This window comes from Lipophrys pholis (assembly GCF_963383615.2).
Source record: "Lipophrys pholis genome assembly, chromosome: 6".
In the NCBI taxonomy this organism is placed as follows: Eukaryota; Metazoa; Chordata; class Actinopteri; order Blenniiformes; family Blenniidae; genus Lipophrys; species Lipophrys pholis.
Genome location: NC_137629.1, coordinates 1367813 through 1511991, shown reverse-complemented (window position 1 = coordinate 1511991; position 144179 = coordinate 1367813). Strand labels below are relative to the sequence as shown.

Sequence of the window (144179 nt, the reverse complement as noted above, 5' to 3'; positions counted from 1 at the left end):
TCGGTCCGCCGCTGTGCCTGCGTGCAGCCCCGCTCAACCCCCGGCTCACAGCAGCTCTCAAAAGCACAATTAGGCAGCAATCTGCTCCTACCAAGCCGCTTTCAGTGACTCCAGCATGGCTACACGGCGTCCTGCAGGCCGGCCTGGCTGGAGCCGCGGGACGGAGGCCTGACGCCTGACGGCCGGACCACTGTCTTCACTCTGCAGACCAAAGAAGACAGGGACTCTAACGGCCTTTCTACTCACTCTTCACTCAGAATTAATGTGAGCAACAGGCTGGACAGAGACTCACACATCCGCCTGTACCCACATTTTAACATGTAATTCAGTGTTTTGTCACGTTTCCTCAGACTGAGATTCTTCATTAAGGCTGTTTTTTTGTTTTTAAATAAATTTACCAAAGTCTTTATAAAAGTGTTTTTTTTCTTCCGATTATGATTATTTATGCATTTCACACATTTATCAGATCTCAATTCAAACTATTTCAGTTTACTAATTAAAATCAAGACTTTAAGCAAATTGTTTTAATCTTGAGTGTTTCAACTTTCACAAATACACACGCACACACACACACACACACACACACACACACACACACACACACACACACACACACACACACACACACACACACACACACACACACACACACACACACACACCTTCAACTACGAGGGGACCTTGTTGAAAAAGGATTTGAAAAGTCTTAATTACCCAAAGACATAAAATTTGTATTACATTTAGACAAGTTTAATTATTACATAAGTTGACATGTAAAAAATTAACATTTGACCAGAATATGATTTAATGATTTAATAATTTGGCCTTTAATGATTAAAAAACGACGTGTTCAGGTACTTTATGGGGCTGCTTTTACTCTCATCCTCATCTTCACTCAGCCCATTATTAAGTTTCTTATAATCTTCTCCTAATTCTAATCAACGACTCAGACTATTTACTAATTAACCTAAAACTTCCTAACTAGCAGTAAATTACACCTTATTGGTTTACAGTCAATTAAAGAAAATCTGTGGGAGCAGTTTGAAAAGCAACAGGTTAATGAAGGAATAACAGTCAAATGTGTCTTTATTGATTTGTGATTAGTGTGGGGGCTCGTTCGCAGGGTACCCATAACTTGATTCTGCCTCAGATTTTAATTGCCTAATTGGAGTGATTATTTAGCAATGGGAAACCATTCCACCTGTTCCTCCTCAGTACGTCTGCGAGCGTCTGCACTGTGTGATAGTCAGGTTGAAGTCAAAAAGCACGGCCACGTTTTATGTTCAGTATTTGACATTTTGGTGAAGGTGAAGTTGGTCTAAATTACTTCATGATGTTTGCAGTTCAGTGAGGGCTGGCCACTCTGATAAACTCCAGATAAATGAGATGAATCCTTGTTCAGGACATGAGGAGGGCGGTTTGACGCAGAACGCTGGTTTGCGGTCGACCTGGGATCCCCTGAAGTGAAGATGTCTGTTGGTTGCCATGGAAACGGCTCCGCGAGCCGGAGGAAGGAAGAGGAAGACTGGCGAAGGATAGGAAATGTTCATATTTCCTCCTGTAATCAGAGTACTAACTTCACAAAACCAATTTAATGAAAATAAAATCACTATTAAATAAAATGACTTTTCACTGAAATCAACAGAGCTTCACTAACAAAACATGTCAGACGACATTAAAGCAGCAGCAGAAAGTTTTCAGAAACAAACAGGAAGCAACTTTACATTTTATTGTGGTTGTTTTAGCAAAGACTGACCCTGAGAGCCGAGCTGAGATATTAACGACGCTGCCATGACAGTTATCAAACTCGCCTCTAAGCCCAGCTGTCAGCGGGAGTTTGTAAAAACACCCAGAATGCAACAGCTACTGGAGATGATTTCTGGACATTTCACTGGATTTTGCACCAGAATTTTCTGTAACATTGATTTATTCTTATTAGATTAGAGTCATTTTCAGTTGTAATTGTTTGGTTTTGTGAAATTATCAACATTTCTGTCTCGTATCCTCTGAAGAACTTTAAAGTTTAAAGACTATTGTGGCTTGATTCTACCCGTTCGTTCCTCTTGGACTGAACAATAATGTGTTGGACATTCCAGATTTAACCTTCCAAGCAAAGTATTTTCAACTTAACATGTAACTTTTACATTTTGAGAAAGAGAGCAAATAAAGCGCGTTGTGAGAGAGAATGATTTCTCTTTATTAGCTGCAGCTGACTTTACCCACGATGCACCTCGGCTCTTGATGTGGAACTCATATTTGCAGCTCCTGTATGTTTGCACCATTAATATGTTCCAAAAGAAACGGAATGCAATAAAAACTTTAGAATGCAGTTCATTCTAGTGTTTCTTGCAACTCGGAACTTCGAACGTGGGGAGTTGGGAAAATCCCATTTCCCATCCATTGTGTCAGTCAGTTAGTTGATGTTGCTCGCCAACCCTACAACACTCAGTTTAACTCTCATCTAATCATCAGTGCTGCATGTATGTAGCTTGGCTCTACGTACGGTGCATTCTCAGCATAAATGATAAATATTCCTGTCAGAGTTCATCATGTTGTTCAGGACGTAGGGATCCTGTCGGTTTCAGTTACGTCTCTTTATCTTCCTGGAGCTTTGAAACCTCCCAGCAGCTTTCAGGAGATGATTATTCCCACATGGAAGTTGGAACTTTTGTGTCTCGTGCATTAACGTAACATGTTTTCTCATCCAAGAAGCCGTGACCTCCAGGAAAAACTAGAGAAATCTCTTATTTCACACTGGTGACTGAGATTCCGTTCACTTCTGAGCCAAACTGGAGTTTTACTCCATCAGTGCCTTTAATCCTCAACTGAAGACGTTCAGAGTGACACCGACCAGCCAGAACATTATGACCTGATTCGGCGGCCATGTTGCCGTTCTGTACAAAAGAAACTGATAGACTTTGTATTCGGATACTTTTGTATGTGACCCAGCAGAACCTTCCTCAGTTTGATCCACTGAGCACACAGGCCAGCTTTCACTCTCCAGGAGCATCGCTGCGCTCGGCCACCCTCGACTCGGCCACCCTCGACTCGGACCTGTTATAAACTTGATGAAATCACATTTTCAGTGCGTCTATCAAACACACCAGGTTTTAGTGTAAAACATCACTTGCTGCCTAGAGGTGCCACAATAAATAGATATTCCGGGTTAATAACATCACTGTTCACTGGTCATAATCTTGTGGTTGATGGCTGTATGTGTCTCCAGATGGAACATCCATGATGTCCTCATGAGTGATGTGGAGAGTTTGGTTGGAGCATGAAGTAATATAATGTGTGTTCTCTGCGGTGGAGCGACTCTCCTGCTGCTGCTTGTTGGTGGGCAGAGGTTAACAAAAGGCCAGGGCCGAGCCGAGCCACCAGCGTTGGCCGCACGGGGAAACGTTGGCAAGCGAACCAGAGAATAATCATAGACTAATCTGATTTCCAGCTCTGATAATGGAGGCCGGGCTAAATAAGAAAAATTCCAGGCAAATTTGTGCAAATGAAAAAGGATTCCTCCTGACATGACGGTGCGGTGCGAGGCGGCCTCTAATGAGCAATAATCTGTCTAAGAGCTTCTCTCTCTCCCTGCTGCTTGGTTCCTCCCTCCATCTTCTACCCCCCCCCCCCCCCCCCCACCACCACTCCAGCTCTCATCAGCTTCCTTTCTTTTCCTGGGAAGGTTCATGTCACAGCGATGTGACACAGATGAGAATCCACGTCAACGGAAAACGTGTTTGGATCGCATAATGCAAGAATCTAAATCACACCCAATCCTGTTTATGGTTCCTAAAGTGTTTATTAGTTACACTTGAATTGCTCTTTTCAAAGCAAAATATGTTTTTATTTTATTTTGAAGATACTGCATGTGTGTAATTGGACCACAAAAAAGATGAGCAGTGTTTTATAGAAAAGAAAAACGTTCTGAGAAATGATAAAAACAACAATGACGTATGAGTGTTCACCACTGCAGCTCCTCTCAAATGTTATAAGAAAAAAATCTGAGTTTCACGCAGACGTTCTCTGTTGAATAATAATAAAAATAAATGGTAGTAAACCCATTAAACCCACTAGACTCTTCAAAAACATTCAAATGAAGTTTTTCCTTCCTTCACTTGAGTTTCCCCAACAGAGTTCTAATTGATTCTAGATATAAGAAAATGAACCAAATTGAGCTTTATTGATTATCCTGACTTTATCGTCAGTGTTATTGGGTAATTTCATTTCACAAAAGCAGAAGGGACATACTTCCTGTTTTCATCTGCCAACAGGAAATCGTTTTAATTTCTTTGTTTTTCTAGACGATTGTTTATAAAGTTAAATGTTCTTTTACAAAAGAGCATTTATTTCTCCAGGAAACGATGCTCGTTCTGCACGTATGAAAGTAGTGATATGTAGGTCGAGTTCATCTTCAGCAGGATCAAATGACCTTGTCAGGAGTTTATAGGCAAAAATAAAAGGAAAAATACTCCATTATATTGAGTTGTGGTTATCAACCAACCATCCAGGACCGAAGATCACCGCTTGGGGTTTTTCAAATTAGATTTGTACACTTTTCTTGGATCTATAGTAAAGCTGGGAAGCTTCTCGTTGCTGTTGACCTGGAAGGAAAGTGACTGTATATCAGGCCGTGTTTGGATTCATGGGAATATTTCTACTAATCAGATCAGAAATCAGAAAAGGGGCCTGAAGCCGTCGTTTCAGTCAATCTGGTCAAACTAAAATGAAAAAAGGTGGAGAACCACTGATCCAATGTATCAGAATTTCAAAATAAGGTTTTCCATGGAGAAATGAGTCGATTTACAAGTTTACATTGAGAATATTATCCAAGAATATTACTTGATCAAGGTTCATTTAGTCATTTTGACCATATTTTCTAAATTATGACCATTTTGTGAGTATTTGTCTTTTCAGGGGTGTTGGGGCTACATGTTTAGAACCCTTATTAATACTATCAATTCATTGAGCTTTTCCTCTCTCTGTTAAATGTTTTGATTGTGAAAACCCTGAAAAACCGATTTCATGATGGTGGGACCTTTTCACCGTAATACCACGATGGACCTTCTGCCTCCCGTTTCCAGGATTCAGCTTCAGCTCTCTTCTAACACACCAATCATGTCAAAATGTCCAGTTTGTTCCTCTGATGGACTCCAGAAATGATCATGAACAGAAACAGGTCAGATGTTACCAGCGCTAAGCTCACGAGCGTTTGATTTACCTGAAGCAGTCACATAAAGAGAAATGTAGAAATCTGCAAATTAATATGTCTCCAAGATATTGCAAATTACTTTTGCGTTGGTTGTGTTATGCAGTTGATTGATGTTATGAAATGCAGCTTTTTCTCACACGGGTTTGCTGCTCTTCAATACGAGTATTAACATCAGTATTCACACTGCAACAGCAGCAGCTGGAAGACAATTTTACCTCCATAGAAAAATAACTCCCTCCCCCCCGCCTCCCCCCTGCCTCCCACCTGCCTCCCCCCTGCTCCCCCCCATGTCCCCGCTGCCTCCCCCCTGCTTCCCCCCGACTCCTTCACTGCCTCCCTCCCTGCCTCCCCCCCGCCTCCCCCCACGCCTCCCCCCGCCTACTCCCCGCCTCCCCCCTGCCTCCCACCTGCCTCCCCCCTGCTCCCCCCCATGTCCCCGCTGCCTCCCCCCTGCTTCCCCCCGACTCCTTCACTGCCTCCCTCCCTGCCTCCCCCCCGCCTCCCCCCACGCCTCCCCCCGCCTACTCCCCGCCTCCCCCCTGCCTCCCACCTGCCTCCCCCCTGCTCCCCCCCATGTCCCCGCTGCCTCCCCCCTGCTTCCCCCCGACTCCTTCACTGCCTCCTTCACTGCCTCCCCCCTGCCTCCCCCCTGCCTCCCCCCTGCTTCCCCCCGCCTCCCCCCTGCCTCCCCTCAGCCAGCAGCAGAAGCAGCAGCAGCAGCAGCAGCAGCAGCAGCTTGGCTCTGTGTTCCTGACAACTTCCATAAATTATTGGAGATTTTCATATTTCAAATTTCATCTGCATTCATGCGGAGCGGCCGGGGCCCCGGCGGAGGCTCACGTCGGGGTGTCGGGTGTGGAGGCAGCAGCCCCCTCGGCTGCAGCGCTGCCACCGGCTGCCTGGCTCGGTGGCCCCAGAGACCCTCGGCTAATTGAATTGCATCCCCTGATTAGATTATCCTTGAGGCAGCTTGCTGCCAATCTGAAGTATGGGTGCCTTCTATCCTACTTAACCCTGCTGCCCCCCACCCGCTGCTGCAGGCACACACACACACACACACACACACACACACACACACACACACACACACACACACACACACACACACACACACACACACACACACACACACACACACACACACACACACACACACACACACACACACACACACACACAGCCGAAGCAGAGTGCCCAATATATTCAGGGGCCATCAAAGTTGGCCAGTTTCGTTATTTTTCTTTTGCATTGTCTGGCCTTGTAAAAGCGGCCATCTCTCAGCGCCCGGCCTCCACCAAACAGCCCAGTCTGGCAAACGCCGGGTGTCATTACTCCAAGTTTGTTTTTCTGTTTGTTTGGCTGTTTCTTCACGAGGTTTGTTCAGTGACCATGTGCTCAGCTCAACACTCTCCCCCACAGTCACTCAGTCATGATTAACACTGAACCGCTTTCACTTCACTTACAGGACACCGAGTTCAATAACTTCATTATACTGATAATAGTTCAATAATCTGGTGACAGCAATGATTACATCTCCCATCATGTATTTATACACTCACATATAGTAAAACCCAAATATCACACCAGTGGACTCTATGGATACATATATCATATTTGTTATACATTATTTTAATTTAATTTAATTTTAATTTAAAAGTTGTATGAATTCATTTCTAAAAGTTATTTAACGTACCGTGAAACTTTCTCTTACTCCTTCCGACACTTTTATTCGCTTATTGAATTTATTTGGACTTTTATAGGAAAGATTTACGTTATTGACAAAGAGAAATATAAAATGCTGCAATAATTGTTTGTTTTATTGTGTCAATTCTGAGAATTAATGTAAAGTCCTGTTTACCACATAGTCCTGTGTAAAGGCAGTTTGTAAAAAAACAAAACACTAACAGTAAAAAGCAGATTTTGGCAATTAAAAATGACAAGTAGAGAAATATCAAACTTCATACTTTGTTTTAAATTCTGAATGACAACATGTCACTATGATGAAAATATGATGTGTGTATCTCTGAATACAGACCAAATAACTCAAAAAGAGTTTGTAGAAAAGAGTTAAAGCAAAATCTATCAAAATCTATATTTTTACTTAGAAAAGGTCATTACTGATAATGACCACTTACGTTTCGTTGTTTTGTACTTCAGTGTGAATAAAGTTTGTTTATGTTTGCTCAAATAACAGATTTTCTGCCACTAACACCAGAGTTTTTCAAATAGTTTTAAAAATGGTATCTGAAAGGTTTATGAAAATACAAATAGTAAATATAAAGACTGTTAACATACATTGGTCTGTTGGCTTTTGATTAATAAAAATATCCCTTTGCTTTTATGAAAGGATCATTTTTTTTTCAAATAAGAAAACTTTTCAGAGTCCAGTACTTTGAATAAAATCAGTGTTAAAGTATGAAACCAACCAGAAAGGTAAAGTTTGAGAAAAACATAAAAATGTCTTCTTCATGGTGCAAGTGATCAAAATTTTTAATAATTACAGATGTTCTATATTTAAAAGAAAATAAGAGCAAAACACAAGAATGTGAGAAAAGTAGGAATTTAAAGCAGAAATGTCAGAAACTGGGATTTTTTTCAAAATGTATTCTTCAGCTACTCTCAAGATTCTGGACTGATTGATCGTTTATTCTTTGATTGTTGGTCATTTACATTTGTTAGTTTGGAACAAGTTGGTTTTTGTTTAGTTTCAGTGAAACAAACATGTGAATATGTTCAACCAACCCACCCACCCACCAACCAACCAAACAACCAACCAACCAACCAACCCACCAACCCACCAACCAACCAACCAACCAACCAACCAACCAACCAACCAACCAACCAACCAACCCACCCACCCACCCACCCACCAACCAACCAACCAACCAACCAACCAACCAACCAACCAACCAACCAACTAACCAACCAATCCACCAACCAACCAAGCAACCAACCCACCAACCAACCCACCAACCAACCCACCAACCAACCAACCAACCAACCAACCAACCAACCAACCAACCCACCAACCAACCGACCAACCAACCAACCAACCAACCAACCAACCAACCAACCAACCAACCAACCAACCAACCAACCCACCAACTAACCAACCAACCCACCAACCAACCAACCAACCAACCAACCAACCAACCAACCAACCAACCAACCAACCAACCAACCAACCAACCAACCAACCAACCAACCCACCCACCAACCAACCCACCAACCAACCAACCCACCAACCAACCCACCAACCAACCCACCAACCAACCAACCCACCAACCAACCCACCAACCAACCCACCAACTAACCAACCCACCAACCAACCAACCCACCAACCAACCCACCAACCAACCCACCAACCAACCCACCAACTAACCAACCCACCAACCAACCAACCCACCAACCAACCCACCAACCAACCCACCAACCCACCAACCCACCAACCCACCAACCAACCCACCAGTAGTAGTACAAGTTGATGGTTTATGTGATTACAGGACAGTTTACATTAAAACTGATCATGATGAAAGTTGGTTTTCTTTGCTGGTTTCCAACAAACCTGATCAGAAGTTGTGCTGCATGGAAGTTACTGCTGATTTTCAGGGAAATGGATTTATTTCTGAAGCGAGCCCTCACACAACGTCTCATTTTAGTGCACAACATAGACTATAGAGACAACGTGAGGCAGAAGAGGAAATATGGTTGTAAAATCCAAATATGTGAAAATGGAAATCAAAACACTAAGTTGTGACGAGATGAGGAGTATTTTGTGACGAAACATCCTGAGCGTCATCCTGACCCCCCATGACAGCAGCAGTGCCCACACCTCCTCCCTCTCTCCTCCCTCCCTCCTCCCTCTCTCCTCCCTCCCTCCTCCCTCCCTCCTCCCTCTCTCCTCCCTCTCTCCTCCCTCTCTCCTCCCTCCCTCCCTCCTCCCTCCTCCCTCTCTCCTCCCTCCCTCCTCCCTCTCTCCTCCCTCCCTCCTCCCTCTCTCCTCCCTCCCTCCTCCCTCTCTCCGTCACTTGCAGGACATGCCATCTCATGCGTTGCCACATCTCAGTTTGGGGCCAATGCATAACCCAGATGAATCTAAGTGTTTGCTGAGGAAAAGTCATGTTCTGATGTAATTATCATCTATTGCTTCCTGTAATCACATCAGATCTCTTTCGAACAATAATCTCATGGTGAACGTCTGGAAACGGAGCCCTCCTCCCTGTTTATTGTTCTCCACTCCGGTAACACACAATTCAATTGAGGAGTCAGCTATTAGATTTTTTGCTCTGTAGAATAAACTGAAATCGTATTTTTGCTGGAAATTATCAATACATCTTGGAGAGCAAAAGTAAGAAGACATAGAGCAAAAGTAGACCCTGGGTAGAGCGAGGGGAGGATGTAATAGATGAAAGATGAGGAAGAGTTGATGGGAAGACTTTCACCAACTGGAAGGGGGATTTATTGACATACTGGGGTCAGATCTAGACGCTACAGTTTGCAAATCATATCAAAACTGCAAAATAGTGCTTCTCCACGGCAGAGACTTTATTGTGTGCCTGTTAAATCCAGTAAGTAAACGGGCGTGTATTGAAATGTGGAGAGGAAGTCGTGTATAGCACCATAAAAATACCGCTTCACCACAGCACAGAATGAAAAACTGAGAAATGAAGCAAGAACAAGATTTTTTAGGGGAACAAAAAAGAGGGAATGTGTTCGTCTGAAAGTTTCTGGAGTCCTGAAGATAAATCACCAGGACGAGTTTGAAAAACAAGGATCCTGTTTTGACTCGGAGCAGAAATGGCAGTAATAAGACACAAACATAGCTTCAGTTCTGAACAGCTTTCTGTTCTCTTTCACTCTCTAAACGACTCTGACAGCTGAAAAAAAAACTATGATACTTACAGTTTAAAGCAATGCAGCAGGTCTGTGCTGTTCGGCATCTGGCCTGCGAAAATATTGATGACACAGAGTTAAAGGGAAACCAATAGCTTTAATTCAATCAGAAAACTCAGACAGTAAACACAGACAGCTGGAGGAGTTCAGTTTTAAATCTCATTTCACAAAAAGCAGCAATGCACTCTGGGAGTTTTGTTTTAATAGTCAAAATATACATAAATTCATGTGAATGTGGTGTAGCTTTAATGTCTGCCCCCCCCCCCCCCCCCCCCGCCCCCTGACATTTAATAAAAAAATAAAAAAAACACTGTGGAAGACAAATAAAGTCCATTAAAGTGAATCTCATCCATCTTCTACAGCAATTCGTCCAACTGAAGGTCGCCGAAGTCTGGTTCCACCTGGACAGGTGAGCCGTCCATCACAGGACACACACACACACACACACACACACACACACACACACACACACACACACACACACACACACACACACACACACACACACACACACACACACACACACACACACACACACACACACACACACACACACATACATACACGTCATCTCAGCTCGAACCATGGACCCTGGCTCTGTGAGGTGACCCAAAGCCGTTCACTCACCCAAACATGGCGACGCCGAGAACGTAAACAGAATTACAATCAGTTGAAATGAAGATTTTCAGTCATTTGGATCCTAAAATTTTTTTAAATATCTAAATGTGATTTTGTCTTCCGAGCTCCTGGATCTGTATTTACTGCTTTGATGACGCGGAGGTGGAATCTTGAGTTCAGTTTCAAAAAATCTGCAGGTTTTAATAAATAAAAACAACTCAAATTAAAACACAGTGAAAGAATCTGAATTCATCCATTCATCAAACGTTTTCATACAAAAACCTCAAGATTGTGTCTAAAAAAGGCTGCAGAACCTGTATTTTATTCAAAAGCGTAAAATTATGAATTGTTATTCATATATATATATATATACACACACACACACACACACACACACACACACACACACACACACACACACACAGAGGCATGAATCCCTAATATGAATACATCCTATATCAGAACAACATTATAAAGAGGGTTATTTTACAGAATAAATTTTGTCTTAAATACACTTTGTTTATTGATTATTTAAACATTTTTATTAAAGTTTTGAATGTTTCCAAATTGTGTCGTTTAAAAATCTAAAATTTTTCAGTCTGTTATGAAGTGGTTTTTGAGCAGTGAGATGTTAAAAGCTGCCAAGTAAACAGGATATTTGCCCCTCACAGGTGTATCAACCCCCCCCCCCCCCCCCCCATCCTGCGACTGAAGGACTCACCTGATGGAGGATGAGATGCTCAGGCATCTGCAGCCTCCGGTTTCCCTCCGCCGCCGAGCAGCCATCCATCCATCCCGCCCGCTCTCCTGACTCACTTTTCATAATTATTGAATTACATTCCTGGCAACCCATTAAGCAGGACATTCTCTTCTTAACCACCTGCTCTTCCCCCTCCTCCGCCCCATTTTACGCCATCAATCTTTCAGCGTTACCGGAGCCCCTAAAAGCTTTCTGACTGCTCTATAATGGGGGACAGCGCGGGGTCAGGGGGCTGCAGGACTCCGCTCTGATGCCTCAGCATTCGGCTCTGCAGAGGGGATGGGTGGGGGGTGGCAAAGGGACGGGTCGTGGTGTGAGGGGGGGGGGGGGGGCAAAGGGTATGTGGGGTAGGGTGGGGGTGGAGGACATGATGTAAAGGTGGTGGTGGGGGTGGGGGCAGTAGGGGTCACTCTGTGCAGCCTGGCTGTAAAAGGGCACTGACTGGACCTTTGGAAAGAAACAAGAAGGAGAAACATGGTCCTGTGTGTGTGTGTGTGTGTGTGTGTGTGTGTGTGTGTGTGTGTGTGTGTGTGTGTGTGTGTGTGTGTGTGTGTGTGTGTGTGTGTGTGTGTGTGTGTGTGTGTGTGTGTGTATCCTCCTTGAGACTGTCTGTCAGACACCATAAATCTGTCATGTTCAGTACATTTAATTTTTGTAATAAAATCTTGTAATTTATTTATCGTCCCGCTTCCTCTTGTGATTCTGCTTCAGTGGCGAATTCCTACATTTCCCAGAATGCTTTTTGTTTTCCTCTGAAGAGAGGTGGATGAAGAACGAGCCTGCTGCGGATCTTACGCTCAGTCTGTATCCCTGTACAAACCGAAATGAGTCCGATTCAATCTAATTCACAGTATTTCATGGCAGAATCACAACATTAAACGAACCTCTAATTCACAGTATTTCATGGCAGAATCACAACATTAAACGAACCTGCAGACACACCGATCACATAATAATGTTTAAAGTTCGACATCCACACACTTTCACAAAACTAGATCATATTCAATTTATAGATAATATATTGTACGATAAAAACATTACTATATAGTAAATAACAGTTAAGTACTGTTTGTGTCATGATTTAAAAAAGTGGATGACAAAGAGATTTTTATTTCATATTTATTTATATTTTATTTTCGTGCAGCTTGTCATTGGAGCCTAAAAAGACTAAAAGCTGATTTTGCTGAAAGTTTTATGTTTGTTCAGACGTCTTCCTCTTTCTCATGAAGTATTTAAGTAAAAACGATAACACACGTGAACCTGGGAGTTGAAGTAAAGTCTAAACTGAAGAGGAGAGTTACACTAGACAGGACAAGGTTTGTCTTTTTCTTTTGGTATTTTATAATGATGCACTTTGCATTAAAGTACGAGACGTCCAGACGTTAGAAAACAGCAGCAGATTAAAAGGTGAAGAAGTTTGGAGGAAGTTTAACTTCATCTGATCAGAACAAACATTTTCTTCCTGGTTCATTTTGTGTTTGACTGAAACAATCGATTATAAAGTTTCCCTCATATTGCTGCGCTTGTTGTTTAGGTTTTGACTGGAACGGTGGTGCAGTGGTTCGCTCTCATCTCACAGTGAAAACCTCCCGGTTCAAGTCTGGCTTCCTGTGTGGGTCTGAATGTTCTTCCTGTGTGGGTCTGCATGTTCCTGCTCTGTGGGTCTGCATGTTCTTCCTGTGTGAGTCTGAATGTTCGTCCTGTGTGGGTCTGAATGTTCTTCCTGTGTGGACTCGAGTTTCCTCTGAGTCCAAACTCAGGCGTTTGAACTTTTTATTGGTTCCCCTCGGAGCTCCCAGCTCCTCCATATTGTAAGATTCCTTGAAAACGAGGTTATTTTTAGAACATAAACATTTATGTGTCACAGCAGTGAGAAAAGAGCTCAGATGTACTTTGAGGCAGAACAACACTTTGGGTTCCGACTGGCTCCCGGGACGTTTGAACTGGTCCGACGTCCTTCAATCAGATTAACGGCACCGAGTATAGTAATGCTAAACTCCAGGTAACCGTAGCAACAGGCGCCACTTCTGCTTCAGGAAAATGTGTTGAAGATCCCTCCATCGTTCACCCATTCACAACATCCCACAACATCAACATTCCCACAGATCAGGTTTCATTTCTGTTTCTATCATTTCTCTGAAAGTTCCAGTTTGTGAAGAGGAATTATAAATCATGGATTTGTTCGTCACTGGTTAAAGCATCATTTTGGAAAAAGATCAATTATAAAGTGTTTGGCCTTTCAGCCCTTTCAATAACTCTTTCATTCATTTGCATATTTGTTTGACCCGATGCCCTGGGGAACATCCATTTATAAACGGCTTATTTACATCTAAAATCAAAGACTTGATGAATTGTGAAAGTCTGTGATTAATCTGCGAAAGCAAACCAACTAACTTCTGCAGAAATGAAGATTATTGTTACATTTCTCACTTAACTTTACAACAGAAACTAAGAATTTAGGAGAAATGATCGTTGAAGGTGCAATAAACAGGAAATATGATAAAAACTAATTATGATAATCAACATTTTAAATGTAGATATTCAATATATGTCAAAATGTTCAAACATTTTTAGTGAAATAAATTAAAGATTTCCGGAGACAAATGAGAGAATTTTCATATTCATATAATTATTCAGCTTTGTGATAATATGGTAAATACTGGATATATTTAAAATATTATTGAAAAGAGGAAATTAAACTTCTTGTGCAAAGACTCAGTATTTTCTGAAGCTTATCTCTAGTTTAAATGTAAGTTTTAAAACTGGACAGTGATTTTACATATTATTATTATTATTGTTGAAATGAGAAATACTTTCACCATATGAAAACCATCACTGTTTCTTTTTCTTCATTATTTTGACCATAACTGCTGTTTTCCTCGTGTCGTCCAGGAAATGTAACTGGAGTCAATGTTAAGTGAATGGTAAGGTTAGTGTCGTCTTTACCCGGCAGGATTATTGACTCGCCTGTCAATATCACTGCAGGAACAATCCATAAGGCCTGCAAATGTTACCTCAGGATCCCCGGGCATGACGGGTTTAAAGGTCTTTCAAGATATTTCACAGGAAGTTGGATGATTTCTATTGATTCTTTTTGGAGGAGATGAAAACATGAAAACTGCTGATACTGGTTGATGAATGTGTGAATGAAGATTTAAAAACACAAAATATTGGAGCAGTTATGTTTATTTGGACATATAAGGCACAAAAGCTCATTTGCAGTTTGGTTATATTATTAGGAACAACTAAAAAACATTCACCAGTTACAATATTACGGCACAAATGAAACCAAAATAAAAACAAATGTTCATCTGAAGGATTCTGAGCAGCGTTTTCTATTACTGAACATTTCCACTGGTCTAATGTGAAAGTAGAGATAAAATCTACATCCTGCAGCTGTTTGTACCTTTTACCTTCTCATTAAAGTTAAAGCTCTTAATTCATTTTTTTAATCAACATGCATTCAGTATTCTACTGATTTATAACAACTTTAAGAAAAAACACTGAGAAGGAAGTGGTGAATTTTCTCTTCTTTAATATCACAATTAAAATTTAACTCAGGTTTTCTGAAGATCCTCCCAAGGTTAGCAGAGTGTGTGTGTGTGTGTGTGTGTGTGTGTGTGTGTGTGTGTGTGTGTGTGTGTGTGTGTGTGTGTGTGTGTGTGTGTGTGTGTGTGTGTGTGTGTGTGTGTGTGTGTGCAGATGGAGGACTGACGCTTCACCTCACAGCATGTTGCTCATTACCTAATGCTCAGATCCCAACACATATTATTCATCTCTGACAGCCTGCACACTTTACATAACAAACACACACACACACACACACACACACACACACACACACACACACACACACACACACACACACACACACACACACACACACACACACACACACACACACACAGTTTGTCCTCTGCTTCCTCACACTAATCTGATCCTCACCTTCACCCTGACCCAGATCAGACCTGGTTCTGGTCCTGGTTCTGGTTCTGGTCCTGGTTCTGGTTCTGAACCAGGGACATCAAAGAGTGAACGGTCCTGAAACCACAAACACACTGATTCTCACAAACCACACAGACTGGCTGCAATGAATGCAAAGTATGACTGTGCTGCAACAGTGACCTTGCAGACTATAGTTAAACATATGCTACACACACACACACACACACACACACACACACACACACACACACACACACACACACACACACACACACACACACACACACACAGAGCATATGAGTAATGAAACAACCTTAATAACACCTCCAACTTTTCCTCTTCTCTCTGCTGGCTGTTTAAATTCACATCCCCCTTTAACGTCGCTGTAATCTGATTACTGCTGGGCTAATGGCTCTCCTTCTGCTCCTCCCAGACGCTCTGCCCAGACCTTGGCCAACACACACACACACACACACACACACACACACACACACACACACACACACACACACACACACACACACACACACACACACACACACACACACACACACACACACACACACACACACACATACACACACACACACACACACTCAGGAGGGGAAAGCTGCGAAAATGAGGGAGAAGTTGGTGTGTTTATATGCATGTGGGTGGGTGTTTTTTTGGGGGGGTGAGGATGATGATGAAGAGGAGGAGGAGGAGGGGTGCAGTGGATCCACAGCCAACCCCTCTCCAGTCCCCCCCCACCCCCACCCCCACCCCCGGGTGAATCTATAGGGAGGGAAGGCAGAGACAGGTGCATTTCTCCACAAATCGAGTTAGCCAAGACATGCCACATCCAATTGGACTAAATTGATGTGAGAGTTTGTGATGTCTGCCGTGGGTATTACAGCAAAGGTCAGTGTGCCGAGACAATGACATCAATCTGGTCCACGTGGCCGAGCGCTCGGCCTCTTGATTCACATGCAAACCTGCAAACACAGGCAGGGGAAGGAGAGGGCGGACGAGCGCGGCCGGCAAACGGGTGGATGGCCACTTGGTGATGGCTTCCAAACACAAACCAAACCAGAGCGCGACACACGCCGGGAGGCTGCTGCTTCAGTGTGCTCCTTCTGATGAGAAGCTTTAAATAAAAAGGATTTAAATCTGACAAAAAGCTTGAAAAATATTCAGCTATCGATCAGTAAGGTTTACAAAACATAAAGGAAATGAGCCAACATCTTGTTTGTAACGTTAACAAAATGTTCGGGCATGTTAGTGAATGAATTCGGCTTCCTGTCTCTAAGTGAAGCCATGCAGCCTGAAACTGAAGCGTCGCTGCTGCAGTAATGAAGCAGCATGTAAACCGGCTGTGTCATGATCACAGTGAGATTAGCAGAGTTACAGTAACGAAATCACAACGTGGATCAACCTGGTTACTCAAATGAACTCTCACCAAATCCTGGATTCACGGAAACACCCCCCACACACACATAATACATACTCCTCTATCTTTTTAGGTTTTTTTAAAATGCATTTTATTAATCTTCTAAATTTTCTACCTCATATATTCACAATGTGGCACATGCACAGACTGCACTTACAATTTAGTTGAAAGATAATTCCGATTCTGATTCTTGTGAGTTGTAATAAATTACTGACTTAATTTTCAGGTTGGAGTCGAGGTAAACCTTTGGAGCATGATAGCTATTAGCATAGCATAACTTAGCATAGCATAGCATATTATAGCATAGCATACTACAGCATAGGACAGCACAGTATAGCCTAGCATAGCATAGCACAGCACAGCACAGCACAGCACAGCACAGCATAGCATAGCATAGCATAGCATAGCATAGCACAGCACAGCACAGCACAGCACAACATAGCATAGAACAACATAGCATAGCATAGCACAGTATAGCATAGCACAACATAGCATAGCATAGCATAGCACAGCACAGCATGGTACAACATAGCATAGCACAGCATAGCACAATATAGCACAGCACAACATAGCATAGCATAGCACAACATAGCATAGCATAGCATAGCATTATTTTTTTTAATATCAGAAATTCTCAGGATTCACTTCTTTTAAAACAGGTTTCATGCAAATGTACAACCTGAAGAAAAAAACTCAACTTGCTCAGTTCATCTCACGTCCAGTTTGTACAGTTTGAATATGCTCAAGGTGTATTGCAGTTGCAGTTGTATAAAACCTAAAATGAAGTGTTAAATGGTAACAAAACTTCAACAAATACTCAGTATTTAGTTAGAAGTACAAATACATACGTAACAAGTAGTTTTCCAGAAGTCAAAGTTTCTTTCCACAAGGCTTTTTAATGTATATTGAAGCCAGTTGGAGCAGATTCATGTACATTACATATTAAACTATTGATCAGGGTGTATTTACCAGCTTCATCATCATCATCATCATCATTATCATCATCATCATCATCATCATCATCATCATCAATGAGACAAAAAACAAGACAGTTCAAATGTTGTAAAGAGCAGAAAGTTCACAGATTTTAAATGTGGGCGGTAAAAAGTTATTGGAAAAATATATAGTAACTAAAAATACTTAACTTTTTTTTACATCAGTCCAGTTACAAGTTAAATTCTTTAAACTTCTGCACAACAAAATGCTCAATGTTAAATCAATGAAAAGGTTCCGCACAATTTATTATATTTATACGACATGGAATATTTAATCATGACCTATTTTTGTCTATAACAAAGAAGAATGCCACATTTGATCTATTCATCCGAGGTATTTTTCAATCCTAAAATATTAACCATAAAGGTTTACCTTCACTTTGTCCCATGAGTTTTTAAGAATGTGTGTTTTGAGTTAAAGTTTTGCATGAATCATTTTAACAGTAAATTTTCAAAAGACTTAAACCAGTATAACATAATTTCTGCTTTTTAAATTACGTTCAATCATAATTAATTCAATGGAATAAAATGTGTTATTGAGGGGAAAGGCGCTGATTCAGAGTGTTTTTCTTTGTGTGACAGAAGTATTTAACGGGTATATAATAAGAGTAAATATACTGTCGCTTGTGCCTATTTCAACCTATTAAACTATTTTTTTTATGTTATTGATATTTATTGTCACCATCAAGACGATGCTACATGCTAAATGCTAACATGTACAGAGTGTACACAGTATTAATTCCAGCATCACTTTCTAAACGTCTCACAGCTTCAGCTGACTGAACTCATCTGAACTGAAACGACTTCCAGGAACATTTAATGTTCACCTCACTTTTCTGGTGTCAGGGTGTTTATTCAGACATCAGCTCTATGATAATCCAGAGTCTGCCGGTGGAATTCCCCTCATGGACACATATTGTCTATCAATTTCAGAGCCAACATGTGAATAGTGGAGGTTTAGTTCTACTTTGCTTCGACTCTCAGGAAATCCAATAGAAACCTCATCAGGCTGTCACCTCGGTAGAGCCAGATTTCAGAGGGTATGGCTTTCAGCCCACCTCTATTCAGAAAGCCATTTCTGTGATCACATTAGCTTTATTGCTCCTCTTACGTTCCTCCGTCTTCTCACTGTGGCTCCATATCAGCCGGGGGCGATTGGTTTTCATTCTGTGGCTTCAATCTGGACCCGGACCAGGCCGAGCCGCCCGGCCAGCACCGCCAGAACTCATAACCAAACTATATGAAGAGTCAAGTTCAGCTGCAGACTTTACAGCCATGGTCCTGCATGTCTGAAAGAGTGTTTAACAGCTTAACAGTGTTTAACTGTGTTTAACTGTGTTTAACAGTGTTTAACTGTGTTTAATGGTGTTTAACTGTGTTTAACTGTGTTTAACAGTGTTTAACAGTGTTTAACAGTGTTTAATGGTGTTTAATGGGGTTTAACTGTGTTTAACTGTGTTTAATGGTGTTTAATGGGGTTTAACTGTGTTTAACTGTGTTTAATGGTGTTTAACAATGTTTAACTGTGTTTAACAGCTTAACAGTGTTTAACTGTGTTTAACTGTGTTTAACTGTGTTTAACAGTGTTTAACTGTGTTTAATGGGGTTTAACTGTGTTTAATGGTGTTTAACTGTGTTTAATTGTGTTTAACAGCTTAACAATGTTTAACTGTGTTTAATGGGGTTTAACTGTGTTTAATGGTGTTTAACTGTGTTTAACTGTGTTTAATGGTGTTTAACTGTGTTTAACAGTGTTTAACAGCTTAACAGTGTTTAACTGTGTTTAACAGTGTTTAACTGTGTTTAATGGTGTTTAACTGTGTTTAATTGTGTTTAACAGCTTAACAATGTTTAACTGTGTTTAATGGGGTTTAACTGTGTTTAATGGTGTTTAACTGTGTTTAACTGTGTTTAATGGGGTTTAACTGTGTTTAACTGTGTTTAACAGTGTTTAATGGTGTTTAATGGTGTTTAACTGTGTTTAATGGTGTTTAACAATGTTTAACAGTGTTTAACTGTGTTTAACTGTGTTTAACTGTGTTTAATGGTGTTTAACAATGTTTAACTGTGTTTAACAGCTTAACAGTGTTTAACTGTGTTTAACTGTGTTTAACTGTGTTTAACAGTGTTTAACTGTGTTTAATGGGGTTTAACTGTGTTTAATGGTGTTTAACTGTGTTTAATTGTGTTTAACAGCTTAACAATGTTTAACTGTGTTTAATGGGGTTTAACTGTGTTTAACAGCTTAACAGTGTTTAACTGTGTTTAACTGTGTTTAACAGCTTAACAGTGTTTAACTGTGTTTAACTGTGTTTAACAGTGTTTAACAGTGTTTAACAGTGTTTAATGGTGTTTAATGGGGTTTAACTGTGTTTAACTGTGTTTAATGGTGTTTAACAATGTTTAACTGTGTTTAACAGCTTAACAGTGTTTAACTGTGTTTAACTGTGTTTAACTGTGTTTAACAGTGTTTAACTGTGTTTAATGGGGTTTAACTGTGTTTAATGGTGTTTAACTGTGTTTAATTGTGTTTAACAGCTTAACAATGTTTAACTGTGTTTAATGGGGTTTAACTGTGTTTAATGGTGTTTAACTGTGTTTAACTGTGTTTAATGGTGTTTAACTGTGTTTAACAGTGTTTAACAGCTTAACAGTGTTTAACTGTGTTTAACAGTGTTTAACTGTGTTTAATGGTGTTTAACTGTGTTTAATTGTGTTTAACAGCTTAACAATGTTTAACTGTGTTTAATGGGGTTTAACTGTGTTTAATGGTGTTTAACTGTGTTTAACTGTGTTTAATGGGGTTTAACTGTGTTTAACTGTGTTTAACAGTGTTTAATGGTGTTTAATGGTGTTTAACTGTGTTTAATGGTGTTTAACAATGTTTAACAGTGTTTAACTGTGTTTAACTGTGTTTAACTGTGTTTAATGGTGTTTAACAATGTTTAACTGTGTTTAACAGCTTAACAGTGTTTAACTGTGTTTAACTGTGTTTAACTGTGTTTAACAGTGTTTAACTGTGTTTAATGGGGTTTAACTGTGTTTAATGGTGTTTAACTGTGTTTAATTGTGTTTAACAGCTTAACAATGTTTAACTGTGTTTAATGGGGTTTAACTGTGTTTAACAGCTTAACAGTGTTTAACTGTGTTTAACTGTGTTTAACAGCTTAACAGTGTTTAACTGTGTTTAATGGGGTTTAACTGTGTTTAATGGTGTTTAACTGTGTTTAATTGTGTTTAACAGCTTAACAATGTTTAACTGTGTTTAATGGTGTTTAACTGTGTTTAACTGTGTTTAATGGGGTTTAACTGTGTTTAACTGTGTTTAACAGTGTTTAATGGTGTTTAATGGTGTTTAACTGTGTTTAATGGTGTTTAATGGTGTTTAACTGTGTTTAATGGGGTTTAACAGCTTAACAGTGTTTATTGGTGTTTAACTGTGTTTAGCAGTGTTTAACAGCTTAACAGTGTTTATTGGTGTTTAACTGTGTTTAGCGGCCGATACCGATACTTTCCCGATCCGATACTTACATTGTTATTGCAAAGATACTCAATAGTGTATTTTTGGATCAACTAAGATGTCTGAAGCTAAAAGCACTATTGGCAGAAGCTTTGTTTACCTAGAAATTATTGTAAAACTCACTTATTGAATCAAAATTCTTTTCAGAATGACTTAAGAACTTATTTAAACTTTATTCAGTCATAAAAATAAAGGCCCAGTTACACTCTGCAGTCTTGTTTCTCTTATTTATCTTAACTTAAACAACTTCACCTGGATTTTGGGGCAAAAATTATTTTTTTTTAAATGAAACCCAGTGAATCAGTTTGACTAACATATAAAGTATGAAAACTACAACATAAACAGTATTCAGTAAAACCAGTTCCACTTCAAAGTGTCTTTGGCTGGTTGGGTTGAAAATAAGTCCTCAAAAAGCACAAATACAATAATAAAAATAAATAAATAAATCTTAAACATAAATACTCTCAGGCTCCAATGTAACTTCTTTGTGTATTAAATTCCAGTTTACCTTAAAGCAGTATGAGAGGTTTGACCTGAATGTCACTAAACATTTACATTTCAATGTGAAGTATAAACACTTCATTCCACTTCAAAGTGGTAAAACCTGTTTGACAAAAGTACTCTGAACATAGTACTCTCAAAAACGTATTCAGAATATCCCAGTCTCCCTTCAAACTAGAGGAACCTTCTGGGTTCTTGTTTCACCATATCGCTCCCCTGAGGGGACTGAGCCTTTATTTTAAAATCCTTTATTTTAAAATCCTTTATTTTAAAATCCTTTATTTAAAATCCTTTATTTTAAAATCCTTTATTTTAAAATCCTTTATTTAAAATCCTTTATTTTAAAGCCGCACTGAGTTTGTTGCTTCAGTGCGGCTTTTTCTTTAGTTGTTGTAAACTGACGGTACTCCGCGGCATGTTTACTTTTTAGATGTCTTATCAGATTAGTTGTGTTAAACGAAGCTCTGGTGCTCCACCTCTCGGGACTGTGGTGAAGCTCTGGTGCTCCACCTCTCCGGACTGTGGTGAAGCTCTGGTGCTCCACCTCTCAGGACTGTGGTGAAGCTCTGGTGCTCCACCTCTCCGGACTGTGGTGAAGCTCTGGTGCTCCACCTCTCCGGACTGGTTTGGTTATCCACCCTAAACTCCCTCCAGACTGCTGGTTGATCCTCTCACTGGCTTCAGGCTGCTCACCTCAGTTTACGGCAGCTGATGGGAAAAAGGTTTTTTGGGTTTTTTTTTAGATCGGCGGGGTGATCGGCTGGATTTGCTGATTCCCGATCAGTCACAAATCAGCAATATCGGCCCCGATCCGATATCTACCGATCTGATCGGGACATCCCTATTCAATAGTATTTAACAGTTTTTAACAGTGTTTAATAGTATTGATGAAAGTACCTGAAGCACTTGAAGGTATTGTTGTTTATCATGCAGAAATTCTCTGTATTAAGATTTGATTGATTCATGTTTGAAGATATTACTTTGAGGAAAACATTTTCCATTTAGTCTAAAACGGCACTCTAACCTGATCCCACCAATCAGAGCAGAGATAAAGGTCTTTTTGAAGCACCACACTGCGTTAATTCATATTCATATGAATCTAAAGGAAATTGAGCATTGTACTGCTTTGCTTTGTTAATGGAAAGCAGAGATAGATGTAATCCAATTTCTGGAGTCAGTAACAAGTTAAGTTCACCTGATCGTCTCTGAGCATGCTCAGTGTAATCCTCACTGTGCATGTTAAATGGAAAGAGCCGCAGGTTTTAGAGAAACTTATCAAAAGTGTTGTTATCGCTTGTTTTTACGATAGCACTAAATGTTTGTGTGTAAATTTAAAATATGCTGCTGTAGTGTGGCAACATGAATCTTTATCATCTAGAATACCGAGTGGCCTGCATGTCACCGTCTCACACATTAATATTTCTTCTCTTCACTCGGTGACACACAGAAGCTCACACACTGACATAATACTTTAGTCTCATTTGTTTGGACTCTGATGACTCGATCTGGTGAACTCTTAAAAAACACAAATATACAATAAAGACAAACAAAATAACCTTCCTGCTGATCTATATCTGTGAAAACATTTAATTCTTCATCTTCATGACGTAAAGTACTTCATAATATATAGTTTGACCAACGCAAAATCCAAAACAGGAAAGATAAATGTAATGAATCAGGTTCTGGATTTTTAGTTTTTTTATAGCAGTTGAGCTGAAAATGACACATTTAGCTTTAAACTCCCTTTAACCACAATGAAAATAATTCAAAAGACAGCATTTGAATTCTCGTCCCAGCTGTAACAAGCTGCACGTTAGTCTTTACCTTCATGACTGACGTATTTCACTGATCTGGATAATGTGGAATCAAAAGCAGCATCAGGTTTGTGTGTCAGAAGCATTAACATGAACTCACTGAGGGATAAAGTGGGATTGAACACATTAAAGTCACGTTTGTTTTCAGCAAATGAGCTGAAAATGAGAAATTTGGCAGTAAAGTATCCCAAACAAAGTTGAGATGAGGCTGGTTGACGAGGTTTCCTGGAGCTCCGGGGATCCTGGAAGAAGACTTCAATTCATCGCCAGTCGCTGGAATCTCAGACCACAGATTTGTCTGGGAGGCAATTTACTGTCATTTGCTGGAGCGAGCCGGCCTGATGCATAAACATCGTTCCTAATATGCCAATTCATCATCAGGCAGCCGGGGGATTCTGGGTGTGTTCTGATCAAATTTGCACTCAGCGATGATGAGAGGCATGTTGGTTTTGCTGCAGAAAAGTGCAGATCCAGCTATTTGTCACGTCAAGCTTCCTCCGGGGAGGCAGAGGAGGGAAGAAGAAGTGCAGCGCAGAAAGAAAGATGCAGCACGGTAATCTATATTCACACAGCCGTGAGGGCGCTCCGACGCCTGCTTCAGAACACCTGAGTGAACAGACATTACGGCGTCTTGTCACCCCCCGCCGGGCGCACTCAGCCATCATCAGACCTGTGTGGAGGTGAGCCATGATCTACAAAACCTACATCATGATAAAGAGGATCTTGTAATCATGGTCTGAGTTGAAATGTAGAATCAGATTAATTTCATCTCTGATGAAAAACATCACACGAGACATTTAATTTAAAATTTGATGAAGCTGTAAAATAACGGCATTAACAATATTGTCTTCTATGTTAAAAACACGGGAAATTCAAATTCAACTGAAATTCTTATGTTTGTCTTGAACCAAACCGTATTGCAATTTAGTTGTTAAAGATATTTATTTGGTGTATTTTGCTGGAGAAGTCGCTTTAATCATTAGGAGATGAACTGTATCCCAACCTACAGTAGGAAAAAGGGAATAATTTGCAGACTCGGAAGATGTGACGCTTAAACAGAAAGAAAATGCAAACAACTACTTGATTAGATGAAGGGAAAACATTTTCAGCTGCAAGGTTTGACAGCCATCATTACTCAGTGGCTTACAAACCTTCTAATCCTAAACTTTCCCGATTTAAAAAACATCCTCTGTCTCCACACTGCCTCTGTCATCCCTGCTGTGGCCACTAGGTGTCACTATGAAGCACCAGGCCTGTCAGCAATCATCAGTTCACTACTTTAACAAAATATCTGAACATCTGCATGGACTGTTGCACATATAAATAACCGATAGAAAAAACCCGATAGAAAGCCTGTACAAAGGGTTTCATGTCAGGACTGAGGGGAAGGACTCGAAGGACCAGGCGCTGCCGTCATTTTATTACCAGCAAAAATCCAAAAACCCAAACCTGGAGCAGAAGGAAAGCAGAGATCACAGGGAGAACCTGGAACAGAACAACAGAAGAACCAAGAACCAGAACCAATATAAACCACAGCCACCAGGTGCAGACAATCACACAGTCAGGCTCAGGTGAAACACATCAGCAGCAATCAGACAGCAGGAGAGGAAGTCAAGGAGAATGAAACCAGAGACAGACTGGGACTTCAAAATAACACAGGAAGCAGAAAATGTCAGTGATACGAGCTGCTGCTGCTGCAGAGACGGACCTGCACAAGCTCCACCTTCCTGTGTGTGGAAAAGGTTCGAGGATCAATAAGTCATCGTGATGATTCAAGTATTTGTTAAATGATTAAGCTGCAGGAAAAACCTCCAACCATTCTGACCACTCCATGCAGTGATTGGTTGACAGCAGCACATCTGGTATTTCAACCACATTTCATTGAAACTAGATTAAAGGAAAGATGTGAAAGACGCAGTGCCTCATGTAGCTGTTAACCATGAACAGCTTCAAATCCATATTACAAACAGGAGCTCGTTGTGTATTTGTAGCTGGACTAGTGAATATTTCCAGCTGCAGCTCGGAGCATCTGTACTTCACCACACAAAGAGATGGAATCAATCAAAAGAAATCATAGTCAGCACTGCTTCATGTCCTCTGTGCTCGACTCACACTCAGGACAAGTAGGACAATTATGTATGCAGTGGACAACCAAGCCTAAAGTAGGATGCTACTGCACAGAACATTCTCACTGCAATGGAATGAAGGTTTGTTTATTGATTTAATTTGCTGAAATCATGAAGAAATCCTGAGACAATTTGGCAGATTCTGCTTCAAAGGCTCAAAATGTGCTTTAATAAAACCTCCCACAGAATAAGGAGTTCTGTTAAAAAGTGGGAAAACACAATAAATCAAGGCACCCTCCTTGTTTACCAGCCAGCGTAGCATCCTCATATTGATTTGAGGAAGAAGAGTGAATGTTTGTCCTGCAGCTGTTTGCTGCTGCAGCATCATCCTTCAGAGCGCAGACAGAGGCCTTCTGGGAACAGGAAGTGAAATAGAGTCTGCAGTGGACACTGCCACTCTGATGGCTCCCATCTGGCTGTTCTTTAAGGATTTCATCCAATCAAATTAGCTTTGATTGATCAACGAGCGCTGCCATTGGATGGTAGTCATGGCGACATAAATCACCCTGGAGCCGTCGATACGGAAGAGGAGCAGCAGTGGTGACAAAGAGAGCGAGAAATTCATGGAGGTCGTCTTCCTCTGGTCCAGTTGAGTCGTTTGGAGCTTCTGTTGGTGAGAAGAGGGACGACGACATCAGTACCTCAAACATGCAGTACCTGTATGAGTACATGATTTACAGATGAACCACTCGGTCTCTACTGCATCATGACATACAAACATTATCCGATTTAACTTGGAAGGAAAATAAACACTTTTAATAAACACCATGAATTAAATGAAAGTAAAACATTTGACCATTTCATGAAAATATATTTCCTCATCTTTAACTTGTTGAAAGCAAAACATAATAACAGCCAGTTGATTTCTTAACAAACCAACAGTTCAGTTTAAACGGTCACAGTGTCTCAAATAGGATGAAACATCCAGAACCAGGCAGGTTTCTATAGATGTGTGTGTCATCTGCACAGCAGGGAAAGTTCCTGGAGTGTTTCCTGAATGTTTTCTCAACAGGAAGTGTGTATAATCTGAAATATAAGGGCCCAAACACAGAGCCCTGTGGAACTCCATGGTTAACTCTTTATATGTACGCTGCATGATGAACATAAGACATAAACACCGATTGGTGCAGGAAGAGGAAAAATTAAATATATAAACTTAAAGGTTATACGTTTGCTGAGTGTTAGTGAATCTGCTCCCGTTGAAACAACCTCAACATTACAGGCGGATCTTTCAGTGACGTAATAATTATAGATCAAGAAGAGTTTCAGGTTTTGTTGGTCCTTAAGTAAAATCCTTTATTAAGTCTGTTTCAAAGCAGATCGGAGTTAAACGGCCTTCAGGCCACATGCGACCCTCTGACCGAACCACCAGGGGTCAATCAGCAATTCTGAATCAAATGGAAATGAGTCTCCATGATGCATGCCAGACAATGTTCTGCTTTCATTGTGAATGTGGCAGGTTTGCAGATTCGTTTCTTTATTATTCATCTATGATTATTGCTCTCACTCTTTAGTTCGACTTCAATTTGATTCAGCATTAAAAGTTAAAACAGAAAGAAATACAAGGGTTTGACTGAAGCAGAACAGAAACACCAGTTGGTCCAATGATCTATCTTCAAATTAGAGCTATATTATTAATATTGAGCACAAATGAGTAATATGGCACGTTCTCTCCATTGTGTCTGAATTAGTAATAAAACTTTGTCTTTAGAACTAAAACTACTTTCAAACACCTGTGAGGACTGCTGATGAAGGCCATCATTGAAGATTTGAGTCCCAGACTGACTGAGTTGTGCATTATTAATATTATTAAATATTCAATGTTAATACAGGGACATAATCGCTCATTTAACCCCTTGTGTGCTACTGATGAGTAAATCAAGGTGCCTGACACCTCTATGTGTGAGAAACAATAGGTCTGGAGGCCCTGTTGAGCTCACGTTGGGATTATTGGGGTCATTGTTGAGACTCTTTTGACTATATGGAAATCATAATTCATAGGAGGTGCCTGGTGGTTTATGCAGATGGAAGCTGGGGGGCAAAAATAAAGAGACTAATGTCGGACCGAGGCCACGTGTTCAGTCATAACGCTTCAAAAGAATATGAACATTGGGAGATGGGTGGTAAATTAGCAGCTTTAGAAATTGATAGCAGGTGTTTACATGTGCTATTTTTGCATATTATAATGTGGAAGCAGGGGGGCGTAATAAACATTACAAAGCGTTGTATAATAATCATTGTAATTCACAATGACCTTGACGTCTTATGATGGATTGCGAAACATGGCCCTACTGTAATTGCAGCCGAACCCTTCTCGCTTTTTCCCTCTCTCTCGCGCGCGCGTGCGCGCGCGTGCTCTCTCTCTCGTCCTCCTCTGACATTAAAAAGTGCTCCATCATCCTCACTGCGCCGCCTTGTCGCCTGCCGCTCACATGACCATTAATCGCTTAATTCCAGTAAACCTACGTGCGCACAAAGAGTCGCTGTCTGCCGCTTAATGCATGTGTGATTAAGCTTTTAGGGCGACCACACTGCATTATTAGCCAGCAGGTCCTTGTATAGAGGGGCCAAATGCCTTCAGGGGGCCCGAGGGTGGTGCGGGTGTGGAGAGCAGAGTGGGTGGGAGGGTGGGGGGGTGGGGGTTGGGGGGGGAGTTAATGACACTGACCCTCACTTCCCCAACAGCTATTCAATTCAACAATAATAACGGGTCACGCAGCTGATTTATGAGGCTGGGGCTAATAATTGTCAATTGCTAATGTGCGGGTGAGGAGGGGGGCGATGCCAGTAGACTATGCTAAATAAAATATGCCTTGACCCCACCCGGGGTGAAACGCAGGGGGCTGAAAAAGGGAGGAAAAATGACAGATGATGTTGCAGAGAGCTGCGCTGCCCTCCTCAGTGTCCAGAAAGGGTTTTTTAAGCGTCCGCAGAGCCGCTCCGAGCAGACTCAGGCCATCCGTCCGCTGCGTCAGGCTGCAATAAATTAATAACAACCAAACAATGTGTCGTGGAGAGGCCGATTCAATTACTAAGTTTATTTACAGGGGAAATCTCATGAAGGCCATTGACCAGCGTTAAACAGCGCAGGATGAAACGATGACAAGAGCCCCGATAAGAATTTAATTCCATCTCATTTCGGACGATTTTATGAATCAAATTCTTGAACACTGGCAAGAGATTTAATGATCACATCTTTGCGAAATCTTATTTCAGAACCGGTCGATGGCATTTCTCTGCGTTAATGTCGACTTAGAGGTTGGAGTAATTTAGTAATTGATTCCTTGCCTGGCTCTCGCCCGTGCCAAGGCCGCGTTTGAGGGTAATATGTTTCCTAATCTTATCCCCCGGAATAAGATTTTTATGTTAATCTGCTGGCTGGTCTCTCGGTCACTTGGGAAACGCGGATAAAGGCTCGGAAAGGGCCGAAGTGGCTCTGCAGGAGCCGCTGCAGCATCTGGAAGAAAACAGCAGAAGGAAAAAAAATACCCACAAGACGATCTGTAAAGGATTACAACAGATTTGTTTCTCAATTGAAAATATCCACATCAAATATTTTGCTTGTTTTTATTTTTCTCTGCGGGCCTTTCATACTCTCCGTGTGTGTGTTTTATTTGACAATCTGGTATCCTTTAACAGTAAAGTTTGATATTTACACTGAAATTGATTGTAGGTTTGATGGACTAATAACCGGTGCAGGTTTAGCTCCTCTGCCTTCACCCATACTGCTCCTGCGCCCTGCGCCATAATCTGGATAGAGTGGAATATAAAATGAATAGATCGCATCTAAACTATATATCCTGCATAAAAAACTGAAGTGCGGCTCTCCTCTGCATCCTTGCCCAACACTAGCACCAGCACATGAGCGCACACTACGACCACAGACTCAACAAAGGAGCAGCAGATACAAATACGGCTAACAACAACATGACAGAGTCTGCATGCAGCAGCCTGAATGTCTGACATCTTTTGTGTTGCACGTTTTTCTTCTTCTCCGCAGCAGACACACGGAGAGAAGACACCAGCTCATAATTGAATTTTGCCTCTTCTCCAGATGTCACTTTCCATCTGTGCGCCTGGAAACGCGATGCGCTTTTTACGCACCAGCCCGGAACACCTCAAAATGTGACGTTCGAACCCCCCCCCCCCCCCCCCCCCCCCCCCCCCCCCCCCCGAAATAACCCGTCATTCCATTTAACACAAAATAAGCTGCGTTCTCTAAAATTTCACTATTCCCGGGACAAATGTAAATAACTAACCATGATATGATTTATTACAAAATGTTGGATCAAAATGGCGCATTGTGTGTGTGATTTCACCTCCAACATGCACATTTCTTTCACCTCGACAGTTTGACATTTCCTTCAACCACCCTGTCAAATTGAGACATCAGACTAAACTGCCATGAGAGCATCTCCAAAAATGAATCTTTTATCTCCTCCACGGCCCCTCCCCTGCAAAACGAGGCCTTATTAATAAGTGTTTCGATAAGCGTAGGATTTCCTCGGGCGGAGGAGTGAGACGTCGTAGGTGAAATGTGACAGCGGGACCCTCCCATCTCTCCCTCTCTCCCTCTCTCTCTCTCTCTCTCTCTCTCTCATCTTTATCCTCCGTTGATTCTTTTGCCTTTTCGGGGGAGTGGATCCATCCAATCCATCCAGAGACAATAGCATTTTGTTCCTCTTTTTGTCCCTCCTGTCGACCCACATTCCTATATCGCTGAGCAACGATAGTGCGCACTAAATGGAGAGGAGTTGCTCCCATATCCCGGCTATTGTGCGGCACTTGCCAGGGGAATTTAGGGGTCTTACGCACATCGCATTTTCCTGATTTATTTAAGTGAAGGCATACGGTTGGAGCCCGTTATTTTCCACCTAATTACGAATTAACTGCCGCTTTAGTTGAATTAGAGGCCCATCATGCTACTGTAAATCACAGTTTTGGCCCACTGCGGCTGTTTGAAGAAGGTGCGCAACATGACGGGTGCGTCAATTTGCAGCAACCTGATGTTGGTACACCTTGAAGAAAATAAAGGATAGTAACAAATAAATCAGGCCAAACTGCATGGTCCCAGCTTTCGGTTTTATTCTTCTCACATTAAAATATCCAAAGTGTGTCTCCTCGTCGCGCCCGACCAGCTGAAAGAATTAAAAGATGTTGAAACTATAAAAGAGGAGGTGGTTCAATAGCTGGTGGACTATGGCAGAAGGACTATAGACCACAAGAATAAAGAGCGGCCACAGTGAAAGAAACTGATGGCTAAAAGCTATAATTGTATTTGCTTCGGCGAAATATCAGAAAAGACTTCTAGTTTCTTTGAGCGTTATTAGATTAAATCCCAGAGATGGTTTCTTTTCTCGCTGCCAGACGCGTGGAGGGAGGACGGTGAACCATTTGGCTCTTTGGTTTCAATAATCAAATTAACCATTTGGTACAACTTTGGGTCTCCAGCTCGTGTGTGGAAAGAGAAAATAAAAAAAGAAAACATTTACATAATAGGGAACCGGGTTGTGTCAAGAAAGAATTAACTTTTCTCTCCCTTTTGGTGCTCGTTGATCTTTGAGAAGTCACGGAAGAAAAGCGAGAAACACACTGCAGCAAGTCAGCGATTGTGGAGGGAAAAATAATTGATGGAAAATTCAAACGGTTTTTGTTTAACAGATGAAATCTATCTATCTATCTATCTATCTATCTATCTATCTATCTATCTATCTATCTATCTATCTATCTATCTATCTATCTATCTATCTATCTATCTATCTATCTACTCAAACAATATATGCTTTCCTCTCCAGATTTTGAAATATAATTTTAGAGTCATAAATGTAATTTTAGGGGGAATAAATATTTTGTATCGAAATGTTACATTGATATACTTTTTAAAACATTTATACAGCCTCATTTCTGTAAACAACAACAACAACAATAATAACAACAACAACAACAATAATAATGATAATAATAATAATAATAATAATAGTAATAATAATAATAATAATAATAATAATAATAATAATAATAATAGTAATAACACATTGACCATAACGTATTTCACATTTTTTTTTTATAATATTTATAAACAATAAAATAAATATTCCAAGTTTCCTTAATTCTAATTTTAAAAAAGTATCAATCAACATTGTGATCAAATCAAATCAAAATAACTCTGAGGTCTCCCAGAAACAATTCAAAGTGAAGAAAATCTATAAAAATCCCATCATCAGTTTTTATAGGTTGTGAGACAAAGGTGTGTAATGTCCACATTAAAACACTGCATGTGAGTCCCTCTCCGGTTATTGTCTGAATATTACACTAATTCTTACGGATCAATCATCGAAACACGACCGAATGATCAGATTTAAGCATCAAGCACCGATTCTGTTAAATCTAATCACAGCTCTATGTTCCCTCTTCATGCCTTCCGATAATTTGGAGGAAAAAGCTTCGACACAGGACTTGAACTCGGTCCAGGCGAGAGAGGAGGGAAAAGAGAGAACGCATCTAGTGTGGAAGCGCCACGGAAAATGGTTCACCTTATTACACAAACCAAATTAACCACTCAGCCAATATTGGGAGCCTAAGAGGTCCGATGACTGCCTCGCCAGTTCGTTACTTTCATTACAAAGATGTTATTTGCCAAATAAACGGAATAATGAAAGTAATAAAGACAATTACAAACTCATTTTAATCATGAAAAAAAGAACGCACCCGGAAGTTTTGCAGCGATGACACAGCAGCAGAGTGGGGACATACAAACAGAAATAAACACGTATTTGGCCAAAAGACGGAACTGGTTGTTAAACCCGAGATGGATTCGTTTATTTCTTTGTGTCATTTGCGTAATTCTGGTTTTGGTGCACCGGGACAATTTCTGGATTTTATTCATCTCATGCCGTTGAGCAGTCACGACAACGTCGATTTCAGTATCTAAAACTATAATTTTCACGTACTAGGTAAGGATTTCTGTTGCATTTACGGGATTTACGGGCACAGCATGTGGAAATATTCATCTATACGTTCATTTTAATCTCATATTAAAAAACAAAAACAAAAAACAAGTAAAATACGAACATCGGATAAGGTAAAAATGATTTATCGAAGTGTATTTTTTGACTGTTGGGGGTGTTTTATCCCACAAACTGAAACAATTCAATGTAAAGAACCGTGCGCAGTTCACATAGAACCCTTTATCCTCTCTGATAGCGATAAAAAAGCCGCGTGTGGAGCAGATTCAGAGCAAGAGATGAGAGTCAGAAACAGGGAATATAGTCTGAGCCGACGGGCAGAAAGAAGAGGCAGAGGGGGAATACTATGTGAAATCCTGCCCAAGGTATACGGTCGCTTAAAAGGCTTAAAAGCTTGGAGAAAATTGGATCAGGGAGAATCGTCACCCAACTTTCATTATTTCCAAGTGGTGTGATTGAATTAAAGGGCAAGATGGTGGTTGGAGAGGAGTGGGGTGGATGGGTGGTGGAGGTGGGCGGGGGTGGTGGAGGGGTGCGTAATGGCGTGGTATTAAATTCTAATTAGAGATGCAGGGGATCAATGATAGGGAGGTTGGACAGCCCGGGCCCCCAGTGCCAGCCCAATAGACTGATGAGTTATTGTCATGTAAAAAAGCGCTAGCAATAAGACCAAACGCTTTGCTATTGTCCAAGCGGAAAGAGCCAAGTTTATTATGAGGACTATATGCTCTAGAGACCTCGGGCTAGGCGGCTCTTAGGGGGCTTTTCATAAAACAGGGCTAGGTTCCTATAAAGGAGGCCAGTTTTGGAGCAGGCGCTGAGCAGTGAACATCTACCCACCGTCCAGCTTCTTCCATTTAGTTCAAACCAAACAAGTCATCTTTCCCCCAAAACTCTGACCGCGCGTCCTCCTCATTTTCATTTTTTTTTTTCATAATTTTTTTCCTTCGAACCCATTTTTGGGTGATTTTCTTTGACTTATTTTTTCCCGGGAAGTGCAGCCTTCTAAATCTACCGAGCCTTCTCAAATGTATAAAATGGAGTATTCTTACCTAAATTCCTCTGCCTACGAGTCATGTATGGCCGGGATGGACACGTCGAGCTTGGCATCGGCCTATGCGGACTTCAGCTCGTGCAGTCAAGCCAGTGGGTTTCAGTACAATCCCATCAGGACCACTTTCGGGGCCACCTCCGGCTGTCCGTCGCTCACTCCGGGGTCGTGCAGCCTGGGGACCCTGCGGGACCACCAGAGCAGTCCGTACGCCGCAGGTAAGCAGCGGCTCCGCAGCCTCAACCCGCTGTATTATAGGACGCCTTGATTGCATTTGAAAATGGAAATGTGTTTAGTATTTACCAAACGAAATTTGCTTACACAAATGAAAGAATTTATCACGTTAGAAGCGATTGCAGGCAAGCGGTAATTTGGTTACGGGGTTATACTATCCCAGTCACACCCAAAACCGCCAACAGAATTATCTTAAGCTGCCAAAATGATAGGCATAATTTATTTACTTTGCGATGAGACATAAAGCTTCGAAAATAATTAGATAACCAAAGACTAAAGCTCATTATTGACACCGAATTGGAGTTACAGTAGCAACAAGCGGGGCGGAAGGGAACATTATGACAAGTTTTCAAACTTGAGCCTCAATCTGAGGAGCAACAATTAGTTTAACATTACAATTAACCGCATCACAGGTCAGCAGCGTTATCAATTCCGAACTAATTCACAGGTAATCAAAGCGATAACACAATTGGAGGCTTTAGCCGGGTGTCCTTAACTGGATTTTATATAAAATATCGAATTTGAATTTACTTCCATTTGACAACATCTCAATTACACACCCTCATATCTCCCCATTACTGCACAAATAAGACCCCTTACACGGCTAACGGTGACATTTTGCTTACAGTTCCGTACAAACTGTTCACGGATCACGGCGGACTGAACGAGAAGAGGAAGCAGAGGCGCATCCGGACCACGTTCACCAGCGCGCAGCTCAAGGAGCTGGAGAGGGTCTTTGCGGAAACACACTACCCGGACATCTACACCAGAGAGGAGCTGGCACTCAAAATTGATCTGACTGAAGCCAGAGTGCAGGTACACAACCGCCGGCTCTCCAACAGGCGCCAGCCTCTTCCCGTCACGCTTGATTATGCGCAAATACGCACAGGTGGATTTACGACGCAAACAAGAAACATTTTAACAAATCCTGTCAAATCAGACAATTTTTATAGTTTTTAAATAGTGAAGTACTTTATGAACTTCTTTGATTCGTCGCAGCACTGAACACTCATTACCAAGGAGCAAAACTCGACGTTTATCTTCAAGTCTTTCTGTGTGTTTGTATCATATCGATCCGTTTTCTCATATTTACAATAATCTAGAGAATAATTGCAGTCAGAAATAGAAATTTGTGACGGTCTCGCAACGATTTTCAATAATTATTGTCTTTTAATTGCACAGGTGTGGTTCCAAAACCGACGCGCCAAATTTCGCAAGCAGGAGCGCGCAGCCGCAGCGGCCGCGGCCGCTGCCAAGTCCAACTCCGGAAAGAAGTCCGACTCAAGGGACGAAGACAGCAAAGACGCCAAAACCACCGACCCTGACAGCACAGGAGGGCCGGGCCCGAACCCGGTGCCAACCTCCAACTGCGGCGGACCGAGCCCCACCGGCGGCCAGGTCAACACCAACGGGAACGGACAGGTGGAGCAGGTGAAGACCTCCTCCGTGTCCACCGGCATGGGCGTGACGGCGCCCAGCCAAGGCTGGGCCACCGCACCGGGAACCATCACCTCCATCCCGGACTCGTTGGGCGGGCCTTTCGCCAGCGTACTGTCCTCTTTGCAAAGACAGAACGGAGCCAAAGCCACGTTAGTAAAGACCAGCATGTTCTAATGAAGCTCCGCAGAGGAGGAGGAAGAACCGAGGAGGAGGAAGAGGAGGAGGAGAGACGCGCTTCCTCCTCATCCCGGAGACTGAAAAGCAATCGCCCACGACTGACTTAAGGACAATTCAAGGCAGTGATAAATACAACCACTGTTACTTTCTTTTTACGCTTTGCGACGTTTCTTGTGGTCCGTTGACAGTTTAGCTGTAAAATATCCATCTCGGCAGGTCATAACGATGTCTTTCTTTCATTTCACCGAGTGGATGAATGCTTCACTTTCCTCCAAACCTCCTGACAAACAAGGTAGAAAAGAAGACATCTGATCTCTTCTCTATAACAGCACCAGAATGACAAACCCGTGCGTAAAACGTTTCTTATCCAAAGACAAGTGGAACCTGCTGACTTGTATTTTTGTTCAGATTCTGACCAAACAGCAACGCACTGGAGACGCGTCGCACCATCGGTTTAGTCCAGAGATGATTCGTTTGAGATCCACGCTCCTCCACAAGTCGGAAAAAAGAGAAAGAATTAAAGACTCTGATGCATTTCTGCTGTTTTCACCACAGACTCACTCCGCAGTGTGGAAGAATCCTCACAGCTGTGTTTTCATTCCCAGGGCTGCTGACAGTTTAGTTTCTTTAAATTATCGATATAAACACAATTATTTCCTCGAGAGAAAAAAGGCACAAACAAACCACTGCAATGTTCACCCTCCCCGACAGGAAATCTGTGTTTTGTGTGTCTTTCTACGGCAGTGTTTTTGTGGCTCAGATTGTATAGTGTTAATACGTATTATTGTCTCCTATAGTTGAACCATAGGCCATACTCCCTGTAGATCGATCATACGAGTCTTTTTGATGTTTTACAAGATTCCCTCGGAAGAATTTATTTTGGGTAAAAAACTGGGGGATGGATGCAAACATTGTATTTATTTCTCTATAATTTGCATGTTGTCTGTCTGTTTTTTCCAATGATTTCCCACTTTGTGAGCATTATGTGACGTTTTGTCCAGGATCTGAAAGTTATTTATATGTAGGTAATGAATGCTTATATTTAAGAAGGAAATATTTCTACATGTGCACATAGTTTTCCAGGTGTACCATTGAAATGATTGTTGATGATAAAAAAAAAAAAAAAAAAAAAAAAGGTCTGGTTTGTCATGTTTTCTTTGGACTAAATTATTATGATCGTTTTGTTTAAATCTCTAATAATTAAAAATAATTCCTGTCGTTGCTGATAACCTGATGTTTGGAGGGTGGAGATGATTTCAGCACCACGGACAGCAGCGACGCATCTTTAACCGTCGAACGTTCATTTCATTAAGACAACGTACACACATTTTAGTTATTTAAAAATCGGACGCATTTTAATCCAACGTGTTTTTTAATTTTTAATTTTAAAAGATTTGCATTAAATAGTTCATGTCGGAAAACAAATTCTATTTCCGACTTGATTTGAAAAACTGCTGATATTATCTGTTAATACAAAATACTTTAAGATTATTGTAAATACATTATAAATCTTTTTCTTAACTAATTTGTAACGCGTCCTTCACTAGATTACCTGTATGAGATTACCTCGGACAAACTTAAAACTCGACGAAAACTACATTATTCGTTTTATTTTTATCCTATGACCTGAGACATCCAGTTACAGCTAATATCAATTTGACTTATTTCGACAGAAAAAAGACAAATTTAAACAAGGAAAACAAGTCGATTATTCACATAACTATTAATAACAATAATAATAATAATGATGATAATAATAATAGTACGTTCATTGTTTTTTATTGTACCAATATACTCGCATCTTTGCCAATTAAAACAAATTGAGAACCGTGACACAATATTAGTTTAAAAATGAAAAAATAAACAAACAAAACAAAAACATTTATATTCAGATTTTACAATTTCACGCATTTTCATTTAAATGACAACTAAACAATTCCCTGTTTTTTTTAAAGGTTCAAATATTGTGTTGCAGCTTCGAGTCAGTTCAAATCAAACACTTGAAGAAGACAGATTTAATTTATAACATTTTATTTATAAACATACAGTATGCTATAAATGCCATCGCATTTAAACATGAGATTCATCTATATCGGATAGTGTTGAGGCGAATATTACAATAAATACAGAAAAGACGTTAAAGTTTCCATTCAGAGATCCAGAAGAGACTCAGCTGAGATTTATTCAACTAAAATCTAAAGACACAAAGAAACAGAAGCTTAAAATACTGAAGATCCGAGTGATGAAGAGGAGAAGCTCAGCTGGAGAGGAAGAAGAGGAGGAGGAGGAGGAAGAGGAGGATTAGGCTGCTAGTTTGCCTTCATCCAGCAAATCATTTGGTTTTAGGCTTAAACGTGCATTTTTATTCTTTTTACGTCCAGAGAGAACGGAGCTCCGCTCATAGTTTGAAATGATAAAAAGAAGAAGCAGGTGAGCTGAAAGGAGCCGCGCTCGTTGTTTTTCTTTAGTTTTCATCCAAACAAATATTGAACTGCTGCTGGTTTGTGTTTCTCTACATGTTACAGGATCTTTACATATACTTTAATGGATAAATGAACTCTATTACTGAGCAATTATCAAAATTACCTCATTTAATATCATACAGAAGCCTAAATCTCTCTAGAATAAAACAACATTCAAAATGAAATCAATGGTTTCCCGTCTGAAGTAAATCTTCTGTCTTTTTCTACGGTCGTCTCATCGTTCTGTGTTTTCACCTCGAGTCAGAGGGAAGAAGGTGAAACTGTTTAGTAAGAAAAAAGGCAGGATGGGAAGGAGAACAAGTTTAAGAGTTTTTCGTTTGGCCCGATCCCTCCATCATGCACCCCAAATAAAAACCGTGAAACAAAAAGGTCAAACCAAACGCCAGAACGCCGGCGTTTGGTTTCCTGCATCGCTTTTTCTTTCCTAAGGCACATTGAAGTCTCCACAGACCCGGCGAGTAACAACCCGCCGCCGTCACAAGTCCTGTTATTGCCTTACAAATGAAGCTGCAGCCTCCAGACCGTCACAGTCCACCACTTCAGTCTGTCTTCAGAACAGCTGAGGGACAAAAACTACTCAAGTCATTAACTGCAAATCCTCTTTATATATAAATATTTCATTTATAGTGACCTGTATTGCACTTTTTAACTAATCAAGTCTTTATTTTTTGTGTCTCTCTTGATCGAAGGGGAATCACTCGTATTGATATAATGTCCAGCCATAAGGAGGATTTGATAAATGTCCAGACGTTCACGTTCAGCTGTTCTCCACGGTTATTCTTTCCAATAAGGAAAAACTTTCTCTGTTGTTAAAAAACAAAAAAAGAATAGTAATTGTCTACATTTCCATCATATGGAACCAAAATGGAGGAAAAGAATCTAGCAGATTTTAATAACTGTGTTTGTGGAGCCATCAATATGTGCTGCCGTGTTTCCTCTTTAGAGGCAGCGGCGCCGTGGGAACCACACAAATCCACATTTCTCTCACGCACCAGAGGACAGACACAAGGAATCTGCTGTGAAATGTTGGACTGTCTGCCGGAGGACGAGTGTTGGATGGAGGAGGTGAAGATCCGCTGTGAAGGACGTGATTCTCCGTTAATGGGATTAAAACATCGAGCCTCTGTCTCTCAGTCCAACGTCACAAGGTGGTCGGCTGTCCGGCCGCTGGAGACAGAAGAGACACAAACCACTAATGCTTCTCTGACATTCTTTAGGTTCAGGGACATTAAAGAGACAAAACCTTCCTGATGGGACATAAAGGCTGGACTGAGTCCTCCAGCAATAAGGACACAAACAAACTTTTGAGTTATCGTCGCTCTTTAAATCTTCTCTCACCTGCTGCAGCCTCACGGCTTCAGTCAACTCACACACATTAAATACACACCTTGAAATACACACACATTAAATACACACCTTGAAATACACACACATTAAATACACACTTTGAAACGTGGCTGCAATAAAGAGTTTCACCACAAAGTGGAGAAAACAATAAATCCAAATAAGCTCTGAATGTTTCTCGCTGCGTTTTTCTTGTCTGTGAGATTAAAATCTGCATTTCTTCATCTGTGAAAACGTGAACTGAGGAATTAAACCTGGAGTCTCATCTGAACAGGTGGCGTCTTGTCTGGTGGGAGGAAGGGATGGTTTTAGATAGAACAGATGGGGAGACAGAGGGGGAGATAGAGGGGAGATAGAGGGGAGATAGAGGGGAGACAGAGGGTAGATAGAGGAGAAACAGAGGGGAGACAGAGGGTAGATAGAGGGGAGATAGAGGGGAGACAGGGGGGAGATAGAGGGGAGACAGAGGGGAGATAGAGGGGAGACAGAGGTGTATATAGAGGGGAGATAGAGGGGAGACAGAGGTGTATATAGAGGGGAGATAGAGGGAAGACAGAGGTGTATATAGAGGGGGAGATAGAGGGGAGACAGATGGGAGATGGAGGGGAGACAGAGGGGAGATAGAGGGGAGACAGAGGTGTATATAGAGTGGAGATAGAGTGGAGATAGAGGGTGAGATAGAGGGGAGACAGAGGAGTAGATAGAGGGGAGATAGGGGGGAGTTAGAGGGGAGACAGAGGGGGAGATAGAGGGGGAGTTAGAGGGGAAGATAGAGTGGAGACAGAGGGGGATATAAAGGGGGAGTTAGACGGGAGACAGAGGGAGAGTTAGAGGGGGAGACAGAGGGGGAGTTAGAGGAGGAGATAGAGGGGAGACAGAGGGGTAGATAGAGGAAGAGTTAGAGGGTAGATAGAGGGTAGATTGAGGGGGAGATAGAGGGGAGACAGAGGAGGAGATAGAGGGGAGACAGAGGGGTAGATAGAGGAAGAGTTAGAGGGTAGATAGAGGGGAGACAGAGGGGGAGATAGAGGGTAGACAGAGGGGGAGTTAGACGGGAGACAGAGGGAGAGTTAGAGGAGTTATAGAGGGGGAGTTAGAGGGTAGATAGAGGGGAGACAGAGGGGGAGTTAGAGGAGGAGATAGAGGGGAGACAGAGGGGCAGATAGAGGGGAGATAGAGGGTAGACAGAGGGGGAGATAGAGGGGAGACAGAGGGGGAGTTAGAGCGGGAGTTAGAGGGTAGATAGAGGGGGCGGGACTCACAGCGGGAGCGGATGTAGCACTGGTGGCAGTTGAGGAGGCCGTTTCTGATCCGGACGTCGGTCCCGGTGGTCGTGTCTCCTAGTTGACCTTTACAGACGCCACACTGAGGAGACAGACGGCGATCAGTCATGATCATAATAACATCATTTATTCATAATAAACTTCGTTACTACACTCTTAGAAACAGTAAAACATCCAAAATCAAGGAAATAAAGGAAAATGAGACAATAACGACAGTAACCAAAGAGGCTCCTCTGAAACCACAGACACATTGTTCCATAACACCGGTGCTGGAAATGAAACGCTGGCTGTTGTTTTCCCTGAACTTTTTGAAAAGTCAGAAGATTGAGGGGTCAAAGGTCACCTGGATGAGGCGTGTGACAGATGGACGGATGAATAGAAATGAATTGATCCTGGAGGATTTTCACACTACAGTAACACAAATATTTAAATACTGTGTTTTAAACATGTAATGCAGTGAAAAAGACGTATCGATAGACGTGAGCTGCTTCATGAACCAGACGTCCACCTTCTTCTTCCAAACATTAACTACATCTTTTACACACTTCAGGATGATATCAAAGTAAAGAACCAAATACTGCAAGATTTGGTATTGATCTGATATCAAGAGAACACATGGCCAGTATCACTGATACTGATCCGACAGCGATACTTTTTAATATTCAGGGTTAGTGTATCACCAAACTGATAAACCTGGATGAAGTTTTTATGACCTTTGCTTTGGTTTATTAGGTTAGTTAGTTAGTTATTAGTTATAACCTTGAACAGAATTCAGGAAAAGTTTATAGGTAAACAAAAAATACTTAATTATCATAATAAAACATTTTGTTCAAACAACAGTAACATGTCTGGATTTATTGTCTTGAATAAACAAACTGTACAAAACGATCGATCCACAACAAAACAGAACAAAATGTGACGTCAGGTTTAGTGTTGATGATGAAGCAACATTCATTCAGGAGAGACACGGAAACGAAGTATCCATCTCTTTGCACTGGTATCGTTAGATATCGACACCTACGCTGGTATCGTTAGATATCGACACCTACGCTGGTATCGTTAGATATCGACACCTACGCTGGTATCGTTAGATATCGACACCTACGCTGGTATCGTTAGATATCGACACCTACGCTGGTATCGTTAGATATCGACACCTACGCTGGTATCGTTAGATATCGACACCTACGCTGGTATCGTTAGATATCGACACCTACGCTGGTATCGTTAGATATCGACACCTACGCTGGTATCGTTAGATATCGACACCTACGTTGGTATCGTTAGATATCGACACCTACGTTGGTATCGTTACATATCGACACCTACGCTGGTATCGTTAGATATCGACACCTACGCTGGTATCGTTAGATATCGACACCTACGCTGGTATCGTTAGATATCGATACCTACGCTATCGTTAGATATCGACACCTACGCTGGTATCGTTAGATATCGATACCAGCGTAGATATCGTTAGATATCGATACCTACGCTGGTATCGTTAGATATCGACACCTACGCTGGTATCGTTAGATATCGATACCAGCGTAGATATCGTTAGATATCGATACCTACGCTGGTATCGTTAGATATCGACACCTACGTTGGTATCGTTAGATATCGACACCTACGTTGGTATCGTTAGATATCGACACCTACGCTGGTATCGTTAGATATCGACACCTACGCTGGTATCGTTAGATATCGACACCTACGCTGGTATCGTTAGATATCGATACCTACGCTATCGTTAGATATCGACACCTACGCTGGTATCGTTAGATATCGATACCAGCGTAGATATCGTTAGATATCGATACCTACGCTGGTATCGTTAGATATCGACACCTACGCTGGTATCGTTAGATATCGATACCAGCGTAGATATCGTTAGATATCGATACCTACGCTGGTATCGTTAGATATCGACACCTACGCTGGTATCGTTAGATATCGACACCTACGCTGGTATCGTTAGATATCGACACCTACGTTGGTATCGTTAGATATCGACACCTACGCTGGTATCGTTAGATATCGACACCTACGCTGGTATCGTTAGATATCGACACCTACGCTGGTATCGTTAGATATCGATACCTACGCTATCGTTAGATATCGACACCTACGCTGGTATCGTTAGATATCGATACCAGCGTAGATATCGTTAGATATCGATACCTACGCTGGTATCGTTAGATATCGACACCTACGCTGGTATCGTTAGATATCGACACCTACGCTGGTATCGTTAGATATCGACACCTACGCTGGTATCGTTAGATATCGACACCTACGTTGGTATCGTTAGATATCGACACCTACGCTGGTATCGTTAGATATCGACACCTACGCTGGTATCGTTAGATATCGACACCTACGCTGGTATCGTTAGATATCGACACCTACGCTATCGTTAGATATCGACACCTACGCTGGTATCGTTAGATATCGATACCAGCGTAGATATCGTTAGATATCGACACCTACGCTGGTATCGTTAGATATCGACACCTACGCTGGTATCGTTAGATATCGATACCAGCGTAGATATCGTTAGATATCGATACCTACGCTGGTATCGTTAGATATCGACACCTACGCTGGTATCGTTAGATATCGATACCAGCGTAGATATCGATATCATCGATGTTTGGATCGATCCACCGCTGCTCTTAGTTCTGCTCACTGACCTTGAAGCAGTGGATGTGGAAGTAGAGATTCAGAGTCTCGATGATCATGGCGGCTCCTTTTCCTAAAGGCTGACCACAGCTGGAGCACAGCTTCTTCCCACTGACCGACCTGCACACACACACACACACACACACACACACACACACACACACACACACACACACACACACACACACACACACACACACACACACACACACACACACACACACACACACACACACACACACACAGAGTAAATACATATAAAACACCATTAAAAAGGTAAAATCTGGACAGTCGACCACATGAAGGACTCATGTTGATGACTTTGCAGTATTTTCTCCATATATTCTATTCATTACATCTCATTTGGTACGAATCACATTCAGCTGCTTGGATTCTGGATTTGCACATTTAAAGCAATTATTTCTCCCAATTTGTTGTTTCATAAAGAAAGTCGTAGTGAGCCTCTATTTACACGAGGTGTGTTTGTGACTCTTCCCAGCATGCACTCTGATGTATGACACTGAAGAAGTACCATCTGATGTTAGTTGTAGTCGTATTGTACATGTTTAATTATAGAGCTAAATCAAATCTACATGAACTTCAAAGATTCAAAGTGTGTCTGGATTTAATTGTGTGTTTTCCTTTCAAACTGTGGATTTTATAGATGAAAATCATAATCATGTAGATTATCAATATCAGTTTATTTCGACGTAAAAGATTCATGAAGCTGAGTTTGTAATAATATTTGCTTTTGCAAAAAAATCCGGAATAGTTAATTTGTTCTGGGACGTTTCATCTTCAAATTAGCACTTCAAAATAATATTGCCTGTATACAGTATGTACATTATATTTGGAACTATATTTGTGAACGTAACAATCAATAATGTAATAATAATCAATAATGGGATCATTTGGGTTATTTTAAATAAACTAAATAATAATAAATTGTTATTAATTGCATTATTATGGGGTTATTTCATCATTATAATGCAGCTCGTCTTTAAAGAGGCTTTATTTTAATTTATTAAATATGTTTAACTGATTTATTGAAGTTTTAGCAGGTAATTCATGTTAATGTTTGCTACAGAGCACAACAGTGATAATAAGAATAAAGACGTCTTCCTCCATCGTCAGTTACTGTCAGTTACTCTCAGTTACTGTCAGTTACTCTCAGTTACTGCAGGCTGAGGGTCTGTGCTGCGGAGCTACATGTTATGAGATGGTTGTTTGGGGGACGTGAGCTAAAAGCAGGAAATGAGGAAGCAGAGAAGAAGAGCAGCTGCCCCGCCTCTCTCTGTTTGTGCCGTAACCATGACGATGATGATGCTATTACCTGTTGGGTGCTGGAGGCTCGGAGGCGGCGGCGGCGGCGGCGGCGGCGGCGGCGGCGGCGGCGGCGGCGGCGGGCCGGCAGGGGCTGAGGCCCATGTTATTATCAGAGGAGCCGCTCCTGGAAACGGACAGCAACAGGCAGCATGATGATGATGATGGTGATGATGATGGTGATGGTGAAGGTGATGGTGATGACTCACAGCCTGAGCCACACTATTGGCTGGCAGCTTCAGACACAAACCAATAGCAGCCAGAGCAACAGTGAAATCACTGCGTGATGAAACAACTTCCTGGTGTCCTTTAGAAGCTCGTGTTGTGTGTTTCAGCTGGACATGATTCAAACTCAAATATTTCTCAATGTTTTTATTTTTTTAGGTGATTTCATGTGGCCTACTGGAGGAAAAAGGTGGCACCGAACGCCCCCTGCTGGTGAAACAGGTTAACTGACGGTTTCAACAGAATCCACTCAGATAATCTGGTTTCTTTTCAGATCTTCTACAAACTGAGATTACCTCAAACACACAATATATAAAGTAGAGAAAATAAATTATTTAGAGGGGCAAAAAATCCTAAATTTGCTTTGTAATTTATGTAATAGTGTAAAGGATAATAATGACATAATGAGATACTGCAGTAAAAGATAATGCAGCAATTCTGGAACAGATTTAGAGATAATCATAAAAGAAGCACATGTTTTGATTTATGTCTAAAATAAAAAATATATAATTACAAATGACATGCTGGACATTAAAGGTGGAATTTGAGACAAAACAATAGTCCTAATGTCATTTTAAAAACTGTGTTTTATGCAGCTGCAGAGTACGCCACCAGGTGGAGTACTGAGTCAGTCAGAGGAATTATTAACGTGGCTGAAGCTCTTTGTTGATGCACTTTGCTCCCACTGCACTGATCCATACCATGAAATTATACATTAATAAGAAAATGAGGAAAAAACAGAAAATTCTGAGCTCCAGGACAGAAAGTGACTCAACACTGCCACCTCATGTACAACTGAAGCATTACAAGACTCCACACAGTCTCCCTCCAGCAGCATGTTGAGCTGATGAACAGACAGTATATTTCCTGTTTGAATGTGATTCTAACTCATTGGAAAGGACAGAAGAGTTGCTGGAGGTTTAGTTGTGAACACGGAGGCAGTTTGTGGATTGAAGCTGGATGTTCACAGACCTTCGTTCTCCTGGAGGCCGGCTGGGCTTGTTGCTGTCTCCTGAGACTTCCGCTTCTTTCTTCACGGGACTTGAAGATTTGCTGGTCACTGGAGGAAGCTTCTGGCCATTTTGTAAGCTGTGACCGGCCGTCTCCGCCTGACTGCTGCTCATGCTCATCAAGCTGAGGGAAACACATTGATGATCCACCTGCCACTTCAAAAATACTGCACTCCGTTCAGAACACGTCAATATTGAGCTGATTGAGCCGTTTTCTCTCAGTAAAAAACTGAATACTCAGTTTCTAAAAATAGTTTCCAGTGCTGACATGGATCTAAAGCTTCCAGCTCACTGACCTTCGGCCTGTTTTCATGCTGTCGTCGGCCGTGCTGATGTCGCTGGTCCGGTCGTTTTCCCTCCGTTTCCACTCCACGCTCTCCACACCCCCCTTCTGCCACAAAACCAGAAACACCAGCTGCCATCACCGCTCTGCGCAGCAAAACCTCCGTCATCCAGAGGAAACTGAACATGTTCCAGTTATCAGTGAGTTCCTGTGGTTCAGAAACATCAGATCACAACATTCAGTGTTTCCTCACTGAGAGCGATGGAAACTCCATGGAGGATCGAGAAAAGACGTTCATGAGACGAGTTCTAATAGAATCAAAGCTTTTCTGTCTGGAGAAGCAAGTTTCACTCCAAAAGTCTCTCTGGTCTCAGCTTCTTCGTCTCTCAGACGCTTTTATCAATTTGGACTCTGAACGATCTTCAGCCACACGTTTGGAAAAAAACTGCATTTCTGACTCTGAAGCCTGGTGGTGGAAAAATTAAGAAATATATCAACAGATTTACATAAATCATCACTGATGACCTGGATGGATGGATGGATGGATGAACAGATGGATGAATAGATGGATGGATGGATGGATGGATGCATGGATGGATGGATGGATGGATGGATGGATGGATGGATGGATGGATGGATGGATGGATGAACAGATGGATGAATAGATGGATGGATGGATGCATGGATGGGTGGATGGATGGATGAACAGATGGAAGAATAGATGGATGGATGGATGGATGGATGCATGGATGGGTGGATGGATGGATGGATGAAGAGATGGATGGATGAAGAGATGGGTGGATGAACAGATGGATGGATGAACAGATGGATGGATGGATGGATGGATAGATGGATGAATGGATGAACAGATGCATGGATGGATGAATGGATGGATGGATAGATGGATGAATGGATGAACAGATGGATGGATGAAGAGATGGATGAAGAGATGGATGAAGAGATGGATGGGTGAACAGATGGATGAAGAGATGGATGGATGAAGAGATGGATGAAGAGATGGATGGGTGAACAGATGGATGGATGAAGAGATGGATGAAGAGATGGATGAAGAGATGGATGAAGAGATGGATGGGTGAACCAGGCTGACCCCTGCTGATTGGATCATTTAAAGATGGCCACTCTATCAGAAGCGAAGCCTTCAGGTAATGAAGAAATCCTCTCTAATCCATGATGGGATTACCGACTGCCTCTCCAGCAGCTCCTGTTTGCGTTCCCAGTCGGCCAGCGAGCGAACGATTGTGCCGTGAGGCTCGGAGGTGGAGCGCGCCCCCCGGCTGGGGGAGGGCAGGGTGGAGGAGCGGGGGGTCAGCGGGGCCACCGTCTCCTGCAGGATCCGACGCTCCTGCAGCCACGAGAGTGGAGAGAAGAGCCATGCCACAATCATTTCACTAATAATGGAATAAATTAGCCTTTTTAGAATATAATAAACACCATGACTTGATTAATGTGTAAAAAGAATTTTGATCTATTATCATAACATTTTTCCAATAATCTATTAAGTTATTACATGACTGGAGTGGCTTCGTTTCTAATGATAAATGTCCTTAATATACATTAAAAAACGCCTTTTAAAATGTAATAACTTCTGGCCACTCTCTAACAAAACACAAGTCTGGCTGCATTTCTAACAATCACAGCTTATTTGCAGGTTTTGTGAATCAAAAATAGAGAATCTGCATCAAATAGTCTTTATCTTCACTCACTGAAACACAACAACATACTGCAGCTTTCATCAGTTTACTCTGTTTAATTTGTGTTGTTATGATCCTTAAACACACTCACACACACACACACACACACACACACACACACACCTCCTCGTGGTACTTCCTCTCCTCCTCAGCCACCTCCCTCTGAGCTTTCTCCCACTCCTCCCTCAGCTTCTCCTGCTCTCGCTCGTACTTCTCCTGTCGCAGACACAAGAGGAAACCTTCAGACTCTAACCTCCACGCCTGCCTTTGTTTTTCATGCATTTCAGGTGAAACTCTCTTTTCACACACAGCCGGTGGTTAAGTCCAGAGAGTGAAAACAGAGAGTTTCCCTTCAATATGGAAATATGAGCCTTACTTTAGAGGCATTAATACAAGCAGAAATACTAGGATGTGGTATTTGTGTGTTGAAAGCAGACAAACGAGAACAGAAGCCGGCCGTGCAGACGAGAGAGGAGACGAGCAGGAAGGAGGTGGCCAGAGTTCACAAAGGAGGGGAGCATGAAACAGAGGAAACACAAGCAGCAGGCTGAAACAGAAAGAAGAGAAAGAAGAGAAAGAAACAAGAGAAAGAAACAAGAGAAAGAAGAGAAAGAAACAAGAGAAACAAGAGAAAGAAAGAAGAGAAACAAGAGAAAGAAGAGAAACAAGAGAAAGAAAGAAGAGAAACAAGAGAAACAAGAGAAAGAAACAAGAGAAAGAAAGAAGAGAAAGAAAGAAGAGAAACACGAGAAACAAGAGAAACAAGAGAAAGAAAGAAGAGAAAGAAAGAAGAGAAACAAGAGAAACAAGAGAAACAAGAGAAACAAGAGAAACAAGAGAAAGAAAGAAGAGAAACAAGAGAAACAAGAGAAACAAGAGAAACAAGAGAAAGAAAGAAGAGAAACAAGAGAAACAAGAGAAAGAAACAAGAGAAAGAAAGAAGAGAAAGAAACAAGAGAAAGAAACAAGAGAAACAAGAGAAAGAAACAAGAGAAAGAAAGAGGAGAAAGAGGAGAAAGAAAGAGAAGAAAGAAAGAGAAGAAAGAAAGAGAAGAAAGCTCGGGGCGGCAGGTGATGAACACATTGAGGCGACACACTTTCATCCAGCAGAGAAACGTCTCATCTCAGGAATCAGTTTGACGATGAGCAATGATAGAAGCTCCTGATGAGAGAGGGGCTGACCCGGCAGCAGGAGAACCTCTGTGAGGCTGACCCGGCAGCAGGAGAACCTCTGTGAGGCTGACCCGGCAGCAGGAGAACCTCTGTGAGGCTGACCCGGCAGCAGGAGAACCTCTGTGAAGCTGACCCGGCAGCAGGAGAACCTCTGTGAGGCTGACCCGGTAGCAGGAGAACCTCTGTGAGGCTGACCCGGCAGCAGGAGAACCTCTGTGAAGCTGACCCGGCAGCAGGAGAACCTCTGTGAAGCTGACCCGGTAGCAGGAGAACCTCTGTGAGGCTGACCCGGCAGCAGGAGAACCTCTGTGAAGCTGACCCGGCAGCAGGAGAACCTCTGTGAAGCTGACCCGGTAGCAGGAGAACCTCTGTGAGGCTGACCCGGCAGTGAGGCTGACCCGGCAGCAGGAGAACCTCTGTGAGGCTGACCCGGTAGCAGGAGAACCTCTGTGAGCATGAGATGGAGACTGTGAGGGAGTCAGGCTCCTCCACCGCACAGAGCGCCATCTAGTGGTTCAACGCAGGCAGGTGGAGGGGAGCTCAGTCCAAAATAAAGAAAAAGCAATGACATGTCTGCTCCGTCAGAGCGTGAGCCGAGCAGAGAGCTGACAGAACCTCCAACACCAGGACGGCCGGACCTTCTACTGATCAGGGTCGTTGGTACAAACGAGGCTTATTTTAAACTCTCAAGGTTTTTACCTCCTAATTACTGAAATAAAACTTCCTAGAAAACTACATCTTCCTTCTGCACGGACTCACGTGAAGCTCCTGTTTGTGATTTCAAGCACATTGAATCCAAATTCAGCCAATTTTAACACGTCACATTAGAAAATATAAGAGGATATTTAGATCATATTATATTAACATAGTAAAAAAAACCTCACGTCTCATTTATACAAAATAACTTAAAAAGCATTAAACTGGCCAAAATCACACATCTGCAGCTAAAAGTGAATCTCTGGTTTCTATAATTCATACGATTGTGTGACTAAATGACTCAGTAAAGACACTGAGCAGCTGAAACCTGCAGCAGTTTAAAGAGTAGAATTCTTTAAACTGTGAGTTTCTACTGTTTTATTTATTATATTTTCATTTAAATGATTTAATCAGATGCTTTGTCAGAATAAGGAGGGAATCATACCAGGTGCTGCACTTCTCTCAGTGTTCAGCATCAGAATTTAATCATTTATTATTTGACTCCCATCAAAGTGAAACTAGCAGGAACATGAACCCAGTGAGAAATCACTAAGGTACTGACTGGCCCAACCCAGCCCGGGTGTCCAGCTCACTTTGGTTCAGGTTCCACCAGCAGGTTTGTTTCCTCTCATCAGGTTTGATTTGGTCACAAAGAGCTGCAGTTTTTAAGAACGACTATAAAAGCTGCAGTTTGAACTCAGAGCTTTTAGTTAAAGTTTCAGTTTCAGCCCCGAAGACCCGAAGACCCGAATACCACATCAGTACTATTGTGTCATCAAAGATTTACATTTTCAGAACTTTCATAAGCAGCTGCAAACTCTTATAGCTTCTATCACATGACTCATTCAGAAGTGGAGCCTTGATGGGGAATATCTTGCTAATTAGAACCGTCAGGTAAATAAATGTCTTTAACGTCTGTTGACATTTCATGTTACTGAAAAAATGTCTCTTTTTCTCTTGTTTTTCTCTGAAACTGAAGCTCACGTGTGACATTTTCTGTGTGAAAACAAGAAGAATACTTCTGATTACTGACAGTCTTACAGCTGGTGGAGGTTGATCTTATGATTATTACACTAAACTTGGAGGCCAATAACGTGTCTGAACAGACGAGCCATGAAATTAATATTATTCAGAATCACATGTGGTTGATTTGACTCCACTCAGCTCCTGAATGAGATATTAGTGGCTGTAGTGACCCTGCTGGCACGTCGCTCTGTCTGCTTCAGCCCTGAGCAGTAGCTCTACCTGCAGCAGCTCTACCTGCAGCAGCTCTCTACCTGCAGCAGCAGCTCTGTACCTGCAGCAGCTCTGTACCTGCAGCAGCTCTACCTGCAGCAGCTCTCTACCTGCAGCAGCAGCTCTGTACCTGCAGCAGCTCTACCTGCAGCAGCTCTACCTGCAGCAGCAGCTCTGTATCTGCAGCAGCAGCTCTCTACCTGCAGCAGCTCTGTACCTGCAGCAGCTCTCTACCTGCAGCAGCAGCTCTGTATCTGCAGCAGCAGCTCTCTACCTGCAGCAGCTCTGTACCTGCAGCAGCTCTACCTGCAGCAGCAGCTCTGTACCTGCAGCAGCTCTACCTGCAGGAGCTCTCTACCTGCAGCAGCAGCTCTGTACCTGCAGAAGCAGCTCTGTACCTGCAGCAGCTCTCTACCTGCAGCAGCAGCTCTGTATCTGCAGCAGCAGCTCTCTACCTGCAGCAGCTCTGTACCTGCAGCAGCTCTACCTGCAGCAGCTCTCTACCTGCAGCAGCAGCTCTGTACCTGCAGAAGCAGCTCTGTACCTGCAGCAGCTCTGTACCTGCAGCAGCAGCTCTCTACCTGCAGCAGCTCTCTACCTGCAGCAGCTCTGTACCTGCAGCAGCTCTACCTGCAGAAGGAGCTCTGTACCTGCAGCAGCTCTACCTGCAGCAGCAGCTCTGTACCTGCAGCAGCTCTACCTGCAGAAGCTCTGTACCTGCAGCAGCTCTACCTGCAGCAGCAGCTCTACCTGCAGAAGCAGTTCTCTAGCTGCAGCAGCTCTACCTGCAGCAGCAGCTCTCTAGCTGCAGCAGCTCTACCTGCAGCAGCAGCTCTGTACCTGCAGCAGCTCTACCTGCAGCAGCAGCTCTGTACCTGCAGCAGGCGCTCTTGCTCTTGCTGCCACCTTTCCTGACGCTTTCGCTCCTCATCCGGGTCCCAAGACCAGCGGTCAGCCCGCCTGGCCTGGGGCAACACCGGGACTGACACCTGATAGACCGCCACACACACACACACACACACACACACACACACACACACACACACACACACACACACACACACACACACACACACACACACACACACACACACACACACACACACACACACACACACACACACACACACACGACACATGAGACGCACAAACACACATCCACCACAGAGGAGAGGAAGAGAAGGGAGGAGACAGAAATAGTTGGTCTACCACAACAACTCCAATGCAAAGGACTCCTACTAGAGAGAGAGAGAGAGAGAGAGAGAGAGAAAGAGAGAGAGAGAGAGAGAGAGAGAGAGAGAGAGATGAGCTGAAAAGAAACGAGAAGCAGCCATCGACTACAGCGCCCTCATCTGGCATGCTACACCAACAGCTCTGTTTGTGTGTGTGTGTGTGTGTGTGTGTGTGTGTGTGTGTGTGTGTGTGTGTGTGTGTGTGTGTGTGTGTGTGTGTGTGTGTGTGTGTGTGTTTCTCATAATTATCTTCTGTATCTGTTCACGGTTTGAGCTAAAAAAATGATTTAAAAAACAAAACCTACCATAAGCTGCTTATCATGACTCACTCATTCACCCATTATGACATTATTATAATTATTGAAGTTATTAGTTCATCTATGAAATGTCTGATGTTTTAGTGTGAAACTTGACGTCACTATGAGGCGATGAGCCAGATGAGAAGCAGAAAAACAGTTGTTCTGAGTTTTTACTCACATTTCCACGATGATCCTGTTCCGGGTTTTCTGTAGAGCGAGGAAACAGTCATTAACACATTAAAGGAATAAAGGTGCTGGTTTGACAACCTGAAGGGTAAAAATGAGAATGAGAGAAAAAGTGAAGTCCACCAGAAGCCACAGCATCCAGAGACGGCGTCACGTCATTGACTGACAATGATAAAAAAAACCTTTTAGAACAGTTTTTACTGATTGTTGGGACCAACCAATGGCTCATCCTCTGCTTGATAAACCATTTCCAGCATGTGGATATTTAAATCAGAAGCTGAATCAAACTGTTGAATGTTGCAGCGTTTTGGTGGAAACGTCAGAAACGTGAAGCACGTTGAACATGCAGACTGATGTTCACACTCCAGGTGCTCCTCAACGTGGACGACTGGCCGGACGTTGAATCTCAAACAAATAAACTCAACATGCTGAATTACTGTGGAGGGACTTTTACCAGCGCCGAGCCCAAACCGAGGAGACAGTTCCTCTGGTATGAACATCGTTTCTGATTAACTGCTGCTGCAGTTGTTTCAGACTAAACTGCATCACAGTAGGTTTGCTGATGGTGATGATGATGATGATATGATGATGATGATGATGGATTGTTTGTGGACTCAGTTTCCATGGCAACCTGAAGCTTCAAGCGTCACCAAAAGAGACAAAACTACTTCACCAGAGTTCGTTTCAATCGGAGAAACTTGACCAGCATGAACACGCCTGCCAGGAGACCTTCGACCAGATCCTCTGACCCGGAGGGTTTCAAAGTGTGGGGCAGGGGCAAGAGGCAGGGGCAGATTAAGGGGCAGGCCCGAAAGATAAATTACAATCCTGTAGTTTGCCGGCTTCAGTAATGGCAAATGAATTTCACTTGTACTATATGACAGTTTTCCACCACTTGACAGCTTTCATTTACCCTGTTTATCACATTCACCCGTTCACACACACACATTCACACTCAGTCCGTCCACTGGGAGCAGTCTGGGGTTCAGTGTCTTGCTCAAGGACACTTCGACATGTGGACAGGGGGAGATGGGGAATCGGACCTGCAAACTTCCAGCCGCTCTCTTTAAAGTTCTTTTGTTTCCTCATCCATCTCACCACCTGTCCTGTATCTTTCTCTCCTTCAGGATTCTGTTCGTTGTAGTAAAACTGGATCATCACGTTTTGAGTTTTTAAAAAAGTCAATCTTCTGCAAAATCCACTTCCTAAAGGTTCTCCAGCAGTACTAATCGTCCCCATACCTGGACTGACGTCCCAGAAGTGAAGACAGTCTGTCCTCTCTCTCCCTGGCTTGTTTCAGGTTTAAAAAGTGTGTTGCTCCAAGCAGCCAATCAGAATCAAACCCTATATAGTGTCATCGGGGGTTTAGCCAATCCCAATCAAGGTAGGCCCTCCCTTTGACTCCTCCCACAATTAGGCAGCTCTGCTCTGGCACATGGCACCACGAGAGGAAGTACTGAAGACACTGAACCCCAGACTGCTCCTGACTGATGGACTGAGCTCCTGAACATGGCACTGGTGTGAATGTGTGTGTGAACGGGTGAATGTGATCAACAGTGTAAAGCTCTGTGGGGTCGGCTCAAGCAGGTGAAGAATGATGGGTCAGAGTGAGAGTGAGAGTGAGAGTGAGAGTTAGAGTGAGAGTGAGAGTTAGAGTCAGAGTTAGGGTCAGAGTTAGAGTTAGAGTTTGAGTGAGAGTGAGAGTGAGAGTGAGTGAGAATGAGAGTGAGAGTCAGAGTTAGGGTCAGAGTTAGGGTCACAGTTAGAGTGAGAGTGAGAGTTAGAGTGAGAGTTCGGTTTAATGGTGGAGGATGTTTAACCAGGATATTCTCACACACTTTGAAATCCTCTGATTCAACCAACATGATGAGAAAATCAAAATGAGCATTTGAACACAGTGAAAAGCAGCTCGTTTCCTGAAGCACAGTAAAGACACAGATGAGGAGGAACAGACTCAACACAGGGAGAAACTGATCACACATGCGTGTACATGAAGAAATGAAGGAGAAGGGAAAGTCCTGGACTCTGTGGAAGGAGAAGTGATCTTTACCTGACGCAGCGAAGAACTCCCAGCGGAGCTGAGGGTTCGAGGCTGCCAGCGGAGACCTGACACTCATTTCAAACTCTACAGCCAAATGAACACATCATGATGGGGGGGTGGGGGGGTGGGGGGGTGGGGTGGTGGGGGGTAGAGAGGAAGGGGGGTGATGGAGACAGAGACGTCAAAATAAAGAGTCGTTCTGGAAACGTTTCCTCAGGATCATTTCTGTGTTCATTTGGCCTGAAAAGCTCAACGAGAGGAGATCAGACCAGCAAAGTATTTCATTAAATACTTTTACACTAATAATGTAGATGAAGTTAACGTCGTTGTGCTTTGAGATTTTTACTTCCAAATAACCGTTTCTCCTTCCTTCAATTACAATTTATTTGAATTCAGTCGTTTTGAATTTGTGGATCATGGAAGCGTCACACGTAATGACGAGGTTCTGTTGGTATTTAGAAATGGTCGTCAGTTAATGTCCCAAAATCTAATACATTGGTCCTTGGATGATGGAAATTCATCCCTGAAGATTTCATGCAATTCGGGTTAATAGTTTGTTGTGAAAAGTTGGTGAAATACAATTAATAAATACACGCAAACAAGAACAGAATTTCCCTCCAACGTCGGTGGGCCAAGGAAACAAAACAAACAATAATCCAACTTATCTAAGTTTTTCGTTTGTATATTGCAAAAGCTGATATCTCAATAATTATAACATATTTAATGTGCAACCACTAATGACAACTGAATAAAGATTTTAGATTATTTAAAAAGCCTCTGGTCATCATTTAGAACAAATACAGTCTTATACCCACAAAATACTGTAATCCTAATCAGGATCAGATTAAAGACCTGAAGAGGAGCAGATTACAACTGTTAAATGGGATTAGCAGAGAGTTTTATTGTTAAATAATTATTATATTGTTTTTTTTTCCAGTTGAATGTCTTAAATAGTCTTGAAATAAAAGACTTAGAACTTATTCACGTTCTCTTATTCTTTGTTTGTATTTTCATTGTTTTATTCAGTTTTTAACGTTCATTTAATCTTGTCTGTCATTTTACTGTTAAACGTTGTGGAAGTTTAACCTTTAATCCTGTTTTTCTTGTTTAATCACTTTGTTGAACTCAATACAATTCACATAAAATGTTTTTATTACAGTATAATTGGTCATGTTTAACTGCTTTTCTGTACATCTTGTCGGCTCTCAGCATCTTTTCTTATCTTCTTTGTAAAAAGAGAGAATTATAAATCATCAGAAGGAAATTAGAGAGGAAAACCTTGAGAAGCAGAAAGAAAAAGATTTGAACTGAAGCCGAGGAAAGAGAAAGCAGCAGCAGGTTGGTGTCTGGGTGGTTGTCATGGTTTCACCTGTGTTGGGATGAAGTCCCACTGACGAAGCTGCAGATGAGTTCGGAGTCGTCGCCGCCGTCTGCCACGTCTCGTCTGAGCAGGAAGCTCTCCCCTGAACACAGCGATCCATGGGTTCAGTCGGAGGGGAGACTCTTCTATTAGAGGTTTTATTCTTTGTGTCTCACCTGACGCTGCGGCGCTTCGACTCCAGACTGGACGAGCTTTTCACTCCGGGATTCGCTCGTTGTTTGTTCTTGTTTGACTTCTGAAAACAGAATTTAAAGCACCTACATGACAGACGACCTGCGGTGAAACGTTTTGGAGAAAAGCCACCAGGTGGCGTGAGCGAGGCGGCGTTCAGACCTGCAGACTGTCTCTGTTCAGCCGGGTTTGGTTTCCCTCGCTCTGCTGGATGACCTCCGCTCTTTATGAAGCTTTCCTCGTGTTTCTGCAGCTCCTGTTAGAAACACAGGAGTTTGATCAGGAAGGATCTCTAGATTTCAGCATCTCAAATTCAGCAAGACGCCAACACAGAGGAGCTCACGATGGACAAAACACAGAAGGTTTTCTCTGGGACAGGATTGAACTTTTTCTTTAAAATGAATGAAAAATACTTTATTATAAAAAATGGATTTTGACTTTTGTCTCGGCCACTTTAATGTAAAAACATCTTTCCTTTTTATTTAATATTGTGGCTCCAATCCTCTTTGAACCAAACTGATGTGAGAATTAAAATGACATAAAGTAAAGAGGACAGAAAGGAAATGTGTCTTTGGTTTCTTCACAATAAATATTATAACACAGGAAAGTCTCTTGATTTCCGTTTGAAATAACATCAGAGCTGCGAGGAAGATGAATTTGTGGGATGAGCAGCAGAGTGTGAGCGTTGTGTTTCCTCCTACACAAGATATTTAACTGTGAAATGTTCTGGCTGAGTTTGTTTCTGTGGTTCCTGTTTATTGAAGAAACACTTTCTTAATGTGACGTTTGGTTTCTGGTTTCTTTGATCATCCGAACTACCAAAGAGTTCATCACATAGAAAATCTATTGAACAAAGTTTTCACTGGATTATCCCACAAACTCTCCTCATGCCACAAATGCATGTTTCTAATGAAGGCGGAAACTTTAAACAGGAAATAATCAAAGTAGGGAGGTCCCGATCCGATCGGTAGATATCGGATCGGGGCCGATATTGGTGATTTGTGAGTGATCGTGAATCGGCAAATCCAGCCGATCACCCTGCCGATCTAAAAAAATTGATAAAAAAAACATTTCAGCTGTAAAGCAGGTCCCGTGTGCGACCTGCCGTAAACTGAGGTGAGCAGCCTGAAGCCAGTGAGAGGATCAACCAGCAGTCTGGAGGGAGTTTAGGGTGGATAACCAAACCAGTCCTGAGAGGTGGAGCACCAGAGCTTCGTCTGACCAGTGGCGGGCCGTCAGGGCCGTCAGGCTTCTCTGAAGGCCTGAGAACAAGATCTCCATCTCAGACTGATGTTGATCATATTTGGTCCATGAATACTTTTTAAATAATTCCAAACTGTCTGTCTGCTTCCTCTCATAGCTCCTCCCCGTCGGCTGCTTCCAGACTGAACTTCTATATTAAAGCTTTGAACCAATCACAGTCCAGCCATCATCTGTTGCCGGGTAAAGAAATCTGCCTGAGGCCTTCAGGTTCAGTTCTGCAGGCGTCTGCTGTGTAAAACAAGTGTCGGTCGCTGCTGCTTCAACCAATCAGATTTTGATATTGATGACTCAGGACCTTCTAGAAGGCCGAGGGTGATGTCAGCATATTCAAGCCCTCTGATTGGATGGTCAGAGAGTTCACTCTCCAGCTAGCTGACTGCATCTGTAGTGAGCTGCACAAACAGAAATTTAGTTCTGTTGATTTAATAAAGGTTTTATCAACCCACAATGACTAAAGGAGAAGATAAAGAGATTTGGTTGCAGATTTATTGTCTAAACAATTTTCAAAACGGACTTTTCCAAGAGGTCATGAACGCACCGCAGCACTAAAGCGCAGAGGTCCGGTGCAATTTATCTGCTTCACTACAAACTCCATGGCAGGATTCAGGATTATATTATTTGCTATTAAATTATTTTCAAGACCACAAAAAGCTGACGTTTGTCACCGTCCTCGACCCCCAGAAGTTTTGGGAAAAGCAGCTGCTATTTTATGCAGCTGAAGGAGAGAATGAACTTGGATGTTGTTCATTCATAAAGGTATTTATTCTACTGCCGTCAAGTGAGCAGGCGCTCGCTGAAGCAGCTTCAAGTGAGCCCGCACTTGTTTTTTGCTGCGCTTTTGTAGTGCTTTTACGGTAAAACACCAGAGAGCAACAGCCGCAAAGCTGAAAAGAAACCCTTCAAAATAAAAGCCCAGAAAGCAGCGACACACAGACACGATAGATAGATAGATAGATAGATAGATAGATAGATAGATAGATAGATAGATAGATAGATAGATAGATAGATAGATAGATAGATAGATAGATAGAATGCAATATTAGTGCGGCCACAACAGTGAAAATAAACCCTTCAAAATAAAAGCCTCTCATCTCTTTTCATCCATCCATTTTCTCTCTCTTACCCGTGTCCGGGTGGTGGGGGTGTCAGTCTGAGCACATTGCACCATTAAGAACCTTCCTGCAGGTGGTAAGCCCACAGGAAGGTGGCGCTGACGTGGGACATGAACCCTCTACTTTGAGACTGAGAGTCTCGTGCTCTACCTACTGAACTGAGTGCGTTTAACACAACTAATTTGATAAGACATCTAAAAAGTAAACAACTCTCGACTTTACAATACTTTTTTTTTTTTTCAAATGAAACCCAGTGAATCAGTTAGACTAAGTTAAGATAAATAAGAGAAACAAGACTGCAGAGTGTAACTGGGTTTTTGTTGTTCTGACTGAATAAAGTTTAAATAAGTTCTTAAGTCATTCTGAGAAGAATCTTGATTCAATAAGTGAGTTTTAACAAACAAAGCTTCTGCCAATAGTGCTTTTAGCTTCAGACGTCTTAGTTGCTCCAAAAATACACTATTGAGTATCTTTGCAATAACAATGTAAGTATCGGATCGGGAAAGTATGGGGACGTCCCTAAATCAAAGTATGAGACACATTGTTAGAGCAGAGAAATAATTCAACAAATTAAAATTTCTTTACTTTTTCTACAGTTTACTGAACATGTCTAAATGAAACGAGACGTATTTTAGTTGCAGATTAGAAAATCATAATAATTCTGCAGCAGTGTTTTGAGATTTTAGCAAAATTTTGTTTAAAAAAACTGAAGATTTTTAGCAGCTACAAGTTTAAAACCTGAACTGACCGCTGGCAGTGAGGTGGGTCTGGTCAGTGGGGAGGAATTCTCCTCTGTTTCCTCAGAAGCTGCACTCGTCCCTCTTTGCATCTCTTCAGCCTTCGTCAACACTGGACCTGCCTGTCCAGCAGGGGGCAGTACAGCGGGGGACGGGGAGGAGGCCGCATCCCCGGAGCCGGCTGAGGATTTGGACGGCGATGCCTGGAATCGAGGAGGAGACTCTCTTCCTTGGCTTTCGGGCGTGACGGGAACGTCGTCACTTCCAACGTCGCCGTTAACTCGGAGCAAACCATCAGCCTGAAGCAGGAGGAACCAAAAATAGAATCAGAAGAGAAACAGAAGAACGTCAGACTGGTGGTTCTCTTCACACCATCCTCTTCCAATCAGGCCTCACTAAACATTCGTGTATCTAAAACCGGAAGTGAAGCAGAACATGGAGCATCAAAACAGAGTAAATTAATCTGTAAACTAACGTGATGAAACAGAAACGTTTCACATTTTATTACTTGGAAATCCAGGTTGTTGTGTTCCAGTTGACGAAACGTCCCAGGTCATGTCATACTGCTAAATTATTTCTGAACAAACGACTGACAATAATTCTATGATTTCATACCGTCAGGAAACCCTGTGGCAGACTTCATGTGTGTCATTAAAATGCTCTGAAAGTAGTATTAAGAAAGAAAAATCTGATTTTTCATAAACATTTGACATTTTAAAATCTGAACTCCAAGTTTTTAAAGCCGTCCAAGAACAAACTTTGTATTTTTCCTGCTCTTCAACTCACAAAACTACTGGGAATTCCGAGTTACGAGCACAACTGGAACATCAAGTTGTAAAATGTATTTACTGATTATGAAGAAACTGTTTCAAAGAGTTGTGGGGATTTGTTGGTATGTGCTTGGTCGAGGCTTGGAGGTGTAATTGTTCGATTCCTGAGTCACACTGTGGTAAAGCTCGGTTAACCAGGTTGGATCCCTCAGTCAAAATGCCCCCTGCTGAGCAGCTCCAAACCAAACACTGAACCAACCAGAGAAGAAGAATCTGTGAGATGAAGTGGAAACGGGATTTATTGGACAGAAGCTGTTAGTTTTCTGTTTCTTCCAGTTAAATAAGCAGCTGAGTTTATTTTTCATTAGTGACACACTGCGGCTCTGTATGTTTAGTCTGATTCTAAGTAGAAGGTTTCTTCCTATGAAAAAGGGAGTTTTTCCTTTCCTGTGTGTGCTCCTGTAGAACTGTTGGTTTTCCTCTGTAAGTGTTTATAAATGACGTTAATGGATGACTCAAATGAAATAGAATTATAATCAAACTTTATTCACCCTCTTGGGGAAATTGCTTTCCACACTGACCCCTCCTATTATGGGGTCAAGGGTCATGCTCAGGGTCCCACAGTGGCGATACGTCCAGCTGTGGGATTTGAACCTGCAAACTCCAGATCCCAAGTCGGTTTCTCTGTTTCTCTAACCTGCAGGTCTCCACTGCCCACCGAATTAAACTGAACTGAAAATAAAACGTTTATGAGGACCTGAAAGGACGATGTGTTGCTTTAGCTGCCAGATGATTTACCAAGAGGTTGATCATTATGTGTGAATAATAACGTTTTACATCTCAGACTGTTCCACTAACAAAACCTAAATGAACAAGATAATTGAAGGTGATATAAAAATGCTAATAAAGCAGTGAAGACCCCGGCTGCGGCCATTAGGAGCCTCTCTGAGGAGCGAGCCCAAACAAAGGGGCAGTGATGTATGTGTGAGCGGTAACTTAAGACACGGCGGAGCCGTCGGGTGAATGGCGGCTCTCAGTTGGCCTCCGCCGTCTCGTCCCGCCGCTCCGGCCTGTGTGGGCCGTCTTTGTCCAGGAGGAGACCACTTCACATTGAGAGGGTCCTACTTGTCCACTTCTTAAGTCAATAGGGAACAGAGGCCTCCATTCAGCGCCGGGCTCCGCTCAGACTCCAGACAAGGAATTCCAGAAAAGCCCTGTGCCTCGTTTGGTCTGATAACCCCCCACCACCACCACCACCCCACCACACCACCACCCCACCACCACCACCACCCCACCCCCCACGCCACCAAAACACAAGATCTCATTTTCAAAAGCCCATTTGGACATTTCCTTCTAACAGAAAGGGAAACGGATCCTGTTGAAGGTCCTTTGAGCTAAACTCAAACATTACATGGTTTTCTGGTGTTTTCCTCCAGACTGGCTCGTCACCATGGTAACTTCTCTGGTATTCCAATGCAAAGGCCAAGAGGTCTGAAGGGGGATCCACCCCCCGGGGGTGGGGGTGTGGGTGGGGGGGAGTTATTAACCGACACCGGGAAGCAACCATTCGGCCGTGAACCCGGTCAAACCAATCAAATCTGCTGGTTTCATGTCCAGAAAGAAAAGAGCCTGAAGAAAAGAAACTGCAGGTTGGATTGTAGGACGACTCGTCCACAGACAGGATGAAAATAAATCCTGTACAATGTACTTTCACATATTATTCTTCCTGATTGATATCTTATATATTTCTCATAAATCTAGTATATGTCCATATATATTTAGTATCGTACCAAATTTCGCTTCCCACACCTCAGATGTACCCCTCACCCTAAGGACGGCTTCATAATGAAATATATATCTTATGTTATTGTGTCAAATATACTTAACAATCCTTCCAAATGTGTCAAATATACTTTGAAATCCTTCAACTCAATAATACTGAAAGAGTTAGTGGTGGACGAGTCGTCCAGGGTTGCAGTTTTGTTGACGAGTTGTCGTTGGACCTGCAGGTTGTCCACACATGGAGCTGTCAGGGTCCTTCATCAGGTCAACGTTCAGAAAGACTCAAAACTCTCAAACCAAAGAAAAAAACACACTTTTTTAGTAAAATTTAGTTCCATTTGTTGACCTTCTGCTCTTTTATCTGTGAAATGAATAAAGTATGCACTTGTTTTATCTCTTTTCTGGCTCCAACCAACAACATTAGCTCCTATCAGCCTGTCAACGTGATTATCTTGGATAAATGTTAACGGGAGGCGACAGCCAGTCAGAAATAATGGAGTGGTGGTTCTTTAATTTGACCTTCCTGTGAATCAGTAAACTGTTGGTTTGATGGATTTCTGCTTCGTTCAGTGAAGTGAGCCAGCGGCTGAGAGGATCTGGACTGACCTCCGTCTCAGAGACAGAAAACTGGATTATTCAGAGAAAACCTGGAAGAACTGGAGCAGATGTCTTTTTGTCTATATTGATAATGAGCATTAATTCCCATGTTATTCTACATTTACTGCACAAGTTCACCTGTAATGTTCAGCGTGAAGGGAGAAGCATGCAGACAGAACGGCTGTGGACTGAGGCTCAGTGAGGTGAGAACATGAATTATTATTTCAAGTGTTTCAGTGGAGAAAGTCCCTGATGCTGATGAGACTGAGTTTCCCCTGCGCCCCGCCTGCTGTTAGTAGCTGACGTTTCTGCCTCTCACCTTGCTGCTCCAGGTCTCGGCGGCGGCGGCGGGTCGGGACAGGTAAGGCTTGGGCGTCAGTAAAGGCACAGGATTGGGCGACAGGGTTCGGCTCGACGGCGGCTCGGACGAGCGAGAGCGGATCTGAGGCCGGTGGTGCGACGGCGGGTCTCTGGGAAACTCCTCGACTCGAGCCTCCAGCGTGGACGTGAACTTGGGCGCCGGGGCGGACTGCTGCCGCAGGTACCGCAGCGGGCCGTCGGGGTCCGGGTCGAAGGGGTCCGGGGTGGTGGGCGAGGCCGACAGGGAGAGGGAGAGCGGGAAGGCGGAGCAGGTGAAGGCGGGGTCGGCCGACACGCTGCGGTCCAGCAGCTTGGGCAGCTGCAGGCGCTCCAGGACGGCCTCGCTGATGGAGAAACGCTGCGCGTAGCGCTGCAGGATGGCCGACGCCTCCTCCGGGGTTCTGGCGCCGCGGTACGCCAGCCGCAGGTCCTCCTCACGCCGCTCCCTGCTCGCACGGCAACACGGAGAAAAGCAGGCGAAACAGGTTCAGAAGAGTCGGAGTCGATTGTGAGCCGCTTCGTGGCTCTACTGGGAGGAAACAACACGTTTTACAGCAAAACCTTCTTTAAGAGGCGTCTTTCAATCCCCAGAGTGACGGTTCTAATCCCAATCTGCGTCGCTGCATGGAATTAAACACTGCAACATCAGATTACCCCTGAAGTTATACCCCACGGCCACGGGGCAACTGTGTCAGTAACATGAGAAGGTATGAGACGAAGGAGATTATTAGGGTCTGAGCACTGAAAGGGCCCAAGGACCTTATTGAATTTCCTCGTATTATTATTATTATTATTATTATTATTATTATTATTATTATTATTATTAATAATATTATTTAGTTATTTTATTTAGTCCCCCCCCAAATACGCCTAAAGAATGCCTAAATATACACAACTTTGCACAGTCAACAGTTTGATCATTTGGAGGAATCACACATGTGACTGGAAAAATGGCTCAACAGCGCCACCTGCAAAATTGTAAAAATTCTGCCCCCGGATCCCGTTTCACCTAGAGCTACGAAAGACGGCACATATATGTAACACCTCAAGACACACGTCTCTTACACACATACCGAAAACTCAACAGGAAGTCGGCCATTTTGAAATATATAATGGATTTTTGCTCATATTGGCCCAAATTGAATTTTCCAGAGAGAACTAGTACTATTGGGTCATTTAAATTTACCTGGACAGTGGCCTGGCGATTGAGAAACAAAGCTTACTTAAATCATTAAAAATATCTGAGGGCGTGGCCAAAGTTTGACATTTTGCCAAGAAACAGGAAGTGCAGGGTAAAAACAGGAAGTGCAGGGCAAAAACAGGAAGTGGGTAAAAACAGGAAGTGGGTAAAAACAGGAAGTGATGTGTAAAAGGCCTTCACATGGCTTAATCAGCTTCAAACTTCAAACATTGCATCAGAGTCCGGCCCTCATCACAGCTAAGTCACAATGACGACTATCAGCCATAGCGCCACCTGCTGGAAACAGGAAGTACAGTCTCCATAACCTGTCCATTCTCCTACTGACCCCAAATTTCACACTTTCCGTTAAACGAGGTACGTATGCCCACTGTCACTCTCAGTAGTCCTGCAAGTAGCGAGAACGGTTCTCTGCTTGCAGCCTTGATATTCATATCAATATATCCATATATGACTATATTTTAAGATTTATTTCCATTTGTATTTTATTTTGGAGCATATGCTCCTTCGCAAGGTCACATAGTAGATCTTATGAGGAGTCGTCAACGAACACGCACGTCTTTGAAGGCAGAGAAAACGCCTTCATGCAACCTGCACAGACAGCTCTCCGGCTGGAATCAAACCGGGTTTCTCCTGCTGTGAGGCCGTGCAGCGTTTATCATGCAGCATATCTTTTTAACAAGATCATCATAAACTTCATTGCACTGCAGTTCTGAATTCATAAAACACTTTTTTTATCTCACTTTAAAGGTTTACTTCTTTACTTTCATACGTTTCTAACAAGCTGCTTCAGCTGCATCTTCAACTGGCTTCACTTCCACATTTACAAGATTAAAACATCGACAGAGAAACTGCATTTCCCTCTTCTGGCTTTACATTATAATCAACAAAATCTGCTTCACCTTTCAGACAGACCTGCTCCGGTGTCTTTCTGTAGGAGAACTACTTCAGAAAAAGCTTCAGCAGGATTGAGCTCTTCCGTCTCTGTTATTACTAAACTGCACACGCAGACATCAGCGCTCAGCAGAACACAAACCCAACTGGTTTCATGTGAACGTCACCTACTTGTCCTCCACGATCTCTCTGTACGTCTTGATGCTTCTCCTCCTCTGGGAGACGCAGCTTCCTCCGGACATCAGCTGCTCCATCATCTTCCTCTCCTCCTCCTTCTTGATCAGGTCCTGGGAAATGCTCCTCCTACGGTTCTTCCATCGGGCCAGATCCTGACCGGCACACGCACGCACACACACACACACACACACACACACACACACACACACACACACACACACACACACACACACACACACACACACACACACACACACACACACACACACACACACACACACACACACACACACACACACACACACACACACACACACACACACACGGCATGATGAGTTATACATATAGAATTTTCCCGTCACTCCGGCCACACTGACGTGACGCTGTGGAGGCAGAAAACAGACTCCGGCTTTTCAATCAGCTCAGTGTGACTTTATGAAGAGTTTTTCCTGCATTGCAACCTTTAGGAGGTGAGTGATGATGATGATGATGATGACGATGATGATGATGAGGTCTGCAACACTCACGTCCTGCCAGTGATCCTCCTCCTCCTTCATCTGGTTGTACTGGTTGTGCATCAGCTCGTGTCGGGCCTGACTGTGTGGCTGCAGGATTCCCTCATCCTCACCGCGCATGTCAATCATACTCACACTCCTGGAGGGACACACACACACACACACACACACACACACACACACACACACACACACACACACACACACACACACACACACACACACACACACACACACACACACACACACACACACACACACACACACACACACACACACACTTGTTTGGGGACATTTCGATAGATTTCTTTCACTGCATTTCAATTTGTATTATTACCTGTTTACTGATACTTGAGTGGCTATAATTCTTTTCTACTTCAGCCAAAACATAATAAGGAAATCACTGATGAATTTTCAATATGTTGAGCGTCATGAGATAATGACTCTGTATCCAGAAACTTAAATATCTCTTCCATCTGTTGAAATAAATCCTCACACTCACCTCGAAGGTGAAACGTTCCTTTTCCCCTCAAACACAATCAGACTGGATTAACTCCTCTTGATTTCATCTGCTCACTAAATACTTTCATGTCAGAATGAAATTTGTTTCAACAAAAAATGTATGAGGACATAATTTAATAATAAGCTGCTGTTCAGGTGAAGGCAGCTGAAACTAAACAGATTGAAGCAGGAGTTCATTGAGAATCTTCAGGAAGTGTCTTTGCTTTACAGAAAGTGAACAAAACAGTGTTAAAACATTCAGCTTTAGCTTCAGTCCGAGACAGACATGGATAGTTAGGGCCATGCAGGCGAGTTTAATATTCAGCACAAAACCAGAAGCAGGTCAAGAACTTAAACTTTTGTTTGGAGAAAAGTTCTGCTCATCATGAGACTGACAACGTAGGAAGGAACTCCCTGGACCAACATCCCAAAAGGAAGCGTGCTTTAATCAAACTGACGTAACGGAGCTTAAAAAGCAAAGTGGAGAACCTGTCAGAGGAAAGAGCTTCTAGCTGGAGATGACTGACATGTTGTTTTTGTGCTTTCAAACTTTTAGAGGGTGGTCCAGGTAACGGTGGAGATTATCAGTGGAACCGTCTGTCAGAACTTTCAAACACACATGAATCATCTCCAGATTCCTTTCAGCTTCATGGTAAGCTGCACTTTCAGAGCTTCATTCAGTGGGATGACATGATGAGGCGTCGGCACGTTACGTGAAACATGCAGAAGCTCTGCCGCGGAGTTTAGAAAGTCTTTCTGACTGCGATTGACCACAGCAGGAACTTCAAACTCATCGCAGACAGTATGACTGCAGCGAAGCAAAAGAACTAAAAAAAACCTTCAAGATTTACTAGAAACAAGTTTTTATAAAGATATTTCAATGAGTGAAAGCCAACGATGCTCAAGTACAAAGATGTGCGCTAAAATAAGTAGCTTAACTTTTATTTGAGTAAAGAAAGTGGGAAAATCAGAATGATCATCAAGAAAATCATGTTCAATACAAGGAAAGATTATTGTCCATAAAATAGATGAATTCTTGTTCCTATGCCTCCAGAAAACCAGAAAATACACATCTTGGCACCGTTTTTCTTCTTAGATCAATAAACATTAAATGTCTCTCGTTGTGTTTCTATAAAAAAAATCAAGCAACATGAAGAATGCACTAAACTGTTTTACATCAACTGTTGTTTTCCAATTTCTGCATCAACTCAAGTGAAATTACAGTCGTGGTGAAAGAATTTAAGACTAAAACTTGACTTTTCTCTCAGGATATTAACTTTTGGCCCTTTAACGGATCCCAGCAGGTCAGATTTTCCCACTTGCCTCCAGAAAACATTCCTATCACCTAAAGCCAGCTTTAGCAGACAGCCGAGTCTCTGAGCGATAAAAGACTTGAAACTTACTTTGCATCGTCTGACTCTCTGAATGAACAGAAGGTAGAGAACATGAAGAGAGAGCACAGTCACAATGAACATTCTGGAGAAGAACACTCCTCATCTACTCATGCAAATATTAAACTGAAGCAATGAAGTGTTATCTACGGAGGTGTGATCACACATGATGGATTAGTTCATCAGAAATCACAGGAAGAGGACAAACTGTCTGCTGGTTGGTTTTTTAAGTTAAAGTAGACCACAAGGGGGCAGTCTTCTACAAAACTCTGATCCTCTGCTGCACTGCAAACCTGAACATCCCAGATAATAAGGTACATGTGGAAATGATCTCAGGATGCCGCTGACACTAAATCATTTAAGAAAAGAGAGACATGCATGTGGAATTAGGCCGCAGAAGAAGAAGAAGATGAAAGGAGCGGCTCTGTTTCAGGCTGTGGCCACCACTTTAGGTTTGGCCTGAACCACTAAGGTTCTTCACGCAGGCGGCTTCAAACCGAGCCGTCTGCTGACAGGCGGTGGTCTGCAGCCCACAAGAGAAGGAAAAGACTCTCTGAATGGAGACGACTTTCTGAAGACGGTCGCTTCTCACGTCAGGTTGAAAAATGGATATTTGCCATCTGGTGTCTTGGTGGAGAGTTTTCACCCTGGATTTAAGCCTGCAGCGTTAAACTATATGAAAGGATGAATTTGTGACTGTTTCAGCAGTTTTATCTAAATACAATGAAGAATTAGTGAAATAAACTGTTTGATAGATTATTCCCTCGTTGGACAAACAACCAGTTTCAGTTTATTGGAGCCAAATGTAAGAAACATTTGTGGGATTAACAGACATGAACATATTTTGATTCCAAGCAGCCGATTCTCATTTTGACTCGTCCTCAGGTACCTGGAAGCCACGAGCGTCAAACATGAGGCCTGTAGGCTAAAACCAGAATGTTAAAGAAACACATTTTCCTGACGAGTAGGGACACAACACAACTCTGAGACCCGAGCTGAGCATCAATGAAATCATATTGGCAATGAACGAGAGCTCCCTGGTTGTGGATGCAAAAGGCTGCAAATGCAACATTTTCAGGAGTTTTACTCGTCATTATATTGAATTTTGCACCAGGAATTTGGATCAAAATTGGTTTTATGTTGATAGTGGAGTGGTTTTCGGTACTAATTGTAAACCATTTAGCAAAAAGGGACTTTTTCAAAATGTAATAGTCGACAAAGAAAAGCTTTACAATTAGAATTTAAAGCTCATCCTGGCACTATTTTATCAGTCCGGCTAACTGGAGCTGATATCAGGCTGCCTGTGGCGGCGATCAGCTCGGTCTGCAGCTCGTCCCAAAGTGAGCAGCACAACCACAGAGTCAGAGGCTGCAGGATGCGACCGTCAGACTTCAGACCGTAAGAAGCAGGAGTCTGTCCGACTCAGTTCGGTTCTGACACAAAGAACCGTGAGCAGTTAAAGGAACCAGCGTCACGCAGACTTTATCCACTCGAGCCTCGAAGCACGAGTCGATATGAGAAGTAGCTGTTCAGCATCGACTGAGACGACTCAGCAGATTTACCATATCCTCTGCTGCTCATCCCACAAATGCATGTTTCTGGCAGTGTTACACATTAAACAGGGAAATAAACAGGAAGAAGCTGTAAGAACAAAGAAATAATCTGATGGACCTGAAATCCCTTACTTTTTATGTTCTTGGTATTTGAAACTAAATCAGATGAAACCATTAGATCTCCTAAACAGATTAACAATCATCCACTGAGGTCATGCACAGATAATAAAATGCTTCTTTTTGACATTTCTGAGTCCAGAGAGAAGAAAGGAATTGAAAGAGAAGACATTTTATCACAGTCCATGTATTGAAAGCTGCGATCGTAACGAGCGTTCATGCAGTCGTCGGGTTAATCTGCTTCCTCCTCGGCTCGCATGCTGTTAACGGGTTTTCAAGGGATCATGACCTTTGACCTTTGACCTTTGACTTCAGAGTTGAGGAAAGAAAACTTTGGTCTTAATGTGGTGTGGCTGCTGCGCGGAGCTCACTTTGCTGGAAGGCTGCAGTCCGACCACGGCGGCGGCGCCTCTCGCCGCTCGTCTCTCTCGCTCAGCGCTCGCCCTTTCCGCCGGCCTGTACCACTTGGTTCCGTTGAGGCGGTTGCCATGGCAGCGGGGAGAGGAAGGAAGTCCGAGGGACTCGGGTTGGTGCCGTGTTTGGGCGATGTCGGCCTTCGACCGGCCCGTTTGTCATCTCCCGGTGTGTCCGCGATGTCTTTCCTCAAGGCTGCGTCCTCTGTGGCGGCGCTCTGCGGCGTGGCGGCGCTCTGCGGCGTGGCGGCGCTCTGCGGCGTGGCGGCGCTCTGCGGCGTGGCGGCGGCCTCCCTCACTGTGAGAGCCGTGGAATGGTGGAAGAGCTCCTCTGAGCACGAGCGGGACGAAGTGCTGTGAAAAGCAAAAGCAAACGGAGCCGTTTTGCTGCCTGGTTATCGTCCCGCATCAGCAGACATTCCTCTGGAGGAGCCTGACGAAGGTTTGGAGGAGATAAATCTCCGAGGAGGAGACTGGAAGCACAGCGGCGTCTGTCAGCCGCTGATGAACAGCTACTTTGTAAGAGGCTTATTATTGAACTGTAAATTCCCAGAATGCACGGCGGGAAGGAGAGCGCGTCCAGCTGCAGGTTCAGGGTCACGGAAGGAAGGAGGCTCATTTCCTCACATCCTGAGGGCGAGTCGCGTCTGCAGGCTCTCTGCAGGCCTGTGTACCAACACTGTCCACACCACACACGGATTTTAATCTCTACAAGTCTTGGAAATAAGGTCAAATCTGAAATGACTGCAGAGCTGCTCAGAGGATCAATAGTTATTCTTGGTCTCTGCAGACTGTATTTCTATTTCTAGACTTGGATTCTGTCTATTTAAAACACATGACTGCAGATGTTCTGGCTGAAACTCCAGTAGAATGAATATATTTTAAAGACTGTGTTTGGATCATTCTGCACAGGCTAAAACGAGACAGAGACGCTCAAACTGCTGCGAAGAAAATAATCTGTAGACAGAAATGTGATGAGCAGCTGCAGGCGGCAGGAAAATACAGGAGTGGTGCCTTCATGAGCAACTGGGAAACTTCCCCCCTCTGGAGGGGAGAGAGAGGTCCCTCCGACCATGTCAAACAGGGAACTTCCTAGTTGGAAAGTGGGAACAGAGCTTAAAGAAACACATTGAAATGGGAAGTGGGATTTTGTTGCTGATGCAGTTTGTAATGATCGCGTCTTATCACAGTTACAGTGAAAACAGCAGAATCTCAGCAGTTATTACCAGTTTGGACTGAATGTTATGTTTCATCGATCTGATGCCGTGCCTTATTCCAGATGTTAACAGATTAGAGATTAAGAAGACTCCTCCCAGCTGAACCAACAAACCATCTTAACCATCTAACGTCTTCGAGTCAAACTGGAAAACTGTTAAAAGACTCAAATCTGGAGCTGCTGATTCAACTTTAATTGAACTTGCCTCATCCTGTCAAAAATGCACAAATTCACAAATATTTAACTCTAGATTGTTTAACCAACGAGAGAATCCGCCTTCTGGAGCTGTTCTAGAACAAAACTCTCTTTTTCTGTGGACGTAGTGAGGCAAAATGTCTACTGAGGAATAACTCAAGTCCCCCGAAATGAAGGAAATGCAAACAACGTCACCAGGAAAAGGTTTTGGAAAAAAAAAACAACGTTTGCTCTTTAAAGTTGTGTCATGAATGAAACATCAGCCTGACTGGAGAATAAACTGGAGCTGGACTGTGAGCAAACATCCTCCGTGGAGAAATACACAGTTTACTCTGTGAAAAACTAGATTATTCTATTGGACTGTGACGACACGCTTTAACATATCTAAGCGTTTTATATCATACAACACGTATATTGATTGTATGTTTTCCTAAAAAAATGCACAAATTAATGATGCAGTTTGGATCCGGAGAGATTGTTTGGTTATGAAGAAGAGAAATTCACATTAAACTTTTGACAAACCTCAGAAATCCTTTTTTTTCCCCGAGAACAAAGTGACACACAGATTTATATTAAAGGTGATAGTTACTGTCTGGTGGGGGGACTCTTAATAACTGTGTGTAAATATCACATCAGCCTGAGCTGGAAATACAAAGAAAAGAAGCACTGTTCTCTCCCATCACTGTGTTGAAATATACAATCGAAGTCAGAGGCTCCAACCAGTTTCACCTCGAGGTCAAAAGTTCAGGACAATATTTCATATTAATATGATTTAACTGGTACTGCTGCTCTGGATGAGAGCGGCGGTGGAAACCATGATCAGGTGACAAAAAGCTGCCAAAAGGCACAACGGCAGGATTTAAAGAGCAGCTGTGAAACCTGGAGCCGAAGCAGCAGAGAAAACTGGAGTCTGGATGATCCCGACTAACTGGAACATTGTTTTTGGACACAGGTGCAGGACTGCAGATTACCGAGTGCAGCGTTTCACTGTTTTCAGTGGCAAACGTTGAATTTATGGAGGAGAAGCAGGAATGTCTGTTTCTGGCTTTGGGGAGGATGAAGTCAACTCAACAAACACAGAGATGTAGAAAAAAGCTGCACTGTTAACTCAACACGTTGCTCAGAGGGACATTTCTCCAGATGAATGATTTCTAACACCAACTTGGTTGAAAAAAACTCAACTGGTTTAAAGTCTGTATTTGGCTGCTTGCACTGTGGATCGTCTGCCTCCACCGTCATTAAATCCATGACTTCAACCTCAACTGTGTCGTACTACTTCAAACATATTGAAAAGGGATCTCAGGCTGAAGCAGCATGTACAACGTGAGATTAACACGGACTGTCAGTTCTTTCAATCCCTAATCATTATTTTTGTAAAAGTTATTAACATCATCAGCATCCTTATGATTATTATCATTATTAATGCTCTAGATCAGGTTTGTCAAACACATTTTATTCCAGTGTTTACACCATAGAGATTTAACCTTATGTGTTATATTGTAAAGCACTTTGGTTAATTTTAAATGCTGATTATAAAGTTGCTTGCTGGACACATTGAGCCCAACTTCCTGTTGAGTTGACCGGTAAGAAGGAATCTGGTTATTTTATATTTTCAGAATCAGAAGATCTCCTCAGGAAGAAGATCGAGTAATACTCAATAAACGTGTCATTGATTTCAAGATCAAAAACTATGATGGAGTCAATCAAACCTCTTCGACGTGACAGAATGAGATTAGAATTTCTTTGATTTTGGGGGACATTAGAAGCATGAAGGGATTATAATGAGATGAAGGGGTGAATATTGGGTGAAAAAGAAGTCGGACGAGGACCTTTGCTCTGAGGAGACGTTCAGGTGAGGCTGGGGGAGGTTAAAGGTCAGAGGCTCACTGCTCCTCCTCACACCCACTGCATGGATCTCAATACAGGGTGTGGATGAAGGCTGCTGCCCCTCCTCTTCCTTCTCCTTCTCAACCTGCATGTGGGGTTCAGGGGGCGGGGTAGGGGGCGGGGCAGGGGGCGGGGCAGGAGTCACAGCTAGACTACAGACCTGGTTTGGACTAATGCATCACCCATTCACCACACACACACACACACACACACACACACACACACACACACACACACACACACACACACACACACACACACACACACACACACACACACACACACACACACACACACACACACACACACAGCAGGGGAACATGTGATCAGAGGACATGATGAACACACACCAGGTGTAAAAAACAATGAAATGAGGTGAAGGATGGAAATGGAGGGGGAGAAACAAGGAAACAATAAAGGTAAAATCAATTCATGCATTGTGACGGAACATGACAGGATGGACGAATGAACAGCAGGTGAAACACACAGATGACAAACCGCTGCACACGTCTCAGTCCTCAGCGTTTTCAAAAAGTGAACATGATGCTACTCAATCTGCAGATAGTTCAGATTAAGTATCTTGAGTGTCCTGCTGCTGTGTGTCAGACAGCCAGTGGAACCACACCCTGCGGCTGATTGCATTAAGGAATCCATCCAGCCAGCAGTCCATTTAAACCCTGAGAACAAACGACGCCGGCGCTGCAACGAGCCGACAAACAAAACACACTTCAGTCTCGAATCTTCTTCTTTGCTGCCTGATCCGAAAATAAAAACACACAAGTGGCCTCAGCCTCCTGGAAAACACCAGAGAAAAATAATCCGCAGCTGAAAGGTTCAACTTCACATGAAGTTTCACCGGCATCGACTCATGTTCACTGAATGCTTCACTGGTTTCTCCTCACACAGTGATGATTCTACTGCTTGGGCTCTTCATCCCAGAACCAGTTCACTCCACATCACGAGTGGCAAAACTATAAGTTCAACTCGGCCACTCCACGTCCTGCTCACGTCACGGCTAAAATACGGCTCAGCGTACTGTGTCGACAACTGACAGCTACATTTTTACAATCTGTAGATGAGTTTTAGAAAAGTATAAATCTTCTGATCATGATGCAAAACCTTTAAAAACAATCTGATATGAAAGTATAAATCTCAGAATAATGAATGCAGGTTGAGGTGACTGTGGACCATCGTCTCAGTGGAGCTGCTGTAGGTTTAGATGCTGCAAGATCGCAGCTTCGCTCCTCTTCGAGCTCCACTAGAGTCCCAACAGGAAAACTACATATTTTCAGTATTTCAGCCGTTGCCGTGGAAACAGACATCGTTTTCAAAATGTTGCAGGGTAAACTTTTCAGAAATGAAAACACAGAAACGCTGTATTTACACAAATGTTGTCCTGTAATTATATTATATTATATTATATTATATTATATTATATTATATCCATCCATCCATCGTCTCCCTCTTATCCGTTTCCGGGTGGTGGTGGTGTCAGTCTGAGCACCGTCACCCAGATCACACTGACCCATTAAGAACCTTCCTGCAGGTGGAGAGCCCACAGGAAGGTGGAGAGCCCACAGGAAGGTGGAGAGCCCACAGGAAGGTGGAGAGCCCACAGGAAGGTGGAGAGCCCACAGGAAGGTGGCGCCCGGCGTGGGACATGAACCCTCTACCTTGAGATTGTGAGTCTCATGCTCTACCAACTGAGCGAGCTGGGGTATTATATTATATTATATTATATTATATTATATTATATTATATTATATTATATTATATGATATTAAGTATAAATATTCCTGATGAAAACTCTTTTTTTAATATCCATTGTCGTTTAGGCTCTTGGGAGATTGAGATTGTTTTCGCTGAACTGTATAACAGATTTCATTTGTATGGAAAACTTTTTAATCAGTTAAACTTTACTGGCTCCAGTTAACCGAACTTTCCTCATGTCCACACTCACCTAAAAGGTCTGTCTCCCCCTACAGGCGAGGTGGCGGTACTCCAGCTCTTGCGGCCCCCGTCCTCCTTGTCGCCCCTCTTCTTGCGGAGCGGCGTCGGCAGGTATCCGCTCTGGTTGCTCTTGTTGGGCAGGTACTGATTGAAGGGCATGGCGGTGCGCAGCTCGGTGACAGACGTCCGGCGGGCCAACATGTCGTCCTTACGGATGTCGGGCATCTTCCGGTGCGGCGGTCCGTCGGACTCCGAGTCGCTGCCGCGGCCTGACGAGGAGAAGAGGGACAGTGTGAGTGAAGTCGGTGGATTAACCCCCACAGTGGAGTCGTCTCGTGGTCGGAAAACGATGTCACACATGAAAAGAGGCGTTTTTCTGTCGCCGTGTTCTCTCTACGTTTATAAACACAAATAGTTTGTAAACCTGCAGAATCCATGAATACAAGAACACGACTAGTCTCATCTGCCTTCTGAACACTTCAGCATCACATACAAGTGATTCATTTTACACAAGTTGCATCACAATATAGTGACTTTAATTTCAAACCAATCAACACAATCCAGTTCATATGAACCTCAACCTGTTCGTTGACATGAACTTCATGCTGCTGGTGTCAAAATATGAGAAATAAATGAATCAATGAGAAAAGTAAGGTGTAGATAAATATTTTGTAAAGCCTTGAAATCTATTTATTTGAACATGTACAAAAACAATAAACAAGAGAAACAAATAGAATGAATAAAGTAAAAGACAGTCATCTAAAGGAGTAATCCAGAGGATACTCCACACTTTATAATGTGTGTTACATGTTCGACAAGGGGGAGAAGAAATAGAACTTTTCCATCCATCCCTCCCTCCATCCTTCCATCCCTCCATCCATCCATCCCTCCATCCATTTTTTTCATCCATCCATCCATCCCTCCATCCTTCCATCCCTCCATCCATCCATCCCTCCATCCATTTTTTTCATCCATCCATCCATCCCTCCATCCATCCATCCCTCCATCCATTTTTTTCATCCATCCATCCATCCCTCCATCCATCCTTCCATCCCTCCCTCCATCCATCCATCCATCCCTCCATCCATCCATCCCTCCATCCATCCATTTTTTTCATCCATCCATCCATCCATCCTTCCCTCCATCCCTCCATCCATCCCTCCTTCCATCCATCCATCCATCCACTTGAACTCTGCTCTTCATTTCAGTGGTGGATGATTATTCTAATCAGGATTCTAATCGTTGCATCTCGATTGGCTTCACGGTTCAATCAGTTGAAATCTTGATTCTTGATTCTTGGTTCACCTCTTTGTCGTGTCGTCAGACTTTTGTTCCGTCGTCGTCACTGAACTGTTTATAATCTCACAGAAAGGAAACATGAAACTGAGACGTTCCTTCAGAAAGCTCAAAGGATGAACCGGTGCTCTGCTGCCTCTTGCGTACGAGTTGCGGTGTTGTTAAGTCGTCCTTTAATCACACAACTATCTGGTGGCTTCACTTCCTGGGTGTTAATGCAGCTCAGCAGTCACCACCATCCCCCTCAAGTCTCCACAGTCACAAACTCCCAGCGAGCTGAGTCACCGTCAGGCAGAGAGAGAAGGCCAGCGATGAGTGACCGAGAGAAATCAGGCCTGAAAATAAGATTTGAACCTGAGTTTATTAGTTTATTTATATCAGCAGTTTCTCCTCAAGCTGCTCCATCACATCCCGGCGCAGCGCACTCCTGTGGCATCAGAGCACGGCGACATAAATCATCGGCACATTTGAATTGAGCAACAAAACGTTGGCCTGCAGTGAGTCCGTCTGCATCACACCGTAAAGTTTGTGTTTTAACGTGGGAGGAACCACCTGGCTGTGCAGAAGCTCAAGGACTTTCCCTGCTCGGAGTCTTGAATTCCTGGTCAAGGTGTCCTGATACGATCCTCAGACAGAACGGGAGGCTGGCTCGGAGGCTGGCATGTTTACAATTCCAGAGACGCAGCGCCGGCATGTCGTCACATTCTGCAAATCCTGCGGCGGATTTAATAAAACTCAGACCTCACAAAATATCTTCCTCAAGATGTTCAGCATGCGCAGGACCGCCGTCACCTCCCGGCACATTCCCTCGATGGATTTATGACTCATTGTTTACATTTTCCACATATGAACCCGCAACTTTCCCCAGATCCAAACCACCAAACGTCTAGGTTCAGAGGGAAAACGTGGACGCAGCCGAAGCTCTCGGAGGAATCAAATGTCCCGGTGGTGAATCTCTTCTATCGGCTCATCTCTACAGTCTGATGTGTTCTGAGCGGCTGGAGGTTCCTGCACTTCCACCATCCAGAGCTTCAGACTCTGAACCGACTGGAACCACCAGTGACTGAACCGCCCCACGGCGTGGATGAACATGAAGGCAGCGTTCATCAGGGTCTTCAGAGGAACGTGTTCACATCAGTAATGATCAGCATGAAGGGACGAGGGGACGCTGTGGAGTCCACGGAGCTTTTCACTAACGGAAAAGATCAAACAGAAATACTAATTAAAAATGGCAGCCGAGTCGATAAAAAGGAGCCTGAAGAGAAAATTATTCAATAATTTAAACATCTCAAGTAAAAACTCAGTTTTCGTTTCAGAAAAGTTTCGCATTTCGACAGAAACATTCTGAAAAACGTGTCCGTTTCCACGGCAACACTGAAGATGATGTAGTTTTCATGTTGGTCCACTAGTTGGTGCTGTTGTTATTTTTAGTACTGAAAGCACACACACACACACACACACACACACACACACACACACACACACACACACACACACACACACACACTGCGGGTAAGGTGATGAGTTATGTATGTATATAATTTTCCTGTCACTCCGGGTGCATTGATGTGACGCTGTGGCTGCAGAAAACAGACTGGATTGTTATTACTGTGACTGTCAAAATAAAACTACCAAGTTGGATTGTTATTACGGTGACTGTCAAAATAAAACCACCAAGTTGGATTGTTATTACGGTGACTGTCAAAATAAAACGACCAAGTTGGTTTGTTATTACTGTGACTGCCAAAATAAAACTACCAAGTTGGATTGTTATTCCGGTGACTGTCAAAATAAAACCACCAAGTTGGATTGTTATTACGGTGACTGTCAAAATAAAACGACCAAGTTGGATTGTTATGACTGTGACTGCCAAAATAAAACGACCAAGTTGGATTGTTATGACTGTGACTGCCAAAATAAAACTACCAAGTTGGATTGTTATTACGGTGACTGTCAAAATAAAACCACCAAGTTGGATTGTTATTACGGTGACTGTCAAAATAAAACCACCAAGTTGGATTGTTATTACGGTGACTGTCAAAATAAAACGACCAAGTTGGTTTGTTATGACTGTGACTGCCAAAATAAAACTACCAAGTTGGATTGTTATTACGGTGACTGTCAAAATAAAACCACCAAGTTGGATTGTTATTGCGATAACTTTCAAAATAAAACTACCAAGTTGGATTGTTATTACTGTGACTGTCAAAATAAAACCACCAAGTTGGATTGTTATTACGGTGACTGTCAAAATAAAACCACCAAGTTGGATTGTTATTACGGTGACTGTCAAAATAAAACCACCAAGTTGGATTGTTATTGCGATGACTTTCAAAATAAAACTAACAAGTTGGATTGTTATTACGATGACTGTCAAAATAAACTACCAAGTTGGATTGTTATTACGATGACTGTCAAAATAAACTACCAAGTTGGATTGTTATGACTGTGACTGTCAAAATAAACTACCAAGTTGGATTGTTATTACGGTGACTGTCAAAATAAAACCACCAAGTTGGATTGTTATTACGATCACAACCTTGAAAAGGTGTGAACCAGTGCTCTGGTCCAGTGTGGGAGTTCTCAGGCTTCCTTCCATCATTTCCAGTTTGAAGGTGTGTGTTTGTGTGTTTCCACTGGAAGACAACCTGCTCCACCCACTCATCCACAGACATCCCATAATACTAGATATAGGATGAACACAGTAACCACAATACAAACTCTCACAGCTTGTGGTAGAAGTATTTAGTTTGAGTGTTGGAGCTTTCTGAAGACAGAGACTCTTGAAGTGATGTTTTATATCACAAATCAGTTTGTCCTTGTTTGTAGAATTAAATTGGCACATATCAATACTGAGCTCAGTGACTGTCCTTGAATTTAAATGGGACAGTTTCTATTGACTTTCTGTATCCGCAGCAGCCCAACATCCAAACCGAGGCTGATTAAAATAACACATTTCTGGACACGGCACCAATTTCTGTTTTTCTTTTCATACATCAGAACGACTCTGTGAAAGATTTAAAGTTGAAAGTTATTCAGGAACGTTTTAATGACTCGACAGTTCATTATTTGATCACTTTTTCTTTTCTTGACTGATTAGTTCATTAGTTACAGCTCTGTGCTGGTTTGATCCTCGATCCGACATGCCATCAGATTCCAGAGCAGCCGAAGGGAACGAGTGAATGATGGATGAGTGAATATCACGACCATGTAAAGAGCGTTGAGACGATGTCATACAGAAGTAAATACTTGCATCATTAAACTGGCTTTAGGTTCAGATTGAAGTCATTTATAGTATATTAATGACATTGTCATCACGTACACTCTGCGGCGTGACATAGAAACACTTTAAAGCGTAATATGGGACATTTTTATGATTTAAAACTGGTTTGATTTTAGTTTATAGTCTCTGGTTACAGAACTACCATGGAGCAGGTTTTCAGCTCCTTTTGCTTGGAACAAACTACAAAAAACCCTGAAACTCAAAAACCTGGTTTCACTGGACTCTTTTAAAAAGTTGGTTAATGACTTGGACACAGACACATGTGTCCGCAGATGTTTTGAATAACAGACTTAATTTTTTAGCAACTTTGAATGTTTTTTTTAATGTTTTTACATTTTTGTTGTTTTCAATGAGTATAAAGTTTTGTCTGAAACTTTAATGTACTGCTGCTGTCTTGGCCAGGACGCTCTGGAAAAAGACATTTTTAATCTCAACAAATCTTTTCTGGTAAAATAAAGGTGAAATAAAATAAATCAAAATGTTACCGGTCCGGCCCACTCAGGATGAAATCGGGCTGAATGTGGCTCCTGAACCACAGAGGGACAGGATCTAGTTTCAACAGGTTCGACTGGATGAAGTTTATGTGGTTTTTATAAAATCTCAGACTAAATGACTCAATTCCAACGAACGCAGTAACTTTTCCTCCGATAAGAAACTTTACTTGACGTTTGTCTTCCACCTTCCTCCTCCTTTTCTCCTGTTTAGGACTCGACTCCAGCGTTTGTTCTGACGTTGGGAAGACGAGCAACTCGACCGTCGGACTAATCAGCTGTGAGTTTCTGGTGTTGGAGGAGAAAGTGATTGGATGATCCTGGAGAAGGACGGCAGGATGTTTTAAACTCACGTCAAAATAGTTCTTATTGTTGAAGAGCAAACACTGAAGTTTATCCAGGCCTGGAAACTCAAGGCTCCTTATTGAAAAGCAAGACGAGGTGATGAAGGAGGAAACTGGAGTTTTCCTTGTTTCTCAGAGTTTCATGTCAATAAGAGGAAAGTGCTGCTGTTTGCTGTTGGTGACAACATGGAGGATTTGGAGACAGCAGCTTCCTTCGCACTTCCCTCAAAACAAAAACACAGTGGGACAGGAAGCTTCGCCTCCACAATGAAAAGTACAACCTCTAATCTTTTACAGCCTCTCATTAAATGTTCAGAGGGAACAGATTCACAGGCAGTTTAGAAACATGAACAGAAACATGTGAAGCGTTCTGCACGGCTCTCATATGACAACAAACTCTCCTTTTAACGTGTTTTGTTACTTCAGCAAAAACCAAAAAGCTTCACCGATATTTATCTTTAGTTTGTCTTGAGGAAGTCAGTATCATGTGAAAGTTTTGCTTCTGTGTTGAATGAAGCAGAGAAAATATTCAGTTTACATGAAGCAACATAGATTATCTAACTCCTGTTTAAGTTTCTCTTTGCTTTGTATACATTATTTAATTCTCCTTTATCTAATTCTCCTTTATTGTTAAATTGTTTATCCCTCTCATGTTTTGAAAGTCTACTATTTATTCTGATCTTGCTGATGATGTAATGTGCTTCGTAACACTGTGAAGTTATTCTTTTTATTTGTTCGACTTTAAAAAGCCACATGAACAGTACATGAAGTGTGTGTCTTTCTTCCTGCATGTTTTATAAGATTTGAAGGAATCAAAGAATACTAGAAAAAACTGTGTACACTCACACACACTCACACACACACACACACACACACACACACACACACACACACACACACACACACACACACACACACACACACACACACACACACACACACACACACACACTGAGGACCCTGTTCTAACACACATCCAGACGATTAAAGAGTTTTATTTTCTGTGCTCAATTGTTTCTCTTTTTACATTTTCTATTCATATACCTATTTTATGTGTACTTTTGTCAAAGGGAGCAGAGCCTGACAAATAAAACTACAGGTACGTTTCAAAAAATGAGAATATCATGAAAATGTTCACTATTCTTTGTCACTGACTTCAGAAAGTCAAACCCAGATATGATCTAGACTCATGACACATAGAGTGAAATAGTTCCAGCCTTTATTTCTTGAAATGTTGATGATTCTGGCATACAGAGAGAGAAAACCCAAAATTCAGTGTCTCAGAAAATGAGAATCTTGTTGAAAAGTTGAGGTCTGTAAAGTCCTGGTGTCTCACCCTCATCAGCTAATGAAGTCCAAACCCCTGCAAAGGTTCCCTGAGCCTTTAACTGGTCTCAGTCTGGGTCAGGAGGGGACACAGTCATGGGGGAGACTGCTGAGTGGACAGATGTCCAGGAGACAGTCATTGACACCGTCCACTAAAGGTCCTTGCTGAAGAAGCTGCTTGTTCACAGAGTGCTGGATCAAGCATGTCCAGAGAAGGTGGAGTGGGAGGAAAAGGTGCAGCAGCAAAAGGGAGGAGCGCAGCCTGGAGAGGACTGTCCAGCAAAATGCTGGACAAGGACGGACTGAGGCTGGAGCCACGAGGGACTGACCAATCCTAGACATGGGATCCTAATGTGTCTTCCTGGGGTCAAGACACTCCTGAACAAGAGACCAGGTCAGAAAGTCTCATCTGGACTGTGGAGGACAAGAACTGGACTGTTGATCAGTGGTCCAAAGTCCTTTTTTCAGATGAAAGAACATTTTGATCTCATTTGGAGCTCCAGGTCCCAGAGGGTGGAGGAAGAGTGATCTCCAGGTCCCAGAGGGTGGAGGAAGAGTGATCTCCAGGTCCCAGAGGGTGGAGGAAGGGTGAACTCCAGGTCCCAGAGGGTGGAGGAAGAGTGAACTCCAGGTCCCAGAGGGTGGAGGAAGAGTGATCTCCAGGTCCCAGAGGGTGGAGGAAGAGTGAACTCCAGGTCTCAGAGGGTGGAGGAAGGGTGATCTCCAGGTCCCAGAGGGTGGAGGAAGGGTGAACTCCAGGTCCCAGAGGGTGGAGGAAGAGTAGACTCCAGGTCCCAGAGTGTGGAGGAAGAGTAGACTCCAGGTCCCAGAGTGTGGAGGAAGAGTAGACTCCAGGTCCCAGAGTGTGGAGGAAGAGTAGACTCCAGGTCCCAGAGTGTGGAGGAAGAGTAGACTCCAGGTCCCAGAGTGTGGAGGAAGAGTAGACTCCAGGTCCCAGAGTGTGGAGGAAGAGTAGACTCCAGGTCCCAGAGTGTGGAGTAAGAGTGAACTCCAGGTCCCAGAGTGTGGAGGAAGAGTGAACTCCAGGTTCCAGAGTGTGGAGTAAGAGTGAACTCCAGGTCCCAGAGGGTGAAGGAAGAGTGAACTCCAGGTCCCAGAGGGTGGAGGAAGAGTGGAGAGGCTCAGAATCCACCTTGCTTGAAGTCCAGAGGGAAGTGTCCTCAGTCTGTGATGATTTGTGCTGCCATGTCCTCTGCTGCTGTCCCTCCACTGGGTCTTCTGAAGTCCACAGTCAAGGCAGCGTCCAGCAGGAACCTTTAGAGCTCTTCATGCTTCCTTCTGCTGACGAGCTTTATGGAGATGCTGAGTTCATGTTCCAGCAGGACTTGGCACCTGCCCACACTGCCAAAGGTACCAAAGGTACCAAAGGTACCAACGGTACCAGAAGCTTCTTCAGTGACCCTGGTGGTACTGTGCTGGACTGGCCAGCAGAACCCCAGAGACAATCTCTGGCTATTGTCCAGAGGACGGTGAGAGACACCAGATGACCTGAAGGCTGCTATCAAATCTTCCTGGGCTTCAGTCCACCTGAGCAGTACCACAGGTTCCACAGGTTGATGGGCTCCAGGCCACGCCGCTAAGACGCAGTACTTCATGCTAAAGGAGCAACCAAGTATTGAGGGCAGAGAAATGAACAGACTTTTCACAAGCCCTTCAGTTTGGTTTAAAATATCCTTTTTTATTGATCTTAGGTACGATTCTCATTTTGGGTTTTCACTCTGTGTCATGAGCCTCCATCATTTCTGGGTTGGACTTTCTGAAACGAGCAACAAAAAATATTGAACATTTTCATGATATTCTCATTTTTTGAGATGTACCTGTACTCCATTCTGATCTTTTCAGATTAACCCCTCGCTGGCCAGTCAGAGACACACAAATGGCCATAAACTATTTCTGTTGTAGTAGATGTGATTCTAAAATGTATTTACACACAGAAACATGGTAAAAAATAAAATGAACAAATAGAAAGACTGAAAAATATTTACTGGGAGCAGCCAGTTAAAAATCAATCATATAAATAGAGATTTCTTCACTCAATCAGAGACACTCTATCTGGCGTCTTTTCAGGATGACATGGAGGTTTTTTTTTCCATAAAGATGGAGAAGTTGTTTTATTTTAGTGCTTCCTTTGCTTTCAGGTTTCGTCACCACCTGCCCATCCTTCATGTGATTAAACTCCTCTTTGTGCTGTCAGGGTACTTCCTCTCTTCCTCCCTCTTAAGTGCTGCTACTCATCTCAGTCAGCCGTCAAACAGCTGTAACCACGGCAACAGATCCAAACCAGCACAGAGACGCTTTGATACGGACGTCAAAACCCAGAGAGGAGTGACTGACACTGAGACTGTCCATTCATTCATCCATAAACTGTGACTCAGACAGAGAAACCTACTGCGACAACATGCTGAGTAACCTTTGACCTCATACTGCAGACCTGTGTGGAGGACCGGAGTGTTTCTACCACTGGTAAAGAGCACATCAGGGATTATTGATTCAGAATTAGAGATATTCCTACTATCTAAAAGAGCTGGGGGCAGTTTGCTCTGGCTCACAATGCTCCATTGTGTCTGTGATTGATGTGGATGTTTTCATGTTTTTAATGCCTGCAGACTTATTTTATGTGGTAGTATTTATTTGGGGGTAAATAAAAAGCTTTTAGTTTTGGTGTTTGGAGGCGGTTCATAACAATCCATTTGTTTGAAGAGGAAATGAGACAGAAAAAGATTAAAGAGAATCTCTACTTCAATGTTTAGACTCACAGACTCCACATCCCACTTGTACATTTCTCAGAGGACTCAGACACGCAAACACGAGTGTGATCGCACCTCCTTCAATCTGTCATTTCAAAAGAATCTGGCCTCGTCAGGGTTTCCACTGAGACAAATACCTGAAGTTTCTTCTGTTTTCCATCACCTGCCTCCACTGTCGCTGAGCTGACATGACCGAAGAGTGACTGGAACAGAAACTGGCCAAACTATTTCTCATCAAAACTGAGCTCCAGGACGTTTCTTCAACTCTGCAGGCTGATGTCACAGAATCAACACGACCAACCAAGACTGCCGGAGATTCATCTGTGGGATTATTACAGCCTCCTACTGTGGTAAAATAGGAATTATTACTGCAGCACCGGTGAACCAGCACTGAGATTCTCATTAGGATGATTTACAGGAGGTTGTTTGAATCCAGCCTTTGGCCAACTGTGGGCGTCGTCCTGCACAAACAGCAGAACAACAGGCGTCTTTGTAGAAGCTGGAGGGGAACAATACACCTCATTTATCTATAAACTGCATCTGCACTTCATCTGAGCCAAACAAAACAGCCAACACTGGATTACTTTGCTTCCAGAAGGCAGATGGAAGACGACAGAGTGAGACAGAGACTAACAGAGTTAACCAGGAAGGGGTTGGGTGTTTGGCTACCATCGCTGCTGCCGCGGGCGACCAGGACGTCCGGCGAAGGCGTCTGTCGGGAGCGCGAGCCGAAGGAGTCCAGGCTGTCGAATGAATCCTCGCGGCCGTGGCGTGGGGGGGAAAGAGAGTCGCTGCGCTCAGAGTCCCAGCAGTCGATGTAGCCGCTGTCCCGGATGCTGCGCTTGGGACTGTCTGCCTCCTCCGCCTCCTGAGGAAAACATCATGGAGGCTTTAGAGGAAAAGTAGAGAATCCAGACGCAGAATCCAAAACTACCAGCAGCCATGAAGCAGCCAGATACCTTCTAATTCACCTCTTCTTCTTGAAACTGTTTGAAGGTGTGTAGTGTGCTCTGCATCCCTCTTCTATTTATACTCATCTAACCACCTTCCTCCTCTGCCTACATCAGTCTCCTCCCTCCCCCCCCCCCCCAAACATGAACAGTGTCCTCAAAGCTAATGGAAGGTGGAGAAAGGCTTTTCCCGCCGACTGAACCACTTCCTGTTCCTGAGCCCGGTGCCATCTCTTACGTAATGTCGGAACTTGTGTGAAGGCTTGATGATGTTTTCATGAAGGTTTTACAACCAGACACAGACGAAAGGCCTGTAATCAGTCTCCCACACGTCAATCATTATAATTCTAGATAAAGAATGCAAAGGTTTGAACGCTAACAGCCTCTGTCCTAAAATTAACATTATTCTGGAATCATTCTCTCCTTTTAATATATGGATTTTTTTTATTCTTTTTCTTTGAAACAAAAAACTGCTGAATGACAACAGTTCTCATATACGAGATATACGAGGTTTCAGCACATTCTGACTCTTTATCTCCACTAAATCTGAACTTAAAAGCAGGAAACAATTCATGGCTTGTTAAGTTTGTTCTGTCATGAGACAAAGATCATCTGTCTTTAATCTTTATCCTCAACCTGCATGAAATAAACTGAGTTGGTTTGAATGGTTAAACACTCAAAAGTCAAAGACTAGAATAATCCTTTCTTTATCTTTTTAATCCATGTGTAGTCTCTGTTAACTCTGCAGCTTATTGTCTTGGGATGTTGCTGTGAGGCTCCAGTTGAACCTAAAGTCTAATTCTTACTTTACTTGCATGTCTGAACACAAACCAAGTGACTCAAAGTGACTCTTTAATAGTTTGTAGTGAAAAAGCAACAAGGTGAACAATATAGTTTATGATTTGTTTAATAGAGATCAGGAAGGAGCTCGACTGACTCGTCCTCAGACTAAATCAATTGAACGTCTGCCCTCTCTAATGAGTGGAAATCCTACATGAAAATGATATTGTGCACTGGTGTGAATAGAAATAGTCTCTGTGTTGAAGATGTATCCTGGCTACAAGAACATCGCTGGTTCAAAACCATGGAAGAGAAGTCGTTTCTTTCATCTGGTTACGTTTCACTGAGCTCATCTCAGAATGATAAATTCTGATCTACAAATCAGAATGAGACAATATTAGTTTTGTTCATTTTCCCTCCAAGATATCAATTCTTTTACATTCTTGCCTGAAACAAGCACGTTCCTTTACAAACTATCATCCAGTACAGACTGCTTCACTCGTTCCTCTCAGAAAGTCACCTGGACAGTCTGAATGAAGAGTTTCACTGAAACGTGGAAATGTACTCTTGTGCTGGTCATCAGTTACGTGAGAACATCTGGAGAAGCGTTTCAGCTGAGCTGGCAGCAATTTCTCACTTTCATAGGAGACGAAACGTACGTCACATGATGGAATGAATATCAGGAGCCCGCCACTTCGCAGAGACGAGACGACACATCGAAAGCATTTACACTCAAGTCTCACTGAGGTCATGATGGACTGGAAGTAAACGGGCTTATTATTTGATGACAACATCTCTGGAGTGTTGGAGGAGCCATGGTGACGTAAGTGATCCAGCAGCAGCGGCTCTGGCTGGACGTCCAGATGTGCCCTAATAAGAAGTTCCAGCTCCTCCACATGAGGAGTGTCACACTAATAAACCCTAGAATCAGCTCACTGAGACGACCCCCGCAGGAAGCAGCTGAATAACGACGACTCGGCAAACCTTTCGCATCTGTGACAGCAGAGCGTCGAACTCCTTCAGGTCCAGCGTCGGCCCGTTGTACGACGTGCAGCTGTTGGCAGCTCGACCCAGCCAGTAGAAGGTGATTAGAACCTGCAAGTTAAAACACAAAGGAAACACGTCAGGATCACACCAGTCATTAGGTTGGAAACTTTATTTTGTTTTGCGTTGAATTGTTCTTTCGTCTTTTGTTAATTAATAGAATACAAATAAACAAACAAATCAACAAACCAACAGTTAAAAGCAGCCACATCTGCACTTCAAAAATATAACAGACAGAGAAAAGATTGCAAAAATAAAATAATATCTATATCTACATTGTTAAAGAGTTTATAATATGCAACCATATGAAGAAGAGTAATGAAAAATGTCCTATAAGTTTTTTACAAATATATATAAATATAACATCCATCCATCCATCCATCTCCTCCCTCTTATCCGTTTCCGGGTGGTGGTGGTGTCAGTCTGAGCACCGTCACCCAGGTCACATTGCACCATTAAGAACCTTCCTGCAGGTGGAGAGCCCACAGGAAGGTGGAGAGCCCACAGGAAGGTGGAGAGCCCACAGGAAGGTGGAGAGCCCACAGGAAGGTGGAGAGCCCACAGGAAGTAAATATAACATATATAGAAAATCCAAGACTTTTAAGTGAATGTGGACAAGAGAAATATAACAAATGTACAGTATGTGAATATTATATGAGAATTATCCTCATCGTTTGTGTAGATTCAGATATTGTATATCATGTTCAAATAGCATGTATTAGAAATACACCAGTCATTACAAGTGAATATGTAAATATTGTAAAAATGTATAGAAAGTTGTTTATTTTCAATAAAGAGCTGATGGAAAAGTTATTTTACTTTTCACTTCTTTTCAAATATGTAAATACATGTGAATGTATTAAAAAAGATTCATACAGAAATGACTTAGTTTCCTTGCATTTATTGAAGTTACAAACAGATATTTAAACAACTACAAATCCAAAATATCTAAATTGAACATCTCTGTAGTTTTTATTGCTTTAAATTGTTTAAACATAGACAATCATGTTTCATCTACAAATCTACTGGAAACAACATAAGTTTCACACATAAATACTGAATATTTTGAAACAGGGAAGGTTTTTTATTTTGCAGCTGAATAGGTAAAATTCTTATAAATAACATTAATTGTTCTGAGAGGAAGTAAAGTTCACAAAACCAATATTTCACTTTATTCCTTCACTTTTCTCCTGGAAAACACTTCAAACTGCTTCCTGGTGGTTAAAGTTCAGCCTCTTGTAAAGAAGGTGGTCGACCTGCACAAACACGACAAGCCGAGCCATTGTCCCGCCGCCACCGCCACCGCCACCGCCACCGCCGCAGCGAACACTGAACACACTGATTTATGTGTGTGTGTGTGTGTGTGTGTGTGTGTGTGTGTGTGTGTGTGTGTGTGTGTGTGTGTGTGTGTGTGTGTGTGTGTGTGTGTGTGTGTGTTAGCTGTGTTCATTAGCAGGTGGATGCAGCTTCAGGAGAACACGTTGAGAGAGTTCCTGCAGGAGCCTCTATTGTTTTGTTGCATTATTGCTGGAAGCCTTTTGCCCTGAAGTTCTGCTGAGTGTGACGGAGAAACGAAAGCTGCTGCCTGCAGAGCGGTTTAAGTTCCTGGGTGTTTAAGATGCAGCAGAAACATGCAGGCGGTGCATCACACACCTTCAGCGCCGCTGGCAAAGAGCTGCAGGCCAGATTTCCTGTGTCCATGTCAACCGGCGCCCCTCGGGGGCTGCTCTGATAAGAAAGCTCAGCGTGTTTGTCTCAGTCAGACTGTCAGTGTCAACAGGTTCTGCCTTCCAAACACTGGTAGGGAGAGTCACAGAGAGAAATGAGGCCGTTTCTGTGGCCCTGGGTTCAACTCAAAGAGAAACTCAGTGAGCTCAGCTAATGGTCGTAGACGTTTTGCTTCAATGGTGGAATCATTGGAGAAATCATGTCATCTTAAAGACGATTTTATAAACATGGTATGAAATACGGAGGTTTTCCAGATTGTACCAGCCTAAATGTGGCTGAAGGTCTCGTGCTGCTCAGCAGGTTTACAGCACTGACTGGCTGGACTCAGGGCCCGGTGACAACGATTTCCAGCCAAAGCAAAACTTTAGTTGTGTTTTTGGTTTCCATTTACACAACAGGATTCAACACTTTCTGAAAACACTCCGTCCCGAGTCCACGGCAGGAACACTGCTGCAGCGCATGGAAGCCACCACATGTTCTGCACATGCTCAGTAGAGCCAATCAGAACAAAGCTTCCTCCGTGGTGTCATGACTCCATATTCTCCTGGACATGGTACTTTTATTGTGACGTCCGTCGTAATATTAATCCAAGTTGGTAGTTTTATTTTGACAGTCACCGTAATAACAATCCAACTTGTAGTTTTATTTTGACAGTCACCATAATAACAATCCAACTTGGTGGTCTGTCCACTAGAATGTTCTCCGAGTGTTCATGTTTAGAGCTCATTGTTCTCTGCTGCATGTGTGTGTGTGTGTGGCTTCATTATGAAAACAAACAGTGCCCACTAGTGGCCCAATGTGAAAACAACACAATTTTCAGTGTTTCTGACGCTACCATGGAAACGGACATGGTTTTAAAGAACACTTCCCGTGTAAATATAAAACTTGTGGTGTAAACAGGGTCTGAATCTGGATGACTGCAACAGTGACTCAACACTGCCACCCAATGTACAGCAGAGGCATGACGGAACCCTTACACAACGGCACTTTAACGTTTTTACAAAACAACACAGGTTTCATGTTGTACTTTAGCACCACCAGTGACACTGTGAGCACTTTGTGAGCCGCTCTGCTGCCGTTAAGCGTCGTTATGTTCCTGAGCAGCAAAGTGTGGCGCTTCTGTTCAGTGTCACCAGTTTAATCAACACGTCGGTGCCAGCTCCTGTTGGAAGTGGGTCAGCACCAAATGGCTTTCACTTGTGCTTCAAACACAACTATATTGACCCCAGCGACAAAGCCACCGCGCCGACGCGTCCCACAGCGGGGGCCGCATGTTGGCACCAAACAAAAACCTCGACTCGGCCGCACGCTGCAGGAGTTCATGTGAGTTCTGACTGACAGGCGGCTGAAGCCACGCAGCGTGTCACCAGAATGTCAGCAGAATGTCACGCTCGCTTTGCCTCATCACTTTCAGCAGCTGCCACACATGTGGAAAGACCTGTCAAAGAGGCTCTGCTGAAAAGCAACAATAATTCCTTTGTTCCAAGTGCAAACACACTTAAGCCGAGTCCAAACAGGAGCACGAAACAACCTCCTGATCCACACGTGATGGAAACCACACACACAAGCCCGTGCATGCCGTTAAGTACATGTCACACTGAGTGAGCAGATGTACCCATGCACACTAGAAAGCCGCCTCCTCCACCTGCTATGTGATCACCCACAGCAGTAAAACCGCATCACACATCCCATCTCTCTGCAAAACAACACATTTTTACCCACATCAGCAAAAGTCCTCTGGACTGTTTCTTCACCTATCAATATGTTCCAGATGAAGCTGCTATGAAAAAATTGCCTCCATCAGTGCTGAGTGAGTCCATCAGGTCCACAGTGCAGGAGCACGTCACACATCCCCCCAGCAGCTGGAAACCTGCGAGCCCCCGGCTGCAGACGCTGGATCAGGCAGCTAAAGGAGCTAGCAGCGGGCCTGGGCCGCTCTGCAGCTCAACGACTCGCTCAGCAGCATCGGCAGCAGAGGAGCTGGAGACTGCAGAGTGGGCCGGGCTAACGCTGAGCTCCACTTCACCAGCCCGCATCACAAGATGCTGAAGCTGTAAGGAGACTGAGGCAAGTAAATCCTCTAAAGGCTGACGGAAAGAAAAGACTCCGTACAGTCAGCTGATTCATCAATACATCTGAAAACAATCACTCAAGTACAGTACACAGGGAACTGTAGTAATATCAATAATCAATGATTTCGGGGTAGTTACTGAGAATAAGACGAGATGAAAAAAGTCATGAAGGAGAGAAACAAGAGAAGCACAAACACAAACACTGAGCCAGAAATGACAGTTTCCTTCCAAACACACATTCAGATTGATTCACTTACATTCTTCAGCTTTCGACCGCCGTCGCTTCCCCTGGGGAGAGAGAGAGAGAGAGAGAGAGGCAGAGAGAGAAAGAGAGAGAGAGAGAGAGAGAGAGAGAGAGAGAGAGAGAGAGAGAGAGAGAGAGAGAGAGAGAGAGCGAGAGAGAGAGAGAGAGAGGCAGAGAGAGAAAGAGAGAGAGAGAGAGAGAGAGAGAGAGAGAGAGAGAGAGAGAGAGAGAGAGAGAAGAGAGAGAGAGAGAGAGAGAGAGAGAGAGAGAGAGAGAGAGAGAGAGAGAGAGAGAGAGAGAGAGAATGATTTCTGGAGCTGTTTAATGAAAAGTCTTACATAAGGTTAACTGCACACAACTTTAATATTCACTTTCTCCCACATCCTGTATCTCCACAGAACAAAACATTGGAACTGTGGGCGACCGACTGCAGCCTACTCAACATACACCCTCCATCTGGCTCTCTGCGTGAACTTTATTTTATTGTTATATTCTATTTGGCTATTTAAAATAGCACCATTGTATTATTTGAGTATTTTAGATAAAGACTGATTTATGTTATAGTAAACCAGCATGAATCACATCCTGTTGTAAACAGGAAGTACCAAAGAGGCCGATGTCATGATGGAAACCGAATGAGCTCATCCCACAAATGCATGTTCCTCCATGACGTCCAGTTAGGAGGGAGATAAACAGGCTTTCCAAGATAGTGGAGGATAAAAGAGTGAGGGCAGCACATGCCGATAGATTAACAGGAAGTCAATAATGTGTTGAATCAATAATGTAGAAGGAAACAGGAGTGACCTGGACAGACGGCTCTGAGGATCAGGGTCAGGAAGGGTCACACCACTTCACAAAGACACAAAAGAACAAAAAGAAACTGACTCATACATATTGAAGAGAATTATCGGCGCAGGAGGAGGGATTGTGGTGGAAACATCCAGCAGTCAGTGAGCAGTTCTCCTGAAAGACCTTCTAAACCTTTAAATACGACTTGGTGCCTATTTGTGGACCAGGACGGACCTAATGGATGAGAAGCAGCTTGCTTGATGTGTAATCTGGATCCAGTCATTCACACTGTGAAGGTGTGTGAGGATCATCTGTAAAATCTGCAGGACGAACTTCATCCCAGCTTAACAAGTCCTGACTATATACATGTATACTATATATAAGAACGAGAGCCAGAGAAGGAAGGCAGCTCAAAACGTCTCACAGGAAGGTTTTCTTCAACGTGTAACAGGAAACAGAGACGGGGGTTTCTTCACATGTCAGATAAAACCCAGATCAATATCTCGAGACGGGGATTCTGGAATCTGCTGGGAGAATGTTTACAACTGATCCTGAAGCCTCGAGGCGCCGTCACTCAACAGCAGCCACTCAGTAATTAACCTGCAGAGGCTTTCATGACAGCAGAGGAACAAAGAGGAGCGAGGTGAGGGTCTCTGGAGGGGAAGATCTGGTCCACCTCCTGCTCCTCCACCTCCTGCTCCTCCACCTCCTCCTGCTCCACATCCACCTCCTGCTCCTCCTCCTTCTCCTCCTGTTCCACCTCCTGCTCCTCCTGCCGCTCTTGCTCCTCCTCCTCCACATCCTGCTCCTCCACCTCCTGCTCCTCCACCTCCTCCTCCTCCACCTCCTGCTCCTCCACCTCTTCCTGCTCCAAATCCACCTCCTTCTCCTCCTGTTCCACCTCCTGCTCCTCCTCCTCCATCCTCCTCCTCCTCCACCTCCTGCTCCTCCACCTCCTCTTCCACCTCCTGCTGCCAAAAACATTCATGATAATTATTATTGTTGTAAAGTGATGACTACAGCCAGTTTGACATACAAACTATTTTGGTTTCAGACAAAGTGAATGTTGATTAGTTTAAAGTTCTCCTGTCCTCCAGATATCACCTCCTCCTCCTCCTGTTCTCCTCCTCCTCCTGTTCACCTCTTCCTCCTGTTCACCTCCTCCTCCTCTTGTTCTCCTCCTCCTCCTGTCCTCCTCCTGTTCTCCTCCTGTCCTCCTCCTCCTGTTCTCCTCCTCCTCCACCTCCTGTTCTCCTCCTCCTCCTGTTCACCTCTTCCTCCTGTTCACCTCCTCCTCCTCCTGTTCTCCTCCTGTTCTCCTGTTCATCTCCTCCTCCTGTCCTCCTCCTCCTGTTCTCCTCCTCCTCCACCTCCTGTTCTCCTCCTCCTCCTGTTCACCTCTTCCTCCTGTTCACCTCTTCCTCCTGTTCACCTCCTCCTCCTCTTGTTCTCCTCCTGTTGCCCTCCTCCTCCTGTCCTCCTCCTCCTGTTCTCCTCCTCCTCCTGTTCACCTCTTCCTCCTGTTCACCTCCTCCTCCTCTTGTTCTCCTCCTGTTGCCCTCCTCCTCCTGTTCACCTCCTCCTCCTCTTGTTCTCCTCCTGTTCTCCTCCTCCTCCTCCTCCTGTTCTCCTCCTCCTCCTCCTGTTCCTCCTGTTCTTCTCCTCCTCCTGTTCTCCTCCTCCTCCTCCTGTTCTCCTCATCTCCTCCTCCTGTTCTCCTCCTCCTCCTCCTCCTGTTCTCCTCATCTCCTCCTCCTGTTCTCCTCCTCCTCCTGGTCTGGTCGGTCCAGAAACCTTCAGTATTCTAAGTTTCTAGCTCCTCCTTGATTTTCCTCATTTGAATATTGGATCATAGGAGCTGCATTCAGAATCTGCTGTGTCTGTGTGAGCTGGACTGGCTCCGCCCACACATGCCCATCTTGGGAAGAGGAGGAAGTACTTCCTCTCGTGGTGCCATGTGCCAGAGCAGAGCTGCCTAATTGTGGGAGGAGTCAAAGGGAGGGCCTACCTTGATTGGGATTGGCTAAACCCCCGATGACACTATATAGGGTTTGATTTCTGATTGGCTGCTTGGAGCAACACACTTTTTAAAACCTGAAACAAGCCAGGGACAGAGAGGACAGACTGTCTTCACTTCTGGGACGTCAGTCCAGGTATGGGGACGGGTAGTACTGCTGGAGAACCTTTAGGAAGTGGATTTATCATAATATGACCCTTCTAAATACTTGTTTAAAATAAAAAGTTGTTGGAATCAAACCAAACGAGCATTAAAAGAGTGTATTTATTTGTGGGGCTGTAGGTGGTGCAGTGGTTAGAACGCTCTCCTCACAGTGAAACACGCCCGGTTTGATTCTTTCAGGGTGGAGTTTGCATGTTGCCCACATTTGTTCTCTTACAATAACAGACAGGTGAGACAACCTGTCCGTCTCTACGATGCTTCAGACCTGGACGCCTTTAACTGGACAACGTTTGCGCACAAGAACTTTAAAATGTGCTGTCATTTTCTTTAGTTGACATCTTAAATAGCTTTGATGACAAACGGAATCTTTTTTCAGCACTTACTAAATAAATAATCCAATCATCATGATCAAAAAAAATATATATCAGCTTCACTGTTTCAATGTTTGTCTTCATTTCATCATGAAGTTAAATTCATATCAACATTAGTGTGTCATAGAAACAGTTTAAAACCTGGTGCCAGCTGAAGTGTGTTTGTGTTTTTAACCTTTGACAGAAAGAATTTGAATCTTCTTTTCAAATTGTTTAAATTTGTACGACAGCCGAGTGGAACCTGAAGCTTTCACCGACTCTCCCCGGTGAACCGTCTCTTATCTCCGGATCGATCTGCTTCCATCAACACCGCATGAAGATGAGATGTTTGGAGGCTGAGCTCACGGCGTACAAGAACCTGCCTGCCCGTTTCCTGGAGGAGTAAACACCTGTCCAGATATACGAGAGGCGGAGCGGGGAGCCGCTTCCTGACAGGACGGGCCAGAAAACTGCTTCCTGCACTAAACATTCTTACATAAGCAGTGAACATAACACTCCAGGTCGCGGATGCAGGGAGCACATTCACTTGATTAAAGCTCAGCTTTCCCTGAACAAGTCCTGAAGTTTACATCTTTATAAGAAAACTCAGTTTTAACTGTTTAATTAACAGTTTCTGAAACATTCCAGCAACATTAGAACCCGTCTGCACAACTTTGGAACCGGCTTCAGATTAAACAGCCGTCCAGGAGAGATCACGACTCCAGCAGAGGACAAACACACAAAGACTGAACATTTCACCCCCCAGGACTAACTTTACTCATACAGCACCTGACCCCCCGAGGGTCACAGACTGAAAACTGAAGGTGATTAAAAACATTTTTGTCTCTACTTTTTAATTAATCTGGAGCAGAAAACATGTTTAACCATGACAAATAAAGATCGCAGAGCGAGGTTGGGTTATTGTTTAATTATTTATTTGTTTTTTAGCTATTTTAATTATTTGGCCATTTATATTATTTGAGAAATTTTTGCCAGAACTACTTTAGAAATGTCTGATATACAAATAAGATGAATGTGTGATGACTCTAACCCCAAACAAGACAATAACTGATTTCCATTGACTTGTCTGAAAGCTTTGTGGAGCGAACTGAAGAGCCACATGCAAAAAATCACAACCATACTATATTAACACTAAATTTAAGAACAAAGTTACTCTAACCTCTGAAATGATCAGTCCACGCAGCAAGTAAATTCTACTTGATGAGAAATCTTGAAATAACATTTTTCTATCTAGATTTAGGGTCATACTGTAAAATCAAGGACTAAAAATTAGTAAATAACTTTTAAAACAAGCCAAAATATCCATCATGTCTAAAAATAAGATTTTAAATCTTGTCGAATGCTAAATATTTTGCAGTGGCCGCACGTTAAAAACTCTCGACTCAAAACAAGTGAAACTAAAAGTTCTTTGTTCTCGATGTTAATCATGTTGTCATTCTGAATAAAACGCTGGTTAAAAGCATGAAAACTGAAAAGTGCAGGGTGAGTTCACACTTTGTGTCAGATCATCCCGACATGAACCGTCACTCAGAAACCACCGCGTCAGCAGCCACAGAGCACGTCACATGGTTCATCACAGTCACACGCCATTGGAAGCTGCAGCCATACAAGGCGCTGTCAGTCCAATGGGAGCGGTTAGGGGTTCAGTGTCTTGCTCACACTGGCATGTAGACGGGAATCGAACCTGCAACTTTCGATTGGTAGACGATCGCTCTACCACTCGAGCCATGCTGCCCCTGGTCATGCTAACTCCACAGAATCAAACCCAAGACCTCCTGCTGTGAGGGGACCGTGCCAAGCACCACACACACACACACACACACACACACACACACACACACACACACACACACACACACACACACACACACACACACACACACACAGTTCACTGTAAACAGCGTGTGGCTGGCTTGTTGCTAGGCAACAGAGGGGTGATGCTCAGAAACAGAAATCCCGTTGTTCCCTCGCTGACACAAAGTTCCATGGAGTCCCGTTGACTCAGCGGTGTGGCAGTGAACTGAGTAACTGTCTGAAGCAGAGACTGACAGACTGACAGAGACAGAGACAGCGAGCAGCAGCCATCTATCATCACACAATCAGAGTGTTTGTCATCATTCAGTCCGTCCACACAGAGGACGAGTGTGTTCATATCAGTCTTCTAACACACAAGAGATTCATGTCATGAAGCCACTCAGAGGTGAAGCTCATGAGGATTCAACAGTTTGATAAGTTATTTTAATGATCAGTCCTCAATGTGATGGAGGACTGAGGTCAAACTGAGGTTTGAGGTTAGAGTTTAAAGTTAGAGTTTGAAGTTTGAGGTTAGAGTTTAAAGTTAGTTTGAAGTTTGAGGTTAGAGTGTAAAGTTAGAGTTTAAAGTTTGAGTTTAAAGTTAGAGTTTAAAGTCAGAGGTCAGAGTTTAAAGTTAGAGTTTGAAGTTAGAGTGTAAAGTTAGAGTTTAAAGTTAGAGTTTGAAGTTTGAGGTTAGAGTGTAAAGTTAGAGTTTGAAGTTTGAGTTTAAAGTTTGAGGTTAGAGTTCAAAGTTAGAGTTTAAAGTTAGAGTTTGAAGGGTAAAGTTAGAGTTTGAAGTTAGAGTTTGAAGTTTGAGGTTAGAGTTTAAAAGTTAGAGTTTGAAGTTAGAGTTTGAAGGTTTGAGTGCAGTTCAAAGTCTCACCTGGAGGTGGAGCTGGTCGACGTGTCCTGCAGGTCTCCAGGGTCAAACAGCTGAGAGCCTTTCAGTCCCAACTGCTCACAGCCTCGCAGGAACACAGTGACGTTGTCCTGTGGTACACACACACACACACACACACACACACACACACACACACACACACACACACACACACATCAAGATACCTGTAGAGTAACGAAACACCTTCAGCTTCTGTGTTTCACTGTCTTACATCTCTTCTCTTCTTAAATCCAGAATGTTCTCCTGATTCTCTCTCTCTCTCTCTCTCTCTCTCTCTCTCTCTGTCTCTCTCTCTCTCTCTCTCTCTGTGTCTCTGTGTCTCTCTCTCTCTCTCTCTCTCTCTCTCTCTCTCTCTCTCTCTCTGTGTCTCTGTCTCTCTCTCTCTCTCTCTCCTATATTTCAGCTTCTCTTCATCAACTCGTTCTTCCTCCCTCTCTCTTCTGCACTTTCTGATAAACTCTTTTGTTGGATGCAACCTGAGACGATCTCTCCTGTCCTGTTCCCAGCCTCTCTCTCTCTCTCTCTCTCTCTCTCTCTCTCTCTGTCTCTCTCGCTCTCTCTCTCTCTCTCTCTCTCTCTCTCTCTCTCTCTCTCTCAGGGCCACAAGGCTAAGCCCCTCCTCTTTTCTCTCTCTCAGGGTGTCACCGTTTCCTCTCCACCCCGATTGTCCAAACTACCCCCCCCCCCCCCCCACACACACACACACACCCACACCCACACCCACACACACACACACATTTGGAAACACTTGTTCTCAGGATCATTTTCCGTTTCTATCTTCAGTCCCGCCCTGCAGCTTCCAGACTTTCTGGATTCTCTGGATAAGACCCTAGACCAGGACGCAGCGACGGGGAGAATAACCGGGCCGATCAGCTTCACCGTGAGGAGCGTTCAGACCGACCGCAGGTCGTCTGTGTCCCATACATTAAAAATAAGAGCAGACAGGAAGCACCTTGCTCTCACTGCCAAACTTTACAACTCCACATCACATTCCCACATCCTCACATCACATTGGAACTAATTCTATTCAGCCAGTAAATTGCTTTGATTAGATTTCAGAGATGGGCTGGGATTCCCTACTGAAGGGATTCCCAATGGTTCATTTCAAGAAGAACGACATGTGATTGATATCAGACACAGAGAAGCTTTGAGGTGGAGACTTCCTGACAAGGAGAAAAAACTTGATATTCCACAGAAATGATTAAACTAACTCACTTATTCACAACTGAAACTCGGCACACGAGCGTGTAAAACAAGTCCAACCAATAAAAATGAAGATGTTAGCGGATTCCATTCCCTGGTTTTTTATTCTGTATTGCTGTTTTGAGTGTGTAATTTCCTCAAAGTGATAAACTCACAGCAAAATGCCGACGCAGTGAGAGGATGACTACATGAACACAAGGAAATGCAGACATATGCAAAGACCTCTAAACTGAAACCAGATTATGAAGAGAATAACTGCACTGGTCCCATTCAAAACTGACAATATGAGATTCTAACATGATATTTATACATATTGATCAAAAAAAAAAAAAAGTTGAAGTACTTGGAGGAGGGACTGTGTGCTCCCTCATGAACACATGTAGTCCTGACTGTAATTACACCACATTCATCTCCTCTCATCAGACAAGCCGCATGTAGCAGGGAAATAAATCCCGTTTGAGACGGAAACCCTCAGAAGTCCAGGCTGTAATTCAAAGTGTGTTCATTAAAGAGAGCGGAGCTGAAAGCTTTCGGCCCGAGGAGACGCTTCAGAGCGCCGCTCAACTCTGCAATCAAAAGAAAAACTGAACTCAAACACCTTCACAGCCTGGAAAACTCTTCTCACATTCCTCCTGCTTTTCCAGAAGCCTGCCTCTGATAACAGCAGCGCAAAACACACTTTGAGTGTGAGAGAGTCTGAACTGTGTCACTAAAACAGGAAGCTGGGCGTTTACAACCCACTTTTGACGGACAGCTCCAAGTGTTTGGAGAAGGGTGGTTAGATAGACTTTGACATCGACGTCCAGCCTCAAGTACCCAGAAAAGACTAAAGACTAAAGACTAAAGACTAAAAAAGAAAAAGTCAAGTCAGTGATAACTGCAGCAAAAAAACATAAATAATGCTAGTGCTTGATACTAATTATGGAATCACAGGAGTGCCAAAATTAAAAGGAAATAAATGTGGACTTATAAAGAGAATCAATAATACAAAAACACAAAGGTAGTCATATTCTTCTTCTATCTTGACTTTGCTTATTCCATTTTGTCAATGCTTGTCCTGTCTTGTCTTTGTCTTTTCCATTTGCTTTTCCATGAGGATCAGATTATTTCTAATTAGAAATGAAGCGTACAGATATTAAAATCAAGGTAATGAAAAAAATCAATCAAGCTGGAATTAAATTCGTGTTATGATGTAAAAAACAACCCTTCAAAGTAAGAGCATCTGATGTCACGTTTCAATTAAAAACTGCTTTTGTGCTTCAGTCTCAGAAAAGTTTCATGTTTACATCTCGACATTTTGACTATGTAGTTAACATGTTGGTTGTTCTGGTAATGAACACACACACACACACACACACACACACACACACACACACACACACACACACACACACACACACACACACACACACACACACACACACACACACACACACACACACACACACACACACACACACACAGCAGAGAACAATGAGCTCTGAACATGAACAATGAGAACACGGACATTCTAGTGGACAAACCACCAAGTTGGATTGTTATTATGGTGACTGTCAAAATAAAACCACCAAGTTGGATTGTTATTATGGTGACTGTCAAAATAAAACCACCAAGTTGGATTGTTATTACAGTGACTGTCAAAATAAAACCACCAAATTGGATCGTTATTATGGTGACTGTCAAAATAAAAAACCCAAGTCGGATTATTATTACGGTGACTGTCAAAATAAAACCACCAAATTGGATTGTTATTATGGTGACTGTCAAAATAAAACTACCAATTCCCAGGAGAATAGGGACTGGGAGTCATGACACCACGGAGGAAACTTTGTTCTGATTGACTCTACTGAGCATGTGCAGAAGAACTAGTTCCTACCAACATGTTGACGAGGACCAGGAACAAGACCAGGACCAGGACCAGGACCAGGACCAGGACCAGGACCAGGTCTGTTTATGCTCTGTAAACCATGACCATACCACAGCAGACGACCGTCCTGTTCACTGCGTCTCGGCCTCCGACCAACAGTCTAAACTCCACACAGTCTCGTTTTCTCATTAGTCCCCAAACAGGAAGAGGAAGTGAGTCGCCTGTGTTTTATTACGATGGCGCAGATAACAGCAGAACTCCTGTTTATGTGTTTCTCACCTCCATGACCACGGCCGAGAGGAAGGGAAAGAAAATCTGACAGAGGCCGTTATTAACGTGTGGACGGATGAACGATGGCACAGTTCTCACACAGAAACACCCGGAAGGGACAACTTTCTTTTTGTAAAGTTTTACAGGTCGACTCCAGACCACTGATGTAAACTTGTAAACTTGACTCGTCTCTCAGGACCAACTAGCACTGTCAGCTCCTGTTTTCTGCTTTGTAAATGTAGTACTTATACATTTATTATGTTTTCATTATATAATGACGGTGTAGCATCGGTCAGTTCTCACAGTCTGCTGGTTTTCTCAGATTATCACAAAGACAAGCTGAATTCAGCCTGAAAATACAAACAATTTCATAAAAGTTCTGTTTAATAACTTCTTTGAGAAACTCGTTTACAGTATATTGTGTGAATGTGGTAAGATTGAGGCATTAAATGTAGAAAATGACATGAAGACAAACAGGAAAACAGGGAATGTGGGTTCACATCGCTGACATGATGCCTGAACTGAGTCACCGCCGAGGTGAGCAGGTTTAAAACCACAAACAGGAAAAACACTTGTTTGTGCAGCAGTAACTCTAGGAGGCTTTGAGGAAAGTGTGTAATCAGACAACACTTCCAAAACAACATCAGACAAGAACATCATCCTGCTTTTAAGAGTCTCTGTGATGAAAACAATCATCGTTTCAACCTTTAACACTGGAATAAAACAAAACATCCTCTTCGTCAAATCTCTTCACCTCTCCACCAAACTAGAGTCAAAATATAAAGAACTAATTATTTGTTCTGAGCCAAGAATGAGATGAGCTTTATTTTTCAAATCTTTGGACACGAACATGTTGAAAATGTGATTTTAAGAGTGATAAATCTCAGTTATTCTGACTTTAAGGAGAGATGGAGGGAAGTGTTCTGTTTTTGAACCAGTAGCAGTGAAGACCAAATCGATCCTGTGTATTTAACTAGTTAACCAGTTAATATTCATTTCATGTTGGGTAATTTCATCCCGGCACAGAGAGAGTCTGTTGTGAATCATGAATGATGGAGTTTTCCCTCTCCACTGTTCCTGCTGCTCATGTCAGATTGTTTTTCTCTGACCTGTTATGAGATCTGGTTCAGTTTGCTCTCTGAGGCCCCGGTGCATTGTGGGAGTCCGTTCACACGACAACGGTGCTCAGTCACTGAAACACGACTTTATGAAAAAATTCTTAAATACACACAGACAAACAAAATCTTCTCCCAACATCCATTGTCCCCATTCCCCTGGACTTGGTACTTTTATTTTGACAGTCATCGTAATGACAATCCAACTTGGTACTTTTATTTTGACAGTCACCGTAATGACAATCCAACTAACTAGTCTGTCCACTAGAATGTCAAACCTTTGTGAAAGGAAAACGTGAGGATTGTTTTTATGTTGGTACTTTTCAAAAGTAAAGTGCATTTTCTGTGTTTTTGTAGTGTCTTGTCCAAGAAGTATTTTTTTTGTTAATGGAGAATGAAGTAATCCTGGAGGTTTTGCTGGATATCAATGGTAAAGTTTTTTATCATTTGTCAGTATCTTCCAGCTGTCGAGGGGTTAAAGTGAAATCAGCAGCCGTGTGATCAGGAAGTGATCAGGTTTCAGGGTGTTTACATTCAGGTAGCGGCTCTGAAAGGCCGACTTCATCCCGGTGAGGAGATTGGATCATTATGAACGAGCTTCACTGTCCTGAACAGCATCAGTGTCTGGATCCACTTCAGCTCCAGCGAGACACAAACTCTTTCCCTCCAGTCGAACCTTCAGGAAGCAGCAGTGCTAATCTGTCTGTACAACAGACACGCAAAGTGTTGCCATGGAAACGGAAAACTTTTCTGAAAACAAAATGCAAAATGCAGTTTTTGCCTGAACCGTGTAAAGGAAGCTGAAGTTGTGTCCTTTGTTCAAGGTCAATAGGTCAAAGAGGCTGAGAGCTTCCTGGACTCTGATTGGCTGTTTGATGAAGCAGTAAATGAAAGACGTCTTTTTACTGCTTCATCAGCTGTTTGTAGAAACACCTTGAGCAGGTGAGATGATCGACTCTGAAATCAGAGGAGGGATGGAGGGGGGGTGGAGGGGGGGTGGAGGAGGGGTGGAGGGGGGATGGAGGAGGGATGGAGGAGGGATGGAGGGGGGATGGAGGAGGGATGGAGGAGGGATGGAGGAGGGATGGAGGAGGGATTGAGGGGGGATGGAGGAGGGATGGAGGAGGGATGGAGGAGGAATGGAGGGGGGTGGAGGGGGGGTGGAGGAGGGATGGAGGAGGAATGGAGGAGGGATGGAGGGGGGGTGGCTGAGGGGTGGAGGGGGGATGGAGGAGGGATGGAGGAGGAATGGAGGGGGGTGGAGGGGGGGTGGAGGAGGGATTGAGGAGGAATGGAGGGGGGATGGGGGGGTGGAGGAGGGGTGGAGGAGGAATGGAGGAGGGATGGAGGGGCGATGGAGGAGGGATGGAGGAGGGATGGAGGGGGGGATGGAGGGGGGATGGAGGAGGGATGGAGGAGGGATGGAGGGGGGGTGGAGGAGGGATGGAGGAGGGATAGAGGGGGGATGGAGGAGGAATGGAGGAGGGATGGAGGAGGGATGGAGGAGGGATAGAGGGGGGATGGAGGAGGGATGGAGGGGGGATGGAGGGATGGAGGAGGGAACCTGGGGGTCACCGGGTCCTGACCTTAGTTTACTTCACTCTTTCTCCTCTCAGCTCCGTCAGGACCTCCACCTCCTTCTTCAGATCTGAAAAGTGACTCACCAGAGCAGCGACGGGAGTCGGCAGCCGGTTGATCTTCTTCACCAGACCTGGTTTGATGGAGCTCAGCAGCCTGTTTACACAGGAAACACAGGGATTACAGACTGGATTATAATCTCTGCAGAAGCTCCTCTTTTCACTCCTTCCTCAATCCTTCTCCTCCCTCGCTCCCTCTCTTCATCTCCTCCATCTCCTCCCTCCATCACCTTTCCACAGTCCCTCTCTTTCCTCCCTCACTCCATCTCCTCCCTCGCTTTCTCTTTGTTCTCCTTCCCTCTCTCTCCTCCCTCTCTCTCCTCCTTCCCTCTCTCTCCTCCCTCTCTCTCCTCCTTCCCTCTCTCTCCTCCCTCCCTCTTTCTCCTCCCTCTCTCTCTCTCCTCCCTCCCTTATTCTCCTGCCTCCCTCTCTCCTCCCTCCCTCTCTCTCCTCCCTCCCTCTCTCTCCTCCCTCCCTTATTCTCCTCCCTCCCTCTCTCTCCTCCCTCTCTCTCCTCCTTCCCTCTCTCTCCTCCCTCCCTCTTTCTCCTCCTTCCCTCTCTCTCCTCCCTCTCTCTCCTCCTTCCCTCTCTCTCCTCCCTCCCTCTTTCTCCTCCTTCCCTCTCTCTCCTCCCTCTCTCTCCTCCTTCCCTCTCTCTCCTCCCTCCCTCTCTCTCCTCCCTCCCTCTTTCTCTTCCTTCCCTCCCTCCCTCCCTCCCTCCCTCCCTCTCTCTCCTCCCTCTCTCTCCTCCCTCTCCTCCTTCCCTCTCTCTCCTCCCTCCCTCTTTCTCCTCCCTCCCTCTCTCTCCTCCTTCCCTCTTTCTCCTCCTTCCCTCTCTCTCCTCCCTCCCTCTCTCTCCTCCCTCCCTCTCTCTCCTCCTTCCCTCTTTCTCCTCCCTCCCTCCCTCCCTCCCTCCCTCCCTCCCTCTCTCTCCTCCCTCCATCTCCAGTTCCATCCTTTGAGACAGTTTTCACCAGAAGAAGCACCGTAATGATGAGAGTTTAGACGTTTTGAATTTCAGCGGTTTTCTGACGTTCCTGAAGAAATTCTGAGGCGAGACGGGAATTCAATCGTTTTCTCCTCAGTACTCGCCTCCTGTATCCAAGACATGGAGAGTAACTGTAATCTGTAATCTGTAATCTGTAAACCCCCGAGGAGGCTGCCAACCGGGCAGCGTGGAGGAGAGGAGGAGTGGAGGAGAGGAGGAGAGGATGAGAGGAGAAGAGGAGGAGAGGAGGTGTAGAAGAGTGGAGGAGTGAAGGAGTAGAGGAGAGGAGGTGTAGAAGAGTGGAGGAGTGGAGGAGTGGAGGAGAGGAGGAGTGGAGAAGAGGAGGAGAGGAGGTGTAGAAGAGTGGCGGAGTGGAGGAGTGGAGGAGAGGAGGAGTGGAGAAGAGGAGGAGAGGAGGTGTAGAAGAGTGGCGGAGTGGAGGAGAGGAGGAGAGGAGGATTGGAGGAGTAGAGGAGAGGAGGAGAGGAGGAGAAGAGGGGAGGAGGAGTGGAGGAGAAGAGGAGTGGAGGAGAGGAGGAGAGGAGGTGTAGAAGAGTGGAGGAGTGGAGGAGTGGAGACGAGGAGGAGAAGAGGGGAGGAGGGGTGGAGGAGAGGAGGAGTGGAGGAGAAGAAGGGAGGAGAAGAGGGGAGGAGGGGTGGAGGAGAGGAGTGGAGGAGAAGAAGGGAGGAGAAGAGGGGAGGAGGGGTGGAGGAGAGGAGGAGTGGAGGAGAAGAAGGGAGGAGAAGAGGGGAGGAGGGGTGGAGGAGAGGAGGAGTGGAGGAGAAGAAGGGAGGAGAAGAGGGGAGGAGGGGTGGAGGAGAGGAGGAGTGTTTGTTTATTTTGCTTGAATGACATTTAAGTGAAACTTTAGTCAAAACAACAAACAAAAGCTGCTGAGTCATGAAAACAAACTCCTCATAAAGTTCGGTGACGATACCAGAAATATTTTGATGAACCACAAATGTTTAAATGTTTATTGACTCATTTCTCTGCATAAAAACATGAAATTAGAAAAGTGTTATTCATGAGCGAACCGCCGGCTGCATGGACGGTTTCCTTTTTATGGATTCAGAACTTAACGAGCCACAACATTATGACCACCTTTTGTATTCAACATCGTTTTAATTTCATATATCAGCTGGTGATTAATTCCTCACTGCTGTGTGATGATAAAGAGGTTATCATTTATGTAAATTCACCTTCTGCAGGAGCAGCAAACATTTATAAATCACTAAACATTAAAGGTGCAAAGCAGCAGAAATGATCAATACGGTCATTTAACTGATCGGAGGTCCATGTGAGGCAGGTTCAGTGGGAAGTGGGAAGTGGGAAGTGGGAAGTGGGAGGTGGGAAGTGGGAGGTGGGAGGTGGGAGGTGGGAAGGGGCAGCAGGTTTGTAAACGTCTACATTTCTGATATGAAGGAAGGAATTCCAGCGGCAGCGGGGCGGCTGGTAACTGAGTACTAAAGTCTGTTTCCACACTAGAAGGAGTGTGAATGTGACAGGAAGCGACTCAGGAATGTTCAGGAGCTTCACTCGGTACCAGCAGGAGGAATTATCACTTTCTGATCACGTCAACGAATCGACGCAACCGTGAAACAGGAAGCTGCTAAACATCTGTTGATCTCGGATCATTCACGACTCCTGAGTGTGGTTTTACTGTGTTTACTACTAGAATCAAGTGTTTACTACTAGAATCAAGTGTTTACGACTGAAACCTAGTGTTTACTACTAGAATCAAGTGTTTACTATACTAGAATCACGTGTTTACTACTAGAATCAAGTGTTTACTACTAGAATCAAGTGTTTACGACTGAAACCTAGTGTTTACTACTAGAATCAAGTGTTTACTATACTAGAATCACGTGTTTACTACTAGAATCACGTGTTTACGACTGAAACCTAGTGTTTACTACTAGAATCAAGTGTTTACTATACTAGAATCACGTGTTTACTACTGAAACCTAGTGTTTACTACTAGAATCAAGTGTTTACTACTAGAATCAAGTGTTTACGACTGAAACCTAGTGTTTACTACTAGAATCAAGTGTTTACTACTAGAATCAAGTGTTTACGACTGAAACCTAGTGTTTACTACTAGAATCAAGTGTTTACTACTAGAATCACGTGTTTACTACTGAAACCTAGTGTTTACTACTAGAATCAAGTGTTTACTATACTAGAATCAAGTGTTTACTACTAGAATCACGTGTTTACTACTGAAACCTAGTGTTTACTACTAGAATCAAGTGTTTACTAAAATCAAGTGTTTACTACTAGAATCAAGTGTTTACTACTGAAACCAAGTGTTTACTACTAGAATCAAGTGTTTACTAAAATCAAGTGTTTACTACTAGAATCAAGTGTTTACTACTGAAACCAAGTGTTTACGACTGAAACCCAGTGTTTACTACTAGAATCAAGTGTTTACTAAAATCAAGTGTTTACTACTGAAACCTAGTGTTTACTACTAGAATCAAGTGTTTACTAAAATCAAGTGTTTACTACTAGAATCAAGTGTTTACTACTGAAACCTAGTGTTTACTACTAGAATCAAGTGTTTACTACTGAAACCAAGTGTTTACGACTGAAACCTAGTGTTTACTACTAGAATCAAGTGTTTACTAAAATCAAGTGTTTACTACTGAAACCTAGTGTTTACTACTAGAATCAAGTGTTTACTACTGAAACCTAGTGTTTACTACTAGAATCAAGTGTTTACTACTGAAACCTAGTGTTTACTACTAGAATCAAGTGTTTACTACTGAAACCTAGTGTTTACTACTAGAATCAAGTGTTTACTAAAATCAAGTGTTTACTACTAGAATCAAGTGTTTACTACTGAAACCTAGTGTTTACTACTAGAATCAAGTGTTTACTACTGAAACCAAGTGTTTACGACTGAAACCTAGTGTTTACGACTGAAACCTAGTGTTTACTACTAGAATCAAGTGTTTACTAAAATCAAGTGTTTACTACTAGAATCAAGTGTTTACTACTGAAACCTAGTGTTTACTACTAGAATCAAGTGTTTACTACTGAAACCAAGTGTTTACGACTGAAACCTAGTGTTTACGACTGAAACCTAGTGTTTACTACTAGAATCAAGTGTTTACTAAAATCAAGTGTTTACTACTAGAATCAAGTGTTTACTACTGAAACCAAGTGTTTTCTACTATAACCATGTGTTTACTCATACAATCAAGTGTTTACTACTACAATCAAGTATTTTCTAGTATATCCAAGTGTTTACTACTAGAATCAAGTGTTTACTAAAACCAAGTGTTTACTACTAGAATCAAGTGTTTAATAAAATCAAGTGTTTACTACTGAAACCAAGTGTTTACTACTAGAATCAAGTGTTTACTACTGAAACCAAGTGTTCACTACTAGAATCAAGTGTTTAATAAAATCAAGTGTTTACTACTAGAATCAAGTGTTTACTACTGAAACCTAGTGTTTACTACTAGAATCAAGTGTTTACTACTGAAACCTAGTGTTTACTACTAGAATCAAGTGTTTACTAAAATCAAGTGTTTATTACTAAAACCAAGTGTTTACTACTAGAATCAAGTGTTTACTACTGAAACCAAGTGTTTACTACTAGAATCAAGTGTTTACTACTGAAACCAAGTGTTTACTACTAGAATCAAGTGTTTAATAAAATCAAGTGTTTACTACTAGAATCAAGTGTTTACTACTGAAACCAAGTGTTTACTACTAGAATCAAGTGTTTAATAAAATCAAGTGTTTACTACTAGAATCAAGTGTTTACTACTGAAACCTAGTGTTTACTAATAGAATCAAGTGTTTACTAAAATCAAGTGTTTACTACTAGAATCAAGTGTTTACTACTGAAACCAAGTGTTTACTACTATAATCAAGTGTTTTCTACTATAACCATGTGTTTACTCATACAACCAAGTGTTTACTACTAAAATCAAGTAATTTCTACTATAACCAAGTGTTACTAGTAAAATCAAGTGTTGACTAATAAAATGAAGCGTTTCAATCAAGTGCTTTTTCTTAGTTTCAGGTATTCAAATGAAGTATTTACACATAAAATCAAGTGTCTTCTTGTCAAATCAAGTGATTTGCAGGACTTTATAATACACAAAGAAACAATAATTTAGGATGTTTTTATACATAAACTAACGGAGATGATGCTTTATTCCAAATAACAAGCGGTAAAATGACTTGATCCAAACCTCACAGGACACGGGCTTGTGGACAATTTGAAATGTGGCGAGGAGACAAAGAGAAGTGAAGTCAGAACTCACTCGCACAGCAGGATGCCGTTCTCCAGTCCTGCTCGGAGGTCCTTGTCACCGAAGCACCGTCCCGTCACCGCCTGCAGGAGGGACGAAACAGGAAGCACAAGATCATCCTGTGAGCATTGTCTGGTTCTGAACAACCTCCTGACCCAGCAAACAGCAGAACCAGGTTCTGAACAATCTGGACTGAATGAAGCGCAACAAGCTGCAGCCAATATCAAGTCTCCTTCTGGGCGCAACGCTAAACGCTAACTGCTAACAAGCTTGACATAAGCTGCAATCATCCGAAGTGAACGGCTCGGAGGGTTAACGTGTCGTGACAGGGGATTTATCAGGTGGCGCCGGTTCAGACCCTCCGAGGACCTGAAGAATCAACTGAGCTTCGTCATCTGATCATCATCAATAATCTCAACATCAACTGATCATCATCAATAATCTCACATGACATGACATGACATGACATGACATCACATGACGACATCAAATGACATCACATGACATGACATGAAATCACATGACATGACACCACATGACATGACATCACATGACGACATCAAATGACATCACATGACATGACATGACACCACATGACATGACATGACATGAAATCACATGACATGACACCACATGACATGACATGACATGACGACATCAAATGACATCACATGACATGACATGACACCACATGACATGACATCACATGACAACATCACATGACATCACATGATGACATGACATCACATGACATGACATCACACGACATCACATGACATCACATGACATGCCATCACATGACATCACATGACATCACATGACATGACATCACATGACATGACATCACATGAGATGACATCACATGACATCACATGACATGACATCACATGACATCACATGACAACATCACATGACAACATCACATGACATCACATGATGACATGACATCACATGACATGACATCACATGACATCACATGACATCACATGATGACATGACATCACATCACATCACACAACATCACATCACATCACATCACATGACAACATCACACGACATCACATGACATCACATCACATCACATGAGATGACATCACACGACATCACATGGCATCACATCACATGACAACATCACACGACATCACATGACATCACATCACATCACATCACATGAGATGACATCACACGACATCACATGGCATCACATGACATCACATCACATGAGATGACATCACATGACATCACATGACATCACATGATGACATGACATCACATGACATGACATGACATCACATGACATGACATCACATGATGACATGACATCACATCACATGACATCACATGACATCACATCACATGACAACATCACATGACATCACATGATGACATGACATCACATGACATCACATCACATCACACAACATCACATGACATCACATCACATGACAACATCACACGACATCACATCACATCACATGACAACATCACACGACATCACATCACATGACATGACATCACATCACATGAGATGACATCACACGACATCACATGGCATCACATGACATCACATCACATGAGATGACATCACATGACATCACATGACATGACATCACATGACATGACATCACATGACATCACATGACATGACATCACATCACATGAGATGACATCACACGACATCACATGGCATCACATGACATCACATCACATGAGATGACATCACATGACATCACATGACATGACATCACAACACATCACATCACGACTGAATCGACAAAACACCTCGACGCTAAAGTTTTAAAGCAGAACTTTCTGAGCTGATGCTGGACTGACATGTGACCAAATTACACGACAGGGTTTCAGGTGAAGACGTGTCGTTCATGTGTTTTTTGTTTCGGGAAAGTTTCATACAGCAACGATTTAATGTCTGTCTAGATGAAAACGGCAGAAACGCTGAAAACGATGTATTCAGACTGTTGGGCCCTGAGTTGGTGGTCAGTTCTTCACCAAAGAAGTCTGGTCGGAAAAGTTATGTTTTCATCTAAGTGTATTTATTGATTTATGTATGCATGTATGTATGTATTTTACCAACTTTTTGCAAAAACTACTCCTCTGAATTGAAATGAAATCTTCAGGAATGATTTGTCATCATCAAGGATCAATTGATTAGATTTTGGGACATTAACGGCTAAAAATTTCTGAATAAATCCACAGAAAACTGTGATAAAATTTCCATACAAGCAGATGAGAGAGGCACCTCATGGAGCAGTTCAAAGGAGATCAGCTTCTGTTGCCATGGAGACGCTCAGTGTTTCATAGTGATGTAGCTACCTGACCTACCTGGTTATTGATGGTCTGCACTCTACCGAGTGTAGCTCTAGTTTTATCTTACACACATGCACTAATATCATCATTTTCAGTGTTTCTGCCGTTTCCATGGAAACTGACAGTTTTCAAAATGTTGCCGTGTAAACCTGAAACTTTCCTGAACGAAAACACCAAACCGACGCGTTTTCACTTCATCTCAACACGCAGACTGTTTGTCATCAAACGGCGATTTATTAATACCTCAGGGATGATTATTGTTCTTTCTAATTCTTTGCCAGAACGTTTCCTGCTCAGGAACCATCAGAGCTGCAGATATAATGACGCAGTACGTAAACAATGAAAGCTTCTATACTCCATTACATTGAAAGGAAACACTTCTTATACTGAAGTACAGATGTTCATGATTTGTCCAGCTCCATTTCAAACACTCTGCTGTAACTCCACCACTTTGAAACATGAAGGTTTAGACGAGGAGGAGAATTTAACAGAACATTTCTCCAGCTGACGGAGCGGATCAGTCGGGTTCACGGTGATTATGACTTGTGTTTTCCAGGCTTGTGTTTTCCTGCTGGGCTTCAAGCTGACATGACTTGACCAGGAAGGTTTGTTTGACTCGGCCTGCTGAGGTTTAACTCCGTCAGTGGAATCAAATCTGTCTCCAAAATCACCGCAGAGGAAGTAACGTGAAGCTGAACGTCTTTATGACCAGCAGACAGACGACTGAACGTCACTGTCAGAAATAACCTTTCTATCCTTCACAGTCTCAATATTTCCAGCAGAGAATACACATCCCAGGTGTTTGCTATAAATAACTCCGGTTTAAAACATTAAAGAGAAGCATTCCTGCTTCAGTTCAGCAGGGGAACGTTTCATGCTTCAGTTTTACTGGCCTCAATACTTTTATACCCAGAATCCTCTGCAGCATGAAGATGACCTTGATTCATAAATGTGTCAGGTGAATGTCGGCGGCGTCCTCGCTGCACGACCACGACCTTCCACTGCGCCGCTGCTCGGCTCCACAGAGAGAAACCGACCAGTGATCCGGGCTGCAGTGTGAGAAGCTCAGCGGTTCGGCAGCCAGTTTGAGTGCAGCGACAGATTATAACGCCGCTGACAGATTACCTGTCGCCTCAGATCAGCCGACAACGATAAAACTAATATAATTAACAGGAGCTGGAAAAACATAGACACGCAGGTAACAGAGGCTTGTGACTCTCACCACAGATGGCTTTTCAAGATTCCAAAACTCATACTTTTACTTTTTATGAGGAAATGAAACAATAAAACATCTACGAATCTGCATAAGCATTTAAAGACATTCTTTTCCTGCTACGGTGAATTCCTGCTTCCATTTGAGCTTTCTCTGGCGACTGAAACTCGGGTCTTTAGGTCCGAATCAATTAGTACTGGGTCGTTCGGGGTTCACGCACATGGACATAAATCACAGCCTCCTCCCGGTTCTGGCTGTGACGTAGTCTGAAGCTCAGTTTTCTCATGGTCTTCCTGCAGCTGAGGACAGAGATTCATGTTCCGCCAAGGCTCCGGTAGGGTGAGCTGAAGACCTGAGCTGCAGACGACACCAAACTCCTGGACGGCCGCAGGGAAAACTCACTTTCAAACAATAGAAAGTTTTGGTTTCCATCACAACCACTGCAGGAGAAACCGTTTCACTCACTCATCTTCTATAACGGATTCATTCGGAGGGTGAACGAGTCCAGAAGCGATCAAAACAAAGTCTGGTGGAACATGAAGAGTCCTCACTGAGAAAGAAAAGATGCTGGTGACGAGTTACAGACGTCCGCTTCTTCGCTAAAAAATCAATGTTTCTTTCACGTAACGCTCAACTGTCATTCTGCCACCTGCCACTAGTCGGAGCTACAGAGCCGCTGGCAGTCATCAAATACGTTGTAGTTTAAGAATCGGTAGTGATGCCCCACTGCTAAGGTAAAACGCAGCTCGTCACCACAATGTTCTCATCTGCCTCCATGTAACGTTGTTGAAGGTTTAAAAGCTTCAGGAAGTTAATCAATGACTTAATCAAATAATATTCTCACTTTTAATCCATTCAATAAATACCGTCTGGACTCAACTTATTTAGAATATAAATTGTTCAGTGCACAGATGGAAAAAGACCCAACTTCTAAGAAACAAGTGTGATCAATCCAACAAACAAGTTCACTTTCATTTTCTGCACATTTAACTTTGTTTTTCCTGCTGAGTAAATCCCTCATCGCCAATATGCATGTTTATAAAGGATGAGAGCAAGATAACCATCCATCCATCCATCCATCCATCCATCCATCCATCCATCCATCCATCCATCCATCCATCCATCATAAAATAAACCACTGAGGCCGTATCGTCACAACAGACTGATCATCTCAGCATTTATAGGAAAACAAAGTATTTTTCTATGATGATAGTAAGACACTGTAGCCCAGCCAATCAGTGAAGAATTAAGCAAGCTGTAGTTCAAATAAAGTGATGGATAAAAAGAAAAAGAATCAATGTAAGAACTTTATCAGAAGCGTCCAGTGGAGGTGAAGATGAAATCCCCACAGAAGAGTTACTGAAGTCTTAAAAACAAATGGTTTGGAACGTTCAGTCTGTGATGAATGCGAGGCTTTTAAAATCTGAATCCAAACGGTGCTGGAAGTGTCTGGACGTGGACGGGCTTTCAGCCGGCGGCAGCGTCACAAAGCTCAATTAAAAGGAGGAATGTGGGTCTTTGTTGGGAGGAATGCTGCGTGCTTTGTTTCACCAACAATCAAAAAGTGCTGATTGGCTTTATTTCCATTTTCACTTCCTTCCTTTTGAGCACTGAATAAAGTACCTATCTATCTATCCATCTATCCATCTATCCATCCATCCATCCATCCATCCATCCATCCATCCATCCATCCATCCATCCATCTCTTCATAATCGGACCCAAGGCCGGGTCATGGATTCATGTTCATCACTTCAGGGTTGACAATGAAGGAAAACGGCTGCTGGTTTAGAAATGCAAGAATTAGACTCCACCAATCTGTGTGTGTGTGTGTGTGTGTGTGTGTGTGTGTGTGTGTGTGTGTGTGTGTGTGTGTGTGTGTGTGTGTGTGTGTGTGTGTGTGTGTGTGTGTGTGTGTGTGTGTGTGTGTGTGTGTGTACTTTGCTTTAATGTTCAGTGAGTTATCTGATCACAACATAATTTACTGCAACAACAACGTGAAGAGAAACTGAAGAGCAGCTGGAAGAAACAGCCATTAGTCATCAGAACGCCCTCCTCCATCTCCCTCCTCCATCTCCCTCCTCCATCTTCCTCCTCCATCTTCCTCCACCCCCCACGGTGACACCCATCCAATGAGAGCTCTCCAGCAGGACAACTAATAACTCAAGGTCTGCAGACGGGCGGGTTTCCTGTGACTTTGGGGAGTAAAACACTTCAAAGTGGCCCGAAGAGCCGACAGCTGTTCGTGTGAAGGCGGGAGATCATGAGCAGGTCGCCCCGCACTCACTTCACTACCACTCACTGCTTTACTACCACTCGCCCACTTCACCGCCACACCTCGCTTAATGACCACACGCCTGCTTCATCACGACACGCCCGCTTCATCGCCACACGCCTGCTTCATCATTACACACCCACTTTACAACTACACGCTCGCTTCATCGTCACTCACCCGCTTCGTCACCACTCGCCCGCTTCATCGCCACTCGCCCGCTTCATCGCCATACATTCGCTTCATCGCCCCACACCTGCTTCATCGCCACACGCCCGCTTCATCGCCACACGCCCGCTTCGTAGTCAGAAGCACTCTGCTTTACCAAGGATGCAGTCTTAACCGTGTTGCGTAATCACGAATCAATCCAGCGTTTCCAAGTAGAAGAAGAAGACACGTAAACACGTCTTCAGAACTGCTGCCAATAATCTTGTTAATTCAGGTTGTCCAGAGAGCTTAATCTGGAAACGCTCCTGATTGGGATTAGCAGAGCCTGACAACAACAGAACCTGCTCATCCTCTGACAAAAGCACCAAAACAGGAGCAGCAGGGTCACAATCACACCGTAGTGCGTCTGTTCAACTTCCTGTTTCATTCCTCAGTCTGCTGCTTCATGTCACGACCAAACAGTCCGACAAGTTTTAACATCATGAAACAGATCAAATCCACTGTGGACACCAAACAGGAAATGATAAAGAAACCAGTGTGTTCATGTGACCACTAGGGGTCCCTCCACTCATGAAGACGCACTGGTTCAGCCGGAGGTCGCAGTGGTTTCTGAATATATATTAAATACTGTTACGTTACAGTTTAAAAGTTAAATACTCTCCCGTCAGTGAACTGAGACATTCGAAGTCAGTGTGAATCTGGAAATGTTGTGTATTTTTTCCCTGGTTGCTTAATTTCAGCATCATGAGGTCTTCTGGACTTGGCAGATGCTTCAAAAGATTCTGGATGGTTTTGGACGATTCCTCCGAAGCCTTGATGGAAACTCACCACTAAATCAGCTGCAGCTTTCAGCGAACCTGCAGCCAGCGGCAGAAACGGCAGAGTTTATAGACGTCAGAGAGCTGATCAATAAGGACGATCACACAGACTTATCATATATACACGATGAGAAGAGACAAAGATTTCTGAGCCGTTTTGAGGCCACACACTAAAAAAAGAAAGAATCCTGCACCTCCAAACGCAGCAGCAGCCATCTGATGTCAGTCTGTGTTTACAGACACAAACACTCCAGGTTTTTTTACTTTTGGCTCCAACTGAGACAAAAGCTGAAGTTTTTAAATAAATCGAGCCGAGCTGGAACCAAACCAGAGTTTGTGCTCAGGCCAGGCGGCCAACGGAGGTGTGTTATGAAACCGCTCGTCGCAGGGAATGACGACGAATAGAAGATAATGGGCAAAGCATCACTCAGAGGAATCGCTCCGGAGAGAAATCCTGCAGGGCGGCAGCTATTTAAGGAAACAATTAAAGAAGACCGAGTCTTTTCTAGAAGATAACGGAGGTTGAAAAGAGCAAGAGTTTTGAAACCTTCCAGCAGGATGACAAAGAAACAACATAAGAGCAAAATGTGTGGAGCAGAACGTTACGTAAGGTCTTTGTACTTGATTAGCTGAGCTTCACCGCTGGAGAGGAATCATGTTTAGAGAGGAAGTGGGGAGGAACCTCACTGATGCTACATGCTTGTTAAAGATGTGTTCTCTCAGAGTAAATTACTTTTTGGCTTTTCAAGCTGTTGTCATTGTATAAAGTCCAAACTGTTTAATAATCCTCATGGTGAAGCTGTTCCAGGTCTAAAATCTGCCACTTTCTGATTCTTCCACGTCGTCTCTTTCTTCCAGGAACATCGATTGTCTTTAGTGCGTTTTGTTTTATTTGCACACTAAAACGCTGCACACGACCCAAGGCCACACATTCTGACAAGAGGCAAGATTTCATTGGCCTGAGAGCCAATTATATAACAGCCTTCAGACAAATATGGCAAAGTTCAACATGGACCATGTGGACTGACGGTTTGCACAGTTTTCTGTGGCTTCAGATTAATTTCTATCAGTAACAGGTCAGAGATTAAACTGAAATACATGAACTGTGCACTGTTCGGCTCCACAAGTAAAAACTAGTGTTTGGTGTGTGAGAACACGACTTTTTGAAAACCTTCTACATGTTAGACTTTATCCAAACGATTGTTAGGGTTCAGATCATCTGCAGGTTAGAAGAGTTATAAGGAAAGTTAGTCGATAATTAACAGGTTTGAAGCGTTGCTCTGTCTGAAATGAAGGAACGATCCAGGGTTGATCAGAGGAGAGCGTCAGACGTCACACCACCTCTGATTGGTCGACTTCCTGTCACACTGATTAGAACCGGCGCTGAGCCTCGTGGAGTCGACATGCAGAGCAGCAGAGAAATCTCAGCTCCTCACCTGCAGCATGAGATCGACATGACAATGACTTCACGGTCGTCTCATGTTAAACTGGGAACAGCGAAGCAGCGTCTGAACCAACATCTCCTCATGCTGGATCTGTTTCCAATGTCACACCTTCGTCTCCGGAGAGCCGCCTGCTGCCTGTCGACACGAGCCGGTTGGTCTGTCTGCTGGTTCTGCTCACACTGTGGAGGTCCAGACCACCTGGAAGTTTCTTTTAAACCCAATGTGCCTCCAACAAACTTTATTTAACACTCCTGCTTTCACCCACAGGTAGCTGGGATCAGATACAGAAAACACAAACTGGATAAAGGTTTATGGACGGACGGATTTATTTCAAGTTGAAGCGTTCGTCTTCATCTCAACTGGATTTGAGCTTTTTGTTAAAGAAGAAATGGTACCAAAAGTACCAAGTCAGGATTCTTTTCTGACTGAATTGGTTGTAAATGTTAAAGTAAAATTACTTTAATACTAGATGCAGCCGATAAAAAACAGACTGACAATATTTCCCCATCTGGCACAATAAACGTCAAACTTGTTTTTCCCGGGATTCCAACAGCTGTTATAATATCTTATAGTATGAAAAAATATAAGTAGTTGTTGCTTGTCCTGAGAGTTCTGGGCTGTGGGAGGATTTATGAGCTTTCTACTCTCATCCTCAACTTTAACCCTCAGACTTATTCACACATGGTGAAAGATATATATATATATATATATATATATATAAATAAAAAATGAAGTTTGTTTGTTTTTAAGTTTTAAAGAAAGATGTACGATGAAGACCTGAGAGTAACAGGAAGGAGCATTTTCACATGTAAAAAAATGATAGTGACTAACATATAAAGGTTTATATAACATAAACACTCAAAGTTTCTATTATTAAAGACAGTAACAGATAAAAAAACATTCATTTACACATGCATTCCATCACTGGGCCAAATAAGAAAACTACCACAAACTACCTGTCATTTATTGATGAAACTGTGAGGTTCATCCACACAAAGATTCTTGGATGATAATTATTCTAGGAAACATTCAAACAGAATCACATTCGTGTGTTTACTGGGGAAAAATAAGTGTTTGTGTGTAATAAAGAAATCCTGGGACGGTTTCCAGTGTTGCTGATTGGTTGTGATCAAACTGAATGAAAAGAGTCTTCAGAAGATTCTTTGAAACAGTCGGTGTGAAACGATCAGACTTTAGTCAAACTGGAGAAAACTGAAGAGGAATTGATTAAAATAGTTGCATGTGATTTATAAAAACTCTGTTTTTGTGTGATTGTGGAAGTTTGTCAATGTGGTTTCACTGTATAAAGTTCAAACATACACAACCAGAAACTATAGTGAGAAGCTTAGATGAGTATCTGAGAGCCTTAAATATATACAGTTTTATACTAAATCCACACAGGAGACCAGCAGAGACAGAATCTGTCCTAACTTCTGTCCCTCATTTCTCCAGAGCGATGAATCCAACACATGGAGACGACAAGTCACTAAGAGTTCAAGGGTCAAACTCCCACCCTGCTTCCTTTAATTCTCTCCTGTCCAGATTAAAAAGAGAGAACTGACGTCAACCTGCTGCTTCGTTCTTCGTCACACAAAGCTGCAGTCTTCCTCCTCCAGACATCGTTTGAACTTTAACTGTTGTGGTTCTGATGTGGTCACGTGATTTCAGCTGAGAACAACGTGAACTGTCTCGCCAGGTGAACGACTCGTTTCTTTTACCTGAGAAGTCGAATGAAGGCGAATGTAAAGATCACTGACAGAGCCGAGACTGTATTCCTTCAACTTATTGATCAGGACAAGCTGACAGCCATGTCATTTCTAATCAATACATGGTCACAAATATACGATTTATTCAAACACTGCTGTCATCATTTATTGGGGAAACTGGATTTAATCGTTCAAATGCAACATATGATTCTTCTTTGCTCTATTTAAGCATAACAACTCAGGAAACTGCAGAATTAAGATTTAGTTAAAAAAATCAAGAAAAAGAATCAAGCAAAGGCCCAGGAGAGCAACATTTCAGGAAGAAAATATTCTAAGAAAAGGAGAACGGAGGAACGGCAATGACAAGGAAACCCTTTATTTATTACAACCACCTGAACAACACACATGCTAACAGCTTCCAGGAAATGTTTTCTGCCCTACAGCTCTGCTGCCCTGCAGCTCTGTAGCCCTACAGCTCTGCAGCCCTGTAGCCCTGCAGCTCTACAGCCCTACAGCTCTGCAGCTCTGTAGCCCTGCAACTCTGTAGCCCTGCAGCTCTGCAGCCCTACAGCTCTGCAGCCCTGCAGCTCTGCAGCCCTACAGCTCTGCAGCCCTGCAGCTCTGCAGCCCTACAGCTCTGCAGCTCTGTAGCCCTAGATCTCTGCAGCCCTGCAGCTCTGCAGCCCTACAGCTCTGCAGCCCTGCAGCTCTGCAGCCCTGCAGCCCTGCAGCCCTGCAGCCCTGCAGCCCTGCAGCCCTGCAGCCCTGCAGCTCTGCAGCCCTGCAGCTCTGCTTCACAACAAACTGCCACCCAGACGACCAGTCGGGGGAAACACTGAGGAAGAAGCTCCTGCACACCAGGTTGAAACTATTCTGGACAAATGTGAAGCAGCTTGAACAGTTTCAACAAATCTGTTCCACTGAGGCCGTAGTTCTTCCTCAGTGGGACTAAAGCTCGGTTGTATAAACTCAAACCAAAACATGACAGCAGTTTAGCATTTTACCTTGAAAGTGTTGCTGAGTAAACGGGCCTTAAAGCCCGACACACACTTCTACACTCCATCCATTCACACCACAGACAGCGTGGTTTACACTCAGGCTCACTCTGCTGGATGAGAAAAATAAATCAAAGTCTTATGAGGCGTCGCTCACAGAGAGCAGCTCCTAATTGTAACTCTTCATCAGGCTTTCAGAAGCATTGAGAGACGGGGTGCTGCTCTCTTCCAGCCTTGTTTTCCTAAGAGCTTAAACAGTCTGGATTCCTCCTCCACTCCCGATAAACCCTCCGATTAAACAAGCCAAATTTCCTGCCGCTAAAAAGTCCTCGCCCTGAGCTGAATGTTGGTGTTCCAGCCGGTCCATCCCATTTCCACCCTGATTAGTTGATGGAACAATGTTTGGGTTGTGGATTAACTCCACTGCTGGCTGTTACTCACCTCCACCCAGCAATTCTGTCTTAAAGGCCTGGAGGCTGCAGGACGGAGAAGAGGAGGAGGAGGAGGAGGAGGAGGAGGAGGAGGAGGAGGAGGAGGAGGAGGAGGAAGACTGCATCTCAAACAGATGAATGAAACTAAGACGAGGGTGAACTGTGAGAAAACTGAGGAGAACCGCAGGACAAAGCTGATTATATTGTCCTGTTTCTCCTGCAAGGTGATGCTGATGGTCTGCCAAGTCATCGTGTGTGTGTGTGTGTGTGTGTGTGTGTGTGTGTGTGTGTGTGTGTGTGTGTGTGTGTGTGTGTGTGTGTGTGTGTGTGTGTGTGTGTGTGTGTGTGTACATACAAAATAAAAATGGCATTGTAAGAATACAAATATATATTAATCATTATGATGACATGTAAACAAGCAGAGCATGACACATAAAAGAGACTTAATTCTATTGTGATGCTCAAAAAAGCTCCATAAAACATACGATATAGTGACGATATGAAGGAACAATTAAATACAAAATATACAAAACGGACAGTATATATTTAGAATAAATTAATAAATACAAGTACTACCTATATAAATCTATTTCACAAAATTATGTATCACAGATGTAAATATACATTACAAAATAAGTTATCACAGACTGAGTAATTATTGAAAAGAATAGAACTAAATAACTTTTGTAAATGAGAAATAAAAACAATGCATCACGATTTGGTTAAAAAGTAAATGGGAAATATTAAAGTTGTCGTGCAAATGAGCCGTTTAATTTAGTATAAATCGATAGTAAAGAGTTTAATTTAATTGAAAAAACACATTTTCTTGATTATTTGTGAATTTGCTGTAATGAAAATCTTTCCGATGAAGGTGACCGCCGGCCATGTTTCAGTAGACATTAACAGATGAAGCTGCTCTGATAACGGAGTGTTCCGATCCAATCAGCCAGCGGTGGTGGTGCAGAGTGTTGAGGTTAACCAGCCCAGAGCAGAGCCCAGTGAAGCTCCACCATACGTCTCCATACCGACCAACATTTCAGTGACAACCCCCCGCCGCCCTGCAGGAAGGGAAACAAAGAGCCTCCGTGTCGACGGCGGCCCTCTGAGCTGAGCTCCCTAAAGCAGCGGGGGCTTTTCCAGGGGCCTCCCCGAGTCTCCAATATCCTGCCAGCTACACTTTCCTGAGCCCAGGGCCACGTCTCACCGGCGGCCACACCGAGAGCCGCAGTGCGACAGACAGGCCGGCGCCCGACCCGACCCGACCTGTCCCGACCCGGCGTGGTGACACCGCTCCCATCCCTCAGGTTTAATACCTGCTTCTATCGAGCACAGAGCTTCATTCAGGCTTCACATCAAGCACAACATCCCCTGAAACACAGCGTCTCTTTCTGAACGTGTGTTTCTGTGGTTCTGGTCATTAGTGACACGAATGCAGGAAGTCACAAGGCGTCTTTGATTGGAGCCGATAATTCAAGTCATTCTATTAATAAAAAACATCAATATGTTAATAAATCATAAAATCTCAGGACTAATCTGCACAGAGTTGTGAAATGAGCAACGATTTGACATCACTTCATGTCCAAACGGATGTTAGTCTCCTGCTTGAAGCTTCCAGCAACTTTTTTTCTATTTTGGTATTTTCTTGGAGACAATCAGCGTTTTGCAGAGAGAGTGCATGTGGAGCTCAGCTCAGTATCCAGGCAACAGGCCCTGGATCCTGGTAAATACAAGCAGGATGATAACAACTCGCTTCATCTGCCTGCTGTCACTTTAAGTGAGGGAATCTGGGAGTCGCTGCCAAAACAACCACAACCTTCAGAAGCTGCAGCTGCTGCTGGTTGTGAGCGCGCTCAGACACGCCGTCCTCCTCTGGAGCCTCGTCAGGCCAGACTCCACCAGCACCAACACCGGGTCAACACCAACACCGGGTCAACACCAACACCGACACCGGGTCAACACCAACACCGACACAGACACCGACACAGGGTCAACACCAACATCGACACCGAGTCAACACCAACACTGACACCGACACAGACACCAACACCAACACTGGGTCAACACCAACACTGACAATAACACCGGGTCAACACCAACACTAACACCGACACAGACACAGACACAGACACAGACACCGACACCGGGTCAACACCAACATCGACACCGAGTCAACACCAACACCAACACCAACACCGGGTCAACACCAACACTAACACCGACACCAGCACCGGGTCAACACCAACACCGACAATAACACCGGGTCAACGCCAACATAAACATCAACACCGACTCAACACCAACACCAACATCGACACCGAGTCTACACCGACACCAACACTGTCACCGTGTCAACACCAACACCAACACCAACACCGACACCGTCACCGGGTCAACACCAACACCGGGTCAACACCAACACCGTCACCAGGTCAACACCGACCAAATCAACACCAACACCAGGTCAACACGACACCAACATCGACACTGACACCGAGTCAACACCAACACCAACACCGTCACCGGGTCAACACCAACACAGACACAGACACCGGGTCAACACAGACACCGGGTCAACACGACACCAACATCGACACTGACACCGAGTCAACACCAACACCAACACCGGGTCAACACCAACACAGACACAGACACAGACACCGGGTCAACACAGACACCAGGTCAACACAGACACCGGGTCAACACCAACACCAACACCAACACCAGGTCAACACAGACACCAGGTCAATCGGCTCGTTCAGGACGGATTCACACTCAATGGTCAACATGATGAAACATCCACTGAACAACTTAATCACACCCTCAACACGAGAGTCCATAGCAACACACAATCCAACTGGACCGATGGCTGCAGGTCAAGTAGCATTTCCTTTTTTCTTTTTTTTTTTTTATGTTTATCGTCATTAAAACCAGATTGAAGTCATTTAAATTAAATTATCTCAATTGTTCAGGTTTGTCACGTTAATTGAAGCTTCATAAGGCAGAAAGTTGTTATTCTAGGAAACAACCGAGAGGTAAACATTTCAGACAAGCCTTTAATGACTGAAGCTGAGAAATCCTTCAAACCTCCAGGATTTAGTTCTCAGTACGTAGGAGGAACGGACCCGAGTCCCTCTGACCAACAGTTTCCAAACCCCATAGCCTTTGTCACCGTGGGGAATATGGACGAATGTCAACCCTGGTTAGAACTGAACTCCCATTAGGAAGAGGAAGACTTTGCTTTCCTGAAATACACCGAAATCCGACCATTGTGCCTCTCCACGGGGGGTCGAGGGTTTTAGAAAAGAAGCTGTGGCTTTAAAGGAGAACAGAATAACAGACTGGGCGGCCGGAACCCTTCACACGAAGCAGTGAGAAAGTGAGGAAATACAGATGACAGCAGTCCAATCTCAGTGTTAAAGTGAAAAGTGTGTGTGTACATGACAACGGTGGTCGGAGCCACTGAAGACAGAACTCTTTGAAAACGCTCCGACTCCTCTGTGGAAACCTCAACTCTTCTCCTGGGACTTTCCTGGATATTTCACAAATCTTACAACTAAACAATTTCTTCAGCAATATGTTTTTTTTAAAAGTGTGTAATAATATGTTTTAAAATGTTGAAATTTACTCCTGTGGGAAAAGTAACTTATGAGGGTTCAAATCAGGGCTTCTTCATGATTCTGAGTTGATTGTTAGTATTTGTGATGTTAAAACCTTCGCCAGTGAAAGTCTGGTCCAAGGTTTTGTTTTTGTCTGCATGTATTTATTTATGTTTGTATGTTACCAAGTTACAAAAGACGGTTCACATGAATTGTACATGGTTCCATTACATTTTGAGAGCAATTGGGTCAAAGGTCAAGGTCTAGGTCACCAAAAGGTCAAACAAGTTTATTGTCATAATGCAGTCAGTTTTAATCTGATCGATGTCAAAATGTTTTCAATTGCTTGTCCTTGATATGCCAGATGATGCAGATATGCCAGATGATGCAGATATGCCAGATGATGCAGATATGCCAGATGATGCAGTGACGTCATTACCCTGGTTAGTGGTTGGGAGTCAAAGGTCACAAGGGTCATCAGTGTCAAGGAGAGGTCTGCGCTCTACCAAGTGTAGTTCTAGTTGTCTAGGTCTTCTTCAGACTCCACAACTTAAATAACAATCAACTTGGTGGTTTTATTTTGACAGTCACCGTAATAACAATGCAACCTGATAGTTTTATTTTGATAGTCACCATAATAACAATCCAACCTGGTAGTTTTATTTTGACAGTCACCATAATAACAATCCAACTTGGTAGTTTTATTTTGACAGCCAACATAATAACAATCCAACCTGGTAGTTTTATTTTGACAGCCAACATAATAACAATCCAACCTGGTAGTTTTATTTTGACAGTCACCATAATAACAATCCAACTTGGTGGTCTGTCCACTAGAATATCCGTGTTCTCATTGTTCATGTTTAGAGTTCATTGTTCTCTGATGTGTGTGTGTGTGTGTGTGTGTGTGTGTGTGTGTGTGTGTGTGTGTGTGTGTGTGTGTGTGTGTGTGTGTGTGTGTGTGTGTGTGTGTGTGTGTGTGTGTGTGTGTGTGTGTGTGTGTGTGTGTTGCTTGTTGTTTATTGGGGTTGGTTCATGAGTCAAATCAGTTTTTACAGGGAGACAAATATTTCCTCTTGGAAAAGGATTGTTGGCTGCTAAAGATGTTAATTAATATTCATATTAATAGTTGGATACGATGAAGAAAATCCCTCCAGAGTAGAAATACTACTCATTATGAGCAGCTTATGTTACGTCACTGAATGATAAACGAGTCGACCAAAGTTCACTATCATCGGTAAGATATTGAAAATACTACTATAGTACTGAGACAAACTGTATGAAATCAGTCCAACTTCCAAGTGGTGACAAAGAAAAGAGCTTTGTGCTGAAATTGTTCACAAATGACTTGTTTAAGCAGATTTTAGAAGGAATGCAGTTCTAAGTCCGAGCTCAGATTTCCTTCGTAGAACCCTGAACGCTCGCCGGCGACAAATTCACCGAGAACAAATCTGACTGGGGAGAAGGATTTACAAGGAACTGAGCTTTCCAAAGAAAACTGCTCCGAGTGTTTAAATAATTCCAACTCTGCAAAGTACCGTGAGTAAAAGCTTGCTGGGGGTGTGTGTGTGTGTGTGGGGGGGGGGGGGGGGGTAGCTCACATTACACAAGTTGTTTAAAAGTGGTTTGAACAGATTATATTACAGAGAACATTACGAGCAGCTCGCTGAGTGAGATTCTGAAGTTTAAAGTTTCTAAGTTTAAAGTTTCTGAAGTTTAAAGTTTCTAAGTTTATAGTTTCTGAAAACGTGTTCGGCTTCACTCCACCGGAGCAGAAAGACATTTTTACATCGACTGCCGTCTGACAAAAGACCAAGCCGAGATAAACTGATTTTATCAGGCGGAATGTTTCATTCACAGAAACATCTCGCCGTAACATCCCTGCAGGTAATAATGTGTTATGACTGGAACCCTTTGTGTTTCCTCCCCCCTGACCTGAAGGAAGGCCCCTGAGGGCCCCTGAGGGCCCCTGGGGGCCCCTGAGCCGGGTCACGAACTTCAAGCTTTTAACTACAAACTACAAAGAAGGAGGTTTTTCCTAAATGTCAACTCGTGATGTTTGATCACAAATTACTGAACTGGCAGGGTGATTATTAAGGTTTCCTTTGTGTGTGTGTGTGTGTGTGTGTGTGGGGGGGGGGGGGGGGGAGTTCTCGTCTGGTGACGTTTGGATGGACAGAAGACAATATGGAGGATTTTCACTGCTTCAGCAGCTTGAAACATTCAGCCAGTCACATTCATCCATTCCATCACACAATAGTGACCCAATTTTCTGCAGAATGTCGGTTTGTGGCTTCGATGTTAAAACAGGCATATAGACACACACACACACACACACACACACACACACACACACACACACACGGATTTCAAACGTTCTTCACGTCACTGAGATGCTCCTTCATATTGCTGCGCTCATGAACAGGCGTCGTCGCCACCAGAAGATTCAGAACCTGGAGGACGTTCTGACGGACCAGAACCACCAGGATGAAGAAAAACACCAGCAATTCATCCAGGATCAAAAAGAGCTGGAGATAAAAAGGTGTGAAGGAGAAGGAGCAACAACAAAATAAGAGAAGGAGGAGCTCCAGAGGAGCACCGAGGACCTCCAGGCAGAAGTGAGCCAGCTGAAGGAGCAGCTGGGTCTCAGAGATCCACTCTGACCTCCGGCAGCAGAACCAGAGTCTCTCAGCAAAGCTCCACCACACCTCTGAAGCGCTGGCTGAGAGAAGCTCTGGAAGCTGTTGAGCAGGAACCCTAACCTTAACCCAGACAGGAGGGGCAGGAGGAGCAGGAGGGGCAGGAGGGGCAGGAGGAGCAGGAGGGGCAGGAGGGGCAGGAGGAGCAGGAGGAGCAGGAGGGGCAGGAGGAGCAGGAGGAGCAGGAGGAGCAGGAGGGGCAGGAGGAGCAGGAGGAGCAGGAGGGGCAGGAGGAGCAGGAGGAGCAGGAGGGGCAGGAGGAGCAGGAGGAGCAGGAGGAGCAGGAGGGGCAGGAGGGACAGGAGGAGCAGGAGGGGCAGGAGGAGCAGGAGGGACAGGAGGAGCAGGAGGGGCAGGAGGAGCAGGAGGAGCAGGAGGAGCAGGAGGAGCAGGAGGGGCAGGAGGAGCAGGAGGAGCAGGAGGAGCAGGAGGGGCAGGAGGGACAGGAGAAGCAGGAGGGGCAGGAGGAGCAGGAGGGACAGGAGGGGCAGGAGGAGCAGGAGGGGCAGGAGGAGCAGGAGGAGCAGGAGGAGCAGGAGGGGCAGGAGGGGCAGGAGGAGCAGGAGGAGCAGGAGGAGCAGGAGGGGCAGGAGGGGCAGGAGGAGCAGGAGGAGCAGGAGGAGCAGGAGGCCGAGGCCGACATCGCTGCAGCCCAGGGGGCGTCAGGAGGGAACCGGGCCGTCGTGGAACCCCGAACTGAGGATCCCAAACAGTAGGAGGCTCCATCCAGTCCTGAGAAGATGTCGGGTCCTGAGCAGCAGAACAAGCTCCCCGAGGCCTCGCCGGAGTCGTCTGCCTCCAAATGTGGCGCCGTGGCTAGAGCGCTTGAAAGAAAGCCCCCGGTACGACGTCATGTAAACTGCGTGGCGGTGACGGCGCTGCTGGACTCGGGCGCTCAGGTGAGTTTGATCGGCTGAAGGAAGGATTCAAACCTCCCCGACATCGTCGTACAGCCGGTGTACAGCCGATGTACAGTCGATGTACAGTCGGTGTACAGCCGGTGTACAGCCGATGTACAGCCGGTGTACAGTCGATGTACAGCCGGTGTACAGCCGATGTACAGCCGGTGTACAGCCGATGTACAGCCGATGTACAGCCGGTGTACAGCCGGTGTACAGTCGATGTACAGCCGATGTACAGCCGGTGTACAGCCGATGTACAGTCGGTGTACAGCCGGTGTACAGTCGGTGTACAGCCGGTGTACAGCCGGTGTACAGCCGATGTACAGTCGGTGTACAGCCGGTGTACAGCCGATGTACAGCCGATGTACAGTCGATGTACAGCCGGTGTACAGCCGGTGTACAGCCGATGTACAGCCGGTGTACAGCCGGTGTACAGCCGATGTACAGCCGGTGTACAGCCGGTGTACAGCCGATGTACAGTCGGTGTACAGCCGGTGTACAGTCGGTGTACAGCCGATGTACAGCCGGTGTACAGCCGGTGTACAGCCGGTGTACAGCCGGTGTACAGTCGGTGTACAGTCGGTGTACAGCCGGTGTACAGCCGGTGTACAGTCGGTGTACAGTCGGTGTACAGCCGGTGTACAGTCGGTGTACAGTCGATGTACAGCCGGTGTACAGTCGGTGTACAGTCGGGACGCCGGCAGCACCAGTCACTTCATCCTTGCAATGGTTGGATTGGACTTCTGCCAGTTATTCAGAGGAACTACGTCACATAAAGAACGTTCTCTTTCCCGCCTTGTTAAGTCATTGTTGCTAATTATTGAGAGAAATCATTAGTTTGATCAGTTTCTCCACACAGACGAGTATCATTAATAATAATATAGAAGTAAAAGCAAACTGAGGTAATGTGTTATTTCAGCTGAGTGAAACTGGAAGCCCTTCGTAGGACTCGGTACCTATGAAATATCTCAGGTTCAAAACGGTTGGTGACCCCGGCGTGAAATATATTTGTCAATAAACCTGATTCTGATATAAGAACATGAAGCCAAATGAACATGTGTAACGATTATTTTTGATCCAGATCACCACCAAACTGTAATCGGTTCTTATTTTGATCAAGATCATTAGTTTTTGAGAGACAGACAAATAAAGGGGGATGATTTTATAACCTCCTTGGCGGAGGTAATAAAACAGTGAGGACAAGGTCAAAGGTCAAGGTCAGTGTGTCAAAGTGCAGCTCAGCTTCCTGTGTTTCTTAATGGCGGCCGCCCAGAGGAGCCGTCATTCTTCCCCTGGAGGAGGAGGTGCAGCTGGCCAGATTAGTCCGGATTAGCGATTATCCGCCGTTAGCGGCACGCTGACGGGGATCAGAACGCTCAGGACCTGGACCACAAGCTGAACGACGAGGTGGGAGGTGTTTAGTTGACACTCTTAAGCAGCCAGAGGGAAGAACAGAGTCTTTATGAAGCATCAACATCTAAAGCGAGGAGAATGTTCGGACTCCACTGAAGTTCAATCACCGTTTGACAAAAAGTTCAAAAAATTTCAGTTTCAAAGACGAAACGTAACATATGAAAGATCTGGAGTCAGAGTCACTCAGTAGAACTTATCTATATATTTCACTAAACGTTAGAATAGCAGGCAGGGCAATGGTGAAGTGGTAAGAGCTCTCACCTCACAGCGATCTCTGGTTTGAGTCCCGTTCGGAGGCTGCATGTTCTCCCTGAGCACAAATGTGTTTTTCTTACTGGTTTCCCTCCAAAATGGTTTTTATCGATTTAAATTGTGTGACTGTGTGTTTGTCCTGTGATTGTGTACACACTGATAAAGACTGTATGGAAACCTTTATCACAAACAAAAATAAAAACAGAGATTAAATCGACTAGAGCTACACTCGGTAGAGCGCGGACCTTCACCAACGCCACATTTGTTTGTGGAACCGAGTTAGCATTGCTAGCATGACGGCTGTTAGCTCATATCAATGCTAACTAGCCTGTCAGGTCGCTACATCACTGTGAAACACTGAGCAGGGAGCGTCTCCATGGCAACAGACGCTCATCTCCTCCACGAGGAGCCTCTCATCCACTTTGTAAGGGACACTTTTATGCAGTTTTGGGGGATTTATTCGTTAACGTCACAAAATCTAACTGATCGGTCCGTCGACGATGACAAATCAACCCTGAAGATTTCATGTAATTTGGAAGAGTAATTTTTGTGAAAAGTTGGTCAAATAAATAAATAAATAAATAAATAAATACATAAATAAATAAATAAATAAATAAATAAATAAATAAATAAATAAATACACGCAGACGAAAACATTCGGCCCAACTTTCATTGGTGAAGGTAAATATAGAGATTAAATAAATAGAAGAGCACAAACAGGAGTAATCAAGTAAAATACTACTTTTTAAGGAATCCATGCAGCGTATTAACAGGTTGAAGCATGATGTGCTTAATGTCATTTTTTCATGTGGAAGATTAACTTTCTCGCCCCGATCACACCTGTTAAAACCACTCTGTGCAGATTACTTTAAATCGAGTTGAGCACATACAGTATCTGCTGGATGTCACTGACAGGTTCATTGAATCAGCGTCTGCTGCCGTCCTCACACACAGAACAAGACCGTCACTGTACCAGTGGAACTCCTGCCGTTCAGCAGACACCCTCCTCCATCGTCACAGAGAGCCTAGTATGTTCTGCATGTCTGAGCCCAGTGGAAACGTGAACCTTTCACCCGGCTCCAGGCCGTGCCAGGCCGCCGACAACCGGCCGCTTCAGACCAGATTCCAGCTGATCCGTCCGGTAACTGCAGTAAACAGCGTGTCACAACCCCGGATAACTCAGACCCACAGTCTGGAGAAACAACATCCAGGAGGAATGTTCAAACATAAAGCTGGACATTATAATTCCTCTTATTCTGTCCAGTCAGACGTTCACAATGACCTGCAACACAATGACAGATTTAACGGTAAACATCTTCACACTGAGTTGATGCTTGACAGTTGGAGTTTTAGCTTCAGAACACCGGCGACGCCATACTGAAATAATTCAAACTAAGAAAAAGTGCATGGTCCCAGACCGAAGGGAGAGTGGAGCAGAATGGTGAATCCAAGAAACCATTAAGGAACCAAGCAGACCAGACAATCTGGCTGTTTCACTTCTGTGTGATTTTCTTCTGTTCTGACAGTAAAATGTCTTCAAGAGTCCAGATCATCTGGAAACATCAGCTTTGTTCTGCACCTTGATCGTACTGGATTATCTCCCCATCCTCTTTCATTATCATGAGAATGGTTCAACGGATGATTTAAGATTCTGCAGCAGGAGTGTAAAACACATTTCAGTTCAGGAGCCCAAATTGATCTGGACTGGTCCAGTAGAACAGCAATAATAACCTTTCAGTTCAAACGTTAAGGTTTTTCTTTGTTGTGGCGAAACTTTCTGGTGTAAAATCCAGTGAAATGTCCAGAAAACGTCTCCTGTACTGTTGCATTCTGGGTATTTTTACACACTCCTGACAGCTTGGGAGTTTGATAACAACCAGGGATCTTTCATGGCAGCATCACCAATTTCTCAGCTCGGCTCTCAGTCGTGTCTCTAAGATAGTTATTTGAAATAAATCGATGTTTCTTTAAAATGTTCACCATTGTCTTGGTGGTTTGTCCGGATTGGAGCCCCTTGCAGGCCAGATTTGGCCCTCGGGTCGTATGTTTGTCCTCGTCCAGACAGAAGACAGAAACAGAATTATGCTCGGACCAATTTAAAAAGAATGTGTACTTCCGTTTGTGGCGTGGTTTTGTGGAATGGCCTTGACGACACGATTAAACAAAGTATGAATAGAACACTATTTAAAAAAATGTACAAAAGATAAATCTTTGATAAATACAGAAATGAAGAAGGAGAATGAAAATCTCGCAGATGTTAATGGCACTTGTTCATTTTGTGTGTTTTTTATTATTATGTTTTTATAAATAGCTCAATTGGAGTAGTTTTTTGTTTTCTTTTGTATTTCCTGTTTAGTTACTTTCTTGGATTTTGTAGCTGTCAATTGGTGAAGAATGGGGGCAGGACTTGATAAGCCGAGGCTTCTTCCTTTCCCTTTTCGAATGAGTCAAAGTGTGTTATATCAAAATGGGCTTTTTTTTAAATTTTATAATCAAATCTAATTTTAAATTGTTCATTCGTTCAAAATAAATAAATAAATCAAATCAAATCAAATCAAATCTCTTGAAAAACTCAATAATTTAATCTTTAAATGTTGAGGTTTATCTAACTTTCCATTTCCTACATCAAAACGTCTCCCTGGTGTCGACATTTGATGGTACAAATAAACCAACAGGAAAAAGAAACAGGTATTGTTTATCTTATAAAGCTCATTACTCTCCTAAAATGACTGACTTGTAGAGAGTTTGATAGTATACAACCTTTTATTAGGATCTTATGGTTGGAATTATTGTTTTGAACATAGAAATAAAGGATAAAGGTTTCTTTCTCCCATCTCCTCTAAACTTCATTCATGTTACGGCAGGTTCAACACTGCGTGGTTCAGAGATTTACTGCTGAATCTCTGCTGCCGCTGTAATAATAATAAAACTGACAGTCAAACAGTCAAACTTAATGATCTGGACTTTGGTTCTGGACAAGATGCAGGTTAATGACAGAAACTATCGTCGGACTAACATGGAGATGGAGCGTCCAGCCTTCGCTCAGGAGTCGTTATAATAAACACAGAGGAGACAATCTGCATTTAGGTCCTGACAGCTGAACGTTTCCAGACATATTGACTCCATAAACTCCTATAAATTACAACCAGAAGCCGTTTCTCAGCCAGACGAACCGAGTCGTTGTTCTCATGTCAGAAAATGAACTCAGACACTTTGTTCTCATGCAAACACCCAAAAATGATTTTATCTTAAAGTTAAATAAAGAGTCAGGAAAGGTTTTCAGAGAGAAAAGAGAATGTCTGTGTCCTCAGTGAGCTTCCCTCCAAAAAACAGAAACAAAAATGTTACTGGGAAACATTTTTTATGAAAAACAAACATGATTTGATTTAAAGTTACAAGAATCGAATGCACAACCCAGAAATCCCCTCCTGTCGTGGCTGGAATGTAGGAATATTATGCTGCCTCATCCAGACAAACGTCAGGCAGCTGATGCTTTTTGTGTCACTTTCCAGTGTGTGTGTGTGTGTGTGTGTGTGTGTGTGTGTGTGTGTGTGTGTGTGTGTGTGTGTGTGTGTGTGTGTGTGTGTGTGTGAGAGGAATGCTGGGGGTGAGTGGGTATATGTCTGTGTGTTTGAGACAATGAAGGCCGCCTCCCTCGCCCGCTCGCTCTAAAAGCCTCCATTCATAAAGGACCTGAGTCATCTGCTTCTCTGCTCTGACAAAACACCAACAATTTCCCTTTTTCATCCAAACAACTGAAACTATGTTTTTGTGAAGCGGCACTCGGTCTAGACAGCGTCACTTTGAAATCACTCCAGACTAGATTCCTATAGAATCATTGAAAGAGAAGAAAACGTTTCGTCTGGAATGATAGAAAACATCGATTCCAGAATAAGACTGAGGAGGAAACTGCCTCCTCGGATGAGTTTAGATGGATGGATGGATGGATGGATGGATGGATGGATGGATGGATGGATGGATGGATGGATGGATGGATGGATGGATGGATGGATGGATGGATGGATGGATGGATGATATTTGGTGAAGAAACAGGGAATAGTCTCACCCTAAAGAGGCCAAATTGATGACATTTGAGGAAAACGTGAGTATTTAGAGGTTAAAGACGGAAGAGAAACACTGAGGCTTCGTTTACACGACAACGTTTCAAGTGAAAACTGAGTTTAAAAAGTACTATACAAATAAAGTTACTGCTCTAACCTACTAGTTATTATGACCACCGGCAGGACCAGGACCAGGACCAGGACCAGGACCAGGACCAGCGCTTCAGAAGTTGAATTGTACTCGTTTCCAGGTGTTTTCAAAAAGTAGTTCTCCGTCACAAAGGTTTCGTATTTTCACTTGTAAGCGTTGTCGTGGAAACGAGGCCTGATCTTCTCTGTTAGCTGGAACCGCCTCCCACTGGGTCCATGTTCTCTAAACTAGACCAGCATCCATCACAAAATTATCGTATTGATCTGGATGAAAAATGACCTTGATTATAAAAACGACTCGCCTTCTGACAAGTCTCACTTTTAGAAAGAAATACAAGCATTTTACTTTCTGACCACAAACATTTAATGTCAACATTTTTAAATTCCCCTCAGCAGTGACGTTTCAGGTTCAATGCAGGTTTGAATAAATCCTCCAGCCTCTCCTCAGTCTGTCCATCTCACTGGTCTCTCCTCGCTCTGATGCTCCAGCTCCTCCCAGAACCATCCAAACACTTCCACACCAAACACTTTCAACAGTTTGTTGACTACAGCGCCTTGAGCCGACTTCACCCGCCGAGTTTGAATCACCACGTCAGCGTTACTGCATGTAGCCACAAGCAGAAGTCAGGAAACACAGAACTCAGGCCACCAGAGATCAAATCCATCCCAGATCCAAGAGAAAAGGTAGAAACCAGCAGTGAAATGTTCCTGTTCCCGTTGAGCTCATGTGGAGCAGCGCAGCCTGAAAGCTGCCGTCAGTCACGTTTCCATCTGGGTCCCTGGACACTCAGAAAGAGTCCAGCTCCCCACGGCCCGACTCCCAAAACTAGGAAACCAGCTCAGCCTCAGTGACCCAGTTAGAAGCTCTTCTGGAAGGAGGAACGTCCGTCTGTCGCTTCCATCAAACTACCAGTTCAAAGCAAGAAAACAACCAGCCTGCAGCTCATTATCAGACTCCACGACACCAAGCTAAGAAACGTCTCTTTTTAAGGTCAAAAACCCACAAAGAAATCAATAAATGTGTTTAATGAAAGGCAAGCAAGGTGACCCACTTCGCCTGTATGAGAGGAATCGATGGCGGCGCAGAGCGGCGCAGAGCGGCGAAGGCCAGGAATCACTGCCACAGATCAGGAGAGGACCTTATGAAGCTGGAAGATTCGAAGTCAAGGGAACGCCTCTTAAAAATGCAAATAAACAACCTAACAAAATGCAGAAAGCTTTCATTTTATGGTATCTTTTTAGGGATTTTAAAATAACTCCGGGGCTTTTCGGACACGCCACACGTTTTATATGAAGCCGCGCCATAATTACACGAAGGCTGTGTAATAAAGTTTACTTTAACACAGTCTTGATTTGGCTGCTCAATTTAAAAATATGAATAGCAGGGGTTTAATTAAAGCAGCTGGGGATAGAAAGACACTGACACAGGGAACTTTTCTCAGTGCAGCCTTTCAATCTTGTTACTGCTCCAGAGAGTTCAAACTAAACTCTGAGGCTCCAGTCAACGGTGGTGGGCTGCAGCAACAGAAAGAGATTTATGGATTCAGGAACACAGAAAAGATAAAAACAGGTAATAAATGCTTGTTGTTAAAGTGACTGAGCAGAGAAGAGCCTGATCATGTCGTCATCGCTCAGGTACGTTTCTGTTTCTGAAAAACACACAAGACTAACAACAAGTCCTGACAGCTTCCCCCCCAGTGTGTGTGTGTGTGTGTGTGTGTGTGTGTGTGTGTGTGTGTGTGTGTGTGTGTGTGTGTGTGTGTGTGGACAGGATGAGTCACAGTGTCGAATCAGACAAAGTCAAAAGGACGTTACAAGAAGCTGGATTGTGGTTGGTGAAGTTTGTCGCCTGTTAGATGCCACAGTTTGGTTGTTGTGGTTGAATCACTCCTGGTGGCGTCACGTTTCCATGACGACGTGAGGGCGCCATATTTACACCTACTATTCAAGTTGGAGTCAAGCATGAGGCCCGTGGACCAAAACGGGCCCGGAACTCCACTCCTCCAAACCAGCAAGCAAATAGTGACCATTTCCCAGGTTCACTGTCCGAGGCTGAGTGAGGCGAGTCGGCTGAGACCCGAGCTGAGATGTTTGATGCTGTCAGACTGGCCGCAGAGCCATGATGTCAGGGGGTAAAAACTCCCAGAATGCAACAGTTATAGGAGACGTTTTCTGGACATTTCACTGGATTTAACAACGTCTTTCATTAAAATGGGCTTTATGTTGAGATTGGAGTCCTTTTCTGAAGTAACTGTTTGTTTTTGTGAGAATATTGGGGGCGGAGGTCAAAGCTGTGGCTCCCTGAGCATGACCCTTGACCCCTGTCAGCTCCCCGGAGCACAGTAATGTCACATCCTAGAAATATGACGGGTCAATGCAGAAAAAGGACGGTCCCTAAAGGGATTGATAAAGTTTGAATAATTAGTTAAATAAGACATTTCATCACGTATCCACTGCATCACAACAAAGAACAACTTCAGAGTTCGAATTCAATTCAACTTTATTCATATAAAGCGCCAAATACAACACAGTCATTTCACTTTAGTTTGGAAAACCAAGAATTGAAAGGTTCTCATGTCACTTTTCTCTGTTCTGACCCACGAGGGAGATAGAAGCTGTCTGAGCCTCTGAACTAGAGAGACGTTGACGTTGGTTGTAAGATTTGTGTTTTCCTCGGTATCAGTGTGTGACTTTATTGTCCCGATGCGCTCGACCCCGAAACTCGAAGGAAAGTGTGAAAACTCCAGAAAAATTCTTCAAATCTGCTTCTGAAATCTGAACACATCAAACTCAACCCTGTTTCTCTCGGTTCACTCACGGTTTTTGAGCCAAAAAGCAGATTCTCTGTAAACAAAGTCGTTTCCTAAACAATAAAACAATGACTTTGCATTAAAAACTTTATAATCTGTGACAAACTGTTCCTGACCAGCGACTCCAACCATCGACTGCATTTGAATGTATTTGGTTGTGAAATGAGGAACCTGCAGGATAAGCTTCAGCTCTGCTCTTACTGGGAGTGAACAGCCAAACGTTAATCCACTCTGCTCTACCTGAAAGGGAATAATCCCAATCAGTAACAGCCACGACTCCAGAACAGGAATATGTGTTGTTGTTCTAATATCTGTGCTGATGCCTCTGGGATGCAAACTGAAACTCCACAATGAGGATTAAGAGTCGCAGCAGCATGAAGAGAAAAGTACAGCCACAGTGGAGGGGGGCTGCTAATCTCTCGGAGTTTGTTAATCCGCCACATGATCACCTCTCACCCCAAATGAGCTGCCATCATAGAGAGCCATCTGCAGAGCGTCGGCAGCTCCAGACCACGGAGAGCAAACACCAATGAAGCAGGTTTGATCAACACAAAGTGCAGCATCAGCACTTCCTCTCAAAACAAATGTTTCTCCTATAAACACAAAGATCCTCAGTCTGCTTCCTTAAAACGTATAATCCAGTCCACTCCCCGTCTCACTAATGCCACCGTGCCGACAGGCCAGCTGCTCCCCGCTTCACCAGCAGAGCACTGAAGGTCTCTGCCGGGATTAAGGCGATCATAACCACACCATGGCTGATTAGCATCTTACTTTCTGGGATTTATCATTGGAGCGAGCGACTGAAGCTGCGTGGCGCCGCTTCCTGTGAATCAACATGTCGACAAGGACCCGGAGCGTCAACGGTCAGATTAGATTCACCAAAATACCAGAGTAAAGTTACTTCTGGGATTAGTGCGTTTCATGTAAACAGACGAGAATCTTCTCAGATTATAATCTGCAAACGGTTCTAAAGGACTTTCAAAGTCTCATGTCTGACTGAAGCCGGATTGATTTGAAGAGGAACAATACGTTAAAAAACTTTTAGAAACTAGGATTTCAGTTCTCATTTAAGTGAATTGAATCACAATTTTATGCGTTTTTACCTAAAATATACTTCAGTTCAAACATATTTAAAAAGAAGATTCTAGACTTTTATATTTCTTTAATGCTTCATATATAAGCAGTTTGTAATATATCTAACTGTGTGTGTGTGTGTGTGTGTGTGTGTGTGTGTGTGTGTGTGTGTGTGTGTGTGTGTGTGTGTGTGTGTGTGTGTGTGTGTGTGTGTGTGTGTGTGTGTGTGTGTGTGTGTGTGTTTGTGCTTTCAGTTCTAAAACTAACAACAGCACCAACTAGTGGCCTGACATGTTAACTACATTGTTTCAGTGTTTCTGCTGTTACCGTGGAAACAAACATCATTTTCAAAACGTGAAACTTTTCTGAGATGAAAACAAAAACGATGTGGAAACTTCATGTTCTGATTCAGTTTGTTCCTGAAGTTTCCTGAAGACACTGAAGCTCCGCAGGAAATATCATCTCATATCACCACGGATTGTTTACTCCAGATGGCTGACTCGTCTCTCAGCTCGTTTTAAAGAAGCTGCAGGTCTGACTCGTCTCTCAGCTCGTTTTAAAGAAGCTGCAGGTCTGACTCGTCTCTCAGCTCGTTTTAAACAAGCTGCAGGTCTGACTCGTCTCTCAGCTCGTTTTAAACAAGCTGCAGGTCTGACTCGTCTCAGCTCGTTTTAAAGAAGCTGCAGGTCTGACTCGTCTCTCGGCTCGTTTTAAAGAAGCTGCAGGTCTGACTCGTCTCAGCTCGTTTTAAAGAAGCTGCAGGTCTGACTCGTCTCTCAGCTCGTTTTAAAGAAGCTGCAGGTCTGACTCGTCTCTCGGCTCGTTTTAAACAAGCTGCAGGTCTGACTCGTCTCTCGGCTCGTTTTAAAGAAGCTGCAGGTCTGACTCGTCTCTCGGCTCGTTTTAAAGAAGCTGCAGGTCTGACTCGTCTCTCGGCTCGTTTTAAACAAGCTGCAGGTCTGACTCGTCTCTCGGCTCGTTTTAAACAAGCTGCAGGTCTGACTCGTCTCTCAGCTCGTTTGGATTCGTCTCTGACAATACGAGGGAAACAGAGGATCCGTTGTCGAGCCTCCGGCGGCGACACTCGATCTCCCTCCGCAGCTCAATACCTGCAGTCAGACGCTGCTGGTCCAGATGCTGACGGAGGCTTTGTGAAGGTTCAGGAGCCGGCGACCCGCCTCCGGGCCCCCGGGGGGGCGGGGCTCCGGGACCGTCACCAGGTGTGTGCGGATAATGAAGACGGTCCCCGAGGGTGAAGGGTGAGACGGGAACAACAGCAGTGGTGTCAGTTCTCTCCCGCCTCCTCGGCTGCAGCAGATTCTGGGTCATGGAGGCTTTTTAAAGACTCGAACCTCCGAGGAGCTCAGAGCCGCGAAGTAGGCCTCCGAAGGTGGACGGCGCTCGTGACCGCGATCTGTCGCTTTAAAGTGAGAGAACAGTCGGGACTGTCAGTCTGGAGAAACCAGTACGAGTCAGTAACCGTCAAAAGGTTTTGATTTTAAAGCGACTATAGATCTGGAGCCGATGTCACGCAGGATCCAAAACCTTCTATTGGTGCAAATCTGAACTAATTTTACTGAATCAGCTTGTGAAAATAATTCAGTTGAATCAAAGAGACAAATGAAGAGTTACCGCAGTGACACAGAATGAAAAAATAGAGTTAAAAGGAGTGTATTCCTTTACTTTGGGCTTTAATGTTCATTATTCAAATTGAACCATATTAGGATCATCTCCTTCATCACACACGGTGATTAGTACCGACTGTGGTCTGGAGGAGAAACTAAACATCCCGTCATTGATCGATCAGGATAAACCAACTAACCTGATTAATAGTTTCATTATTGGTCAAAAAAGAGAGGAGCTGCACAGCTGATTGATCCAATATTCCCTCTGAGTCACTTCAGGCTTTTAAACTAGTAAAACCACAAACAACCGTTTCCACGGAGACGGAGCGTTTCCAAAACTTGTGTTTTCAGTGGCGCAGACGTTCTTCTCAGTTTTTGTTTCAACACATTTCCCAGAAAACGACTTGTAGAGATTGAGGTCGCCAACGACGGCGCTGCGATTCTGCATCCTGAGCATCAGGAGGTCAGAAGCGTCACAGTGGAACACGGCGAGGTGAGAAACCACGTCGTCACATGATCATCATGACAGAGGACAGCTTCAAACCTCCGGTCAAAGCTGGAATGTTCAAGCAGGTCCTGAAACACGTCCATGATGGCGGCTGATGTGAGGAAGAGACTGTTTGTTCAGGTTTCACACCTCAGACAGACTTTCTATCCCCAAACTGCAGGTTGTTCCCGAGTTGTTCCTGATTCCTGGATGAAGCTACCTTCAATGTGTCGGTGGTCAATAATCTGAAACACTGAGACCAGCTTCACAGCTTCAAACTCAGATGTTAAAACTTTTATGTCCTCCAGCCTGAGTTCCTCCACCAGACCCTCCACCAGACCCTCCACCAGACCCTCCAGCCTGAGTTCCTCCACCAGACCCTCCACCAGACCCTCCACCAGACCCTCCACCAGACCCTCCAGCCTGAGTTCCTCCACCAGACCCTCCACCAGACCCTCCAGCCTGAGTTCCTCCACCAGACCCTCCACCAGACCCTCCACCAGACCCTCCACCAGACCCTCCAGCCTGAGTTCCTCCACCAGACCCTCCACCAGACCCTCCACCAGACCCTCCAGCCTGAGTTCCTCCACCAGACCCTCCAGCCTGAGTTCCTCCACCAGACCCTCCAGCCTGAGTTCCTCCACCAGACCCTCCAGCCTGAGTTCCTCCACCAGACCCTCCACCAGACCCTCCAGCCTGAGTTCCTCCACCAGACCCTCCACCAGACCCTCCAGCCTGAGTTCCTCCACCAGACCCTCCACCAGACCCTCCAGCCTGAGGTCCTCCACCAGACCCTCCAGCCTGAGGTCCTCCACCAGACCCTCCACCAGACCCTCCAGCCTGAGTTCCTCCACCAGACCCTCCACCAGACCCTCCAGCCTGAGTTCCTCCACCAGACCCTCCAGCCTGAGTTCCTCCACCAGACCCTCCAGCAGAGGGTCGCTCTCATCACTGCAGGATGACAAAGTCACACTGAACCAGAATAGTGTCGTGAGCGAATCCCTCCGGAACAAAACCCTGTTTGTGTGATTACTGTGTGGGGCTGAAATCCATTCCACATGATGCCTTCATTGTTTGGATGGAAACACGCAACAGGCCTCAGTTTAGCCTCAGCCTCAGCCTCAATTCAGCCTCAGCCTCAGCTCAGCCTCAGTTTAGCCTCAGCTCAGCCTCAGCCTCAGCCTCAGTTTAGCCTCAGCTCAGCCTCAGCTCAGCCTCAGCCTCAGCCTCAGCCTCAGCTCAGCCTCAGCTCAGCCTCAGCCTCAGCCTCAGCTCAGCCTCAGCCTCAGCCTCAGCCTCAGTTCAGCCTCAGTTCAGCCTCAGCCTCAGCTCAGCCTCAGCCTCAGCCTCAGCTCAGCCTCAGCTCAGCCTCAGCTCAGCCTCAGCTCAGCCTCAGCTCCTGGAACAAGGTCCTGTCCAAAACAGGCTGCAGAAAATCTGCACCATCACTCCTCAAACATCAGCCTGCTTCCTCCCTGTCCACACAAACCTCCTCATCTCATCTCATCTCTCATGGAAACAATCTTCACCTCAAAGTCACTGTGTTTCTGCAACACACACATGAAATCACCCCTCAGTAATCAAGTTGCTGTCAGTTCCAACAGGTGACAAAGCAGCAGAATGAAGTGTGCAGAGGGACTATGGTGCAGGCCGCACACTGGAAACACCTGCATGGACGGAGCAAACACACCCGCTGCTCCAACACTCACCTCGATCCATGTCTGCGCCTCCTGCGCCGCGGAGTCAGCCTCCGGGGGATGATGCTGCTCACACTGTCCGATGTCTGCAACCGGACTGGCCATCGGGGAAGAAGCGCTTCTCTGTCCACGGATCCAAAAAACCTGCAGAAACGCGTAAAAAGCCGCGTAATTCCCCCGGGCTCGTGTCTTCCCGGGTCGGTGGTCGGTGTTGCAGCAGCAGCAGCACCGGGGAGGAGAGCGGACCAGTTGCTGCTCAGCAGTGTCGGTCCTGCCGGAGACTGAAGCGGACAACCGGCATAAAGCGCACCGAGCGCACCGGGACGCATCCGGGAGGCGCGCGCACAATAAGAGCTTTACGCTGCGTAATTTCTTTTTATTCTTTATTAATTTATTTAGGCACACAGTGTTTCACACAATCTCATACATAAACCATATATCTATATCTATATCTATATCTATATCTATATCTATATCTATATCTATATCTATATCTATTGATAGATAGATAGATAGATAGATAGATAGATAGATAGATAGATAGATAGATAGATAGATAGATAGATAGATAGATAGATAGATAGATAGATAGATGGATATATTTTTTTGACAATATGAATTAATAAATTATAGCTTATGAAAATATATTCAGAGAAAATAGATAATTTATATTTCAATTCTAATGCACTTGGAAACACACACACACACACACACACACACACACACACACACACACACACACACACACACACACACACACTCATATATTTAACTAATGTGCTTGAAAAGGGGTATGAAGAAGTAAAAACTTATCAAATCCTACCCCTTCTTCCAATATTTCATAGTTCTATTTTACAATGATGTTTGTATTTCACATAAAGAGCATTATATAGTTCAGTTCCACCTGGGATCAAAATGTATTGTATGTTCATCTGGAATATCAAAACAAAACAAAAGAAAAACATTGCATTATCTTTAGTATATAAATCTATTTATGATCACCTCATCCATCCAACCCAGCAGGACGACCAGCACAGGTAATTCAGAGGACAAACACTCACATTCACTCCTGAAGGCAGTTTTACAGTCATTACACTGTGGGAGTAAACTCTGATTAACAAAAGACCCAAAACTCCACAACAATGTCCTCTAGCCCACTAGTGTCTTCATCATTTACATTAAACTAACCAGTCGTTATGTTTGCAGTTGATGTTTTAATGCAGAGTTAAAGTTGCTGTTTAGTTTGACTGTGAAATGATGAAACCTTAAAGATAATTATGACACAAGAAAACACCTTATAGCTTTCTCTTTACATTATGGAGAAATGGGCAACCTAAAACACAAGGCCTGAAGGTAAGACATTAGTAATGAGTGATGTGGTGTGAAAATGGGAACGATAGTGAAATACGAGATTCTGATAGACCCGGTTACATCATACGCAATAGTCAACCTTAAAGTCCCCTTAAAGAGGAGCAACCAAACAGAATCACCAGAGCTGCTTGACAGCAGGAAGGTCAACCTTCAACGGAGGTGAATCACCGTCTAGTATAAAGATATATATCTTCATTGTAAAGACTGGATGACTAATTAATGAATTCATTAAATTGATTTTCATTTGAAACGTTTTGTGTGAATGAGTTGATGTGAGAAATACACACAAACAGCTGGATATTCTACTTTCAGCTTTATTCTATGTTTTTATTGTGGCTGATTTATCTGAAGATTCTGTCTCCAGATGATCATAATAACTGATGCACGGTTCATTATGGTCATTTTGTTAAGTAACAGATCAATAATCCAGCTCCTCAGGTTTCCTGCAGCGTCCTCGTGTGCAGGCTCTTATTGTGACTGCGGCATGACTTCCGGTCAGTGATCCTCTCTGGCTTGACTCAGACTGATCAGCTCCGGTGCTGCAGTGAGATCAGATCACACACACACACACACACACACACACACACACACACACACACACACACACACACACACACACACACACACACACACACACACACACACACACACACACACACACACACACACACACTATAATCAGCTTCATGGAGAGAATTGCTGAGTTTTGTTTTGCTGGTAAATATAAGAAGTGTAGCTCAGATGTTCATATGAATGAATTCATGTTGTTCTGCTTCTAAAGGCTCGATAATGATCCATCAATCCATTTTCTATAAGAGTCCTCATATTGAGAGTAACATGGTCCTGAAGCTGCTGACCTGACGGGGTTAAGACTTCCTGAAGGCTCCTCGTCCATCACTGCACTAATTCAAACCAGTTTCTGTTTCCAACAAAGTCTGTGGAGACGTCATGAAGTGACACTTTTTAAATCTGCACGCCTGTACAGGTTATATATATATATATATATACAGGTTATATACATATATATATACAGGTTATATACGTATATATACAGGTTATATATACAGGTTATATATATACAGGTTATATATATATATAATCACACCAACTGTTTACCTTCGCCAGTGAGAGTTGGGGTGAAAGTTATGTTTTTGTCTGTGTGTATTTATATGATTGTTTATTTGTTTGTTTATTTATTATCTTCGCTAACGAACATTGGGAGGCCGACCGAGTTGGCCAAGAAGGCTTTGTTTTTGTCTGCATGTATTTATTTATTTATTTGTATGTATTGTACCAACTTTTCCCAAAAACTTCTCGCCCGTATTGCATTAAATCTTCAGAGAGGATTTGTCCTCACCTGAGGACCAACCTGAGGACCAACCTGAGGACCAACCTGAGGACCAACCTGAGGACCAACCTGAGGACGTTAGTGGCTCACCGCTTCCCAATAAATCACAAAAAACTGCTTATAAATGTCCCCTACAAACAATAACCCCTGACTGCGGAGCAGAGTACCGTAGGGGCAAACGTTCAGGAATGTGGGCGGAGTCAAACATTTGCAGCATTTATGGTCCGGAAAGTGAAAAGAGAGAGAATAGTTAAACTTATTGAGGCTCCTGCAGGTTCCTTTAGAACCCATAAGAAGAAGAAAAGTCGGGCTGTGACGTCAGCCAGCTGCCGAGAAACATGCTTTTTCAACAGAAGAGTCCAGACGCCGTAAAGAAGCTGTCAAAACTTGTGGGCCACGCCCCCACGATAGGCCACGCCCCCTGTCGTTTACATGCTAACGAGCTGTGGGGCTCATAGAGTAGCGAGGCTACAAGCTAAACATGATTAAAATATGACTGATAGTCATTAGCGAGCTGGAACACGAATGCGGCACCGACAGACTTGG

The 144179-nt window shown here is 43.6% G+C and overlaps 2 protein-coding genes across 2 annotated transcripts; one reads left to right on the top strand and one right to left on the bottom strand.

Annotated features, from left to right (window-relative positions):
* Nucleotides 1-33572: 33572 nt before the first annotated feature.
* On the top strand, nucleotides 33573-35674 carry phox2bb (paired like homeobox 2Bb; the record flags this gene model as incomplete). The annotated part of the gene is made up of 3 exons (XM_080465065.1): nucleotides 33573-34044; nucleotides 34689-34876; nucleotides 35243-35674. The coding sequence occupies exons 1-3, from the start codon at nucleotides 33804-33806 to the stop codon at nucleotides 35672-35674; spliced, it is 861 nt and encodes a 286-aa protein (XP_080321191.1). The 5' UTR covers nucleotides 33573-33803.
* A 2025-nt stretch (nucleotides 35675-37699) lies between these two features.
* On the bottom strand, nucleotides 37700-141191 carry LOC308111188 (LIM and calponin homology domains-containing protein 1-like). Its single transcript, XM_080465994.1, has 26 exons — nucleotides 140927-141191; nucleotides 108790-108860; nucleotides 103548-103617; nucleotides 97411-97517; nucleotides 91408-91438; nucleotides 87291-87401; nucleotides 85246-85444; nucleotides 75079-75337; nucleotides 69779-70174; nucleotides 65858-65984; nucleotides 65325-65482; nucleotides 63021-63507; nucleotides 59564-59851; nucleotides 56603-56696; nucleotides 56425-56504; nucleotides 56258-56351; nucleotides 52840-52868; nucleotides 52006-52119; nucleotides 48149-48241; nucleotides 47515-47676; nucleotides 46327-46421; nucleotides 45993-46154; nucleotides 44806-44922; nucleotides 43484-43592; nucleotides 40767-40869; nucleotides 37700-39327 (listed from the first exon to the last, which is right to left on the bottom strand). Exons 1-26 carry the CDS (start codon nucleotides 141017-141019, stop codon nucleotides 39302-39304), a joined length of 3675 nt encoding a protein of 1224 aa, XP_080322120.1. The 5' UTR covers nucleotides 141020-141191; the 3' UTR covers nucleotides 37700-39301.
* Between the last annotated feature and the right edge of the window lie 2988 nt (nucleotides 141192-144179).

What these genes read in the sequence shown, in the direction of transcription:
- LOC308111188 (XM_080465994.1), bottom strand. Translation starts at nt 141,019, where the DNA reads ATGGCCAGTCCGGTTGCAGACATCGGACAGTGTGAGCAGCATCATCCC. An exon ending in AGCTGCTGGAGAGGCAGTCG is followed by an intron (nt 46,422 to 47,514) that starts GTAATCCCATCA and finishes GTTTTGTGGCAG; the next exon opens with AAGGGGGGTGTGGAGAGCGT. An exon ending in AGCATGAAAACAGGCCGAAG is followed by an intron (nt 46,155 to 46,326) that starts GTCAGTGAGCTG and finishes TGTTTCCCTCAG; the next exon opens with CTTGATGAGCATGAGCAGCA.